The sequence below is a fragment of the Glandiceps talaboti genome, chromosome 7, assembly GCF_964340395.1.
Source record: "Glandiceps talaboti chromosome 7, keGlaTala1.1, whole genome shotgun sequence".
NCBI lineage: Eukaryota > Metazoa > Hemichordata > Enteropneusta > Spengelidae > Glandiceps > Glandiceps talaboti.
In genome coordinates this window covers 24,755,015-24,899,193 of record NC_135555.1, presented here as the reverse complement: position 1 = coordinate 24,899,193, position 144,179 = coordinate 24,755,015, and the positions used below count along the sequence as shown (strand labels likewise).

At 36.7% G+C, this 144,179-nt stretch overlaps 6 protein-coding genes across 6 annotated transcripts in view; 2 read left to right on the top strand and 4 right to left on the bottom strand.

Annotated features, from left to right (window-relative positions):
* Positions 1 to 1,549: 1,549 nt before the first annotated feature.
* LOC144437869 (three prime repair exonuclease 2-like) lies at positions 1,550 to 9,803 on the bottom strand. The gene is made up of 2 exons (XM_078126902.1): positions 9,409 to 9,803; positions 1,550 to 3,070 (listed from the first exon to the last, which is right to left on the bottom strand). The coding sequence occupies exon 2, from the start codon at positions 3,061 to 3,063 to the stop codon at positions 2,017 to 2,019; it is 1,047 nt and encodes a 348-aa protein (XP_077983028.1). The 5' UTR covers positions 3,064 to 3,070; positions 9,409 to 9,803; the 3' UTR covers positions 1,550 to 2,016.
* Positions 9,804 to 51,283: 41,480 nt separating this feature from the next.
* Positions 51,284 to 68,517, bottom strand: LOC144438291 (uncharacterized). Its single transcript, XM_078127347.1, has 5 exons — positions 68,320 to 68,517; positions 65,414 to 65,601; positions 62,792 to 62,881; positions 61,367 to 61,481; positions 51,284 to 51,788 (listed from the first exon to the last, which is right to left on the bottom strand). The coding sequence occupies exons 1-4, from the start codon at positions 68,512 to 68,514 to the stop codon at positions 61,388 to 61,390; spliced, it is 567 nt and encodes a 188-aa protein (XP_077983473.1). The 5' UTR covers positions 68,515 to 68,517; the 3' UTR covers positions 51,284 to 51,788; positions 61,367 to 61,387.
* Positions 68,518 to 71,742: 3,225 nt separating this feature from the next.
* On the bottom strand, positions 71,743 to 76,731 carry LOC144437676 (uncharacterized). The gene is made up of 3 exons (XM_078126681.1): positions 76,585 to 76,731; positions 73,564 to 73,630; positions 71,743 to 72,680 (listed from the first exon to the last, which is right to left on the bottom strand). The coding sequence occupies exons 1-3, from the start codon at positions 76,654 to 76,656 to the stop codon at positions 72,592 to 72,594; spliced, it is 228 nt and encodes a 75-aa protein (XP_077982807.1). The 5' UTR covers positions 76,657 to 76,731; the 3' UTR covers positions 71,743 to 72,591.
* Positions 76,732 to 77,130: 399 nt separating this feature from the next.
* On the top strand, positions 77,131 to 98,506 carry LOC144438129 (F-box only protein 15-like). The gene is made up of 15 exons (XM_078127158.1): positions 77,131 to 77,267; positions 80,482 to 80,637; positions 82,086 to 82,190; positions 83,008 to 83,133; positions 83,870 to 83,962; positions 84,894 to 85,103; positions 86,521 to 86,656; positions 89,012 to 89,094; positions 89,905 to 89,960; positions 90,670 to 90,768; positions 92,892 to 93,007; positions 93,565 to 93,626; positions 94,152 to 94,189; positions 95,362 to 95,441; positions 97,586 to 98,506. The coding sequence occupies exons 1-15, from the start codon at positions 77,131 to 77,133 to the stop codon at positions 97,673 to 97,675; spliced, it is 1,587 nt and encodes a 528-aa protein (XP_077983284.1). The 3' UTR covers positions 97,676 to 98,506.
* A 2,036-nt stretch (positions 98,507 to 100,542) lies between these two features.
* LOC144437683 (lysosomal phospholipase A and acyltransferase-like) lies at positions 100,543 to 123,560 on the bottom strand. Its single transcript, XM_078126687.1, has 8 exons — positions 123,437 to 123,560; positions 119,753 to 119,909; positions 116,641 to 116,759; positions 110,146 to 110,244; positions 107,610 to 107,837; positions 107,068 to 107,313; positions 104,495 to 104,648; positions 100,543 to 104,036 (listed from the first exon to the last, which is right to left on the bottom strand). Exons 1-8 carry the CDS (start codon positions 123,558 to 123,560, stop codon positions 103,904 to 103,906), a joined length of 1,260 nt encoding a protein of 419 aa, XP_077982813.1. The 3' UTR covers positions 100,543 to 103,903.
* Positions 123,561 to 136,334: 12,774 nt separating this feature from the next.
* Positions 136,335 to 144,179, top strand: part of LOC144437867 (uncharacterized) — a 435,833-nt gene continuing 427,988 nt past the window's right edge. The window contains exon 1 of the mRNA XM_078126900.1: positions 136,335 to 136,338. The gene's annotated coding sequence lies outside the window, so the exon portion shown is untranslated. The remainder of the gene's footprint in view (positions 136,339 to 144,179) is intronic.

The following is a 144,179-nucleotide window of genomic DNA, read 5'->3' as shown; positions in this document are numbered from 1 at the left end:
TTGTTCTGGGTTATTGCTGCCTTCCCACATCTGATCCTGTGAAATAGAAAATCTTGTTTGAACATCAAGGATCTTGAAAGGTCTTTTCATCCAATCAGCAAGCTTCATTCAAAATCACTAGAAGAGACGGCACTACCACCACTTCTTTGTTTTTTCAATTTCTTCAGTGTGTGCAGCTGCCAATGTAACATACACTCATCCTCATTGGCTACTCAAAAGATTCCATTTGCCCATCATGACTCCAAACTCTTAAACAGATATGAAATACAGGAATTGATCAGATTTTAACTGAATACCTTCTGTAATGGCAAAGTCTTCAGATTTTCATTCCTAAACACTATAATTGTTGGAATGCAACAGAACATAATGTGATTAGTTATGTTTGAAGTATGTCCAAATTGAATTGAATTTGAACTGTGTATTATTTAAACAATAATGTACGCCCTCCCAGCCCATAATGGACGAAAGCAAACTTTGAACGACATAATGGGCGAGGCGACAGCCGAGCCCATTATGGAGTGCAAAGTTTGCTTGAGTCCATTATGGACTGGGAGGGCATACATTATTGTTATTATTTTATAGTTTTGCCAATTCCAGTGAATTTGTAGACCGAGAAATGCAAAACAACGTATAATATACACAGCGCTGAACATCGTCTGCCATGTTCGGCCCGGAAGCTGAATACTAATCATAGCGACACACGTACGTACACGTACACATATACACTTCAATGAACTGTTGTGAAGACAAACTTGTTTCATGAATGCGTTGTATTTTTAAACAGTGGAAATGACAATCATAAGTAACAACATACATTTCGAAAAAATACCTAGTCGTACAAAGAAACAGAACAAATAAGCTTGTATTGTTATGCTCGTTCCGGGGCCGCGATGCCCAATAATGGAGTACATTATCAGTAATAATGTACAGCGATGACGTCACAAAATTCACTGGAATTGGTAATGCTATAATATAATAAGATATAGACTAATTTAATACTGAAGATTATTAATTATGCAAATGAATGATTAAAGCAAAAAGATACATAATCAAACTTCATATGGCTCATGGACTTTGCTATGAAGCTTTTAGAAGCTGTGCACTTTATTATGGTTGATGTAAAATTATATTGAATTTGAAACATTCATTTTGAAGATATAGCCTAATTAGTGAAAATCATTAATTATGCAAATTACTCATTAAAACTAAAAGCTACATGAACAAGCTTTTCAGAATGTGTGCCCTTTGTTTTGTTTGAAATATGTACCAAATTATATTTAATTTGAAGCATAAATTCTTAAGATATAGCCTAATTACCAAAATCCATTATGTACATAGCTCATTAATATTCATGGCTGTTACCAAATCCTAATTAATTCTAGCCATTACCCATATGTGCACCAAATTTTGCTTGTATTGAGCCAGCCGTTTTTGAGAAACGATCACACACACACACACACACACACCTACTATATAACTTCCTTACGGAAGGTAAAAATGAATTGCAATGAAAATATACCGGTGGCACTTTTTAGTTTAGTTTTATCGGTTTATTTATTTTTGACTATCTCAGTTATCGGCTGGAAAGAATTCATCATAACATTTTAATCTATTCTAGACAATCATTTATTTCAACATCAAATGCATAAGATGCTTGCTTGTCATGACATACAATGAAAAATTTGAGATTCAAACATTCAGCTTTAAGCTTAAAATGTGTTTCAAATAACCACTTGGTTAATGTGTATCAAATGACTTGGTTAATATGTATCAAATGACTTGGTTAATATGTATCAAATGACTTGGTTAATATGTATCAAATCACTTGGTTAATATGTATCAAATGACTTGGTTAATATGTATCAAATCACTTGGTTAATATATATCAAATCACTTGGTTAATGTGTTGGCTGTAGGATGATTTTGTGACACACTAGTGTGTTGCTTTATGTGATATTATTGATGCTGACATCATGGATTACATGATTTTATGACACAGCTGGAGTGCACTCATCTTCACTTTTCAGGACTCTTTCTTTCTCTCTTAAGTGGTGTACTTGGTGGTGTTATTAACAATGGAATCTGTACTTGTCGTGGAACCTGGATACTATCAAATGGTACAGCATGATTATCCAACCATTCTAGTATGTCTGGCTGTTTTTGAACAATTTTCATTAAAGCTATTGCATCATCTTCTGCACAATGTGCATTTACTAACAATGTACCTACATGTTTACTGTACAGGGTTTGTAAAGTCAAATCTCCCTTTTGATGTTTTGGACTAGGAAAGCCTTCAATACACCCTTTAGCTTCTTGCCTATCTCTGCGAGCGATCATTGCTGTTAATGTATCACCACACAGTATATTCTCAAATTTACCAGACAACCTTTCCAATTCAGATTTCAATACCTTGAAATCAAAAGTGTCACCATTATGTGCAACCAAACAAACTGGTGGAGACTGGCGTTTGATGAAATGTCGTATGGTAATTAGAATATTAGTATTGAATTCCTGTTTCTCTTGTCCCTTCAGTATATCATTACTTAATTGTGTAATTTCACTGGCTCTGCGATTAATCTCAGTTATGGGATCAACACAAAGTAGTAGTTTGTCTTTGAGTCGTATATCTTCCAGGGATACCAATGCCTTTCGATGTACAGCAACCATGGCTATTTCTGTGATTCTTGGCATTGGCTTGTTATGTGAAATTAGATCAGTGGTCTCTACATCAACAAACACAAATGTCTTAATAAATGGTGGACTAGTGTCTTCGTCAGCTATATGTGGAGATTCACACACCACGTTATCAATGGAAGATGTGTTGTCAGAACTTTTCACTTGTTTATTTTCTGAGTCAAGGCTTGACAAAGCTCCCAGCTGGCTTGCAGATTTGGTTGGTGAATTAGTGTCATTGGCTGGTTTAGGATACTCCTTGTCCTCAGTTTTACTACTTCCATAGTGTTCAAGTTCATGCCGATAGCTGAATTCCCAGTCATATTCCAGAGTCTGTGATTTGTCATGACAATCATCACTAGATGTAGATGGACTTGGGTTATTCTCCATTTTGAGTCTGTCATAATAAATAACATGTAAGATGTGTATAAATTAATGCAAATAAAAAGATGAAAGACATTGATCATGTCCATGCATTTCCTACATTATATCCATCAGCTGATCTTTCTAAAGGGAAACACCACTCCAGTAAATAAAGGGATTTTTGAAAACTTTGGCTTCTGGAGAGTCATTTCATGATTTCACATCCTTTGTGCAATTGCCAAGAAACGTTCATTGTTTCACATTTAGTGTCCTAGCATTGATCTTGCATTGCCTCATGGGAGTTAGCAGACATGCATACATATTAGATGAACAGTATATATTATTGACTTTATCTAAAGGTAATAATAACTTTATGAGTCATGGATGTTTATCTAATACATTTGTATATCTTCTGACTCCCATGAGTCAACACTTGATCATTGCTAAGAGTCACAGAACAATGAATGTGAAAAAAGTTTCAAATTGGTATGTCTTGGTATTCATGTGAAATTTATCTGGGCTCCTTGGTTGGGTCATAGGACTATAGAGCTCTTGGACTGGGTCCTTGGGCTGGGTCCTTGGGCTGGGTCACAGGACTATAGAGCTCTTGGACTGGGTCACAGGACTGGGTCCTTGGGCTGGGTCATAGGACTATAGAGCTCTTGGACTGGGTCACAGGACTGGGTCCTTGGGCTGGGTCATAGGACTATAGAGCTCTTGGGCTGGGTCACAGGACTGGGTCCTTGGGCTGGGTCATAGGACTATAGGGCTCCTTGGCTGGGTCATAGGACTGGGTCCTTGGACTGGGTCATAGGACTGGGTCCTTGGGCTGGGTCATAGGACTATAGGGCTCCTTGGCTGGGTCATAGGACTGGGTCCTTGGGCTGGGTCACAGGACTGGGTCCTTGGGCTGGGTCATAGGACTATAGAGCTCTTGGGCTGGGTCACAGGACTGGGTCCTTGGGCTGGGTCATAGGACTATAGAGCTCTTGGACTGGGTCCTTGGGCTGGGTCACAGGACTGGGTCCTTGGGCTGGGTCACAGGACTGGGTCCTTGGGCTGGGTCATAGGACTGGGTCCTTGGGCTGGGTCATAGGACTGGGTCCTTGGTTGGGTCATAGGACTGGGTCCTTGGGCTGGGTCATAGGACTGGGTCCTTGGGCTGGGTCATAGGACTGGGTCCTTGGGCTGGGTCATAGGACTGGGTCCTTGGGCTGGGTCACAGGACTGGGTCCTTGGGCTGGGTCATAGGACTATAGAGCTCTTGGGCTGGGTCACAGGACTGGGTCCTTGGGCTGGGTCATAGGACTATAGAGCTCTTGGACTGGGTCCTTGGGCTGGGTCACAGGACTGGGTCCTTGGGCTGGGTCACAGGACTGGGTCCTTGGGCTGGGTCATAGGACTGGGTCCTTGGGCTGGGTCATAGGACTGGGTCCTTGGTTGGGTCATAGGACTGGGTCACAGGACTGGGTCCTTGGGCTGGGTCACAGGACTGGGTCCTTGGGCTGGGTCACAGGACTGGGTCCTTGGTTGGGTCATAGGACTATAGAGCTCTTGGACTGGGTCACAGGACTGGGTCCTTGGGCTGGGTCATAGGACTGGGTCCTTGGGCTGGGTCATAGGACTGGGTCCTTGGTTGGGTCATAGGACTGGGTCACAGGACTGGGTCCTTGGGCTGGGTCACAGGACTGGGTCCTTGGGCTGGGTCACAGGACTGGGTCCTTGGTTGGGTCATAGGACTATAGAGCTCTTGGACTGGGTCACAGGACTGGGTCCTTGGGCTGGGTCATAGGACTGGGTCCTTGGGCTGGGTCACAGGACTGGGTCCTTGGTTGGGTCATAGGACTGGGTCACAGGACTGGGTCCTTGGTTGGGTCATAGGACTATAGAGCTCTTGGACTGGGTCACAGGCCTGGGTCCTTGGGCTGGGTCATAGGACTGGGTCACAGGACTGGGTCCTTGGTTGGGTCATAGGACTATAGAGCTCTTGGACTGGGTCACAGGCCTGGGTCCTTGGGCTGGGTCACAGGACTGGGTCACAGGACTGGGTCCTTGGGCTGGGTCATAGGACTGGGTCCTTGGGCTGGGTCATAGGACTGGGTCCTTGGACTGGGTCATAGGACTGGGTCCTTGGACTGGGTCATAGGACTGGGTCCTTGGGCTGGGTCATAGGACTGGGTCCTTGGGCTGGGTCATAGGACTGGGTCCTTGGGCTGGGTCATAGGACTGGGTCCTTGGACTGGGTCATAGGACTGGGTCCTTGGGCTGGGTCATAGGACTGGGTCCTTGGGCTGGGTCATAGGACTGGGTCCTTGGGCTGGGTCACAGGACTGGGTCCTTGGGCTGGGTCATAGGACTGGGTCCTTGGACTGGGTCCTTGGACTGGGTCATAGGACTGGGTCCTTGGGCTGGGTCATAGGACTGGGTCCTTGGGCTGGGTCATAGGACTGGGCTCTTGGACTGGGTCATAGGACTGGGTCATAGGACTGGGTCCTTGGACTGGGTCCTTGGACTGGGTCATAGGACTGGGCTCTTGGACTGGGTCACAGGACTGGGTCATAGGACTGGGTCCTTGGGCTGGGTCACAGGACTGGGTCCTTGGGCTGGGTCATAGGACTGGGTCCTTGGGCTGGGTCATAGGACTGGGTCCTTGGGCTGGGTCATAGGACTGGGTCCTTGGGCTGGGTCATAGGACTGGGTCATAGGACTGGGTCCTTGGGCTGGGTCATAGGACTGGGCTCTTGGACTGGGTCACAGGACTGGGTCATAGGACTGGGTCCTTGGGCTGGGTCACAGGACTGGGTCCTTGGGCTGGGTCATAGGACTGGGTCCTTGGGCTGGGTCATAGGACTGGGTCCTTGGGCTGGGTCATAGGACTGGGCTCTTGGACTGGGTCATAGGACTGGGTCCTTGGTTGGGTCATAGGACTGGGTCCTTGGGCTGGGTCATAGGACTGGGCTCTTGGACTGGGTCACAGGACTGGGTCATAGGACTGGGTCCTTGGGCTGGGTCACAGGACTGGGTCCTTGGGCTGGGTCACAGGACTGGGTCCTTGGGCTGGGTCATAGGACTGGGTCCTTGGGCTGGGTCATAGGACTGGGCTTTTGGACTGGGTCACAGGACTGGGTCATAGGACTGGGTCCTTGGGCTGGGTCACAGGACTGGCTCCTTGGGCTGGGTCACAGGACTGGCTCCTTGGCTGCGTCATAGGACTATAGGGCTCCTTGGCTGCATCATAGGACTGGGCTCTTGGGCTGGGTCATAGGACTATAGGGCTCCTTGGCTGCATCATAGGACTGGGCTCTTGGGCTGGGTCATAGGACTGGGTCCTTGGGCTGGGTCACAGGACTGGGTCCTTGGGCTGGGTCATAGGACTATAGGGCTCCTTGGCTGCATCATAGGACTGGGCTCTTGGGCTGGGTCATAGGGCTCCTTGGTTGGGTCATAGGACTGGGTCCTTGGGCTGGGTCACAGGACTGGGTCATAGGACTATAAGGCTCCTTGGCTGCGTCATAGGATGATATCTTGAGCAATATTCAGGCATGTTATGATGACGTGATGACATTACTACTTTCTACTGATGTTAACAAAGCTTGTGGATTTGATAATATATCAGGTGTAATTTTAAAAAAGTGTGCCGAGGAACTGGCTTTTCCTCTAACTTATATTTATAATAAATCTCTTAGATCCGGAATTTTTCTAATGTTTTTCAAACGTAGCAATGTGGTGCCAATTTTTAAGAAGGGTAATAAGCAGGATATAAGAAATTACAGACCTGTTTCATTGTTACCTTTATTTAGTAAAGTTTTCAAGAAGATCGTTTTTAAGAACTTATATAGTCATGTTACTAATGTGATTTCTGATGATCAACATGGTTTTGTTCTTGGGAGAAGCGTTGAGACTAATCTGGTCACCTACACCGATTTTATATCAACTGCGTTCAATAACAAATTACAAACCGATTCAATTTATCTCGATTGTGCCCAGTTTTATCTGGTGTGCCTCAGGGGTCTATTATTGATCCCCTGTTATTTATTTTGTACGTTAATGATTTGTCAGCATGTGCTCGGTCATCTAATGCAATTTTATATGCCGATGATTCGAAGCTTTATACAACAGTCCAGTCAATTTCTGACAGTGCATTGTTGCAGGAGGATTTAGACAGGGTTGTTTGTTGGTGTTCAACATGGAAGCTGAAACTAAACATTGAGAAATGTGGCTCTATCAGTTTCACGAAGAAGACCAAGAAGTTCATTTTCAATTATTCAATTAATACAATTCCAATCACACGGTTCACATCAATTAAGGACCTTGGTGTCATCCTTTGTGGTTCCATGGATTTTTCAGAGCATATTGACAATGTAGTTAAGAAGGCAATGCGCAATCTGGGATTTCTGAAGCGTCATTGTCAAGATTTTAATAATTTAAAGTCTGTAAAGACCATGTACATATCCTTGGTTCGGAGCGGCCTTTAATTTTGTTCCCTTATATGGAACCCATGGCAAAATAATCTAGTGGATAAGATTGAGCGTGTCCAAAGGAAATTTATCAAATATTTGTGCTTTAAACAAAATATACGTTATTGTTCTTTAGAATGTTATAATTGTGTTTACTAAGTTTTTCAAACTACCCTCTCTTTTCAATCGTAAGAGAATTTCTGATTGCTGTTTTTTTATACAAATGTGTCCATTATTTGGTTAACTGTTCTTATTTGAAACAAATCCCTCTGAATGTTCAACGTAATTTAAGGTTTAATTTTCCTTTTCTGGTACCTGCAACCAGAATTAATGTTCGTAAGCATTCTTTCATTCCACGGGCTCTATCCACTATGAATGAAATTGCGAAATATAACTCGAGTATTGACATATTTGACAGGTTTAGTCATTTTAAAACTAATGGTCAGAATTATTTTTATACTTGATGCGCTTTTTTATTGTTGCTTTTTAATGTATATTGTTTTGTACGTATTTGTTTATATTTTGTATGTTCTGCGGAGCTTTTTAATGTATATATTGTTTTGTAAAGTTTGTACGTATTTGTTTGTATTTTGTATGTTCTGTGGAGCCTGTAATTGGGATTTCATTCCTGTTGGTTTACCGAATAAATAAATAAAAAATAAATAAATAAATAGATAAATAAAATAAATAGTCCTGCTTGCAGACGGTGCATGCATTTCGCTCAACACCATCCTGCGAAAAGCGATGCAACCCGCTTATATCGAGTTTGCCACTGAAATACTGATGCACCAATAACAAAAGAATTTCATACCAAGCTATCAAATATTAGCAATTGAACAAATATGTACTCATTTTACATCTCTTTGACGATAGTAGTTGCTTGTAAGATCACAAAAAGTGTCAAAATCAGAAATTTTCCAGTTCCAACTGTAATTTAAAATGTCCCACCTTACAAACACTGCCATACTTGATCAGGACGTCCAAAAGGACATGTCCTATGTACGTAGGAAGCCTGAAATTATACCAACTGGGACTTTTGTAGACACGAAGAGATAAAATTTGTAAACAGTTGATTTATTACTAATATTTAACCACAGACACTGTACAGCATTTCTGGTATTAAAGCCCAGGTTTCACGACTGTCTCTAAATTTGCAGGATGGAGAAGGAAGGTGTAACTTACTCTGTATGTAAGTAGGACTACATGTAGGTAGCAGGATGATAAGTCAAAGAGCTTGCTAACGAAAAAATGGACTAAACTACTATATTTTCATGATTATACGTTGTCAATTCATAACTGACATACATATATATATATATAAATATCATTGGCCAGTCCCTGGAGAATTCATGCAAACCACAAAAAACTACTTCTCTAATTGGTTCAATTTCTTAGGAGTACATGAATTATGTATGAATGAATTAAAAATAGAGGGTGCATAGTTTTGCCATGATAAACAAAAAAAGTAAGGAAGTATTACACGACCTCAACCTTACTACTAATACAAACTATTGAATTTAACATCTTGCTACATGTGAGATGAAGAGCTGGAGATTAGTGTACTGTTCTGTACAAAACGTATAATTTGTACTACAAATTACTGTACAAACTAGTCTAGTTCTAAACTTGTATAGTGTATTACGTATTAAAAACTTCATTACCCTTCTCCACTCTAGTCAAGACTGTTGTTCAAACACATATATCTGTGCTTCCCCCCCCCCCCCCCCCCCCCATGTTCATATAAACACCAGACCTGGCCAGTGGTAACTGCATTACACTTCTCCAGTCTAGTGGAGACCGTTACACCTTTTGTAACGGTCTTGACTAGACTGGAGAAGTGTAATGAAGTTTTTAATACATAATAATACAAGTTGTATCAGTTTAGAACTAGTCTAGTAATAAAACGTATAATTACCTTAAACTGGATAATAGATCATGCAGGCTCCCCTCTAAGATCTATAAGTGGATATACTTCGGCTTAGGGTCACAATAGAGTACATACAGTGTATGAATGGAGATATCACGATGCCGTGTAACTTTGTGACGTGTATAATTCTATTCATAATTCAGTACATAGCCTATAAACGATAAACGACGCGACATACCCTGCTGGCATACCATCACCAGTGTCAACAAACAAAATACATTCATGATTTTGACAGAAACTATATTTTCACCAGTTCACAACAGGCAGCAACACGTGTATAATGTTAACAGCCTAATTAATGTAATGGGATGCTTAACCGTGTGATTACCTGTAAAAAGAACGATATATTAATTGTGTTCCTGTTTCTGACACACCATGCACCAGCTAATAACCGATGACCTGATATGACATGACTCGACAAGTTTGTTTACAAAACAACGACTGATAGAGGGCGCGCTGCATCGTGTAAAACACAACACGTTTCAAAACTAGTACTTTAATCGTAAACATGTCAAATATAACTGTTATATAATAGAAAGGAGTGGCAAACTTCTAGTCTGTAAAGTACTCCGTGGTGGGGCGGAGCGACACGATGTATATCACATACGGTCTAGGCAAACTCCTAGACATAATTCACGAAATACTTATAGATTATTCTTTCATACTGCTGTAATGATCACTTTTTGCCTCTATACCTTTGTAGATGGAACCGATGCCATTCAATTGTAATGATAAGTTAAATAAACCGTGATAAAAGGGCCTTTATGATGTAATGAATTCGTGGTAATAGTTGATGTGACATTATAGAGATGAAGTAGTCATCCATGTTATATAAACCATTTACCCTTTTTCTTTAAAATATCCAATTATAACATAAAATATCTACTAGTACTAATCCCCTCATATATTATCATATATATCAGCTTATAACATAAATATCTACTAGTACTAATCCCCTCAAATATTATCATATATATCAGCTTATAACATAAATATCTACTAATACTAATCCCCTCATATATTATCATATATATCAGCTTATAACATAAATATCTACTAGTACTAATCCCCTCAAATATTATCATATATATCAGCTTATAACATAAATATCTACTAATACTAATCCCCTCATATATTATCATATATATCAGCTTATAACATAAATATCTACTAGTACTAATCCCCTCATATATTATCATATATATCAGCTTATAACAAATATCTACTAGTGCTAATCTCAAATATTATCATATATATCAGCTTATAACATAAATATCTACTAATACTAATCCCCTCATATATTATCATATATATTAGCTTATAACATAAATATCTACTAGTACTAATCCCCTCAAATATTATCATATATATCAGCTTATAACATAAATATCTACTAATACTAATCCCCTCAAATATTATCATATATATCAGCTTATAACATAAATATCTACTAATACTAATCCCCTCATATATTATCATATATATCAGCTTATAACATAAATATCTACTAGTACTAATCCCCTCATATATTATCATATATATCAGCTTATAACAAATATCTACTAGTGCTAATCTCAAATATTATCATATATATTAGCTTATAACATAAATATCTACTAGTACTAATCCCCTCAAATATTATCATATATATCAGCTTATAACATAAATATCTACTAGTACTAATCCCCTCATATTATCATATATATCAGCTTATAACATAAATATCTACTAGTGCTAATCTCAAATATTATCATATATATCAGCTTATAACATAAATATCTACTAGTACTAATCCCCTCAAATATTATCATATATATCAGCTTATAACATAAATATCTACTAGTATTAATCCCCTCAAATATTATCATATATATGATATGAACAATTCAGCTTTGCTGATGGATTACGTCAATTTGAAGTTATTCAGATTTGACATGTATACAGCTGTGTAATTTCTGATTGTATACATTGCTGTGATCACATGACAGACACAGCGATGTCGTCGCAAATGTGGATCCATACAGAGTTTAAAAATTATGTTACCGCAGAGCTTTAATAAGTTGGGTCAAATTTAAGGACTGTGTACACATGCTTTCAACAGGTTTGTTGATACGGATATGTATATGGATGTGTATATGGATGTGTATATGGATGTGTAATTTCTCAGGATATCTCACTAACGGATTATAGTAATGTTTTACGTACGGATAACAAACATCAGAAATTATGATAAAATCAGACCTGTGACACACATGTGTAGACACCCATGTATACAGTCATATACAAAAGGTATTATCACATACAGAACAGATATATACTCAGTGATATGCCTACATACCTACAGCAATACATACAGAACAGATATACTCAGTGATATGCCTACAATATACCGGTATACAGACAATGTACATAGAACTGCTGTCACATATATAAAATACAGACCCTGCACGTGACATGCTTGTATACACATATCAATGTATCAGCAGTGTACCTATACATGTCTACCGTCAATTTACGTACAGATACTGTCACGTGTAGAAATGACAGACTCTGTGACATGCCCGTACACTGACACACAACTGAGAATTTAGTCACACCTCTATTGAATGACTGTCGCTCCAACTCTATTACAATCCTATGCAATCTTCACTGACACAGACCTTTACAACATGGTTGTTATACAATCTGTACAGGACCCGATCCGGGGGCGAAATTTCATTTGGTGTACGTGTATATAGTATTCATATAGGTAAAATATTTGTATTTTACAGACTCATTAACACTAACATAGTTTTTGTAGTATGAGAACTAAATGGCCCAACTAATCCTCACCCTCACCCACACCTCAAAGTAAACTATTTACATCACCCCTTAGTCATCTGGTAAATAAAATAAATGGATGGCTATTTAGAGTTAAAGATATATATAATTGAAAGTTGTCACGTACAGAGAGGACAAACTTTTTTAACAGTCCCCCCCCCACACACACACACATTTCATATTGTTTACCCAAAGTGAATCGAATCATTTTCATTGACTCCATCCCCTAATAGGAAGTCATAAGCCATAACTGGAATTTCACGCCGCTTTTCCGATCTTCAGACAACGAATTCAATTCAGTTAGTCATGGTTCATTGTTTCACAACTACTCACCACTTTGTCATTATTTTAGTGACATATGTAAAAACAGATTCCCAGTCATGAAACAGAGTCACCTGCTAGATTGTTATTTATCTTTGGGGATGATGAACTTGGACTAATATCCCAAGATGTTTTGTTCTTGAATGAACAACATATTGCTAATGGTATATATTTTAGTTGTGGAAATCGCCCTGTGTTTTAATGAATACTGAAACTGCACGAAATGCAAATACTTTCCCATATGAGTGCCTGTCATCGCTTTTCTTTTCACGTGCAACATTTTAAAAGTGCCTGCAGTTGGCAAAACGTTTTTACTCTTGATGCAAGACCGGGTATGAAATATATGTTAATAATGTAATTCCTAGAACAGAACACACTATTTGCATGGCGATTTTGAAAACAAAGATAACTGATGGCGAATTGCTGAGAAAAAATAACCTGACAATTAATTGAAATCTACACGAAATATAATGACGGATTCACATCTTTGGATCTGAATGTGAATTAAAAGAATATTCAGTCGACACCAGACCTGGCCTGGCCTGGCCTGTAGCCGACCTGTACCTGCATTTTGTACCGATCGATTCAAAATAATAGTCTAACTGTGGCAACTCTTTTATTTGCACCCCAGGCAATGGAAGAAGCCTTGAGTGGGCCTATTAGCGTAGTGATTTTTTTTTCCATCACTGAAATAAAATACTTCAAAAAATCATATATACATGAAATAGATCAATCAAGAGTCGTACAAATAAAACAAATCATTTTGTGAGATAAAAGAAGAGAGAGAGTTGATGTATTGAAGTTTATTGCTGTGCCATTGGCCCTGGCGAGTATTGATCATGTCATGATAGGGGATATTTCTAAAATATCGACATTTTGCCTTTTGGAATGTGTTATTTACTTCGAGTATTGTGTTGAGGAATAGTTGCAGTACGAATATAGGGAATGAAATATACACTGAGCTTAAGTCAAATTTAAGATCCTGACTGCAATCTTCATAACCAACCAAGTTACGTCAAATTAGTTAATCTCAAGTTCACAACAATCCTTCCTAACCAATCCTATCTCTTCGTAATTGACCAATTATATGAAGGTCAACATCAAATTCTAGCCAATATGTATGGAATGTAGGAAACCTATATAAACCTTTGATTCTGTGTTATCTTTACGAGTTTCGTTAGATTTTTAATATAGTGCGAGTAGCTGTACTTATAATACTTGGTTGAATTTGGACATCATTCCTTTCCAGAACCTGTTTCTAAACAGTCTACGTATTCCATAGCGGTCATAAGTTCTGAAGTGTATAGTGGGACTAAAAAATGCAATAGGAATCGATTTCAAGTGAACCTTAGATTTCGCCACATGTTCAGTTCATATCATGTCAGTTTTAAATCCATCAGAGGTAAACAGAGGAATCTCAAGGATTCGTTATTCTAAAAGTCATGAGCGCGCCCCCAATCGTCGGTTGATTACACACGCTTCAGGATCATGCAGGTGAGATCAATAGTTCAATATAATGTAGGATAAAAGATTCTTATACTTAGGCGTTAGGCCTCAGACCCCCTCCCCCTTTCTATGTAAATTGGCCGAAATCGAAAATTGCTTCAAACCGCGCAATCAATTTAAAATCAGTATGTAATTAACATTTTGTGGGAAAAGCAGAGGGGTTAGTCAAAGTTTAAAGTTAGTATATGGTCATCTTTCATTTAAGTTTGTTTTGTAGTTAGATAAATTTTAGTATATATTTGACCATAGATTATGTCATATAAAACGTAATTTCGAGTCAAATAGAATACACAGTCATCATCATCGTCATACCGACGCATCCGAGAATATACTATACTACTATACTATACTTTAAATATGTCAATCACTGCGAGACTCCCCTCACCCCCGGCCCTCACCCCACCCCTAAATAATGGCTACCTTATTATAATCTTCTTCTTGACATGATTCTTAATATTCATTTGCATTGATTACAATTAATCTCCTTACTCCACCCTAGAATATGCTACGCAACTCATGTTTAAATATAAATAACCGTCATTATTGAGATACACAACTTGAAGACGCAAATACAATGGCGCCCTCAATCGAAACTACCTGTAGATTGATTAACAGCGAAGAAGCAACACATGAGGCAACCGCTTATGGCCAAGGGATATGCTGGGGTGACCGAAGTCTAGACTCTGGGTAACGAAGGCTAGCCACATGTATACCCAGCACGTACGACAACATAAGGGAGCCATCAGTAGTTACAAGGGGGGGGGGTCTGGTTGTTCAGCAAAATATGACCCTCTCACCGATTCCGTCGTCCTAAAAAGTGACCCGCCCTCAACTTTCTTTATCTAAAACATGACCCTCCCACTGTTAAAGTAATTCAAAAACATGGGTTAAGATGTTGTCAGAAATGGAAAATGAAGCAAGTCCCAGAATCATTGGAAATGACTTAATCCACCGCTGCCACCAATATTGAAAGTTTTAAAGGCATTGGTTGTTTCCCACTACTACCACCATATGGATGTGTATGGAGGTACTACATTAATCAATACCTGTGTTTGAATCTCATTGGCTGAGTTGAAGGCCATAAACTCCTAAAAAATTAGATTGGCTCACTCCTGACATTGATGGGACCAAGGTTAACATTGCTACAACATTATCCTCAATATCTTATTCAACTTTTCCCATTTTATTCCTGTGAGACTCATTTCAGTTGAGTTCAGGTTGTCAGCAGCGATTTCATTGATATGGGCTGATATTATGGTATCTAACCCTAACCCTGGCCCAAATGGCAGCAATGGGATTTGGAACCAGTGGCAGCGATGGGATGACAGAAAAACCAAAATGATACACAATTATTTAGTCAAAATAAAATATGGCCCTCCCTTAACCCATTTTCTAAAAAAAATGTTTATCAATCAATAACTTTTGGCTACTGGCCCACTGTACAGTCACGAAAACAAAGAAATCAAAATAACGTCAATGGTCAAAGGTCAAAGGTTAAAGGTTCAACTCATATATAATATAAAACATAATATAAAAGATTCAAAGACTATAATACAAAAATTAACAATAGAATCTTTTATGTGCTTATTCCACGTTTTGTAAAAATGGGTTGTTGTTTTCAAAAGCATAACATAAATATCTTGCACTGTTTCTTATAACAGTATATCTTCCCTATTCAAGTTCTCATTTATTTCATAATGATAAAGTGTTATATCATAGTATTCATCAAGTGATGCTCACTGGCCCTTCATAATAAATAGACACTGTCACAAATAAGCTCTCTCGAAAAGGTATGCCTTTAGTTTTGATTTGAAAGTCTCAATACTTGGTGCAGAGCAAACAGTATTTGGCAATTGGTGCCACAGAATTGCGGCGGCGTAGCTGAAAGACCGATATCTATATGATTTGAGTTTTCTTCTGGGAACCACTTGAGTGTTGTATGGTGACTTGAACACAAAGATCTTGTAGGGTTGTTAACTACGATAGATTCAGCAAGATATTAAAGGGCGAGGCATATTAATGATTTATAGGAGGGAAATAGCTGATGTCTGAGATGTATCAAGATTGATGTCATATGATCTCGTTTCCTTCAATGTGTGATAAGTCGTGCGGTTTAGTTACGTGCTCTTTGCAAAAGACTAAATTAAGAGAATGAGCAGAATTTACATCAGGCGGGGGGGGGGCTAAGCTAAGGAGAAAATGGTGTCACGCAAAATATTAGGGGTGCGAATGTTTTGGGGTTTTTAAAAATCTGATGGACTTGAAGGATGGTCACGAAATATTTGCTCATGATTTGAACCAAATTTATCCATAGGAGCAGTCGTTTACCGAGTACATTTGCAAAATTTCTTGCAGCTTCGATGCAATAAAGTTTTTAAACCTATGTTGAATTATCATAAGGTCGGTGACTACCAGGGCATGTGTTTGTGTATACATCTCTTGAAGGGTATTGAAAACAAATATTCAATTGCAAATATTATATGGCTTTCAATAATGTGTATGGTTTGAAATTGTATGCCTCTATGGCCTTCTACATGTCTTCATTTTCAAAAAAGTGCTCACCGTGGGAGGGGGACACCTCCTCCCGCATCCTCTCAACTAGTGGTCATAATTATGCTCATAAATCAAGATTGCAATAGAAAGCCCTCCTGGCTAAATATCTCCAAGTATAGGTTACAACCCAGTGTAAGATCTCCCCCCAGCAAAGCCCGTGGCATCTAGTAGTGTAAAGAAATGTATATAATTATTGTATGGACGCTGAACTCGATCTCCGGCAAGTGGGACCGGAGGAATGAGGGAGGTTACCGTATACTTGTAGCCCTGAGGGGGGGGGGGGGACTGCGAAAATTGTTTTGGCCAAAATATTTTCTCCTCAACACCTACCCATCACCCCGCTGTAAATTCTGCTCGTTCACTAATGTTGATATAAGGCAGTCCAAACAAAAGGGCATCCAGTTGTGAGAAGACGGTAGAGTATATACGAAGTTAAAAACTTGCTAACATGAAATTAAAAATAGCTGATGTTACGGGAATAACCCTACTGAAAGTGTTGGAAAGATATTAAGATTTTCAAGATCATTCAATTGGCCATTATGACAGTACTATACACCAGTCAGAGATGGATCTACGACCAGCATGCAATAGCTTAAATAAAACAATATCGACCAAGTGAATTATCGAATGTTCCCACGTTGAACTGACACTTTGTTCTCTGTAATTAGAAAGGTGTTAACTTTTACACTTTCTTTTGTCAAGCGATTGAGTGAATGTCAATAGCAAAGTACATATGATGTGTTTAATACTTGACTGTCAAAGAGTATTAGGCCTAGCCTATGTTTCAAAGTCAGGTTTTACAATATCCAGGATGTGCCTGCAGCTGTTAACCTAGAAATAACAAACTATAGTGGACCTGTCAACACAATACAGACGCTGTCGTATATCATATACAAATATGAACTATTGATATCTATAAAACAAGTAATTTGACAGTGCTTATTTTAGTAGGTATGGCCATGGGTGCAGACCAGATGCATTGCGAGTAAAATGTAATGCCTTTTGATGTTCAAGTAGCTAACAAAACAATAAATGTTGACATATGATTATTTTTCAAGGAAATGGCAGTTATAGAAAGATGAATGCGGCTTTCAATTGTGTGAATGTGTGAATGTGTACTATAGGCTAAGCATATGCAGGGATAACAATGTCTCTTAATAGAATTATTTCGATCGACCATGTTACAAGACAATATGAGTAATCGGAAGAGCAGCAAAACAAGAGTTCATTGAAAGTTAAGTGGGTAACGAACTCAATGCCTATGTATACATAACTGTGAATAGGTTTTCTGCACAGAAATCGAACGTTTGCATATATGGATGGTCAAAACAAATGATTATTGTTGAAATAGCTTCACGACACTGCAGTGTACTGTAATAAACCAGGTTTCCAATTTCACCTCAATTATTAGCGAATAAATGTCCATATAGTTACAAAACTATTAAAACTAAAATGATGATTTAAAATGGCTGTTTCCTTAAAGAAAGTAAGAAACTGGAGGGAGAGAGAGAGAGAGAGAGAGAGAGAGAGAGAGAGAGAGAGAGAGAGAGAGAGAGAGAGAGAGAGAGAGGGGGGGGGGGGAGGGAGGGAGGGAGGGAGAGGGAGGGGGGAGGGAGGGAGAGAGAGAGAGAGAGAGAGAGAGAGAGAGAGAGAGAGAGAGAGAGAGAGGGGGGGGGTGAAATGTCACCCGAACTTGACGTGTTAACGACAGGTTTGTATGTAGAAGTTCTAAGCCGCAAACTTGGGAAATTTATGAAGCACATCTCAAAAAGGACTAATTACATATAGATGGCCCACAATAATGAGTACAAAAACGAAGTTCTCACGTTAGTTTCGCGCCTAAAAGGACTTTTATAAAAAGAATTGTGATCATAATTGAAATGTCTTTGTTATATTAAATGTCTTCTTTGTTATTACAATCTATTTATTTTGTACAAACCTTCACCATAGACTCCCGACTCCAATGAAAAATATATGTATTTACTTGTACAACATTTAAATTAATCGAGTGTAACCTTGGAAATAGAATGGCGTTTTAGATGTATTTTCAAGTTTTGAAGTCTGGTTGAACTCGTTCTCCATCGGACATTGATTTTCTATGTTATCGTATAAGTAAAGAGACCAATAGTTGGGGTATTTCTATGCCTAAGTCATAGCTTTACATCTAAACCTTGCTAGTAATAAATGTTTTATCACACTAAAACATCGCAACATTGATAGATTTACTTAGAATAGGGATGCAAATGTAATGAGTAGAACCATAGACCCTACACCTCGAGTAGGATCTATGGTAGCACAGTCCTGATAAATAGATTCAATCGTAACGTTTCGAATGAGTATTCTTTAACAAAAGGTACCAAGCCAAGATATAAGAAGGTTATCACCTGACATTATATATATATATATATTTATGCAACTTCAATTCCTAGGGGAGAACAATTTGATTGGGGGGGGGGGGGGTACGGTGGAGGATTTTTTTTTTTTTTTGGGGGGGGGGTATTTGTCGGCAGGTGAAGGAGAGAAAAAATAATTTGATCCCGTAATGGCTTGAAAAAAATTGTTCTAACAGACAGAAGTAAAAAGAAATGGCTTTTTTAGAAAATGGGTTAAGGGAGGGCCATATTTATTTTGACTAATTGTGTATCATTTTGGTTTTTCTGTCATCCCATCGCTGCCACTGTACAGTCACGAAAACAAAGAAATCAAGATAACGTCAATGAGATCAGCAAAATTTGGGTCAATTGTACTGCACGAAAGATATGGTGAAAATGAAAAAAAAGTGTGTGTTTCTCGTAATCTGATCAACCCTAGAAAACGAACAGAACTTATGGCGGGTGGAACTAAGGAAAATGGTGGTGGTGGGGGTGGGGGTTCCAAGAAATTATAGGTACAAAAGGGGGGGGGGGAGCTTGACAACTCTGACGGTCTTGTAAAATATAGTGCAATAAGATTAGACGGGATTAAAATACTGTCCCTGTCTGGAACTAGACTAGAAATACACTGGATCGATCGACTGACACACAGTCAGCATTTTAAAGTTGCTTGGCTCGGGATTTAATACACTTCAACTTCAAGATGGAGACTAACCCTAACCAGTGTAATGGCCCCAACTATTGGGTCAGCAAAAATAGGAACCTTGAATTTCAGGAATTGGCTTCGTACCAGTGAAATGGGGGAAATGGCTTCATACCAGTGGAATGGGGGAAATGGCTTCATACCAGTGGAATGGGGGAAATGGCTTCATACCAGTGAAATGGGGGAAATGGCTTCATACCAGTGGAATGGGGGAAATGGCTTCATACCAGTGAAATGGGGGAAATTGCTTCATACCAATGGAATGGGGGAAATTGCTTCATACCAGTGAAATGGGGGAAATGGCTTCATACCAGTGAAATGGGGGAAATTGCTTCATACCAGTGAAATGGGGGAAATTGCTTCATACCAGTGAAATGGGGGAAATGGCTTCATACCAGTGAAATGGGGGAAATTGCTTCATACCAGTGGAATGGGGGAAATGGCTTCATACCAGTGAAATGGGGGAAATGGCTTCATACCAGTGAAATGGGGGAAATTGCTTTATACCAATGGAATGGGGGAAATGGCTTCATACCAGTGAAATGGGGGAAATGGCTTCGTACCAGTGGAATGGGGGAAATGGCTTCGTACCAGTGAAATGTGGGAAATTGCTTCATACCAATGGAATGGGGGAAATGGCTTCATACCAGTGAAATGGGGGAAATGGCTTCATACCAGTGAAATGGGGGATAATGGCTTCATACCAGTGAAATGCATTATGGGGGAATGGCTTCATACCAGTGAAATGAAACTATAGGTTTATGATATCGTTCTCTCTTTTCTAAGACTTGTCGTCAAGTCTAAATATATTGTAAGATGTCAAAACAATTTAACGAATCTTGTAAATTTTCAAATACATTATGCAAATATGTAATGACACAAGAATTGCAAAGGGTACACACACTCTCTCTTTCTCTCTCTCTCTCTCTCTCTCTCTCTCTCTCTCTCTCTCTCTCTCTCTCTCTCTCTCTCTCTCTCTCTCTCTCTCTCTCTCTCTCTCTCTCTCTCTCTCTCTCTCTCTCTCTCTCTCTCTGCATTCGTGCGTGCGTGCGTGAATTTATTTTCACGACCAAGAAACGTAAAAAATATTATCTTCGTAAAGTATTTCCTTATATACATATGTATATATGCGTGCGTGCGTGTGAGTGTGACAGTATAAATATCCTGAATGATGTCAACTTTTTCAAGTAATAAAAGAAGTGTTCTTTATTTGTCTAGTTATCATAAATATTTACATATTCTATTATTTGAGAAACCAAAACATTACTACGTATATTGTGAACATATGACAAATATAATAAAAATACTAAATACTATTTCATTACATATTTGGTGTTTAAAGAAATATGCATGGCAACATATAAAACAGCATTTTTTTTTAAATACGAAAACAGTCTCTTGTTATCAAAGAACTTTTAAGCAAACTTGAATTGCAAGACATGAAAATAAAAGCTCAAATTATAAGTATATGGTTAAACTAAATCGTCACCAAAGTACAGTTATTCATTCCCACAAGAGTGATCGTTTGGCACGTGACGTGTATATAAGTCTACCTAAACAAAAATGATTGTCGGAGACACTTTTTAAAAGGTTTATTCATCGTCACAGTTTCACTAAAGACAGTTCCCAAATAAAGTAAGGCAACATTGAAGTACAAGCTATCTGTCATTGATGGAACTTTTAAAATAGCAAAACATCTTTTAAATGATATCTAGTAATTGGAATGTCTTTATTAAGCTAGCGGCAAGGAAACGTATTGCGTAATGTGTTTCTATCTTCCAATGAATAGATGTATGTCTATTTCTGACTTCTTGATTTTTTGCGAAATATGAATTTTAAAAAATCAAAACTATCTTTGATTCTTGAAATTCATGGCATAACTTTGCTGTCTTCCAAAACGACGATATTATTTGAAAAGATTGAGATGAAATTGGAGTGACAGGGTATATTGCTAAGGCTAAAAATGTTTAGATTTCGGGAACCGTTCTTTCAAATTGCTATCTGGTCGTCTCTGATGTGAGGGGTGCATAGATCTCACTGCTAAGGGTGGTGGCGGTAGCGCAAAACCTGTCGCAACTCTTGCATCGAAATGTTGCGATATGAAAGACAGTCCGAATTGTGGATGTGTGTATATGTATCCAGGTGGAGGAAAAGAATGTGTAAAAAGATGCGCCTGGTTGAACGCCGCAGCTTGACTGTGGAGATAGTGGGTATTCCATATTTTACTCGCTAAATTCAAGTTGTACGGACGGAAACTGGGTTTTGCCGATCCGGGGATTATTTCCAACGACCGTGCCTCCGTCTTTGATCCGGGGTCTTCGTAACGGCCACTCTGTGAGAAAAGAAACAAATTTGAGATATACGGACTAAGAGAAAATCGAATGCTTTTAGCGACACAATAATTACATAGCTGTTCTGTGTATAGTCTTATCTTTAGTATCTTAACGGTTTCTACGATACCGTTAAAAACATTAGTAGACGCGTTGCATTTAGACCAACAGGTGTGTTGTATCGAGCCTCTCAATTGGTACACTATAGGGACCTGTGCAAGGCGTTTCCCACAGACATAAACACGAGTTAGAAGTCTTTTGAAAGATAATTTTCTGGTTGTCTGGACACCGTTTGTTTGGATGCAGCCCAGCACTTTAGTTTATTCATCGATAGCATTGCTGTAGAATAAGTTATTTATGACAATAACAACCAGCAAAGAGCGTGAAATAGGATTAAGAGAGCGGTCCTTTCACGACAAATGATGTCCATAATAATAGAATCCAATAAAACGAAGTGAAATTCGGCGTCGAATGGCAATTACAGTCACGTAACAATACAGTATAATCGATAGTGTTCAAAGTCTTGAGACCTTGAAATCTACGTTCTAACAATGGAGACTGGTAAATGGTGTACCGATTATTGACGTTCGACATCTTCAAAAGCTTGGTAATTTTGGCTCCATTCACCATTCAGTAGCACGTTGTTATTTTGGGGACATTAACTTGACATTCTTATATGCCAAACAAATGACAACCTCTACATGATACATGTATTTCAACTTGATTCATTGGGTATTACTCCTTGTAACTAAAGTCACTGTAGAAACTACACACTACAATTTGCTTCCGAATAAATCGGTATCAACATAGCGTGATAAGTACTTGAACATACATAAAAGGTTTTAGTAACCTAGCATGAGGTGTTTAGTGAATTGTTTGGCGCCTAAATTCTATAGTTTTGTCATAATGTCATGGTGCTGTGATATCTTATTATCCGGTTAGCGTTATACCGGTTTAGTGAAATGTGTCATCAACAATAACAAATTTTCGAATTATGTTCGATAATTTTACTTTCAGTTATTTTGTAAATATCATTTAATGTCTACACGTCTGGTGTAGCGTTTGTGATTTCAATTAATATTTTGGAATAGTTTAATGTGTAGTCGATTAAATGAAGTATCATTAGTGTATGGTGACGTATCTATAGTAACGGTGACGTATCTATAGTAACGGAGATGAAATCTTCTAATGTGAATGGCGTAGTATGTTGAGCTTATTGATCATTCAAACTTTGACCAACATGTAAGTGATATACATTGGGCCAAATAAATTCACCTGTGTGGGCCCGATTACATAAATGTTTAATATAGTTATAGGTAGTGTAGGTATCATTTATTTAGCATGGGAAGATTCGTGACAACTCTAGTTTTGCGTGAGGGGGAGGGTATCAACATTTCTGATTTTCACACCACTTTCGAGATATTTTTCTCGAAAAATGTCATAACAAAAGTTTAGTGTCAACTGGGAAAAGCAAGCCAGTGTAGTTTCATTGTTACCATATACATTTTTTCGGCATGGCCTAATCCGAAATAACGCATAGAAACAACCAGACAGGTTGCAAATAAACAGACACAAATCCGTCGATATTTTTCTACTTTTCCTAGTCATAAGTAATTGTATTAGGTACGGACGGTATGATCACATCATCTACTCGCCGGATGTAATAAATATTTGATAAGTTAGACCAGGTTGCCCAACTATTACAATAGGCCGCGTCGTGGCAATCATCAGATCACATCAATAACAATAGCCCGATGTATGGAGATATCTCACGTCCCGTCAATATCGAAAGAGCCTTGCTGAGAGAGGTACGTCAATTATGTATATTTTGTTGGGAATGGATGGCTAGGTAGATACTAAGAATACCTAATCGACCAACCGCCTTGACTACTCTCACCCTCTTAAATCGACCGACCGTTTTGGCCACTCTCTTCTCATCAAAGACTTTTCGCGCTAATTCTCTAAGCTTGTTTGTCAGATGTCATCTGCAATCCCCGACCCTAGAATCCTGATCGATTGTGATCTTAATACAACGCTCATATGAACACATTTCTTGTGCTACAATTAATCAGTTTTACTAACAGAATGGTTACTTTGCAGTAGTACAACCACTTTACCTTCAATTGGTAGAAGCAGATAGAGATTAGTTGCCTTAGTTTAAGTTAGAATTCTATTATAAATTCAATTAAAATGCAATCCGACCAATCGATAGCAATGTCCAATGATAATGGATTTTAGAGACAGACATGGGCAATTATGCAGTCATAATTAATGGTACACAGCACTGTCACTTGCATTGGTCATCATAGGTAACGTGTCTACGGAGAATGTATGTATGTATGTATGTATGTATGTATGTATGTATGTATGTATGTATGTATGTATGTATGTGTGTGTGTGTATGTATGTATGTATGTATGTATGTATGTATGTATGTATGTATGTATGTATGTATGTAAAGAAATGCGTAAGGAACGAGTTATACAGTCCGAATACATAAATACAATCTGATGTTTCGAATCAAATTCTTTCTCAAGGATACCAAGGCACGACATATAGCAGGTAACAACCCGATTATAAATGTTATAGGAATAGACCGACTACTGCGCGAGTATCTATCAATGGTAAGGTTCGCGCAAAAATATTTTAAAATCACGCGCACGAAAGAGAACCCAATAGAACACTCCTGAAAGATAGAATAAGTAAAGTTAGATATTAGGGAATGATGTAAATAATCTATTAATTCCATGGGGTTCCAGCGTTCCCAGGTGGAAAATGATTTCCTCCTCCTTTAACCTCAATCGATCCTCATCGCCAGAAACCTTACAAATTCCTGATATAGACATATCTGATACACTATGATCGTTGGTAATAAAATGCACGGATACGGGATAATTACGATTCTTTGGTGATGGGCAATATATCCTCATGCTGGCTTCACATGACATGGCAGTAAAATGGCTGCTTGACTACTACTATATATACATTGTTTCAAAATTAGTTAATATAAGGGGATTTCCTTATATTTTCTGAATTCGTGTGACCATATGCATACCCCATAACACCAATACACCAATACACCTAGTTACCCCATAACACCAATACGTCTAGTTACCCCATAACACCAATACACCAAGTTACCCCATAACACCAATACACCTAGTTACCCCATAACACCAATACGTCTAGTTACCCCATAACACCAATACGTCTAGTTACCCCATAACACCAATACGTCTAGTTACCCCATAACACCAATACGTCTAGTTACCCCATAACACCAATACGTCTAGTTACCCCATAACACCAATACGTCTAGTTACCCCATAACACCAATACGTCTAGTTACCCCATAACACCAATACGTCTAGTTACCCCATAACACCAATACGTCTAGTTACCCCATAACACCAATACGTCTAGTTACCCCATAACACCAATACGTCTAGTTACCCCATAACACCAATACACCAATACACCTAGTTACCCCATAACACCAATACACCAATACACCTAGTTACCCCATAACACCAATACACCTAGTTACCCCATAACACCAATACACCAATTTACCTCATAACACCAATACACCTAGTTACCCCATAACACCAATACACCTAGTTACCCCATAACACCAATACACCAATACACCTAGTTACCCCATAACACCAATACACCAATACACCTAGTTACCCCATAACACCAATACACCTAGTTACCCCATAACACCAATACACCTAGTTACCCCATAACACCAATACGCCAAGTTACCCCATAACACCAATACGTCTAGTTACCCCATAACACCAATACGTCTAGTTACCCCATAACACCAATACACCTAGTTACCCCATATTACCAATACACCAATACACCTAGTTACCCCATAACACCAATACACCTAGTTACCCCATAACACCAATACACCTAGTTACCCCATAACACCAATACGTCTAGTTACCCCATAACACCAATACACCTAGTTACCCCATAACACCAATACACCTAGTTACCCCATAACACCAATACGCCTAGTTACCCCAATACACCAATACGTCTAGTTACCCCATAACACCAATACACCTAGTTACCCCATAACACCAATACACCAATACACCTAGTTACCCCATAACACCAATACACCTAGTTACCCCATAACACCAATACACCTAGTTACCCCATAACACCAATACGTCTAGTTACCCCATAACACCAATACACCTAGTTACCCCATAACACCAATACACCTAGTTACCCCATAACACCAATACACCTAGTTACCCCATAACACCAATACGTCTAGTTACCCCATAACACCAATACGTCTAGTTACCCCATAACACCAATACGTCTAGTTACCCCATAACACCAATACACCTAGTTACCCCATAACACCAATACGTCTAGTTACCCCATAACACCAATACACCAATACACCAAGTTATACCCCATAACACCAATACACCAATTTACCCCATAACACCAATACACCTAGTTACCCCATAACACCAATACGTCTAGTTACCCCATAACACCAATACGTCTAGTTACCCCATAACACCAATACACCAATACACCTAGTTACCCCATAACACCAATACACCAATACACCTAGTTACCCCATAACACCAATACGTCTAGTTACCCCATAACACCAGTACACCTAGTTACCCCATAACACCAATACACCTAGTTACCCCATAACACCAATACGTCTAGTTACCCCATAACACCAATACGTCTAGTTACCCCATAACACCAATACGTCTAGTTACTCCATAACAAAATTGAAATGCCAAAAATATGGGTAGTCGGGCCCGTTGAACAGCATTTTTAAAATGTTTTCTGACCTAACATCAGTACACCTAGTTACCCCATAACACCAATACGTCTAGTTACCCCATAACACCAATACACCTAGTTACCTCATAACACCAATACGCCAAGTTACCTCATAACACCAATACACCAAGTTACCCCATAACACCAATACACCAATTTACCTCATAACACCAAAACGCCAAGTTACCCCATAACACCAATACACCAAGTTATACCCCATAACACCAATACACCAAGTTATACCCCATAACACCAATACACCAAGTTACCCCATAACACCAATACGTCTAGTTACCCCATAACACCAATACACCAATTTACCTCATAACACCAATACGCCAAGTTACCCCATAACACCAATACGTCTAGTTACCCCATAACACCAATACACCAATTTACCTCATAACACCAATACGCCAAGTTACCTCATAACACCAATACGTCTAGTTACCCCATAACACCAATACACCAATTTACCTCATAACACCAATACGCCAAGTTACCCCATAACACCAATACACCAAGTTATACCCCATAACACCAATACACCAATTTACCTCATAACACCAAAACGCCAAGTTACCCCATAACACCAATACACCAAGTTATACCCCATAACACCAATACACCAAGTTATACCCCATAACACCAATACACCTAGTTACCTCATAACACCAATACGCCAAGTTACCCCATAACACCAAGTTATACCCCATAACACCAATACACTTAGTTATACCCCATAACACTAATACACCTAGTTACTTCATAATACCAATACGCCTAGTTACTTCATAACACCACTACTGATTGATATGGTGGTAGTTTCATCACAAATTTCAACACACTCAATCTCCGAGGCGTTGCCATGGTGAAAGTATCAAACGACGTTAGCTTAAGTTACATTGTATGAAACTATATTTATATTTTAAACAGGAAAATATAGTTATTTCATTTAACTGTCTAACTTGACAACATATTTTCAATTATGTCTTTATTGTTTCTCAGTAATGTTACGTTTTATGTTATTTTTCGATGGTTTATTTCTTTGAAGTTAATATCAAAGTTGCATATAACATTCGATGGATTTTTTCTTCATTTTTGATATTATGCATTCTGTAACAGATGAAAGTCATAGGTCGGGTGACTTGATGATGACAAAGGGAATGTCATGGCTTGATAGCTACATAACGGTACAAGCATTTAAATGGATCAATATTTGTAAACCAGTTTGATGGGAAATGGTAGTAGTAGTAGAGTTAGAACAATTGTATTGACTTAATGCCAGATAAAATTCGCCTGACTGATTACCACTGTGTTAATTAGTGCCTTTAAGCTATTGTAATGATCAGGAATATAGTCATTGTTAAAACAAGTCCTACTAAATGTTTGCACCTAATCACATCTAATGTAATGAACACAACATTCGTTATTCACTATTGACTGAAATGAAATATTGACTTTAAAGTAAGAACTCTCTCATGATAAATTCTTACCCTCGAAGTAGTCGCCTTGGCCTCTGTTGCACATGTATGTTCCGCGTCCCTCGACTCCCCCGCCATTTTCGATCGTTTATCACCTGAAAAAAAAAAGTAACAAGAGATACCATTTGTATTTCATTCCAAATTGCATGGGTTTCTTTTCTCGGTGTAATACGATATAATGATAATACAATAATAATTTCAACAAGTCAATGGTGACCTGTGTATGTCGTTATTCCCATTCATAGATGTCACAGAACTGGCCTTTAACGAGAAACATATGGACCTGAACACACAGTTTGATAGAGGAAATCGACTTTCGAAAGCTAGCTACCTCGCACAACTGTTCATTTCCCAATTACGTATGTAAAACACACAACAGAAAACTAAGTGTTAACAATGATAGTATAATAACATCGATCACAACGTTAAATATGACATGAACTGAGTTATAAATTCAGTGCAAAGGCTTACGTCAGGTCGTACAAAGGAACCTCGTCAAATCTCATTACGGCTATTTAAACAGTTCTATTCATATCTCCCCACCCTCCAGCCATTTCTGATCATTTATAGGTTTACGATACAGGCTACTCTTCCGATCACTGATAGACGGTGACATCTATATGTCAACTAATGGGATTATATGTGAGATTGCAACAATCATTTCTTCTAATTCTGTGTGTTTGCAATATACAAACCTAAAATACAGAGACAATCAAATACAGACGCAATTACAATTCCATGTATAGGCAACAATTCGATTCCAGACAGTTTCGTAATTTAGTTTCCCATATGTAAAATTATATAATTTTTTTTATCTTCCGATTTTCACATTGTTCAAAACTAACATCAGAATTTCCTGACATGTATCAGGGTGATGCAAAAAGGCCACAAAACTCATTGATACTTATTCTGAGTATTTTTTTTCTTCTGTTTATGTGGGATTATACAATCTAAAACCATCTAATTCAGTTCAACGCTACGAGGGATATATGTAAGAACAGCGTCAAGTTTAAGATCTACACAACCAACAAGTTACTACAAGTCTTTAGATTAGACATTTAAATATCTTGTTTTAAACTCACTTATTTCCCTGCTTTCATCTTCTCCCGAGTCGGGTCGCTTCCTCTTATTGTCTTGTTTCCCTTCTCCAGTACCTAGAATGTCATCGATTGCGAATGAGACAAGTTTGTCTGGGGATCGGATCTCGTTATGTCCGCTACTGGTACTGGTCTCGGCTTTAATTTTCTCGTCTCCGTCTCCGTCGTCGTCTCCGGATGATGATTCGCTATTGCGAAGGATGCGATTGATGGAGCTGACGCTTGGTAAGTTGTCCTTTGAGCAGATACCTTCAATGAGTAGTCGTTCTCTTATCTCCCAGGCGAACATTGATGAATTTTCTCTCTTGTAGAGAGATATTTTGGAGATGACTTCGGGTGTAGACACTCGTGGCTTGCTGCCGCCAATCGCTCCTGGTAAAATAGAACCAGTCTCGGAATATCTGCTAAGGATTTTACTGACACAACCATGAGAAACCAGAAGTTGACGGGAAATGTCGCAAGGGCGGAGACCGAGATGCGCCAATTCCAAAATCCGTTGACGAATATGAAGTGGGAGGGGACGACCGTTGGCGAAGACTCCTCCAAGCTGATTTATGCCACCTTGTCCTGAAATAAAATGCATACATTTCCATCTGAAAATTAACTAAAACAATCTTAAAAAACACAACACAATAAGATTGTAAAATACAAGCTTAAAAGTATGTTTATGAAAATACTGTATTTGACGGCGATAGTAAATCATTTTCTATCCAATAACTAGATAGATATATGGCTGTGCAAGAGAAAACTTTACAACTTTGAAATATCGGTATAGTAGTTAGCTAAAATATTTTTTTAAATGTTTGTTTCCGATAACATGACTTCTTAATTTAAAAAAAAAATTACTTCGAGCTCCAAGATAAAATACTCGTCGGTTACAATACTCCGTGATATTTTGATGAGGTGTAAAAGAAGTAAATGAAGACAATTATGTAGACTTTACTTTTATAGTCTAAATACTTTCACAGTATATTTGTCGTCAAAACGGTAGATCATTCAATTTGGATAACAGCAAAACTTGTCTACATGAATTTCAATGTCGGGAGATTTTTATTGCTAAACATGAAACCGTTTGCCTTTAACATTAATGAAATATCACAACACGTTATTTTATCACATTAATTTGCATAATATCTTAATAAATTACAAATCGGAACAAAAAAGGCATGATGTTTATACCCTACTTTCTATGGACATTAACAAATATTTCCGCCATAAGTGTGCACGTGGAGTCAACATTTTAGGAATATTTATATAAATTTAATTTAAACTTTCCAACACTATATTCAAAAAAAGTTGAATGAGTAAATCTAAGAACATTTTATCTTCAACCCGGTATGACTTTGGCGCAATTCACTGGCATTTGTTTTCAAGTAAATTCAGCGAAATATGCAGAGATTTAGCTATTTGACTAACATACTGGTTTGACAGTATACTAGTATAGTACAGTATGTATGTATGTATGTATGTATGTATGTAGTACAGTATATATGTACTAGTAAAATACATTTTGCAAACCAGATAGACAAGTCTCTGGGTTAGTATTAACGAAGTCAAAGAACATTTAAAATAACACAATGTTGGTCCAAACTGAAAAAAAAAAATTCTGGTTATTGGACAGTGGGAACTATGTCCACATTTCCGACATTGAAAACATTGATAAATTGGTAAAACCTAGGAGTGACACTTCATGTATGATTTCATATTAAAACTAACTGGAATCAGTTGACCAGCTCATTTAACAAAATGCAAAATATAGTTTACGGTTAAATAACGTGGGTTTTTTGGGGTGGGGGTTTAGAAAAAATTTGATTTTGCCATGTTATATGTTAGATATGTTAGAAAGCAAATAACATACATCAATAGTATGGTGACAGGGAGTTTTAATCTACTTATACGCTGTCAGTCTGGGTGAACACGTTAATCGAACCTAGTACCTATCCCGCGTGACGCGTCTGTCTGCACATCTTCGATTAAAACGGATCGACAAGAAAGCGTAGCTGATTATTAATGGACTCTGATCTACTCGTCTATCCGTAGTAAAGTCAATATGCTAGATGGAAAATGTTTAATGAAAGTATTTCGATAAAAACTGTTAATAAACAAAGGCTGTCATAGCTCATTATTGAATAGTCTTCTAATATGAAGAAGGGATTAGACTAAAAACTTACTAAATTGCTGGCTTTTTTCTCTCACTGCGATGACTGACATGGTATCACTAAAGTCAAATCTTGTTGTAGAGCGTCACTTTTTAATTCATACGGAAATAAATTACTTATAACGGTTGTGTTTTTAACCCGATATACATAAAACCATCCACAATGCTAACCACCTTACATTACGTTACATTGCATTACGTTACATTACATTACATTACATTACATTACATTACATTACATTACATTACATTACATTACATTACATTACATTACATTACATTACATTACATTACATTGCATTACGTTACATTACATTACATTACATTACATTACATTACATTACGTTACATTGCATTACATTACATTACATTACATTACATTACATTACATTACATTACATTACATTACTGCTAGAACTCAAAGTTAAAAGTTTCAATTTCCAACAATAATTCCACTGTAATTTTAAAAATCTCATATTAAGTTTGTGGTGTCAACATGTACAAATTATAATGTATAGCTGGATGAATATATAATGTATAGCTGTTGTTCATCATCTCGCTTCAATCAACTCACAGATACTATCTTTGGGATAGAAACTTGGAATACAGTTGAACATTTTATAAAGACACGGTGTAGGTTTGCCGGAACTCGTCTTATACAGTGACTAAGGCATACACATGCACACCGTCCAACTTGCATATACATACACATGTAAATAAGGCTTACAGAGCTGTTTCACAGAATAGAAGTTCTGATAAAAAAAGACACGCATCTCGTTATCTATATAGATACAGAATATTCCGATGTCCCGTTGTGATATAATTGTCTGGATTTCGACAGCCAAATAATTGCTATCTGAAATTGTTTATCACCCTTTCTAGCTTCTTGGGCGTAAACTTGCGGTTCTAACATGCCTAGGAGAAACGCTGTGATAACTGATGCAAACATTTGAAATATTACTATTGATAGGTAATTCGTTATTCAAAGAAGACAAGCTGAATGGAAGAAGACACGGCAAGAATAAGGTATAGCAAGTGTAACCAAAGGACTCCTACCTTTATGAGTCATGTTGACAACCAACGGAGAGCTTCCAACAAAGATATCACCAATATCACAACACTTGTAAATATATTTATATCTATATATATGTATGTATATACTAATGATAATTTTGACTAATGCTTTCGAAAAATGCCACAGGCTGTTTTCTATAAAAGCTTTCACTCTGTGAAATTCTTCGATATTTGAGGAGCCACGCAACTTGAAAAAGTCGATTGCCTTTAAGAATGCAAACCGTCTGCTCGTCGCTGTAAGGCTTTCCACAGCACAGTAGGAAGGGTACCCACTGCTGTGACAAATTCGCGGCACTTTCGTAATCTCTCGAAATTTTGAAGACATGCACAAACTATTTGAATTATAGGGGAGTTATTCAATCGTTCCCTGCTTCCATTGGCTGACGCAACTTATGGAGCGCGTCAGCATTGGTTCACCAAAAGTTCCAGGGTACTAATGTTGTTCTGCGCATGCGTCCAAGTCGTGGGAACTGGCAGATGCCTGAGTTAGCTCTTTGTGGATAAGTTAGATCGATTTATCTAAGTTTTCATCTATGACAAATTACCCGAGTAATAGTAAACAGCTCAAGAAAACATTGCTTGCGACTTTTACACGGGGAAGAGACAACGAAATATTGAGTGACCTGCATCGCGTGGGGTATGGCATTCGCCTAGCCTAGCCTGCTGGTGGTGAAATCGTTACATGTCTCATATGGCCTTTACTGTTCCACTTAGGGTAATAGTGAAACTCATCTTTAAATTGTAAACGTAAAAATTGAGGTTGGGATGTTTAAAAAACACTTTGGCAAACGATATGTTTCGCTATCTTCTAGTGCTAACGGTAACACATTATAAATGTTTTCATCCGCCATCCGAAATTGAAAGAACTGGACAAATGTACGCATTATAATGAAAGCTCCCAACTCCTAATGTTCAATATTTGTACTACTTACTATGAGACAGAATAAGATTTATTATACATCTTTCTCTTATACTCACGAACACTTTCTGTCTGCCAACATTACTGCATTTTATATCTCTTACAAATACAATAATAACATCGTCGAGATTCTTGTTTCTTTAAAGAACACAAATACTAATACTAATAGCAGACATAATAGTTTATCTGTAGCTATAATATCTCAATATGCATCGCGTTATAATATAGCAATACATATACCTACCAATATACCTACCGAAGGCATCGAGTAATCATGTACGCAGTTAGAGATACCTGTCTATCAATCTTAACCGTTTATATACCACGTACTCTCATTTTAACGACGACTCATTCACCTTGTATTTTAAAATTATAATAAATATTCCATAACTAAAATATAACAAAGTATCTCATTTTGTGTCAGGATTCGAAATGTCCTGGTAAGTCATACAAACAGTAGTTAATTTGACTTTGACTAACAAACAAACAAACACAGTTTTAAACAGGTCGGCTCTGTTTTATCAAGTATACGCACATATTGTTATGGTGGGGTATAAAACAAAACTATAAACCTGAACTTTATTACGATGTAGTTCTGAGATTGTATAGCCCCTTTCTAAATAATTAATTATTTAAAACCGTCTTTGTTGAAGTAAATGCTTGGCAAATAGTACTTTGGAGTGTCAAAATTCATACACATCACATCTAGATCATTTTGGTGGAAATAATAGTTTGTCATATTCAAACGTAATGTTGACCACTAGTGCGATATTTGACGAGAACGAATGAGACTCACGTAAAATGTAAGATCTTTTTCTTTTCTTGGTTGCAATTTTCCAATTAACAAAGCTGTAATCGGTGTCTTTTGTCTTGCTAGTAAGCAGTCATGTGTTATAAATCCACTTTTAAAAATCATTAGAATTCCTCTCAATCCTGTACTATCGGTTAGTTCTAATTAATCTTTCAATAGCTGGACAGCTATCTATTGTTTATTGGTGAGACCGCTTTCTAATTAATGCTAACTTTACGCTTGGCATGACTTGGCTTGTGAAGTAACAAAGTCATCGTGTTGGTCTCTCTCTCTCTCTCTCTCTCTCTCTCTCTCTCTCTCTCTCTCTCTCTCTCTCTCTCTCTCTCTCTCTCTCTCTCTCTCTCTCTCTCTCTCTCTCTGCGTGCGTGTGTGCGTGCGTGCGTGCATGCGTGCGTGCGTGCGTGAATGAATGAGATAATTTATTTTCATGACCAAAAAACGCAAAAAATATTATCTTCAAGAGCATTTTTCCTTCGTTACGTTTTGTATAATATTAAAAAGAGGTATGTTATATCAATGACTAAGTGTCGTATTTACTCAATAGTTGAAAATTGTGACGTAATATTGACAATATCACAAAAAGCTATACGAGTTTTACAAACTGCACTACTACACTAAGTACATAATGGTCGATATGGAGTATGTCAATGTGTCCAAATATTTCAAGTTCAAGAGCAAATAATATGTTTTCTCAAAACCTAAACGAATTGAAACAACGAAAGATTAACAGCATGAATAGTGTGAGCGAAGATGAAATGTGTGGTACTAGTCGCGTGAGTACTGAATTGACGAGCAGTAGTTCATGTCGTATTACAACATGTATACAGCTAACGGTTACCTGATTTAACATTACCATATGTAACCATCTGTTGTTTTCAGCCCTAACATCTAATTATCAAATCGACTATCTAATTAACTTTGACATTTAACATTAAACGTCTCAAGTACACCTTTCTCATATTGGTAAAGGTGTTACCGGGATACTAAAATGTGTACAACCATGTCGTCCTGGTAACTTGTATCGGGACAGCTTGTTGTCATGGTAATTAGTACCGGGACTTGTTGTTTTCGTCTTGCGACACTCAACAGAACGTATAGTAGTACGATGCAAATTTATCAGTATCGACTCCAAACACATCTCAGGAATAAAGTCGGTTCAATCTATGTCTCATGTGTCTGCGCCGTCAACACTACGTACCTACAGAGCAAACTATTGATAGTCGTGTATGAACGTAACTTGTTCTATGTAGTTTCTGTTTGCTTCAGATGCGAGAGGAAATAACTATGTCATACAATGACTCCGATATATTCACCAGTTATCCGGACAACGGGGACACCGACACAAGATCAACGGGGTTGGTCATCTTCGAAGCCGCATTCCTCATCGCTATCATCGTCATAAGCGTGCCGGGTAATTTGCTGGTTATCGTGTCCGTAATCATCGACAGAAAACTACGCACAATGTCTAACATCTATGTGGTGAACTTAGCCGTCACTGATATTGTCATTACTTCTCTTCTCATGCCGTTCGTTGTCACTTCTGTCATTCTCAACGAATGGATTTTTGGAAAACAGTATTGTAAGGTGACGTGTGGTTTTTTTGTTTTGTTGTTTTTTTAAATTTCATTTTGGGTCACAGTTTTCCTGTCTTGTCTATTCTGTATTTCCTCCCGATTTTTCCCAACGTTTTGCATCGTTTCTTAACAATCGTCAATGGTTATTCACGCCATTTACCTGTTTAGTTCTGTACGTGTGTTTAACTTCTCCATAACTTTATTTGCATTAGTCCTGCTTCGTTGTTTTTAGAAACTTACTTAAACAATGAAATAAATGAAATAAATAAATAAATAAATTGATATATCAACGTTTAGCCCTGTGACAGTGATGAGGTTATCACCTACGATTTACGTGTAGTAATGAAGGCAGTGGTACATATTTTAAGAAAAATTGCTGTCATTTTTTTACTCTGTGTGTGTGGGGGTGGGGGGGGTACTCATGTACAGATGCCAAGGCAATGCTGTTTCAATAGAATCTAGTTCAACGGCACAACAACCTACCTTGCAACAAAAAAGAATGTATCACCAAGTTTAGTGGAGTAACTGTTTGTATTCAATTAATAAACCCCCAATAGTGATCTTTTTAAAACGTAATTGTCTGTGTGTGTGTGTGTGTGTGTGTGTATGTATGTATGTATGTATGTATGTATGTATGTATGCATGTATGTGGGAGGGAGGGGTTTGTATCCGCGTCTAATTCTACAAGTAATAAATCAAACCGATTCCTTCCTTGTTAACAAGAGACAATTAACATTGGTTTGTTCCAGCGTACTTTTTAACACACTAAATATATCCTATTAATTGATTTACAGTTTCATGGATTCATCCAGGCGATTCTCTACTCCACTGCTTACTGTACCCATGGAGTCATTGCTCTCAATCGATTTTGTCTCATCTCGTATCCTTCAAAATACTCCATCGTTTTTTCTCGACGTCTTACTGTCTTCTTTCTGGTTCTCATCTGGATACTTAATATTTCATACAGTCTTCCACAGTTATTTCCAGCAGCGGGAATCCACGTGATTTATATTCATGAAATTTACAACTGTCTCTTCGATGGGTCTTCCAACCCTGTCTATGCTTGCTTTGTTGTTGGCTTGGCATACGGGTTACCGACAATGGTGACAATTTCTAGTTACGTTGGTATATACAGCACTGTTAGAGCAAGTAGACGAAGGATTCAGAAACGTCAGACGTTGAAACCTCGGAAAGACACGGCTAATGGTTTGCAGTCCAGTGTTAACGGTGATTCCATGGAAAGTGAAAAAGCAGGGAAGCGTTCAGATGACGAAATATTGACGCTACATCTATGTTTGGTAACATTTGTGTTTTTTATTTGCTGGGCTCCATACTGTGTTGTAGCCCTTGTCGATGCCTTCAACGATGAGTATATACCCGAGTAAGTACCATGCATACTTAGGGACCGGTCGGTTTCTTCCGCCTGGGGGGGGGGGGGGGCGGTGGATTGGTGGGTGGGGGCCACTCTGTTTTGAAATTGGCAGTAGGGGGGTCCTGCTGTTTTTAAAATTATGGATGGGGGGGGGGTCATTGTGTTTGGATTGTGATGGAAGAAAAAAAACCTTTTCTACAATAGCATATAGCCTAACATGTATATATTTGTTCTTGTCCTTGTTTATTACATCTGTAATATTACTTCAAGTAAGAGTTCAAACATAAATATACATATACATATACATGTATTACCTAGCTACCACACTAGTTACAGAAAATGTCATGTAAATACTTGACTGTTTCACAATCAAAGCTTCACTTATATATTACACTTTGGGATAAAAGTTAACTTGAAGGTTTCGTAATGGTAATCTTCATAGATAGTTTATAAAAGAAGTTAATCTAAAATGTTCTACTGGTCAGTATGAAATTGTCAGAAGGGATTAATACACTTTCTATTTTGGACACTGCATGTTATTGACACTACAAATCACCACGTCTCATCAGATTCCAGTTTCTATTATACACTCGGTATGACCACCTAAAGTTCTCTAACATACCGGGGACTTTACTATACATGCAATATTAATGCCACTATACCAATGTTACGGGTCCGTTTTTATGTGACATGGGAAACTCATTTAAAACTTACATTTACGTTAGCTTTTCGAAGCTTGGAAATATTACCTCAAAGGCTATGAATAACCTAAGTATTGCCTTAATAGAAACAAAAAAACTCCAGATCTGCCAGGGGGAACCCCAAGGACTCCCTCATCCCAGAGGCCACTCATGCATTCAACCAACAATCAGATGCACCAACAACCTTTTTACTGTCATAATGGTATTAAACTTTTCTTAAAACGTTTCACCCTATGCTAATATGAAATGATATTGTCTTTTAAAGATGTGAAATGTTTGCCAAGATAGTATAAAATTGCCTTAAAATTCCAAATCTCCCCTACCAATGATACTACCATTAGATGCGCTGACATTTACTATATGACTGTATATAATGTCATTTAACTTTTTAAGAACATACAGTGTATTTCAAACCTATGTAAGTTATAAAGAATAGTTTCTGATACTTGATGGTGCTGTCTTGTTGTAAAGCATGGACTAAGTTATTGCTTGAAATGGTCTGAATAGCCTAAATATTGGCTTCAAGAGTTAAAAAACCTTCAGCGCTCCTAGGGGGAGACCCCCAAGGACCCCCCCCCCCATGAGGTGGACACATCCCACTCTCAAGCTCTTCCCCCTACCTCTTACTGTCAAGATGCTATTAAACTCCTTTTGGAATATATTTACACTGTGTAGTCAATAATTATATGATAGTGCCACCCCGGGATCTTATAAAGTATTTGCAAGCAGTCCACTTCGAGTCACGATCAAAATACCTGACATGTGAATATGATATATATGGAGGGGGGGGGGGGGGTCATCATGTTTTAGAATTAAGTGATGGGGTCGGCCTGTTTTCGGTTTTATAGATAGGTGGGGGGTCATTGACTTTTTGTCGGACCGATAGAAAAATCCAACGACCCCCCCCTCCACCCTGGAGAAACTGACCGGTCCCTTACCTTTCTTGGCTGTCGACAAGGTATCGAAACCAAGACAATGACACAGCGCCGCCACATCCACAACAGCCAAAAAAACACCACCATCATCATCATCATCATCACCAACACCAACACCATCATCATCATCATCATCATCATCATCATCATCATCATCATCATCATCATCATCATCATCATCAACAACAACAACAACAACAACAACAACAACAACAACAACAACAACAACAACAAACCAAGAAAAACAACATGACCATCATGCATGACGATGACGTACAAGAATACATTTAGTTATTGTTATGTTTATGAATAAAACATTAAGTGCGAATAATTTGACCAATACGCACAACACGACATGATAAGCTGAGAGCTTTTAACTTCATACTGTCAGTCTTGTTCATTGTACCGTAGATGGCGTTGTTTATTATTACTGTATGTTAATACGTGGGAGCAGTTGATTGACATTGTACACATCAAACTAGTAAAACCTGTCATAGTCAGCATTTGTAGTTTTCTTGTACACAAGATGTCTTTATTTATCACTATTATACTACCATCAACTAGTCTGTAACTTAGGTACGCCGTAACAGGCCACCCTCACACATCAGTCAACCCCGCTCAGAGAGAGGACCGGCTGGTGAGGGTGGAGCGACACGACCTATCTAGTCTACGATGATGCTATCAGTGAAGTTAACAATGAAAACAGTTGTCGTTTTATATGGCCAAAGATTCCGGCAATTGTTTACATCTAAATTGGCCAGTTCCCGTCAAAATATTTGCTTTTAAGAACACCATGTAATATTAATTGAGGTAATTCTATTGACAATTGATAGTTAAGAGTTAATATTAAAATGCATTAAAATTAATTTCTCTTTCAAATAAGTCTCTCCAATATCTCTCAATCAATATAATACTGAGCTATCAAATCTGATTTATTTCCTTACAGTGCTGCACACACGGCTACCAACTGGCTAGGGTTAAGTAATAGCGCCTTCAATCCTATACTTTATGGTTGGATGAATCGACAATTTCGTGACGCCTACAGAAAATTGTTATGCCGAAATAGATATTGGAAAGCCAAGCCTAATCACGTGTTTCCAGATGACATGTCCGTCAAATGAATACTAAACCCAAAACAACAATCGGCAATCATGTCGAAGAGGGCGCACTACACGTTGAAGAACACTGCCCGGCAGAGAACAGCGTTAAACTCTGGATGTATACTAGTACTTTTGATGCATGCATCTAATAATATAAAATCATACGTGAATCAGTCAAGTTTGTTATGAAAGCCAAAATATGTTATGATTGTTTAGTTGAGATATCTACTGGTCCTTCCGATCACATGAATTGCTACAGTATACGGACATTTTATATCAAGTACTACATTATATAACTAGTACTACATTATAACTAGTACTTTTAATTTCTTTCATAGTAACCATTTGTTACATATAGTAAATGAATTACTTTGAATGAGAGGTCATATACAATACACAAGAGTTTCACACATTATTGCACCAACAGTTGTGGCTACTCATACCAGAGTTACCATGGTTACATTTCAATCATGATCACGGACATTCACTAGGAAATGTAATAACAACTACTACTTCACTTCAATATCCCTTTTGTAAAAAAAAATCAAAACTCAAAGCTACAATTAATGTGGTTGGATCTTTGCATACACAAGATGTTAAGATACACACACACACACACACACACACACATAGACAGGCAGACAGACAGACAGACAGACAGACCCTTTGCGATGCCTATAACACTACTAAACATTGTCAGTTCAGTTGTGCTAAAAATCTACTTCTGTGTCCTCATTAAGGTTCCGCAATTCATTACAGATGATTGTGATCAGAAAGTCGTTCTAAGAGTGGTTGACTATTAAAAATCGTGTAAAAAGTGCTGAGAACGCTTCATAAAGTCAAAGTCGATGAAAAACAAAAATGCATACTGATGGATTATTGTTGTAGGGATAATCAGAGTAACCAGCTAATTTCCATATTACAGTGTTTACACCAGTCCTTGAGAAGATTATCTCGGTCCCTACTCGTGCAATTCATCAACGGTTATTGCTCACATATATACAAATGTTAATACAGATCTAGAATTCATGCCGGAACTATTCAAACTGATATATCGGACCATTTTCTACTTTTGCTATTTTTGAAAACTTCGATATTGATTCGTCAACTAACAGACCCGTCCTTACAAGAAGTTAAAGTACGATCATTTTATAAGTGATCTGCAAAAGGTGTCTTGGCAGCCAGTATACAATGCCTCTGATACAGACTCTGCTTTCAATTCATTCACAAATATATTTACTGATATATGCAACAACTATGCCCCCCTACGTCTAAGAACCCTTAAAGCAAATTAAGAAGAAAAGTAGTCCATGGATTACAAAAACAATAAAAAAAATTGATAAATACAAAACATAAATTGTATTCTAAAGTCATCACAAGTCAACATGAAGCTAGTGCTGTAGCGAAATCTGCTCACGAGTGTACTGAGGAGTGCACAAAAGATATAAGCCTTATTTTGTAGATTTGTTAACCTTGAACAAAAACAACCCCAGAAAAACGTGGAATGTCATAAATAATTTAATTGGTAAACAACACAGTGTTTCTATATTCCAAGAAAATTTGGAGTTGAATGTTAATGGCAACAGCCACCTCGTAACAGACCAGGGTGAAATAGTAAAGGGATTTAATGAACACTTTGTCAATGTAGGTAGACAGTTGGCTGACACTATTCCGAAGACAGATGTTGATTTTAGGCAATTTCTTGATCAACCTCTGCAGCACACCTTTTTCCTCAAGACGACAACCGAACTTGAAGTACGTAATCTCCTGAAAACCCTAGATCCCCCAAAGTATGTGGTTGGGACAATTTGTCCCCTCAGCTATTAATTGATTCTGCAGATACACACTCGCTTACACATATCTTTAACTTGTCTAATCTACTGGCATATTCTCTTCTGCTTTGAAAATCGCAAAGGTCACACCAATTTTCAAAAAGGGGGAAAGTTGTGATCCGGAAATAATCCACCAATTCTACCTGTTTTTAGTAAGATTTTGGAAGAAAAATAGTTAATAATTTTTTTGTATAAGTATAGCATATACTATTCAAACATCAATACGGGTTTAGGAAGAAACACAGTACTAAATTGTCAATGATTAACTTGATAAATCATATTTTAGAACAAATGGATCAAGGTAACCCCACTCTTGGTATATTCATTGATTTCAGCAAAGCATTTGATTCAATTGATCATAAGACATTACTAACACTATGGATTTAAAGGTATTATTTTGCAATGGATCAAACATTACTTATCCAAAAGACCCCATTTCATAAGGCTTGGTGGGATTACGTCACAAAATGAATTTATTAATTGTTGGTTTCCCCAGGGTTCTGTCCTTGGCCCCACACTTTTCTTAGTATGCATAAATGACCTTCCAAATTCTAGTTAATTTTCCAATTTTCCGCTGTTTGCTGATGACCCAGCAAACCACTCAATTGATCCTGACATTGCTACCAACCACCTAAAGATGGTGCTGCAATGGTGTGATGTCAATAAAATGACAATTAACAAAACGAAATCAAATTATATCATTTTTAGGGGCAAACAGAGACAAGTAGATGTAAAGGGCTCTATTCTAATGAGAAGGGGCACTATTAATGAAGTGGATGTTGTACCTTTTGTTGGTCTTCTTATTGATAAACATTTAAAGTGAACTAATCACATAGCACATGTCCACAGCAAAATCAAGACGATATGTGGTATGCTATTAAAACTAAGGCATTTTTTACCAATAGACACTATGATTCTCTTGTATTCATCCCTTATTCAGTCTCATCTTAGGGACCGGTCAGTTTCTTCGGCCTGGGGGTGGATTTGTAGGGGGGGGGGGGTCACCCTGTTTTTGAAATTGGCAGTGTGTGTGTGTGTGGGGGGGGGTCCATGCTGTTTTGAAAATTGTGGATGGGGGGGGGGGGTCATTGTGTTTTGGATTGTGATGGAAGAAAAAATCCTTTTCTACAATGGCATATAGCCTTGTCTGAAATGTGGTACATGTAAATATTTGTTCTTGTCCCTGTTTCTTACATGAGTTCTTTAATATTACTTATTTAGTTCAAACATAACTACATATACATATACATATACATATACATACACATACACATACACATATACATATACATATACATATACATACACATACACATACACATACACACACACACACACATACACATAAACATACACACACATACACATATACATATACATATACATATACATATACATACATATACATATACATATACATATACATACATATACATATACATATACATATACATATACATATACATACATATACATATACATATACATATACATACACATACACATATACATACATATACATATACATATACATACATATACATATACATATACATATACATATACATACACATACACATACACACACACATACACATAAACATACACACACATACACATATACATATACATATACATATACATATACATATACATGTATTACCTAGCTACCACACTAGTTACAGAACATGTCATGTATATGCTTGGCTGTTTCACAATGAATGCTTCACTTATATATTACACTTTGGGGCAAAAGTGAACTTGAAGGTTTCGTAATGGTAATCTTCATAGATTAGATAGTTTATAAAAGAAGTTAATCTAAATTGTTCTAGTCGTCAGTATGAAATTGTCAGAAGGGATTCTATTTCGGACATGACATGTTATTGACACTACAAGTCACCGCATCTCATCGGATTCCTGTTTCTATTATACACTAGGTATGACCACCTAAAGTTCTCTAACATACCGGTGGCTTTACTATACATGCAATATTAATGCCACTATATACCAATGTTACGGGCCCGTTTTCATGTGACATGGGAAACTCATTTAAAACGTACATTTACGTTAGCTTTTCGAAGCTTGGAAATATTACCTCAAAGGCTATGAATAACCCAAACATTGCCTTAATAGAAGCAAAAACTCCAGATCTGCCAGGGGGAAAACCCCAAGGACTCCCTCACCCCCAGAGGTCACTCATACATTCAGCCAACAATCAGATGTACCAACAACCCTTTTACTGTCATAATGGTATTAAACTTTTCTTAAATATTTTCACCTTATTCTAATTTGAGATGATATTGTCTTTTCAAGATGTGAAATGTTTGCCAAGATAGTATAAAATTGCCTTAATCTCCAAATCTCCCCTACCAATGATACTACCATTAGATGTGCTGACATTTACTACATGTATATAATGATGTTATTTAACTTTTTAAGAACATATTTCAACCCTATGTAAGTTATAAAGAATAGTTTCTGATACTTGATGGTGCTATTTTGTAAAGCGTGGATTAAGTTATTGGTTGAAATGGTCTGAATAGCCTAAATATTGGCTTTAAGAGTAAAAATCCTCCAGGGCTTCTTGAGGGAGACCCCTTGGACCCCCACATGAGGTCGCAAGCTCTTCCCCTCTTACTGTCAAGATGCTATCAAAGTATTTCAAAAGTATTTCAACCCTATGTAGTTGCTTTTGACATGTTGGTACTGTCTTGTAAAGCTCGGAAATTATTGTCCGAAAGGGTCTGAATATCCTCAAAATTTACTTTTCAGAATAAAAAAACTCCAGGACTTCTAGGGGAGACCCTAGGACCCCCCCTAAGAGACGTACATATTCCCTTCGCAAGCTTTCCCCCTACCTTTCACTGTCAAGATGCTAATAAACTCCTTTTGGAATATATTTACCCTGTGTAGTCAATAATTATAATTATGATAGTGCTAACCCGTAGATGTAAGACATGATCAAAAATACCTGTCATGTGAATATTATATATATGGGGGGGGGGGGGTCATAATGTTTTAGAATTAAGTGATAAGGAGGGTCAGCCTGTTTTTGATTTTACAGATGGGGGGGGGGGGGTCACATACCTTTTGTCGGCCGGATTTAAGAATCTAACCCCCCCCCCCCCCCCCAGTCCCTTACCTATACAAGTTGGGGAAAGTTTGGGGAAATGCATATTCGATACATTTACATTGTATTTTGACGGCACAAAAAATGGCAGTCCGTGCGATGACGTTTAGCTCGTATACGGATCATCTGCCCCATTGTTCAAGCAACTGAAAATCCTAGATATTTTCAAACAGTACAGATTTTCAGTCAGCTCTTTTATACATGATCTGATGTATCACAAGTGTGCACACTCTATTACAGATTACTTAAATTACTTTTTATACATCATTCCTATGATACAATTAAGACAAAGACATAGTGGTAACCTTTTTCTAGAGTATAATCATACAACGTTAAATTTTGGTCAATCTTCCATTTCATACTCTGGCGTCAAAACCTGGAATAATCTGCTTGTTGAGATTCAGTCTATTGACTCATGTACGAATTTTAAAAAGACAGTTCAAGAGTTGTTATTCTCGGAATATATATAGCAGCTGCTGTATTATCATGTGCAACTTTATATAATTATTTTCGTAAATTGACAGTGGAAATTGTATGTGTATCAATTTTACTATTCCATTGTTGTTTGTTGTGCTTTGTCATTTAAAAAACATTCTTATTTGTGATAGTTCCTATGGCAATCTGGATGTCGTATCTGCAATGTCTCATATGTATCTATTTTAAGGTTATTTTTTTAAATTATATTTGGTGAATAAACATTATTATTATGAGAAGTCACTTACCAAACTAACCTACATTTACTGTCAGTTACACATGGCAACAACACACCTACATTTACTATCAGTTACACATGGCAACAACACACCTACATTTACTGTCAGTTACACATGACAACAACACACCAACATTTACTGTCAGTTACACATGGTAACAACACACCTACATTTACTGTCAGTTACACATGGCAACAACACACCTACATTTACTGTCAGTTACACATGGCAACAACACACCTACATTTACTGTCAGTTACACATGGCAACAACACACCTACATTTACTGTCAGTTACACATGGCAACAACACACCTACATTTACTGTCAGTTACACATGGCAACAACACACCTACATTTACTGTCAGTTACACATGACAACAACACACCTATATTTACTGTCAGTTACACATGGCAACAACACACCTACATTTACTGTCAGTTACACATGGCAACAACACACCTATATTTACTGTCAGTTACACATGGCAACAACACACCTACATTTACTGTCAGTTACACATGGCAACAACACACCTACATTTACTGTCAGTTACACATGACAACAACACACCAACATTTACTGTCAGTTACACATGGCAACAACACACCTACATTTACTGTCAGTTACACATGGCAACAACACACCTACATTTACTGTCAGTTACACATGACAACAACACACCTATATTTACTGTCAGTTACACATGGCAATAATACACCTACATTTACTGTCAGTTACACATGGTAACAACACACCAACATTTACTGTCAGTTACACATGGCAACAACACACCTACATTTACTGTCAGTTACACATGGCAACAACACACCTACATTTACTGTCAGTTACACATGACAACAACACACCTATATTTACTGTCAGTTACACATGGCAATAATACACCTACATTTACTGTCAGTTACACATGGTAACAACACACCAACATTTACTGTCAGTTACACATGGCAACAACACACCTACATTTACTGTCAGTTACACATGGCAACAACACACCTACATTTACTGTCAGTTACACATGGCAATAATACACCTACATTTACTGTCAGTTACACATGGCAATAATACACCTACATTTACTGTCAGTTACACATGGCAACAACACACCTACATTTACTGTCAGTTACACATGACAACAACACACCAACATTTACTGTCAGTTACACATGGTAACAACACACCTACATTTACTGTCAGTTACACATGGTAACAACACACCTACATTTACTGTCAGTTACACATGGTAACAACACACCTACATTTACTGTCAGTTACACATGGTAACAACACACCTACATTTACTGTCAGTTACACATGGTAACAACACACCTACATTTACTGTCAGTTACACATGGTAACAACACACCTACATTTACTGTCAGTTACACATGGTAACAACACACCTACATTTACTGTCAGTTACACATGGTAACAACACACCCACATTTACTGTCAGTTACACATGGCAACAACACACCTACATTTACTGTCAGTTACACATGGCAACAACACACCTACATTTACTGTCAGTTACACATGACAACAACACACCCACATTTACTGTCAGTTACACATGGCAACAACACACCTACATTTACTGTCAGTTACACATGACAACAACACACCCACATTTACTGTTAGTTACACATGGCAACAACACACCTACATTTACTGTCAGTTACACATGGCAACAACACACCTACATTTACTGTCAGTTACACATGGCAATAATACACCTACATTTACTGTCAGTTACACATGGCAATAATACACCTACATTTACTGTCAGTTACACATGGCAACAACACACCTACATTTACTGTCAGTTACACATGGTAACAACACACCTACATTTACTGTCAACACAATAATAACATGGTCTGTTTATTGCACTCAAACATTAAAATACATTTATGGACGATAGCACAATGTCATACAAGTTAAATAAATGAAATCTGTTAGTTATAAAGGAGGTCTGATATCAATGTGATTGCTGAATATCATTTTTGACCTTCTAACCAAATTTTGAAAATTTTGACACCTTCAATGATAACATGTTCTATGTTTACACCTTCAATGATAACATGTTCTATGTTTACACCTTCAATGATAACATGTTCTATGTTTACACCTTCAATGATAACATGTTCTATGTTCACACCTTCAATGATAACATGTTCTATGTTTACACCTTCAATGATAACATGTTCTATGTTTACACCTTCAATGATAACATGTTCTATGTTTACACCTTCAATGATAACATGTTCTATGTTCACACCTTCAATGATAACATGTTCTATGTTTACACCTTCAATGATAACATGTTCTATGTTTACAACTGAGATGTTGATTACAATGTACTGTTAATATCAACTGAGATGTTGATTACAATGTACTGTTAATATCATATACAGTTTTACAGTCTTAACCATGCTTTTACATTGTATTGATCATACTAGTGTGACCACTACTATTTTTATCACGGTTTACATCACATATGAACATGTTGATGTCGCAATTGTGAACTTTTGGGGTTGGGGTTGGGGTTGGGGTTGGGGTGGGGGGTTATCCTAAACGAATAAATTTTCTTTATTGTGCTTGTGCAACATTGTGCAATCATCCTTTAGTGTGAAAGTATTAATACATGGTAAGATAAAGGACAAAGCTACAAAGTCATAATTCAAACACAGTGTTCCCAAATCTTCAGAATTCTGACTACTCTACAATCTGTAGTCTACAATTGATGGGAGTGCAGTTCTATATTATGTAATTCATATAACTTTGAAAACATTAAAAGTATATTATCATTTTTTGTTAACATATATGTTTAAGTACAAATTTAACATAATTGAATCTAATTAATGAAATTCAATGGGCTCCTCTTTGTCAAATTTCCAGCCATCAAAGTCATGTTGGATACAATTATTGAACAACCTTGGACACTGTGACGTTTAAAGTAGGTTTGCACTTAAATAAATATAGCATTGTCATAGTTGTAACAACAACAACAACAACAACAACAACAACAACAGCAAAAAGAATTTGAACTAACAATTAGCGTATGTGTTGGCTTAGATTTGGAATTCTTACTCCAAAAATAATATTTGATCACATTATATCAATGTTGGAGGGAGATACATATCTCAGTTTTGAGATATGACTCAGAACTGGATTGTAGATAGTTGCATAATAAGTGTGTGCTTTCACTAATTAGTGTCTATCCTTATGTACAGACATTGATGTGAAAAGACCAAATCTATGCAAATGACAAATGGTATTGTATGTCAATTGTATTTTTAATATGATGGTAATATTATAGTAATAGAAACTACTAACTCTAGACATTTTAGCAATTCTTGCACACAATACATGAATATATGTCATTTGTCATTTTTAAATTTAAATCTAACTAATAATTTCTGTCACTAGCCATGACAAAAGTGTAAAGGTAAGGCCACACTAAATTTTCTTGTCCAGCCCTTTAATTTGTGGACATTAATTCCTCAAGAATATGAAAACTGTGTGTGACCATAACAAATATTTGGCAATGAACCAAAATTTTATCTCCTTTTCATATTTAATACTGCACTTGCTGTAACAACACTTGCTGTAACAACACTAGCTGTAACAACACTTGCTGTAACTGCAGGGGTATCATTTTTCCAATCAAACAACCAGCAATATATTGATTGTTAAAATACCAATAATTAGACATTGTGTATGTTAATTACCTGTCTATTTTATCTAATAAGCTGAAATCATGAGTCAGTGGGGTGCAGATTTTAGGGTGTGGACCCAAAAATTGATTGGATATATTGCACCATACTATGTGAGTGTATAGTTACACATTATTTAAAGGCAGGGGAGGCAACACTGTGTTAGGTGTATAATATTACCATTAAGTCACTACATTTGCATTTAGTGCAGCTTTAAGGTCATCATTTGATTTTAGCAAAATTTAACACAAATAAAAAACAAATGACAAATTGATTATATAGAGGTATACATAGAGAAGGAATCAAGCTGTATTCCTACAATAGATTTTAATCAGACTGCCAAGTACATATGCTAATCAACTCAACACTTCACTGCCAACTGCTAAAATATTTCATCTGAGCAAGGCTCTGGGCTGGACAAAAAGTTTTGTGAACATCTACGTGCCAATATTATTTCTTTGTACTTCTTACATCCAAGTATGGCACCCCCTGACAAGTCTCAATGATGACGAGATGTCAGCAAAATTTGAGGATTTGCTTCCAAAAACTTTGACTCTGTGATCGTGAGTAGAAATTTTCATTACTAAGTTAATTACATATTTGTGACTCATTGATTTTGTTAGACAACTGTTATAACAATTAACATCAAACAATAACTTTAATTTGCATAATTTAGAATATTATATAGAAATATAGCGCCAATGGCATTGTAGCACAACTGCATTTGGCTGTTGCTATGGACATGGTCTTGTTGCTAGGGATATTTGCATACACATTTGGAATCTTTATTAACTTGCCTACCCTTCCCACTTTTCATCTTTATAATATAAACCATCATTTAACTGTTGCTATGGGCGTGGTCCTGTTGTTGGGCATATTTGCATACATTTTTTGAAACTTTACTTACTTACCTACCCATCCCTGTTGTTATCTTTGTAATATGCATTGTCATTTCACTGTTGCTAAGGGAGTAATCATGGTTGCTAGGGCCAGTTGTATTGAAATGTTTTCAACAATACCTGCAGAACAATACCTCCAGAAACATCCCTACCTAGTTTCAACCCATTCACCATACAGTTCAAGATATAAGTTTTTACCAAAATAGAGGTTTGTAGACCTAATTTGCATATCGCTGATGGGATCATCATGTTATGAATACAGCTTCATCTACACATCCTAAGATGCATCCCCATTAAATTTCAATCCAATCTGCTCAGTAGTTTTGGAACTATATATCTTTGACAAAAAAAGAAACTTAATTTACATATCACTGATGAGATCATCATGTCATGAACAATTTGTAATATATATATACACCTCTAAGAATGCTCCCATCAAATTTCAGAATTATCTGCTCTGTAGTTTTGGAATGATGGATTTTTGACCAAAAAGACTCATTTTGGCCCTAATTTGCATATGACTGATGGAATCGTCATATCATGAACAATTCTTAATATAAACACATCTAAGAACATTCCAATCAAATTTCAGATTGATCTGCTAAGTAGTTTAAGTTTTTGACCAAATATCACATTTTTTTTTACCCAAATCACACACCGGTGTTAAGATCGATTTGATTTGAACAATTTCCCAACGAGACACCCAAGGTAATATACCCCACCAAATATCATGGCAAGCGGTCCAATGGTTTTTGACTTTAAGTTGATTACACACGCACAGACGGACAGACAAACAGACAGACAGACTGACAGAAAGACATACACACACACACACACACACACACACACACACACACACACACACACACAGACACTTTGCCATGCCTATAGCACTACTGAACTTTATCAGTTCAGTTGTGCTAAATATATGAAATCAATTGTGGACGGTGAATTAAGTGACAATTTTAGTCACTAAATGAAAAGTCTTGATAACTAAATTTATGGCCTAATGTGGACCATACATGTAGATTAAGGTCACATGTGATGTGGTGCCATAGACTGTATAATGGCAGATCACATATGATGTGGTGCCATAGACTGTTATGGCAGGACGGATAGTTACTATAGATGAGTTTTTCTCACATTTTATTGGATTGAGCAACACTTAAAGGTGTATTCAAAGTTCTTCAAGTTTATCTATATTACAAGTAAGTAGGGAATAAATGGATACTGCTGAGATTCAAGTTATTTTCAATAAATAGTGAAAATCCTGAAACAAATTTCTATTAACAGCAAATATAAGGTAATGCGTGCTCTGCATCCAATATTTGATATCTGTCAGGCTATTTTCCTTGCTGCATTTGTGTCTATCAAGTAATTGCCTGCAAAGAAACAAAACAAAGACAACATTAGTACAGACTTAGGCCACAAGATCTGACAGTTAAAGCCACTAAATTGTAATAATTCAATTTTTAACAAAAATGTATTAGACTCTGAGAATTTTCTCTTGCTACACCATTTACTGCTGCAGCAGTAATGACTTTCTCTTGCTACACCACTTACTGCAGCAATGACTTTCTCTTGCTACACCACTTACTACAGTAATGACTTTCTCTTGCTACACCTCTTACTGCAGCAACGACTTTCTCTTGCTACACCATTTACTGCAGTAATGACTTTCTCTTGCTACACCACTTACTGCAGTAATGACTTTCTCTTGCTACACCACTTACTGCAGCAATGACTTTCTCTTGCTACACCACTTACTGCAGTAATGACTTTCTCTTGCTACACCACTTACTGCAGTAATGACTTTCTCTTGCTACACCTCTTACTGCAGCAATGACTTTCTCTTGCTACACCACTTACTGCAGTAATGACTTTCTCTTGCTACACCACTTACTGCAGTAATGACTTTCTCTTGCTACACCACTTACTGCAGTAATGACTTTCTCTTGCTACACCACTTACTGCAGTAATGATTTTCTCTTGCTACACCTCTTACTGCAGCAATGACTTTCTCTTGCTACACCACTTACTGCAGTAATGACTTTCTCTTGCTACACCACTTACTGCAGTAATGACTTTCTCTTGCTACACCTCTTACTGCAGCAATGACTTTCTCTTGCTACACCTCTTACTGCAGCAATGACTTTCTCTTGCTACACCATTTACTGCAGTAATGACTTTCTCTTGCTACACCACTTACTGCAGCAATGACTTTCTCTTGCTACACCACTTACTGCAGTAATGACTTTCTCTTGCTACACCACTTACTGCAGTAATGACTTTCTCTTGCTACACCTCTTACTGCAGCAATGACTTTCTCTTGCTACACCTCTTACTGCAGCAATGACTTTCTCTTGCTACACCATTTACTGCAGTAATGACTTTCTCTTGCTACACCACTTACTGCAGCAATGACTTTCTCTTGCTACACCACTTACTGCAGTAATGACTTTCTCTTGCTACACCACTTACTGCAGTAATGACTTTCTCTTGCTACACCTCTTACTGCAGCAATCACTTTCTCTTGCTACACCTCTTACTGCAGTAATGACTTTCTCTTGCTACACCATTTACTGCAGTAATGACTTTCTCTTGCTACACCACTTACTGCAGTAATGACTTTCTCTTGCTACACCACTTACTGCAGTAATGACTTTCTCTTGCTACACCTCTTACTGCAGTAATGACTTTCTCTTGCTACACCACTTACTGCAGTAATGACTTTCTCTTGGTACACCTCTTACTGCAGTAAGTGAGATGACTTTCTCTTGCTACTCAACTTGCAGTATGTATGCAAGTGATTGCATACAAATCAATTACTAACTGGATCTCTGGATCTCTAAAGTCCAGATTGAAATATTTTTACCACTTCACAGGAGTCATGATAACTCTTGTGAGTATATAACTCATTACAAAACAGTTTCACAAAATGTTCCAGTTGTAGCTAGTGTACAGTATACACAGTGTTACACCATGTACTGCTATCTCAGTATACACAGTGTTACACCATGTACTGCTATCTCAGTATACACAGTTTTACACCATGTACTGTTATCTCAGTATACACAGTGTTACACCATGTACTGCTATCACAGTATACATAGTGTTACACCATGTACTGCTATCTCAGTATACACAGTGTTACACCATGTACTGCTATCTCAGTATACATAGTGTTACACCATGTACTGCTATCTCAGTATACATAGTGTTACACCATGTACTGCTATATCAGTATATACATAGTGTTACACCATGTACTGTTATCTCAGTATACATAGTGTTACACCATGTACTGCTATCTCAGTATACATAGTGTTACACCATGTACTGCTATCTCAGTATACATAGTGTTACACCATGTACTGTTATCTCAGTATACACAGTTTTACACCATGTACTGCTATCTCAGTATATACATAGTGTTACACCATGTACTGCTATCTCAGTATACATAGTGTTACACCATGTACTGTTATCTCAGTATACACAGTTTTACACCATGTACTGCTATCTCAGTATATACATAGTGTTACACCATGTACTGTTATCTCAGTATACATAGTGTTACACCATGTACTGTTATCTCAGTATACCCAGTGTTACACCATGTACTGCTATCTCAGTATACACAGTTTTACACCATGTACTGTTATCTCAGTATACACAGTGTTACACCATGTACTGTTATCTCAGTATACACAGTGTTACACCATGTACTGTTATCAGTATACAGTGTTACACCATGTACTGTTATCTCAGTATACCCAGTGTTACACCATGTACTGCTATCTCAGTATACCCAGTGTTACACCATGTACTGCTATCTCAGTATACACAGTGTTACACCATGTACTGTTATCTCAGTATACACAGTGTTACACCATGTACTGCTATCTCAGTATACACAGTTTTACACCATGTACTGTTATCTCAGTATACATAGTGTTACACCATGTACTGCTATCTCAGTATACACAGTTTTACACCATGTACTGTTATCTCAGTATACATAGTGTTACACCATGTACTGTTATCTCAGTATACAGTTTTACACCATGTACTGTTATCTCAGTATACACAGTGTTACACCATGTACTGCTATCTCAGTATACACAGTTTTACACCATGTACTGTTATCTCAGTATACATAGTGTTACACCATGTACTGTTATCTCAGTATACACAGTTTTACACCATGTACTGTTATCTCAGTATACACAGTTTTACACCATGTACTGTTATCTCAGTATACACAGTGTTACACCATGTACTGTTATCTCAGTATACACAGTTTTACACCATGTACTGTTATCTCAGTATACACAGTTTTACACCATGTACTGTTATCTCAGTATACACAGTTTTACACCATGTACTGTTATCTCAGTATACACAGTGTTACACCATGTACTGCTATCTCAGTATACACAGTTTTACACCATGTACTGTTATCTCAGTATACATAGTGTTACACCATGTACTGTTATCTCAGTATACACAGTGTTACACCATGTACTGTTATCTCAGTATACACAGTTTTACACCATGTACTGTTATCTCAGTATACATAGTGTTACACCATGTACTGTTATCTCAGTATACACAGTGTTACACCATGTACTGCTATCTCAGTATACATAGTGTTACACCATGTACTGTTATCTCAGTATACACAGTTTTACACCATGTACTGCTATCTCAGTATACATAGTGTTACACCATGTACTGCTATCTCAGTATACATAGTGTTACACCATGTACTGTTATCTCAGTATACACAGTTTTACACCATGTACTGTTATCTCAGTATACACAGTTTTACACCATGTACTGCTATCTCAGTATACACAGTTTTACACCATGTACTGCTATCTCAGTATACACAGTGTTACACTATGTACTGTTATCTCAGTATACAGTGTTACACCATGTACTGTTATCTCAGTATACATAGTGTTACACCATGTACTGCTATCTCAGTATACATAATGTTACACCATGTACTGTTATCTCAGTATACACAGTGTTACACCATGTACTGTTATCTCAGTATACATAGTGTTACACCATGTACTGCTATCTCAGTATACACAGTGTTACACCATGTACTGCTATCTCAGTATATACACAGTGTTACACCATGTACTGTTATCTCAGTATACATAGTGTTACACCATGTACTTCTATCTCAGTACACTGTGTTACACCATGTACTGTTATCTCAGTATACACAGTGTTACACCATGTACTGTTATCTCAGTATACACAGTGTTACACCATGTACTGTTATCTCAGTATACACAGTGTTACACCATGTACTGCTATCTCAGTATACACAGTTTTACACCATGTACTGCTATCTCAGTATACACAGTTTTACACCATGTACTGTTATCTCAGTATACATAGTGTTACACCATGTACAGTTATCTCAGTATACACAGTGTTACACCATGTACTGTTATCTCAGTATACACAGTGTTACACCATGTACTGTTATCTCAGTATACACAGTGTTACACCATGTACTGCTATCTCAGTATACAGTGTTACACCATGTACTGTTATCTCAGTATACATAGTGTTACACCATGTACTGTTATCTCAGTATACATAGTGTTACACCATGTACTGTTATCTCTGTATACCCAGTGTTACACCATGTACTGTTATCTCAGTATACACAGTGTTACACCATGTACTGCTATCTCAGTATATACATAGTGTTACACCATGTACTGCTATCTCAGTATACCCAGTGTTACACCATGTACTGCTATCTCAGTATACATAGTGTTACACCATGTACTGCTATCTCAGTATACCCAGTGTTACACCATGTACTGCTATCTCAGTATATACATAGTGTTACACCATGTACTGCTATCTCAGTATACAGTGTTACACCATGTACTGCTATCTCAGTATACACAGTGTTACACCATGTACTGCTATCTCAGTATACAGTGTTACACCATGTACTGCTATCTCAGTATACACAGTGTTACACTATGTACTGTTATCTCAGTATACACAGTGTTACACCATGTACTGCTATCTCAGTATACCCAGTGTTACACCATGTACTGCTATCTCAGTATACACAGTGTTACACCATGTACTGCTATCTCAGTATACACAGTGTTACACCATGTACTGCTATCTCAGTATACACAGTGTTACACCATGTACTGTTATCTCAGTATACACAGTGTTACACCATGTACTGCTATCTCAGTATACCCAGTGTTACATTATGTACTGTTATCTCAGTATACACAGTGTTACACCATGTACTGCTATCTCAGTATACATAGTGTTACACCATGTACTGCTATCTCAGTATACACAGTGTTACACCATGTACTGCTATCTCAGTATATACATAGTGTTACACCATGTACTGTTATCTCAGTATACACAGTGTTACACCATGTACTGCTATCTCAGTATACATAGTGTTACACCATGTACTGCTATCTCAGTATACACAGTGTTACACTATGTACTGTTATCTCAGTATACACAGTGTTACACCATGTACTGCTATCTCAGTATACAGTGTTACACCATGTACTGCTATCTCAGTATACACAGTGTTACACCATGTACTGCTATCTCAGTATACATAGTGTTACACCATGTACTGCTATCTCAGTATACACAGTTTTACACCATGTACTGCTATCTCAGTATACACAGTTTTACACCATGTACTGCTATCTCAGTATACACAGTTTTACACCATGTACTGCTATCTCAGTATACACAGTTTTACACCATGTACTGCTATCTCAGTATACACAGTTTTACACCATGTACTGCTATCTCAGTATACACAGTTTTACACCATGTACTGCTATCTCAGTATACATAGTGTTACACCATGTACTGCTATCTCAGTATACACAGTGTTACACCATGTACTGCTATCTCAGTATACATAGTGTTACACCATGTACTGCTATCTCAGTATACATAGTGTTACACCATGTACTGCTATATCAGTATATACATAGTGTTACACCATGTACTGTTATCTCAGTATACATAGTGTTACACCATGTACTGCTATCTCAGTATACATAGTGTTACACCATGTACTGCTATCTCAGTATACATAGTGTTACACCATGTACTGTTATCTCAGTATACACAGTTTTACACCATGTACTGCTATCTCAGTATATACATAGTGTTACACCATGTACTGCTATCTCAGTATACATAGTGTTACACCATGTACTGTTATCTCAGTATACACAGTTTTACACCATGTACTGCTATCTCAGTATATACATAGTGTTACACCATGTACTGTTATCTCAGTATACATAGTGTTACACCATGTACTGTTATCTCAGTATACACAGTGTTACACCATGTACTGCTATCTCAGTATACACAGTTTTACACCATGTACTGTTATCTCAGTATACACAGTGTTACACCATGTACTGTTATCTCAGTATACACAGTGTTACACCATGTACTGTTATCAGTATACAGTGTTACACCATGTACTGTTATCTCAGTATACCCAGTGTTACACCATGTACTGCTATCTCAGTATACCCAGTGTTACACCATGTACTGCTATCTCAGTATACACAGTGTTACACCATGTACTGTTATCTCAGTATACACAGTGTTACACCATGTACTGCTATCTCAGTATACACAGTTTTACACCATGTACTGTTATCTCAGTATACATAGTGTTACACCATGTACTGCTATCTCAGTATACACAGTTTTACACCATGTACTGTTATCTCAGTATACATAGTGTTACACCATGTACTGTTATCTCAGTATACAGTTTTACACCATGTACTGTTATCTCAGTATACACAGTGTTACACCATGTACTGCTATCTCAGTATACACAGTGTTACACTATGTACTGTTATCTCAGTATACATAGTGTTACACCATGTACTGTTATCTCAGTATACACAGTGTTACACCATGTACTGCTATCTCAGTATACATAATGTTACACCATGTACTGTTATCTCAGTATACACAGTGTTACACCATGTACTGTTATCTCAGTATACACAGTGTTACACCATGTACTGTTATCTCAGTATACACAGTTTTACACCATGTACTGCTATCTCAGTATACATAATGTTACACCATGTACTGCTATCTCAGTATACATAGTGTTACACCATGTACTGCTATCTCAGTATACACAGTGTTACACCATGTACTGCTATCTCAGTATATACACAGTGTTACACCATGTACTGTTATCTCAGTATACATAGTGTTACACCATGTACTTCTATCTCAGTACACTGTGTTACACCATGTACTGTTATCTCAGTATACACAGTGTTACACCATGTACTGTTATCTCAGTATACACAGTGTTACACCATGTACTGTTATCTCAGTATACACAGTGTTACACCATGTACTGCTATCTCAGTATACACAGTTTTACACCATGTACTGCTATCTCAGTATACACAGTTTTACACCATGTACTGTTATCTCAGTATACATAGTGTTACACCATGTACAGTTATCTCAGTATACACAGTGTTACACCATGTACTGTTATCTCAGTATACACAGTGTTACACCATGTACTGTTATCTCAGTATACACAGTGTTACACCATGTACTGCTATCTCAGTATACAGTGTTACACCATGTACTGTTATCTCAGTATACATAGTGTTACACCATGTACTGTTATCTCAGTATACATAGTGTTACACCATGTACTGTTATCTCAGTATACATAGTGTTACACCATGTACTGTTATCTCTGTATACCCAGTGTTACACCATGTACTGTTATCTCAGTATACACAGTGTTACACCATGTACTGCTATCTCAGTATATACATAGTGTTACACCATGTACTGCTATCTCAGTATACCCAGTGTTACACCATGTACTGCTATCTCAGTATACATAGTGTTACACCATGTACTGCTATCTCAGTATACCCAGTGTTACACCATGTACTGCTATCTCAGTATATACATAGTGTTACACCATGTACTGCTATCTCAGTATACAGTGTTACACCATGTACTGCTATCTCAGTATACACAGTGTTACACCATGTACTGCTATCTCAGTATACAGTGTTACACCATGTACTGCTATCTCAGTATACACAGTGTTACACTATGTACTGTTATCTCAGTATACACAGTGTTACACCATGTACTGCTATCTCAGTATACCCAGTGTTACACCATGTACTGCTATCTCAGTATACACAGTGTTACACCATGTACTGCTATCTCAGTATACACAGTGTTACACCATGTACTGCTATCTCAGTATACACAGTGTTACACCATGTACTGTTATCTCAGTATACACAGTGTTACACCATGTACTGCTATCTCAGTATACCCAGTGTTACATTATGTACTGTTATCTCAGTATACACAGTGTTACACCATGTACTGCTATCTCAGTATACATAGTGTTACACCATGTACTGCTATCTCAGTATACACAGTGTTACACCATGTACTGCTATCTCAGTATATACATAGTGTTACACCATGTACTGTTATCTCAGTATACACAGTGTTACACCATGTACTGCTATCTCAGTATACATAGTGTTACACCATGTACTGCTATCTCAGTATACACAGTGTTACACTATGTACTGTTATCTCAGTATACACAGTGTTACACCATGTACTGCTATCTCAGTATACAGTGTTACACCATGTACTGCTATCTCAGTATACACAGTGTTACACCATGTACTGCTATCTCAGTATACATAGTGTTACACCATGTACTGCTATCTCAGTATACACAGTTTTACACCATGTACTGCTATCTCAGTATACACAGTTTTACACCATGTACTGCTATCTCAGTATACACAGTTTTACACCATGTACTGCTATCTCAGTATACACAGTTTTACACCATGTACTGCTATCTCAGTATACACAGTTTTACACCATGTACTGCTATCTCAGTATACACAGTTTTACACCATGTACTGCTATCTCAGTATACACAGTTTTACACCATGTACTGCTATCTCAGTATACCCAGTGTTACACCATGTACTGTTATCTCAGTATACATAGTGTTACACCATGTACTGTTATCTCAGTATACACAGTGTTACACCATGTACTGCTATCTCAGTATACCCAGTGTTACACCATGTACTGTTATCTCAGTATACACAGTGTTACACCATGTACTGTTATCTCAGTATACACAGTGTTACACTATGTACTGCTATCTCAGTATACCCAGTGTTACACCATGTACTGTTATCTCAGTATACACAGTGTTACACCATGTACTGTTATCTCAGTATACACAGTGTTACACCATGTACTGCTATCTCAGTATACACAGTGTTATACCATGTACTAGCTGTTATCGATTGCGATTCACTTCGTCCCAATTTCAACTCCCCCCCAACTTTAACTCTTCCCCACTCTTTCAATATCACATAGGGTAGTAATTTGCAGATCTTTGCAATATGATTTATGTGTGCATGTAATTTAGATAAAAAAAGACGTTCCGATAGTATATCTTAAAGATATATTAACCCCTGTACACCCAATATGCTGACTTTTCAGTTTGGTTTTAGTTTATCCAGCCCCCCCCCCCCCCCCCCCCCCCTACTTGTTTTGGTAGGAAAACCAGACCTTTAATGTAATTGTTAACTTAACATATACTGAAAAATATAACAAACAAACAATTAGACCAGGAATCCAATGCACTGAAATGGACACTAGGGTGAATTGACACTGAAGTGAGACAACACTGAGGCAAGTTGAAATGGGATGAGTTGAAACTGGGATGAAATGATCCATCACCACTGCTATCTACACCAATATTGTAGAGACCGATACAAGACTTAGTAAATCAGTAAAACAATACATCGTGCAATGGTTGTACAAAAAAAACAATTTTGTATTTTACCTGTAAAGGTTTATGTGTCTTTCAACAATCTCCACGAGGACAGAGTCTGGCCAGGGCATCAAATGACTCTTTCACTCCTTTATCAGCTGCATACTTTAGGAGTTCTTTTGCCTCACTGCAAGAGACGCACATTTAAAACTATCATTTATATACAAGGTAATATCAACATCAACTGACCTGTCTAATAAATATACAATTTATATGTTTTGTATCATAGTAAGTAAGTAGAGAATTGGTACTGTGATCAATAGAAATCTAAATGTCTGCATTCAATTTCTGATTTTAGTATCCATCCAAGTTGATTGACACTGCAACTACCACAATACAGGAAAATATAATAATTTTAATAATGAGAATTTAAAACGCGCCTTTCCTCTTGAGAGCTGAAGGTGCTCACAATTATTACTCCTGGCAGCACAATGGCCCTTTACCTCCTCAACTCCCTGGGGGGGGCATACAATCCATTGCAGCCTCTAAAGGCGCACAGAATTAAAGCAGTCACATGGCAACCTCTATCCTACCAGGTCCCCAATTATACAGCTGGGTGGACTGAGGCAGTTGTGGTTCAAATTTTGCCCAAGGATTTTAGCCATTCAGAAACAAACAGCAGCAACGGGGCTCAAAACTGCAACCTGCAGATTCCAAGCCATGCTAACCATTTGCCCATCATGACGCCATGGGGTTATTACAATGGAACTTTGTGATTTAGATCTCCTGGTAGTGATGTTAGATCAACAAGTAGTGTAGACAATGGAATCAGGAAGTGTGAGAGATTAGCAGCATTTTTGGAGTGATACCCACAAGTTTGACCAACTATAGGAATACATAGCAGTTAGTAATTAACAGTCATGAAACAGGGACAATTGTCACTGCATATACATGTAATAGACTCAGGAGAGAACTGAAACAGTGTAGTATTATGAATGAATGAAACTAAAATCATAGACCCTTGGGGTCTATGCTAAAATACATTAAAATTAGGTAATTGCAGTACACAAACAACAGACAAAGTCAAGGTCAAGTAGATAGTAGATCAAGTTAGTATCTCTTGGTGAATGTTATCATGGTGACAAGAGGTAGTAGATCAAGTTAGTATTTCTTGGTGAATGTTATCATGGTGACAATAGGTAGTAGATCAAGTTAGTATCTCTTGGTGAATGTTATCATGGTGACAATGTTTGGTGGAAAGTGAATGCTAAATTTAACTTAATTTTAACCCCTGGACTGTTTCATATACCGTACATAAAATATGACATACATGTAATTGTTATACTAGCAATGTTGGTAAGATTTTTGTAGAGCCAGAATTCTGTTTCAGATCAAAAGGCTTCCGTTGTAACACATGATAGAGATACTAACATTCTAGGACATTTCAAAGACACAATTGCACACAATGGTACATGGTAAAATATAGATTCAACTTACTCTCTCCCAGAAACATCTGTTTGATAGCCTTGTAAATGACCTACAGCCAGATTATGTGAAGCATGGGGATGTCCCTTATCAGCAGCAGCTCTGCAACAAAGGAATAATTTACATAATTATTAAAGAAAACAACTATACAAGTAGACAAGTGATTTAGCTATCAAAATCACTGGGTCTTCTGGAGAAATGTAAAATTTTAATGAAAGTTTTGGTGATACTCTGTGTGTTTTTATTCTCTTTTCAGGCATCACAGGGAGTTTTCATATGTATGTTGAATGCTTCACTGTTCAGCTCTTCATATACTAGGTGTATGTAGTAATGTAGTATGACATACAACAACATAATATACCCAAATCAATACCAAAACCACCAATTTTGTACATTTTTTGGGATTTAAACATTTTAGAACTGTCATTTGGGGTGCACTCAAAGTTAGTGTATTGGGGAAATAAAAAATTGAGGGTTTATCATTCCATCACATTATGTTATTTATGAGCACAGGGTTTAATTTGGAAAATTTATCCTTGTGTGATTTTAACACATTATATGACAGCAATGACACAATATTATTTATGTCAATCTATTGCCAAATTTTCACAAGATATGGTAGTAGATTTGGAAATTAGTAAAACGCTGTCACAAAAAAGCCTGTGAGAGTGCGGGTTGACAGAAATTTGGATTTTGTGCATGCCCATGTAGAGCAATCATGTGAAAATGAACAAAATTGGGATGCATATATATAACCATGTATTCCAACGCTTATATCAGAGATCAGAAACATCACAAACAGTAAGAGTGTACAGTTACTTTCTTTTATCAGGCTCAAGTTGTCAAAAGGAAGGGGGAGGCCTAGATGTATAAAATCAGACTTTGATAACTTCAGTTAACCCTTGTAAGTAACTTCTGTACCAAATATGAATTAGGCAAACAGCCTGGTAGTATTTGACTTTGAGTCTAATTCACACACATATAAACAGAAATCTTCACCAACATTCATTTGAACCTGATTTCAGTTATCACTAAAAAACTTATAATTAGTATACAGGTAAGTAAGATATTCATTTCATTCTATGTGAGACATTGTTGAGATGTTTTAGTAGTCGTTCTGATCAAGTTATGCATGAGTAATCATTCAATTTAATTCTACATTGTCTGACAAAGTAAAGTATTTTGTACGGTGTACATAAAGAAATTTAATCATTATAATGGTAAAAATAGAATTATACTAATACTATAGAAAATGAATTATCAATGATGAAATACAAATTACCTATTCACTGAAATGTAATGTTACAATTTAACATTTCAAGGGACAAACCACAGATGCAATATTTTAGTTGGTACAAGTAAAACAGGTAGTTAGGATTTACAATAGAATACAATACTTATGTGATATTTCATTCATGAATAATCTAATTTCCTATAATACGTAATTTTCACCAGCTTTTACCTGTGCCTCAAGTTGACAGAGATATGGAACTAGTTTGGGAGGAGTGTGCAATCATTGTTTAAAATAGCGAATGTAATACCGTAGTTACAACTCACATTAGGTATAAATTTGTACTCATGCTTGGGAGTTATGGTTAGCTTAGAGATAGATTTATATCATCTGCAATCAAGTGAAGTGAACACTGATCTTTACGTCCCCAATAAGATCATATTACTGTTGTATGCAATGTTATTCCCCAATGTTTGTCTCTAGTTGATATCAGTTAATTCTTTAAAGAGTACATATATGGTGTTAACATATAAGGTGTTGAAGTGTTTAGATTACTCTGCTATAATCTATTCTTTCTGTAAAAGTTAAAAACATTAACTTTCTAACCCAATCTGATTAGAATCCGATATCGTGTATTCGGCATGATTTCTTTTTAGCTCTTATGTTTACTGTCATGAGCGCTCGTTACCTATGTATGACACAATACCATAGGTTTTCTCAAGCCACAAGAGCGTGCCGAGTGAATTATTATTATTATTATTATTTTATTTCTTGTAAGAAAACGCGCTACACATGCGTCTCAGACTGTACAGACTGAAGTTTAAAAAATTGCAATAAAATAAAGAAAATAACAGCACACAAAAAGGGACTAAGTGTAAAACTGGCCGATTAAAATAATTCACAATGTATAAAAACTGACAAGTTAAAATCAATCACTTAAAATGTTGTCAGTCAATGAATGAATGTAATGTGCTGAAATGTACGGGTACAGTATTCAGAGCACTCTGTTCGAAAAGAGCTCAAACACAGACAACAATGTTAGCATTATTATTTGGTGGTTCTTTTTCTTTCAATTTTGAACTTTGAGTGTTATAATTAATGTAAGACGGATTCTGGTTGGCCACTCGTAAGTACGAGCTTGGGTTCAGGAAAACCTATTGTATTGTGTTAGATGTATGTAATGGGTGTTAACAAAAGATTAAACAACAGTAAAAGTAAGACCTAAAAAGAAATCGTGCCGGGTACGATACATCAGATTTTAATCAGATTGTTTCTAACCATAAGGATATCCTGACAAGATTCCTTGCTATTTCACTCTACATGCTAAGTGACATCAATGTGCAGTGTACGTCTACAACCAACAATCTTTCATTCTAACTATAGATATTGGCCAGGAACCTTACCTGAACCATTCCATTGCTTTTTTGTCATCTTTGTCAACACCTTTCCCATTCAAGTACCTCTGACCAACCAGATGCATTGCTTGGGCATGACCCAGGTGAGCATAGGCATGGGTCACATGAAAATGAAGGTGATCAAAATAGAAATATGCATAGTAGATGAAGGCAATGGTGAATATGATGAGACATGCCTGCAACAAAAAATAATTTTCAAATTAAATAAATGACGAAAATTTTCATTAGTTTGGTAGATCAAAATGTTTTTGAAATGATGTAACACACAAGTAGTTCTAGTGAATTGCATTCACGTGGCGCCTTCAATCTGACTTTCCCTATACGTGAGTGGAGATGACTACAGGAACTAGACTAGAATAAGGACTTTCTGTATACGTGAGTGGAGATGAATACAGGAACTAGACTAGAATAAGGACTTTCCGTATACGTGAGTGGAGATGAATACAGGGGTTGCCAGACATCTCGTCCCAAAACGAACTCCTCCCAAACGAACTCGTCCCATCACCATCTCGTCCCACGACTAACTCATCCCAAAATGAAATCGTCCCACTGCCATGTCATCCCAATATGTATTATTTGTAATAACCTAGGCTAATGTTATCTCTTCCTATGACCTCTCTACACCTACCTACCCCTCACACTCAAACGTGAAATGACGCAACTTTGGCAGATTCTGTCGAGAAGGCAACACGACTTTTCATCTGTCGAAAGTTTTGCAATTACAAACTATTACTTTATAGTTATGTTTCCGAACTTTGAAATGAAAAATACGATGACAGAAATTTTGATGTATGATCTATGACGCCACTAGTCCTGTTTGCATACGGAGTTAGTTGTCCCTTTGATCCTCAAGTAAGCGTAGACCCGTGCACTGTCGGCAAGCAGGACTATGACGCTACATGCGTTATGTCTATTTGCAGTTAATTATGAACCACACAGGAATTCTTTGAATGGGACGAGATGGCAGTGGGACGAGTTGGTCGTGGGGCGAGTTGGCCCGGGAACAACTTTACTGGGACGAGTTGATTTGGGACAAGTTGGTTTTGGGACGAAATGACCACCCACCAATACAGGAACTAGACTAGAATAAGGACTTTCCCTATACCTATACGTGAGTGGAGATGAATACAGGAACTAGACTAGAATAAGGACTTTCCCTATACCTATACGTGAGTGGAGATGAATACAGGAACTAGACTAGAATAAGGACTTTCCCTATATGTGAGTGGAGATGAATACAGGAACTAGACTAGAATAAGGACTTTCCATATATGTGAGTGGAGATGAATACAGGAACTAGACTAGAATAAGGACTTTCCCTATATTTGAGTGGAGATGAATACAGGAACTAGACTAGAATAAGGACTTTCCCTATACCTATACGTGAGTGGAGATGAATACAGGAACTAGACTAGAATAAGGACTTTCCCTATATGTGAGTGGAGATGAATACAGGAACTAGACTAGAATAAGGACTTTCCATATATGTGAGTGGAGATGAATACAGGAACTAGACTAGAATAAGGACTTTCCCTATATGTGAGTGGAGATGAATACAGGAACTAGACTAGAATAAGGACTTTCCTTATACCTATACGTGAGTGGAGATGAATACAGGAACTAGACTAGAATAAGGACTTTCCCTATACCTATACGTGAGTGGAGATGAATACAGGAACTAGACTAGAATAAGGACTTTCCCTATATGTGAGTGGAGATGAATACAGGAACTAGACTAGAATAAGGACTTTCCATATATGTGAGTGGAGATGAATACAGGAACTAGACTAGAATAAGGACTTTCCCTATATGTGAGTGGAGATGAATACAGGAACTAGACTAGAATAAGGACTTTCCCTATACGTGAGTGGAGATGAATACAGGAACTAGACTAGAACATAAACTACAAAACAAATTATGGTTTTACAACAAGTTACATGACCCAATGAACTGAAAAAGTGACACCAAAATCTAAAAATTATTACTTTGAAGGCACATATCAATTGACTACATTAAATTGACTGACATAGCATAGTTACATTTATTTTGGTAATCATAATATGTTCAAATTGTATAATTAATGTATAAAACTGAATAATATTATTCTCTCTATTAAAGTGTAAATAGAATATTGAGTAATTTCTGAGATCAAGATCAGCCTCTTTTAAAGCGATTCAAAATTCAGTGGTATGCAATACTGGGCTCTCCTTTTTTTACATTTTCATTATAATCTATTTAATAATTCAATATATCCTTTTCAAATGGTAATGGATATTATATCTTCTCACAATGTATGTGCCATTTTCTCTGACTGTGAGTGATACTGGTCAAAAGAAATTCATTTAATTTGAGAGAAAAGTCTTTCCATATTTAAATGATAATACCTTTTGAAGACACCTACAATTCTAGCTGCTATAATAATAACAATAACAAAATGCTAGGAGTTGTAGGGTGGAACTGTTACTATGGTAACTAGTGGACGCATCTACTCAAATTGTGCTGGTGTGCATGAAATTTTCTTGTACATCAACATTATTATTACCGTTCTATACATATATTAATAATAAATGAAGGTAATTTTCAGCGACAGCCAATCAACTAATGCTTCGTGTTCACAAATACATCGATGTTATTGATTGGGAATGGTTACCAGTTGTACGACCTACAATTTAGAAATGCGAGGTCAGTACAATTTGGTGCACTTGAGATGCAATTAACGCAACATTTTGAAAAAATCTATCAGAGAGAAATTAGTAAAACTGTCTAAAGTTCATCAGATAAACGTCATTAAAGAAATGCTCTTATGTTAACAAATTTACTTGAACGTACAAATAAAACAACTGTTGACAAGTAATGACAGGTGCGTTTTGAGCAACAACGCCGAGCAAGTTTACCTCCAGTATCCTGACGGTTAGCGAGTCTGGTTTCTTCTTTCTGGCCAAGTATACCTTTCCGCCATACGGCAGTCTACTGTCGTATTCGTCGTCATCGTCATCATCATCGTCCTCGACTAGGGGTTGATATTCTGCCTCTCGATTCGCTTTGTTCGGCGAAACCCTTCGCCGCATCTCTTGATCAGAAACAGCCATCTTGCTAATGGATGACTCCCTAAGTTACCAGTCGATATTCACGTTTACTTTCAACCTCCTAGGTTATGCGCGCGTTCTCTCTCTCTCTCTCTCTCTCTCTCTCTCTCTCTCTCTCTCTCTCTCTCTCTCTTCCTTCAAAGCGTCGCATGAAATGCTGCAAATGCTACTGATGACCACTCATGAGTTTCGTCGTTTCAAGTTGAGCTATGATTGAGTACTTAATTTATAGATTTGTACTCTGGATTTTTAAGCAGACTTCTTGACCTACTAGTACCTATAGACTCGAATGACTGATATTAGTATTACTACCATGAACACTGATATTTTGAATTTCGCTGTCCGTTTTCTCGTCGAGAGGACAACGTAAATTGAATAAAAATTCGTTAGTAAACATACTAAGGATAAGTCATGGGGATAAACATACTGGAATTTAGGATTAAAGTTCATACAAACCAAAAATACTGAGAAACAGGTAGATACAATAAAACAAGACATAGCCAGTAGTACATGCCCCATGTGTAAAACCAATGAAATTGAAGATGAGCAACACTTTATCATAAACTGTAAAATGTTCACAGACAAAAGAACATCGATATTAGAACACTTTAAAATATGCCCCCCCCCCCTGATTTGACAGACACAGAAAAATTCCTTCATACAACAGTAAAAATGAGAATATAATTAAAGAAGTGGCTAAATACACATATACATGCTTCAAGCTTAGAGAGTGGTACACTGTCAGCTGCCTCAAGAAAACAAATACACAACATTTTTAAACATTAGCCATTTTTGACGCTCTGCTAGGGTGTATTTTCTTTGTTCGTCTTTGTTTTTATTTATTTGTACATAATGTTATGTTATTTTCTCCCTTTATTGTAAATAGGTCTGATGTCCAGATTTGGTAACCTTTGTTATTAGGCCGGGGTATACCATTTGATTTAAAACTAAGAATACTGACCTGAGTGTGTACCTTCAACGAATCCTGTAATTTGTCATAATGATAAAATAATTTTTTCTTGGTGTTAGTTTTCTGACTTCAAATTTCAATTGTGATCAGGAAAGGGTATTGTTATCACATTGATGTATTACAATTGTAAAATAACACCAGATAGCACTCTTTTGGTCCTTGAATTTCAAATATCTCTAGGGGTGAGAAGGGGAAACCCCCTTCCATACCCACCCCACACTATCGTACTCTTGTATTTTGATTTAAGTTTAACTAGACGTATTATTTCCATCTCACAAAGTATTCTTTTAGTTCTACAATTTCAAAAATGTCTAGGGCTACCCACACTACATTGCTCTCTTGTATTTTGATCCATACTTTACCTTATATTATTACTACCTTGACATGTTATGATTCAAATAACACCAGAAAGCATTCTTTTTGTCCTTGAATTTCAAAAATCTCTACTCATACCCTGCCCCACTTGGCTCCCTCAAACTTGCATTCAACTTTTACTTCCTACTTTCCAAGTTTACAATATATTCATCATGTTATGAGAAAATTCAATTTCAAAAATAAAAAGTTACATGACACAGCGTGACATGATGAAAAGTCAAATTTAGAGCATATATATTTTTTTAATTTGTATACCTCTACTTGGCAAAAATAAAATTGCTGTCTAGTTGCTCTTGTAAAAAAAAAATTGCAGTAATGGTTTGCTGTCAGGTCCAAATCCTCCAGACCCCCCACCCCCCACCCCAAAATCAAATGGTTTACCTCTTAGTCTGTAAGATAGGGCATTCATGGCACACTATCAGCCAGTACTCACTGTTGGCCTCATAGGGCTGAACAACACGACATATCTTAACATGTTAAAGGCTACCTTTCTTGTTTTGTTTTTTACTTTCACTTATAATAAGTTAATATGTGTATCATTCACCTTGCATGCACACTACCAGCTTACTATGTATTTACACCAGATGGTGGCCTGTAATTCTAGAGAGTCAATTAGGATAGCAAATAGCGTAGTAGTACTAATGCTATTAGTCCTTCAAGTCTACAGGTAGGCTAATTTTGAAAGACATGATGAAGAATAACACTGCATGGTCATCATGGATTCAACTACAAGAACAAGAGTATGGTCTTGTGTTTGAATGATGAAGAATACTTACAAGGAAACGAAGGAAAACAGTTGTATCTATGACTACACCATTGAAAACAGTTGTATCTATGACTACACCATTGATGTTTATTCTGTGAATAGGTAGTAGTATATTATCAGAAGAACTCTACATGATGTACTCTTTAGACAGACAGACTAACCAAGTTGAATTTCTTGAAATGAACATTATTTTACTCAAAGTATGTTATTATTGGTAGTGCATTTTTATGCAAAATTTGCAACTGTACTTTTAATTCTCAAGTGTATGTTTGTACATTTTATGAAAATATAATTTAGATGTTTAGAAAAGTGGCCTGTAAAGAAAGTTATACAAGAAGGAGTATCCAAACATACACATGTGCATAGAATCAGAGCAACTCAGTGTTTTAGGGTAAAAAAAATTATACAGGGTGCTCTGTGGTCAAAGCATGGGGGGGGGGGAGCCCAGGCTTAGTTATGTTTACGAAAACACACAAAACAAACAATATACACAATTATAGGGTATGACTATATCACACATAGGAAAACATAATTTGTAATTGTCGTTACACAGAAACGTTCTTAATATTGATTTATAATTATCCTGTTCTTAATTGTCAGGGTTTATTTGTTGTTGTTTATTTGTGTTTTCACCCTGTGGTAAGGCTTAGTTATGTTAACTCAAAATGAATGTCAATGTTTCTATACAACAAGTACTATGGTTTAATAAATGTGAAATGGTCATATTTGTATATACCCCACATGGGATGTGACTGATCCCTACCAAATGTGAGTAGTATATTTTTCAAGTTGTGAAATAATTACCAATTTGACTTCTGATCATAAAAACGTATCTTTCTAAAACAAACATGTTTAGAATTGACTATGTACTTACTAGGCACAATTGACATCAAAATCAACAGAAAGCAGCCATTCCAACGATTTCTGTGTTGTATCTTGTCATCATTATAACATTTGGCCATAGGACAGCTGGGTCAACAATGGTCACATAATGGAATACAGTTTGATATAATCAAACAGTTTAACTTACAACTTAGTCTCTCTGATTTTTGTTTGAGTTCTCTTGGAGGACAGTACATTGATAAGACAGCTCAATTCATAATTTGCTAAATTTTTCACACTTTTTTATTGAATGATCACCAAATAATTACATAACACAAAGTGACAGTAAGACACAGAAACAAATACTGGATTTAAAATGAAAAGTGATTACTTGGTCAATGTAGGAACTTACAATATTTCAGTACAACACTGTTAGATGAAACAAATCCACAGTATGGACAGAACTGTCTGCAGACTAGGACAGCAGAAGGTTATGATAAAATGAGTACAAAGTTTAATTTATCATGGCTTTTAGTCTGTTACAAGGTACTCTAACTCATACAGTCATACAATAGTACAAATGTATGCACATGGTTGTCTGACAACAGGAACACTTCAAAATCATGTAACCAAAATTTATATCAAAATACCAACATTTTTCAAAAATTGACAATTTTCATCCAGGTTACGATATGAACGTTGATTAGATTTATGCATTTAGTAGACTGATTAGGAAGAATCTTGATTTCCATTCTGTATAATTTCAGACTTCAAAACTGCTAGATATGGGGTTTGCATAAATTTCCACTCTAACACTAACCCATCTCTGTTTTATGCTTTTCACAAAATGATCACACAAGGTTTCACTTCTGGTAATTCTGATTACAGCTGGGAGTGTTCAAAATAAACAACCCAGAGTGACATAAATCATTACATAACATTAATTAAAGTTGTCATCAGCTTAAAATTTAGCAGAAATTTAACTGATTATGTACATCAAGTAAAATCAGATTGAATAGCTACACATATTGTGCTACTTATACAGCCACACTATATACAGGACAATATAAAGAAGATATCCCACAGAGGACGGTGTAAGCCAATGCTGAATAATGCATAGCTGGAACAAAAATCAGACAATTCTGCTTCATGGTCCACCTTCATCAACTCCGGCCTGGGTCATCAAGTCAGCTATGTTCTTCTCCAGGTCATCTATACGACCTCCCATGTCATCAAGTAAATGTTAGCTAAGGAAAGACACTACAAGAATGCAATAGTTGACTTTGGTAAATGGGTAGGGATACCCCATCAATAGTTGACTTTGGTAAATGGGTACGGATACCCCATCAATTGTTGACTTTGGTAAATGGGTAGGGATACCCTATCAATTGTTGACTTTGGTAAATGGGTACGGATACCCCATCAATTGTTGACTTTGGTAAATGGGTAGGGATACCCCATCAATTGTTGACTTTGGTAAATGGGTACGGATACCCCATCAATAGTTGACTTTGGTAAATGGGTACGGATACCCCATCAATAGTTGACTTTGGTAAATGGGTACGGATACCCCATCAATTGTTGACTTTGGTAAATGGGTAGGGATACCCTATCAATTGTTGACTTTGGTAAATGGGTACGGATACCCCATCAATTGTTGACTTTGGTAAATGGGTAGGGATACCCCATCAATTGTTGACTTTGGTAAATGGGTAGGGATACCCCATCAATAGTTGACTTTGGTAAATGGGTAGGGATACCCCATCAATAGTTGACTTTGGTAAATGGGTATGGATACCCCATCAATTGTTGACTATGGTAAATGGGTACGAATACCCCATCAATTGTTGACTTTGGTAAATGGGTAGGGATACCCCATCAATTGTTGACTTTGGTAAATGGGTACGGATAACACCCCCCCCCCCCAATCAATTGTTGACTTTGGTAATTGGGTAGAGATACCCCCCCCCCCCAATCAATTGTTGACTTGGTATTTGGGTAGGGATCCCCCCCCCCCCATCATAAATTGTTGACTTTGGTAATTGGGTAGAGATATCCCTTCCATCACTTGTTGACATCTTACAAAAAAAAATCATCCCGAATAGGTCAAAAAGGATATTTCTTGTTATGATTTGGTCTGACATCTGTTGGAATCTGTCTTGCATTTGTTGTAATAGTGTCTGCACCTGTAAAATTAAAATAAATAAATAAATAAGTAGTGATCATGTCAGATTTCAGTTCAGTTATAATAAAAAAGATCTGATTTGAATGCATAGATATTCAAAGGTAATACTTTTTTTTTTCAAAATAAAGAAAAAAAAAGTGTTAATGGAATGTGAATTTCATATAGCAAGCCAGAGTGACATCATTTATGACATGATGGGTCTCTCTCCAGGCTTAAATGAGTGCCAGTCAGTTATTGACATGAGGATTTTCTCAGTCTGAAATGAGTGCAGGTCAGTAATCTGTAAGGTATGCGATGACGGGATGCCCTCTTACAACATTGGCCAACTCCTACTAGTACATGTTGTACATGCATGTACTAGTCTGTCAGGTATGCCATGACAGGGCGCCCTCACACATCGGTCAACTCCTAGTCTAGAGGGACAAATATGTCAAACAGAAATAGAGTGGTACATTGTACAGAGAATGACAATTTGGAAGAAAAAATGACAAGGTTATATAAATTTATGTATTAACCTATTTGCAAAACCAGAAGAAAGAATGTATCATTGAATGCATGGTGTATTATTATTAAAGGAATATAATACATAAAATGCTGGCAATTTGCCACGTTGACCATTACAAAAATGACACTTTATTGCTACAAAACACAGAGGCACTACTTTGGAATTGTTCAAGGTTAATTACATTTACACTTGTATCTGTTTCTATAAAATCTAAAATACACACCATGTTACATGTAGCAAGCTGAATAGCTGATGATCCCTACATGACATTCAACTTATTTCTCTATCAATTGTATTGACTAGCCAAGGTTGTAAAATGCAAAGGAATAAAATATATCTTATTGATAGGATGCCAAGTTAGAATGCAACTCTGGCACCAATTTCTATGAATATCAAAATATCTCCAAACTCTGCCAATAGAATGCTTGTTCCTGGTTCTTTAGAAATGATAAAGAAATTTAGGGGTTCATCATCTTGTTTTCAAGGAAATTGACAATCTGTTATTTTCACACAGAGTTAACATGAATAGTCAGTGGCCATATCGGATTCTAAAATGGCTTTTAATTTTAAAAATTAAAACTTTGTACGACAACCCCTTATTTTCCCATGATTTTTTATTGGGTTGAGTTTTCTTGAACAAAGAACCAGAAAGTTTGAAAAGTTTATTTCTAATGTGCAGTCTACATCAATCTGAAGCAATGCTATCAAAACCTTTAGTAAGTACAGTGTTAGCCAATTGAATAATCTGGTGTTCCATGCGATGGGTATACTAGGTACATTGTAAACGTATTAGTCCCTATGGTGTGGAAGCCACTTCAGACAAAGATATTGTTAACAAAATTGTCTACAGAAAGTCCTCAACTTACTGCTACATTATGCATATGATATAATTGATACTGTATCTTGAAAGCATACATTGTAACTCTGTAATTGATACTGACAGGTGTGATCAGTTTGGCTGGATGCCCAGATTCTAGTCCAAACATGAAATTATCACATTCTCATTTTCTCAAGTGTGCCCTATTGTCAACATTTCTAATTTCTGAATTTGAATTTATGAATGAATAAACTAATATGTGAATTTCATGGGAATGTTACAATAATAGTCAACTACAGGGACTACATATTATCTTAGGTTGGGTAATCAATCACAATCACAATGTAGTAACCGTTTTTGGCTAGATGCCAACTGGTCCAAAATTTGTTTAAGAATAGAGTAAGAAATAAGTAGACTTTGGTTGAAACCAATGTGAATACAACTGTCACAACTGTACAAATTACTGAACTGATTTGATATGCAATGTAAAACCTTTATGGGAGTAATATTTGTAAATGCATACATTTTGTACATATACCATTACTACATAGGCATGTATGTAGCAATGGAAGAATCTGGCACAAATACAGTCTAGTAGAGAGAATTTAAAAACTGCTGGATGACAATTATAAATTTATACAACTTTAATTTCTCTTAATTTAGTAGATTATATATAAAAACCTGGCAATGTTTAAGTGTATAAATTATGTGACGAGTAGTAGGTAGAGTACAGTGTGTGTCAATGCTACAATTCAAATTAAAAATTGTGAAAATTGTGGCTGGCACCTATGTTCATTTGTATGTGCTACTATGGCAACTAGACTCCATACTGCATAGTTGGTGCATGGAGATCTAGTCCACACTATGCACTGCACAGAATACAATACCCTGTATGCTGTACTAAGCAATGTTCATGGTCACAATAGTTTGATCAGGTATTCTTTGTGAAATGTCAAGGTACAATATTTTATGTGTACCTGGCAATTACACATTTCAAACATAATTTGTAGTTGTGTTACACCTTCATAGACATTGTCCTTCACACATTTCTAAAAAATCGTTATGTGAATTAATATGTGCTATTAGTATTCGTAGAAAAGTTGACCATTTTAGCTAGAAGCCAATATACAATGTACGTCAAACAGTACAGTGAAGTTTCAACTTGAAGGGAGGAAAAATAATTTGATAATACTGACATTTAGATTGCGTACTACATTTGTATATACGTGGGCATAAAAAAAACGCCATGACTTGGACACAACTGAATTTCTCTACAGCCGTAACGGTTAAAAGAACTTCCGTTAATTAATCAAGTCTAAATAAAAAAATAACCCCCAAATGACGGTGAAAGAATCTAACACACAATAAAATTACTCTACTGAATATTCAATATGAAACTGTTTCCGACAAAATCACGTCCTACAAACCATGACGAACTCAAAAATGTGTAGGTAAGACGCCATACAGTGCTCCAACAATGTGAAGTATAATAACGCTATAAACGTCCCACATATCCATAGTTATGGCCATGGACATTAGTTTCAATACAAAAAATCTGAAGACTTGGTTGCAGAGAGAAGAAAACAAATTCTACCGTACGAAACAGAATCCCGATTGTATTAAATATACTTACGAACTGTGTTAAATCTTGAACATTTTTTGGGTCAGAGCTGTCCATCCTGAGATCTGTTTTAGTATCGGTCATAGTAGAAATTATTAGGAGAGAGAATGTTTGCCACAAAACCCACAGTAACTATTTCTGGTGAACAAATAACGCTTTGCCAATACGCATGTCCAATGACCCTGCAGCGAATTTCAGCGAACAGCTAAAAAGCAATCACGCATGCGCTCAAATGACATACAAAGATTCTGAACGGAACTGAAACAGCCTGGGTTGCACTAATGCTATATTGACTGCATATGTTGAAAAACGCTCATTTTTCATTACATAGCCCAAATTTACCATTGTGATTCCCTTTATTATTTGAAGTGCTAAAATATGCAAAGCGTCGATGATTATCGACCAATCATGGGGCACCACATTTACAAGTTACATACCCAACTCTAGATTCTCAGTTTTGATATACCGTACGACGGTACGTGATACATGTATATGTAAATACGCGTTAAAAGTGTTACACTTATAATATAATCAACCGTGAACGTGACATCCTTCCAAATGGCATCGTCAAGACATAAAGAACATTTACATTCGTATTTACAGTCACACAAGAGTCCATCGAAGAATAGGTCAGAGAGTAACAAAAAGGAAACAACGTTACCCAGCAACAACAGCTTCAGTGCTTGTGCAGGGAGGTGAGTGGTTTACTGTTTCTATGGCAACAGCTGCTTTGGTAATTACTCTAGACGGTAGATCACCACTGGTGAGAAAGTTGAACGTTTTGATCCAATTCAAGACTGTTTTGAAATTGGTGTTTTGAATGGTTTCACCCAGATGTTTGGCTAGTTTACAGTATCATTACCATATTACACAGATTAGATGAATTTTTCGGGATATATTTGAACAATGATGTAAGGGACCGGTTAGTTTTTCCAGCCTGGGGGGGGGGGGGGTGGTGGATTCTTAAATTGGGCCGACAAAAAGTCACTGACCCCCCCCTATCTGTAAAACCAAAAACAGGCTGACCCCCCCTATCACTTAATTCTAAAACATGATGACCCCCCCCCCCCCCCCCTCATATATAATATTCGCATGACAGGTATTTTTTTATCGTGACTCAGTGTGGACTGCTTGACTGTCTTGCATTTACTTTATAAGATCCCAGGTTAGCACTATCATATTTATAATTATTGACTACACAGGGTAAATATATTTGAAAAGGAGTTTAATAGCATCTTGGCTGTGAAAGGTAGGAAAGCTTGAGAAGGGAATATGTACATCTCTTATGGGGGTCCTAGGGGGTCTCCCCCTAGAAGCCCAGGAGGTTTTTAACTCTGAAAAGTCAATTTTGAGACTATTCAGACATTTTCAGAAAATAATTTCCAAGCTTTACAAGACAGCACCAACATGTAAAATGCAACTACATAAGGTTGAAATATTTTTGAAATATAGTTTGATAGGATCTTGACAGTAAGAGGTAGGGGGAAGATCTTGAGAGTAGGATGTGTACACCTCATGTGGGGGGGGGGGGGTCCTAGGGGGTCTCCCCCTAGAAGCCCTGGAGGTTTTTAACTCTGAAAAGTCAATTTTGAGACTATTCAGACCCTTTCAGACAATAATTTCCAAGCCTTACAAGACAACACCAACATGTTAAAAGCAACTACATAGGGTTGAAATACTTTTGAAATATACTTAGATAGCATCTCGACAGTAAGAGGGGAAGAGCTTGAGACTGGGATATGTCCACCTCATGTGGGGGGTCTGAGGGGGTCTCCCTCTAGAAACCCTGGAGGATTTTTACTCTTAAAGCCAATATTTAGGCTATTCAGACCCTTTCAAGCAATAACTTAATCCATGCTTTACAAGACAGCAAGTATTAGACACTATTCTTTATAACTTACACTAAGGGTTGAAATATGTTCTTAAAAAGTTTAAATGGCATCATTATATACATGTAGTAAAGGTCAGCACATCTATAATGGTAGTATCATTGGTAGGGGAGATTTGGAGTTTAAGGCAATTTTAGACTATCTTGGCAAACGTTTCAGATCTTGAAAAGACAATATCATATCAAATTAGAATAGGGTGAAAATATTTAAGAAAAGTTTAATACCATTATGACAGTAAAAAGGTTGTTGGTGCATCTGATTGTTGGTTGAATGTATGAGTGACCTCTGGGGGTGAGGGAGTCCTTGGGGTTTTCCCCCTGGCAGATCTGGAGTATTTTGCTTCAGATACTAAGGCAATGTTTAGGTTATTCATAACCTTTGAGGTATTATTTCCAAGCTTCGAAAAGCTAACGCAAAACGTTTTTAAATGAGTTTCTCATATCACATAAAATGGACACGTAACATTAGTATATAGGGGCATTAATATTGCATGTATAATAAAGTCACCGGTATGTTAGAGAACTTTAGGTGGTCATACCTAGTGTATAATAGTAACTGGAATCTGATGAGATGTGGTGATTTGTAGTGTCAATAGCATGACGAGTAGAACAATTTAGATTAACTTCATTTATAAACTATCTATGAAAATTACCATTACGAAACCTTCAAGTTCACTTTTGCCCCAAACTGCAATATAAGCGAAGCATTGATTGTGAAACAGCCAAGCATTTACATGACATGTTCTGTAAGTAGTGTGGTAGGTAGGTAATACCGGTACATGTATATGAATATGTAGAGTTAGGTTTGAACTAATAAGTAATGTTAAAGAATTCATGTAAGAAACAGGGACAAGAACAAATATTGACATGTACCACATTTCAGACAAGGCTATATGCCATTATAGAAAGGATTTTTTTCTTCCATCACAATTTAAAACACAATGACCCCCCCTATCCACAATTTTCAAAACAGCATGACCCCCCTACTGCCAATTTCAAAAACAGAGTGACCCCCCCCTACCAATCCACCGCCCCCCCCCCCCCCCCCAGGCCAAAGAAACTGACCGGTCCCTAAAGTTAAGTCGCTGTCACATTTCAATTTATTTTCCTTCGTTTTTTTTTTTTTAATCTCTTTTTGTTATGTTTTAAATCTCTTTTTGTTATGTTTTAAATCTCTTTTTGTTATGTTTTAAATCTCTTTTTGTTATGTTTTAAATCTCTTTTTGTTATGTTTTAAATCTCTTTTTGTTATGTTTTAAATCTCTTTTTGTTATGTTTTAAATCTCTTTTTGTTATGTTGTTGAACCAGAAACTTTGTTTCTGGCTATAAAATGACAGACTGAAAAAAAAATCAAAAACAGAAAACAACTTAAAATCTAACAAATGCTACAATTACTGCAGCTAGGTCAGTGTGTATCCTAATTAATTACATAGCCTATAGACTTGTCATTGTTTTCCAAATATATATGATCATTTTTGATAGATTTGAAAGCCACTGACAAGTGACTGGGCTATACATGTAGTATATAACATTGCAAATGTGAGATGTTTGTTTCACATGCCTGAGTGAGCCATTTTTGATAAACAACCAGCAAGTTTGTCATATTTAATTGAAATACAAGAGTGCTACATATTTTGTATTTTGGCATAATTCTACCTGTTCACCATCTACATGTAATTATAAAATGTAAATCTAGAATTAATTCAAAATATACTTTAGCTTATTTGTAAAAAACAATATCTGATGCTACATGCACATGTACAAAAACTAAATTTAAAATATATGTAGTAAAGCAAATGAAACACCATGCTAGCTGCCATCACAGTAGCCTATGTTGACATTCCATACAACACATTAGCATTCCCTTAGGTGTCACATTTATTATGATTTCAAATGCACAGGATATGGTCACTTTTAAAAATGAGGTTATTTATTTAAGTGTGTGTCAATAATGCATGATACATGTAGATTAATAGTAATTAGACGTTATTATGATTAGTATTTTGTTTTTTGGTTCCAGGATAGGTGAAAGGTCACAATCTTCATTAAGTAACCATAAGACAACTAGTGAAAAACCAAGTCAACCAAAACAACACAATAAACCATCACCACTTAAAAGTGGAAGGAAAGTGCCTAGCTGTGTTAGCTTGACAAGGAGAAAGGCTACAATAGAGAGGTATGTAAAGTTTTATTGGAATATTTGTTATGTGTATATAATTAATATGTTAGTTTGTTTCATTTTTGTACTACTTAATTATAGTAGCAGCTAGTAGTTGTAAGTAACACCTTTGTTGACTAGTTAAATTCAACCCAAATTTACCAAAAACAGTCTGATCAGTTCTTTCAGAAGTGCCACTCAATCCTAGTATTGGTTGAAATAGCATTAGTTGTAACTAAAGTACAAATGTACAATCTCTGCTTTAGTTGTAACTATTAAGTCCTATCTTTGTGATTATACAGCCAACAGTACTATAATTGCTAAGATAGCATTACTATACTTGTACATGTAGATGTTAGTTTTATCCATATGTAGTACAGTAACAGGTTGAAATCATAATCGCAGGGGGGGGGGGGGCACTGTTGTAGGGTGCAGACCAAAACTCAATTTGATTGGATATATAATTATGTGTACATCAGCTTCACAAAATACATTTACCCACAGGTGATTTAATAATATGCAGGGTGTGTGATACTACAAGTAAGTCAGTATATCCACAGGAGCTGGCACTGTTGCTATGTTCACTATTAGAGGGCGACCTGAAGGGTTGCCTAGCAAGTGCAAAGCATGAGTGACACAGGAGCTGCACTGGCTACGTGTACGACAGTGAACAGAATTCAAAATTCTCTGCTTAACATTCAAAGTCCTTCATGGTTTTGCACCTAGCTATATTGATCAGTTGCTAACTCAGCGTAGCACCAGCTGTGCTCTACGCAGGATCTCCAGGAGCGAAATTTATCTACATCAACCACTCAGTAATACTGTTCATTATGGTGGTAGAGCATTCTCAAGTTGTGCCCCATGCTTGTGGAATACTCTGCCATCATGTCTGCAGACTGTCACTTCATTTCAGTTATTTAAATCCAGTTTTAAGACCTATCTCTACAACAAGACTTTAGTTGGATTCTGTTTTTGTATGTACTCGTGATTTTGTGCTTTGTAAAAAATTTTATGAGATATTTTATGGACTGCGGTTATAAAAATAATAGATTAGATTAGATTAGATTAGATATAGATTAGAATATCACTCTGACCATACACAGACACTTTGAAAGAACATTATTCAGTCCCTTCAGTAGAGAAAGTTATCAATATCCCTCAATTATTCTGGTAGGATCATGGCATTCCAGCCAATGTGATAATAACAGACTTTACCACAACAGCCAACTGGGACCTGACTACACACAAGTCCAAAGATTGAAAGATATCTATTTGTTCAGCCAAAACTGAGGAGGATTGAGATTGTCTGTAAATGAGCAATGAAATACACCCAACTTGAACAGTACCATCTTATATGCAAAAACAATTGATCCATAATTATAAGTTAATAGTGAAAGTAACTCTAATGGAGATATGATTGAACTCATTTATTTAACTTGTTCTATTTTTTCCTATCATTTTTACAGCCTTCCAAGTGAGTTGATTCTCAAGGTATTTAGTTATCTTGGTCCAAATGATTTGTTATTATGTGCTGGTGTATGTAAGAAGTGGTTAAAACTATCTAATGATAAGTAAGTGACAACTCTGTTCACATTTCCTTTCAAGTGTACTTGCTGGTCAAAGCAGTGACAATTTACTCATAAATATCAAATTCTCATACATGTGGCTACTTTTAATGATAATAATGAGAAACATCAAAGTATACACTTGCTTTTCAATTAGTTGAACCCTTCAAATGGCTCCACATTTACTCCTACACATAGCTTGCATATATGAAGGCATTTTTAATTTCATTTTAGAAGTTAAAATGTTGCTTTACTTGCATAATACACTGTTTTGATATTGATGCCCCCCAATCAGTATATAATTGTAAAATAACAGTTTGTATGACAAAATGAAGTAGTTATATTAAGTAGTAATATTTTGTAAAACTTTGCTAATGAACTGTGTTTACCCAAGTATTGTAGAAAACATACCTGGATCCAGTATTTTTAAGGTTTGGGAACCCAGGTAACAGAAAGGGGGAATATGGTAAAACAGGTGTGGATTTCAATACATTATACTGTAATTTTGGTGAGGAACCCTGGTAAAATGACTGGGGAACTCGGGTAGATTTGACTTGCTTACCACCTTAACAGAAACTCTGGTGGGGAACCCTGATAAAATGACAGGGGTACTCTGGTAGATTTTACCTACTTACCACCTTTAACAAAAGTACTGGTAGGGAACCCTGTTAAAAAGACAGGGGTACTCAGGTAGATTTTACTTGCTTACCATCTTAACAAAAACACTGCATACTAAATACAAATAGTAGTTTGTTCTTTGTGAAAAATACCAAAACTCTTTCATTTCCCTTCTATTTTGTTTTATGAATTTAAATTGTTATAGTTTCCTTTGGAAAAAACTTTACCAAATCTATGTTGTGAATGTACAGAAGAAGAAAAAAGGCAAAGTTTGTGTCGATGTCAGTGGAGATGGCAATTTGAAAGAATGGAAAGCAGAATGTATCAAGAGGTAAGAGGCAAAGTTTGTGTTGATGTCAGTGGAGATGGCAATTTGAAAGAATGGAAAGCAGAATGTATCAAGAGGTAAGAGGCAAAGTTTGTGTTGATGTCAGTGGAGATGGCAATTTGAAAGAATGGAAAGCAGAATGTATCAAGAGGTAAGAGGCAAAGTTTGTGTTGATGTCAGTGGAGATGGCAATTTGAAAGAATGGAAAGCAGAATGTATCAAGAGGTAATAATGATTTAGTGTTATTACACATCATATATGGAACTATTAAAGTTAGACTACCTGTAAATGGAGGATTATTTTACATTATTAACAGACAATCAACAATATATTCACTGAAAATTGTTAAGAATACCAATAATTAGACATTTATCTATTGTAGTATAATAATGATAAGTTGAAATCCTGATTGTATGGGGTGGGTGGGGGGGGGGGCACTTATTTTTGAGTGCGGACCCAACAATTATTCTGATTGGTTGGATTTGTTGCACCATACTCTCTTTACTTCATACAAATATGTTTACCCACCATGCAAGGTGTATGATATTACTGGGCAGGGTGTATGATACTGTTATATCACCTCACTATTAATGGTTATCAGAGCATTACCAGTCTGTACAATGCATGCAAAGTATAATATTAGAATGACTACCAGTAAATCAGTGTAGTGCACTGTACATAATTCTGTTTGTCTTTCTCCTCCATAACTTGCAAACTCATACTTTTTTTCTTTTGTTAGATGTGTGAATGTTCGAAATGGAAGAGTGCAGACATTACTGAAGAAGATTCATCCATATACAGGGCTTCCATCACATACCCAGCAAACTCTACAGTAAGTCTTGTCTCTATCAAATACCCAGCAAACTGCACAGTATTAAAATCTTGTCTCTATCACATACCCAGCAAACTGTACAGTAAGTCTTGTCTCTATCACATACCCATCAAACTGTACAGTAAGTCTTGTCTCTATCACATACCCAGCAAACTGCACAGTAAGTCTTGTCTCTATCACATACCCAGCAAACTGCACAGTAAGTCTTGTCTTCATCACATACCCAGCAAACTACACAGTAAGTCTTGTCTCTATCAAATACCCAGCAAACTGCACATTAAGTCTTGTCTCCATCACATACCCAGCAAACTGCACATTAAGTCTTGTCTCTATCACATACCCAGCAAACTGCACAGTAAGTCTTGTCTCTATCACATACCCAGCAAACTGCACAGTAAGTCTTGTCTCTATCACATACCCAGCAAACTGTACATTAAGTCTTGTCTCTATCACATACCCAGCAAACTGCACAGTTAGTCTTGTCTCTATCACATACCCAGCAAACTGCACATTAAGTCTTGTCTCTATCACATACCCAGCAAACTGCACAGTAAGTCTTGTCTCCATCACATACCCAGCAAATTGCACAGTAAGTCTTGTCTCTATCACATACCCAGCAAACTGCACATTAAGTCTTGTCTCCATCACATACCCAGCAAACTGTACAGTAAGTCTTGTCTTCATCACATACCCAGCAAACTGCACAGTAAGTCTTGTCTTCATCACATACCCAGCAAACTGCACATTAAGTCTTGTCTCTATCACATACCCAGCAAATTGCACAGTAAGTCTTGTCTCTATCACATACCCAGCAAACTGTACAGTAAGTCTTGTCTCTATCACATACCCAGCAAACTGTACAGTAAGTCTTGTCTCTATCACATACCCAGTACTTGTACTTGTCATCATCTTTTATCATATTCTCTTACAGGAAACTTGGTGTTGTTTGGCAGTTAGTGTTAACAGACCGTAATGGACAAGAGTACATAATTGCACATAGCGATGTGTTCTTCTTTCCTATGTCAGCTACTATAAGGTGGTACAGTTTAAATATACCACCTCTCACAAGTTTAAAAAGATTGACATTTTATGGTCTAGCACCGGTATTTTATGGAGATGATGGAAATGCTTTAAAAAACAGGTAAGAAAAGTTATAGTAGTTATTTGCTAGCTATTATAAACTTAAAGGTGTTTTTTATTGTGACTCCATTTAACTTTTAAGTGATAAACTATCACTCACAGAAGAGAAGGGCTGTTTACTAAGACTGACCGTGCTTCGTATAGCAATGTCTTGTGCTATGTTTAGTTGATGTCCATTTTGTTCTGTAGTGTGTCATTGTGAGTGACAGTGCTATGCCAGTAAATTGTTGACCATAATCAGACAGCAATTAACAACACATTAGTGTGGGTTTATGTCTTCAAATGTTAAAACAAATTGTGTAGGGCACAGTCCCTCTATCACAACATGTTGCAGAAGCAATGACGGTTGAAGTCAGCTCGTCGCTTTGCAAATACTTCGATCGCGGATATCCATATGCACTCGGTTGGGACCAATTCACACCTTGTAATAATAGGCCTGTCCAGGCTGGATGTTTGAAAGGTCTAGTTTGGCAAACAACCATCTCCTGGGCTGGTATACCCCTTGGTTTTGACCAGTCGATAATTAATACGTATGAATATCAGTGAATGCATATGTGTCATCAAATGTTCAAAACCAAGGGGTATGCCATCCACAGGAGGTGGCTTATTAGTAGTACATGTATATTATACCTGTGCATTGTATATTAAAATTTCCATGAGCCTTTAAAAAAACGGAAAAAACAAAGTGTAGCTGGAATTGATGGTAGAGATAAGACTGAGCTATGGTGGATTCAGATGACATGGTTCAGCTGTCAAATACTGTTCTCATTCAGTGTCATTTAGAGGTATGCCAACTGTGCTATATCACTATTATAGCACACAGATATTTTGATGTTATTTTGATGTTTAGACCAATCACATCTCTCAATGTGTACCATCAATATACTGGTATAATATAATTTGATATTTAGACCAATCACTTTTCTCAATGTGTACCATCAATATACTGGTATAATATCATTTGATGTTTAGACCAATCACATCTCTCAATGTGCACCATCAATATACTGGTTAATTGATGTACATAACGTAGACTTGTATTGACATCATGTACCTGATGCTGTCATATATTGTGTATAATATAAACAATCAGTGTATCCTCTAATAAAAGACAAAATATATTTGTTGTCATGAGTCAAAATGATGAAAACTGTGTTTTTTGTATGAGAGTCACAACATGGTGAGGGGTAGGGAATCACCAAATGTTGATAGGTGAAAAGTACCTGCTGTGCACCAATCAATTTGGCTTAGAGGACACACTGCATACAATACAATGTACATATAAAGAATGAAGAGACTACCGGTAGCCTAATTTGACCAAACACAAAATTTCACAAACTTTTTAAAATAGAAAACCATATAGAGAATGAAATAATTAACTGTTTAATTTAATCAAGTAATTTTACCTTTTGTTGTAGTCCTTGTCAGAGATCTTTGTTATTACAACAAGACTTTGATTGGAGTAGATGGAGTTCCCAGCATACACCAGATGGACAAGATAATACAGTCAATATTTATGTATTAACTCATGGACTAATGTTAGCAACATGGAAGGTATGTCAATCTACTTTTCATATCATGTCAATGTACTTTTTACATATATAGTATATCATTTATTATACCATGCATGAGCCAGGTTCAACAAAAAATATGGAATATACACTCTGGTCATTCTACGTCATGACAACGCGTACCACGTGTCTACATCACTGTTCAAAATATGAGTCAAAATATTCAAAATTGCCATTACTTTTCCCAATTTTTAGCACAACTGAACTGATAAGGTTCAGCAGTGCTATAGGCATGGCAAAGTGTCTGTCTGTATGTATGTATGTATGTATGTATGTATGTATGTATGTATGTATATATGTATGTATGTATGTGTGTGTGTGTGGGGGGGGGGGGGGTGGGTCGGTGTGTGTGTGGGGGGTTGGGGGTTGGTGGGTGGGTGGATTCATAGACAAGTGAACGAACATTCAAAAAATGTATGCAAATATGTCTAGCAACATGACCACGCCCATAGCATAAGCCAAATGATCATGTATATTGCAAAGATAACTACAGGGCTGGATATGCAAATGGATAAACATTCAGCAAATGAACACCTATACCTAGTATGGCTCATATCACTACACTGTTAATATATTGTATTATATTATACCAGTATATTGATGGTGCAAATCAAGAGATTTGATTGGTCTAGACATCAAACTAGCATCTCTAAAAATGAGCGATAATGAACATTTGGCATGAGTCCAAATTTTGATGTTTACAAACTACTTGGAGTTCACTGTTTGTCATCTGCTACAAAGGTTGTAGCACAGTCCCTCTACTGTGGTTGTAGTCTGCAGTGATAGTGAACTCTGCAAATTATCAGAGGAGGATTTCTCAATGAGACAATAGTTTATGGGAAATTATGAAGGAAATTTTGAAAGCAGTCAAGTTATCACGTATTTGTATATATCATGGCCTACTAAGGTCATTATAAAAAAACAATAAAAAAACAAAAAAAATGTCAACATGCAATAGAAATATGAAACAAACACTAATGTGTTGAGAATATAGAAATGGGGTTTTACCTTTCAAGGCGGCCCTTTTTCAGCGAAGAAACTTTGACACAGTCTTTTTGGGTTTTTTCCGTAAATATGAATAAACAATTATATAAAAAAAAGAAGATGAAAAAAGGTCATTACATGACCGTGATCAGACCTAGCTTCATGGCGTGAGTGGAAACAGGTAACCTTTGGTGTGAGAATTTGACAGTTTTATTCTGACAGCAGACCCCTGACGACTACAAATTTTACATTGTCATTGTAAGCATATAATTGTTTTACATGCAATAATATGAGACATTTTCTTTTGAAGCTGTGTGATTTTGCAACATTTTGTTTAAATATAAAATTGTGTTGAATGTGACAAACACTTCCAAGTTACGTGCACTGTGCCCAAAGATCGATGAAAAGTTGCATGAATTTATTTTCCCTTGTGTTTTCATGCAAGAAATGAATGAGCATGAATGTCGAATGCAGCCTTGACATACGGTACATGTAGAATGACTGTATGTAAGTCTATACTCCTTGCCTTCAATTATAGTTGAAGAAGGACGAGTTCAACAATCAAAGTGAGATGGCAATTTACATATGACTCACAGGGAAAACAGTGATGAAGACAATACCTCGTTTAAAAAGCTGATCAGTGATAACAGTGTGTTGCTAAAATTGCGACCAGACATAATTGTTGATGGACATTAAGCCCTTCCACATCCATCTGTGTTTGTCTACGATGCAAGAGCTGGGTGACCAAGTTCCCGCTTGTACTGTATGTCTCCTGTCATAAAAATGAAGCAAGTTTAAAACTTTACACTGACCTTCTTACCATTAATCTAAATAGAAATTGGTCTGGGATCCTGTCCTAGAGTATCCGTCATCAATCCAAGTGGGAAATCCCCAAACCTGAAAATCAACTGATCTAATTTCCAGTAAATACATTGTACATTGTAATCAATCTGCCGCCATGTCTATCTTCTCACTCCGCTAAGTCACCAAGCCAGCCGTGCACAAAGCATGCTGTAACAACTTCAAGTTTATGCCTTGAGTCAAACAGGCGGTTTATTCATAACTGTACTTTTAATGAGCCGATCAATCGCTTGTGCATATTTTGTTCACTGGCCAAAACCTCTTGGTATACCATAGCCAGGGGGTGGTTTATTGCTTAAATATACCATTGTTACCATTGTTGGTACAATTTGTAATATACCATTGTTGGTACAATTTGTAAATATACTATTGTTGGTACAATTTATATTATAGTGAGAATAAAAATCTCAATTGATATCTACCCATATCTATCTATGTACCTACATGTACCTGATAAGATCTTCTTTTGTCTTCACCATAATTGTTTTATTAGGAAGGAAGTGAATTAGCATTTGTATCCCTTTGTTTACATAATCATCACCTTATACAAAGAAGTACTATGGGCACCTCAAATAAGTAAGTGTGTATCACTTGTATATGTGTATATGTGTATGTATGTGTGTGTGTGTGTGTGTGTGTGTGTGTATGTGTGTGTGTGTGTGTGTATGTATCACTGTATAAGCTTGTGTGTGTACGTGTATCACTATATGTGTATGTCACTGTATGTGCATGTGTATGTGTATCACTGTATGTGTGTGTATGTATGTGTGTGTACATGTATGCATGTGCATATGTATGTATGTATGTGTGACTGTACATACATGTGTAAAGAAATGCAAAAGGAAACAAGTGAGACAGTCCAAATAAATCTGGCGTTTCAAATAAAAAGTCTTTTTCAAGGTATTTAAGGCTGACATAGTTGGTTAATACCTGACTATATCTGAATGTTTTGGAATAGAACGACAACCACACGAGATTGGCAGTTATATGTGTAAAAAGTTCTAAAATTCACATGCACCAAAAGAGCCCTACACGCCAGAAATATAGACAGGAAATGATGTAAATAATCTATTAATACCAAGGGGTTCTAGTGTTTCGAGACAGAAAATGATTTCCTCCTCCTTCAACCTCAATTGATTCTCATTGCCAGAAACCTTACAAATTCCTGAAATAGATATATCTGATACACTATGATCATTGGTAATAAAATGCACACATAGTCCATCATGATACATACATGTGTAGGTACATACATACAAGAGTTTAACAAGTTCAATCTTCTATACAGTGATTCAAGAAATATTTCTGAAAAATCTTGAAATTTACTGAGTGTTTAGTCTGTAATATTGCATTGCAATGTTTGATTTGTTTTTTTCCTGTCACCAGTATTTACATTCCTAAGGTACAGAAACCTCCATTGGATGATGTAGACACTCAGTATGGTAAGAATTCTTGTCACCCTCACATCTACATCATTCTATATCCATGCACACTTTCTTCTTTGAATGCAGCCATAGTTTCACATAATACACAGACCACTGTTGAATAACCTTTCCAGCAACTTAGATAGGATACCTCTAGGAGTGATGGTCAATAAGTGCTGGTGATCACATGGTTAATATGCAAATTAATCTACAAAAATGTGACTGTTAGTCAATAACTTGTACTTCAAACTTACTAGGCAAACCAATCTGAAATTTGATGGGACTGTGTCTCTAGAGGTGTCTTGACTGAGAATGTTCAACATGATGACTCCATTGTTGATATGCAAATTAAAATACAGAATGGATTGGTCTGAGATCAGAGTGGGTGGGGATATTGTTTCCCAGAATGCCTCAACCAAGTGTAAAGCATCAGTCTTCTAGGCCAGATTTTCAAATTTATAACTTTATTTATTTAAGAAAGCAACATGTAACTTTTTTGTAGTATAGTACTGGTAAAACCCAATTATGGTAAAAATGATTTTTTTTCTGGGTCCCCTAAGTATGAGGAAAACCAGCCTTGCCTTTGTTCCACTTTGAAAAGGGTCTTCTCATGAACTTTCCTTGATACATACATTGAATGTTAAGTTAAGATTTAGCATAATAAGTGCCATGTACAACTAACTACAAAACTCAGCTATCTACCGGTAATATTATTCAACTATCACAGGCTTACATGGTTACAGTTGCACTATTGAATTACGCCACCAGAGGGCAGTATACTGGGGACAACAATTCAAACAACTTCATTGTGACAAACAGAACCTGGGTAAGTTACTGACAAATATTATATATTAGATAATGTTTTGATGAGAATTAACAACAGTAGACTAACAACTGACCATAAAATACATGTATATCAAACAACCTAGGGAGTTTAGAATTAAGATTTAGATTAGATTCTACTCTCTAGGCACAGGGTGCAACAAGCATGGAATTGATCAATTGATTGATCAGTCAATTGATTGATTGATTATTATTTGGTTGAATGATTAATTTTTGTATAATAAAATTTATTTTGGGCGTGATCAATTGGTTTTTATGGTAATAATAAAGTTTTGTCTTCGCTATCAAGTTTTGTCTCTGTAATTCACTCTTTATTGACATAAAATACTATAGTAAAGACATCCAGTCCATTCTTCTTTTATTAACACAACTGAACTGGTAAGGTTCAGTAGTGCTATAGGCATGGCAAAGTGTGTGTGTGTGTGTGTGTGTGTGTGTGTGTGTGTGTGTGTGTGTTTGTGTGTAAACAACTTTAAAGTCAAAAACTGCCGGACCAATTGCCATGATATTTGGTGGGTAATATTTTTTCTTGGGTGTCTAGTTGGGAAATTGTTCAAATGAAAATGATCTTACAATTGATGTTTGATTTGGGTCAGAATATGTGATTTTGGTCAAAAAACTTAGATTCAAAAACTACTGTGCAGATTGGTCTGAAATTTGGTTTGAATGTTCTTAAAGGTATTTAGATTAAGAATTGTTCATGACATGTTGATCCACCAGTGATATGCAAATTAGGTATGAAAATATGTCTTTTTGGTCAAAAAATCTTTACTTCAAAATTACTGAGCAGATTGGGCTGAAATTTGGTTGGAATGTTCTTCAGGGTGTTTCTATTAAGAATTTTTCATGACATGATGATCCAATTAATGATATGCAAATTAGAGCTAAAAATGTGTCCTTTTGGTCAAAAATCTATAATTCCAAAACTACCAAGCAGATTGGGCTGAAATATAATGAGGATGCATCTTGGCATGTGTAAATAAAGCTGTATTCACAATGTGATAATCTCATTATCAATATTCAAATTAGGTCTAAAAATGTCAATTTTGGTCAAAAACTTATATCTTGAAACTGCATGGTGAATGGGTTTGAAATTTAAGTTGGGGACGTTTCTGGAGGTGTTATTCTGCAGTTATTGTTGAAAACATTATGACACATTTGGCCCTAGCAACCTTGACCGCACCATTAGCAACAGTGAAATGATGATGCATATTACAAAGATAACAGGGATGGGTAGGTAAATGAATACAGATTTAAAAAATGTATGCAAATATGCCTAGCAACAAGACCACACCCATAGCAATAGCTAAATGACGGTTTATATTGCAAAGATGAAAAATGGAAAGGGTAGGCAAGTTAATAAAGATTCAAAAAATGTATGCAAATATGCTAGCAACAAGGCCATGCCCATAGCAACAGTTGAATATAGTTGTGCTTTACGCCAGCGACGCTGTTTTCTAAATTAAAACACCCATAATCTTATAACTGCCAAGAGATCAGTTACATGAACATTTTTGCTTTGCATTTTTGACACCCATTGATACACAAACTAGTATATTATATAATAGTTTACACATGACTGAGTGTTTGTCCAGTGTGATAATAACCCAGTAGATAAGAGATAAAGTAAATTGGGGTGGTAACTGAACCCTCCTAATTATGAGATTAGGGGTGTTTTAATAGATAAGAGAAGAATGGACAAGATGTCCTTTTTTAGTCAATAAAGAGAGAATTCTATACAGCTGAAAGAAAGAAAAGTAGCCAGGGAAAGAAGAAAAAAAGTTTTGTATCACAACAAACATCAATGAGTCAATTGATCAATATGACAGTCAAAGTAGGTTTTATTTAACCACAAAATTAATTATTCAATCAATCAATCAAACGATCAATCAATCAATCAATCAATCAATCAATCAATCATTCAATCAATCAATCATTCAACCAAATAAAAAAATTGATAGATCAATCAATTCATTACATGCTTGCTGCACAATTGTAATGAGTAGGATCCATGGTCCTTTTATGTGACTGACCACTGATGTATATGTATATAGTTTGTTGTCTATTCTACACTTGTATAGTTTATTGTCTGTTGTTTATCTATAGTTGGTAGACATGCTAGACTTGTACCAATCAGATCTGATGTGACGTATGATCACTCATACACCAACAAGAAAATCAACCTACCATGGAAGACTGATGTTTTCAAGGGTATTGTACAGGTTTGTACACAATGTTCTTTGGTATTAATCTCACATATATTGTTTCTTTGCTAATTTCATATTGTTACTTGTTTTGTTACAACTACAGACTTTGAAAATTTCAACAAAGGAAAACCCAAGAGATGAATGACAAGAACTAGAGTACATGTATATGTTGAAATTGACAATGGAAACAACTGTTTGTGTTTACTCAGGCTGTTTACAAGTCACTTCCATATTATTCCGCCAGTTCAGAGAGAAACATTAACACTGAATAATTAAATCATTGTGTGATCAATGTCCGTAGGATACAGATCCAAATGTTACATTTCTTTCTAATTTACTGTTCCAAAATAACTATATTGTACTGTCAAATCACGTCACTGACATTTCTTACACATTTTTAGGTGTTTGCAATTTATCACATTATCCTTGTCAAGTAGGAAAGCCTAATAAAGTTGTTTTTATTAAGAAAAGAAAAAAATTAAAAATAAACTTGTCCTATTTGTCATCCATATTGTCAGTATTAAGTTGTAGAGCTAAAACTAGTTAATTAGAATTGTTTATTTGATTTTTAGGATATGTGCATCTTAGATGTGACTGTTTTGGATGATCAGAACACACCTATGTGGTGTTTAAGGTAAGACATTACCAAGTCATTCACAATTGATACATAGAGCTGTCATTGTAAACTATGAACAAAGATAACATAAATTTGCAGCTTTATGGGTGTTGATGAAATAGAGAGAGAGAGAGAGAGAGAGAGAGAGAGAGAGAGAGAGAGAGAGAGAGAGAGAGAGAGAGAGAGAGAGAGAGAGAGAGAGAGAGAGAGAGAGAGAGAGAGAGACAGACAGACAGACAGACAGACAGACAGACAGACAGACAGACAGACAGACCACAGGCAGACAGACAGACCACAGGCAGACAGACAGACAGACAGACAGACAGACAGACAGACAGACAGGCAGGCAGGCAGGCAGACAGACAGACAGACAGACAGACAGACAGACAGACAGGCAGACAGACAGACAGACAGACAGACAGACAGACAGACAGACAGACAGACAGACATACAGACAGAGAGACAGAAGGAGAAGGATAGTGAGGCAGGCAGATAGACAGACAGAATTCAGTAGATGATGAATATGATTTTATTTCATTTCAGCTCTCCAGTAAAATTAAAGCCTTCAACTGAAGCTAATGGTAAGATACAATAGATCACATGAAAACAAATAAGTTATATGTATTTGTCAATGTTTAATACTAGGTGTGAGTGAGGACAAATAAGTTATATGTATTTGTCAATGTTTAATACTAGGTGTGAGTGATGGCAATCACAATTTAGTGCCTGCACAATCATTAACTTTTCACCAAGATTTTTATAATGTCTAAGCCAAAAGTCTTGGTAAAGAAGTTATAGATGATTAGTTTTAATCAAGTCTAAATGTTCAACATTGGCATATCTTTCATCATAATCATATGATTCACTAATATTGTCCACACTCAGCATATAATTCACTAACATTGTCCACACTCAGCATATGATTCACTAATATTGTCCACACTCAGCATATGATTCACTAATATTGTCCACACTCAGCATATGATTCACTAATATTGTCCACACTCAGCATATGATTGACTAATATTGTCCACACTCAGCATATAATTCACTAACATTGTCCACACTCAGCATATGATTCACTAATATTGTCCACACTCAGCATACGATTCACTAATATTGTCCACACTCAGCATATGATTCACTAATATTGTCCACACTCAGCATATGATTCACTAATATTGTCCACACTCAGCATATGATTGACTAATATTGTCCACACTCAGCATATAATTCACTAACATTGTCCACACTCAGCATATGATTCACTAATATTGTCCACACTCAGCATACGATTCACTAATATTGTCCACACTCAGCATATGATTCACTAATATTGTCCACACTCAGCATATGATTCACTAATATTGTCCACACTCAGCATATGATTGACTAATATTGTCCACACTCAGCATATAATTCACTAACATTGTCCACACTCAGCATATGATTCACTAATATTGTCCACACTCAGCATACGATTCACTAATATTGTCCACACTCAGCATACGATTCACTAATATTGTCCACACTCAGCATATGATTCACTAATATTGTCCACACTCAGCATACGATTCACTAATATTGTCCACACTCAGCATACGATTCACTAATATTGTCCACACTCAGCATATGATTCACAAATATTGTCCACACTCAGCATATGATTCACTAATATTGTCCACACTCAGCTTGATAATACTCTGTTACTGTTCTACTCTATCCAAAACATTATGACTTGTTTTCTTTTCAGTTAATTTCCACTATGAAGGGGAAAGTTATTTCATTGATTACGATAATGATATTGGTAGAGTTCATATACAGTTGATATGGGTAAGTTATTTCATTGACAATAGCTATGTTCACATTTAGCAAAATCTGGGTCCTGGCCTTGACGTAGTAAACATATAAATCCTGAATTAAATATTGGTCCTAGTCCACTACTATGCTACTATGGGCTAGCCAAACACAGGGCAATAACAGCTGACTGATTCACATTGCTACTATGGACTAGCCAAACACAGGGTAATAACAGCTGACTGATTCACATTGCTACTATGGGCTAGCCAAACACAGGGCAATAACAGCTGACTGATTCACATTGCTACTATGGGCTAGCCAAACACAGGGCAATAACAGCTGACTGATTCACATTGCTACTATGGACTAGCCAAACACAGGGTAATAACAGCTGACTGATTCACATTGCTACTATGGGCTAGCCAAACACAGGGCAATAACAGCTGACTGATTCACATTGCTACTATGGGCTAGCCAAACACAGGGTAATAACAGCTGACTGATTCACATTGCTACTATGGGCTAGCCAAACACAGGGTAATAACAGCTGACTGATTCACATTGCTACTATGGGCTAGCCAAACACAGGGCAATAACAGCTGACTGATTCACATTGCTACTATGGGCTAGCCAAACACAGGGCAATAACAGCTGACTGATTCACATTGCTACTATGGACTAGCCAAACACAGGGTAATAACAGCTGACTGATTCACATTGCTACTATGGGCTAGCCAAACACAGGGCAATAACAGCTGACTGATTCAAGGACAATGGGGACATCTCATCATAGAATGGGTTTAATTCACACCCTGTATCACTTACTGTGGTATATTGTCTACCAGACATTTCAATAAATTCATTTTGCAAGTGAACCTTTGTTAACTTACAACTCTTGAGGTCCATAGATACAATCTCCAATTAGTGAGGTGTTCACTACATTATTCAGAATCTTACTAAACAGTAGTAACCTTAAACATTTTTGCAAAAAAAAGGGAACCAGTACTTCACCTTAGGACATGTTGTCAAGTTTGCCCAAGCCCATCTCACTACTAGACCAGTTGATAACTGTATCATCATGGAAACACATATTTTTCATTTAGAGAATTAAAAAATATATCAGAATGATACCCTATCAGTTGCAGTCGAGAAGAGTAAAAAATTACTTAGCTTCTTACGAGAGATTCAAGTGCATATTTTGGCATCATTTTCGCTTTGATTGGATCTGTGAAAGGGACAACTCTTACCGTGTGTGTGGTTTCTTGTTTACATTGTCTATCAGGTGCTGTTTTCTATGTGTCCTGTGTTCACTATAAATAAATTCATGTAAACTGTACGATTGATTGTATTGTGTATGTACTTTAAGTGTCTCATGTGGTCACTTTGATGTTTCAAACTCTGTCAGTGTCAAAATTTGCAAACTATTTGTGTTCACTTACATGCGCATTCTGTCATGTATCATGTAGTGTAGGTCACACACTTTATAAAGCTCACTTTTACTGGATTTTATCATGGTGATAAAATTGTATACAAGGTCTTGCAAAAAATTAGGAGCAACTGTGATAGTATCGACTTTGCTAAATCGCAAGTTAGCAATCAATGGATCGCGATCTTCACCCTATGTACTCTCACTGTTGAGAGATTCATTCTATCAAGCTCTGCTCAAGTCAGACTGATGATAGCTTTGCAACACCATCATTTTGTCTTTTGAGATTTCGCCAAGTATGTTCTCAACAACCCAGAACCTCGTCACCCAATCAATCATGTCCATATATGTTAAATGAAATGCTACACTTTTTGTTGATCTGAACTGCATTGAATAGGGAATAGGTCACATATTATACTATGGGTCACCACTGAGGGTGTCATCTGGGATCAAGTGCGAGCAGACAAAACTTGTTTACATTGGTTACCATGGTCTGAGACAAATTGTAACCCAACTCTAAATCCATCTTCGTTCTTGGACAAAATCTTGTCTGAGCCTGACTCAAACCAAAGTGTTCACACTTATTTTTTAAGCCTTTGCTCAGTCCTGGCCATGGCCGGGTCCTAGTTGAAGGTTCCAGTGTAAATCACCTAATGATTTGGGTAGGGTTCACTTACAGTTGATAAGAGAAAAGACCAATCAGTGTCTCATTCACACATTTACATTGTTGTTGTTTTTCATATTGTTTCAGGATGAAGAGAGACAACAGTATGCCATTGTGAGTGCAGTTCTGGATATCTCACTGACTGCCATTAATACATGGTTTGGAACAAAATATTAAAATTATTGACAACATAATAAACATATGACAAAATATGGTCATCAGCTTGGTAGATCAAATGATTTACAAAGTTTAAGGTTATAACACACAAACAGTTCAGAGTTTCTTAGCATTGAGTTTTTTATCTATCTTGGTCAGTTCTAACTATAAAGGGAGAATTTGTCATTCTGATAAGGATCATCAACTAAGACAGATGGAAAGCTCAATGCTAAATACTTTGAACCGCTTGTGTGTTAGAACCTTAAGTTTGTAAATCAAAATAAATATACTTACAATGCAATAATGAGCATTACATCTGTCACTTGTACCCCTGAAGATATGAATACTCAGTTAAGATATGAATACTCAGTTAAGATATGAATACTCAGTTAAGATATGAGTACTCAGATAGTACTGCTTTGGATTGGAGCGAGGCGATGACTTTTATTTATATAAAACTTAGCAAACAAGGCATGAACGACTGTCGACAGTCTACTAGTCACCATGAAGTACTATAAATATAGTAATAAATTATGTCATCATAATTACATTTATCTTACCTTGTGAATTGTAAGGGTTTATTCCGTTCAATTATCACTTGTAAACAAAACTAATCAAACTATTTATATATGGTGAAGTTTCAATATATTTGGATAGACTAGATAAATATGCACACCTACCATGACTAGTGATGTCTTGTGTTTACACTCAGTCTGTTTATTTACAAATCACTTTCTACAACACGGTTATGATGAGCTTTGTTTACAAAGTTACAAATATTGTCTTTGTATATGTTGTTACACATTGCAGTTAGAAAATATATTTTAGTAAAGTTGTTTTATTAATTAAAAATCCCAAATAAATACATATTTCTCATCTATATCGCCACTGTGTGACTTTGTTATTGTCACTAATGAATGAATGAAATGGATTTTTTAGCACAACTGAACTGTTGAATGATGCCTTACATGTAACATTACCTGTGAACCATGTACACTTCAGAGCATATAGTGGTATCAATTCACATAATGTGATTGATCATCTAGTAACGAAGCTCAAAAAGAACTAGTTTCAGTTTTAGTGACAATGAAATGGTGACAAGGTGGTATGAATTTCTCTAAGTGAAGTTTTCAGTATAAACTGTCTGCCAACAATGGTGGTCTATTTGATCATCGCTTCACCCATGAACGGCTTTGCAATGGCCGTCAGTGATATCAGCAAAGCGTTTTCTAACCACGTCTCACATCTCATGTCTATTACAGCTGATTTGACAAAATAAAGAATGATAATGTTTACATAGATGTTGATAGATTAGTAGTATTGGTTTCCAACTTTATCTCAACATTTGCTACAACAGAGATAGTCATTGTCACAGTTACACTAAAACTTTGAGATAATATCAGCAGTAAAGTTGTAAACACCAGGGTGCACACACAAAGGAGTCGCCTTTCTGGAAATACTAGTCCCATGTATTTTTGAATAATATATAGCTTCTACAATAGTAAGTAATTCTACTTTAAACATGACATTGTGCATTTTTTCATTGTTATAATTTGCAGGTATTTACATGGACTCATTCAAAACACAAATTGATGAGCATATATCTCTGTAGTCTTGCTGCTAGACGTTCGGGCTTTCTTTCGATAATATAAGCGAACGAAGTTCGCAGTGAGGGCTTGCCCGAACAGTCTAGCTAATGTCATTTCAGACCAGACATTCCATTGAGATTAGTGGGTTGGGCCATGTATGCATATATTTACTTTAATATATTCAATCTCTGCATGCAGGTGTTGACAAACACATTTATGTCATTACTATGTCTTATCAGTTTATAGTAATTGTGTTTGATGAGTGTGTAGACGTTGTCATTCACACATTTTAGTTAACGCATTGGTGGTTATTTTTACAAGCCCCTCCTTAAGATGAATATGCATGAACAAATTAGCGCTTGTCGCTAATACGGTTCTCTGATTGGCAGTTATTTATATCCTGATGACATTTGCTAGACCTCGGATGTTCCATCCTCGATAGCGATGTTCGGGCATGTGTCGTATTCTATCAGAAGAACATCCGAGGTCTAGCAGATAGACTAATATCTCTGTAAAGAAAGCAATACTTAGTCAAGGAAAAGCACAAAGTTGTCTATTGACTGCTTTATCAGTATCCAACTGTGATAAGATCATAAAATCTGCAAGTTATATACTTTACACTTCCACAAGTGAAATAAACTTGGAGACTAACTTTGAAACCAATACTACTAATCTATTACATCTATGTTAACATTACCGTTCTTTAATTTGTGGTATCAGCTGTGATAAGTAACCAATCACGTGGATAGATAATGATAACAGCATAGTTTCGAAACTCCCCCAGACAAGATCTCCAGATCCTGAAAAGGCCATGGGGGCACATGAAACTGTTGATAATACAATGATACATTTTGCATACAATGGGTCGTATTCAAATTATCACAGGTCACACTGCACTGAGAGATTTACATAACAGTTACATAGATGAATTGTGAGGAAATGATTTGCTCAGCAACTTCAACGCAGCGATAACCATATGTTTGCTAACAGAAAGTCTTTCTTGGTATAGGCCTTGGTAAAGTTCGTAAAGTTCGTTAATTATGCAAATGAACAATTTTCCATTTCTCCATTATATTTGTATTTAGGGGTATAAACAGATCCATTCAAAGAAAAATTGTTCTTGTAGGATGGAAACTAAAACGGTTCAACATCTTACCCCTTAACCAGCCAACCATCCCCCACCCCAAGAATTTACTTTTTTATCCTACACTGAACTATTGACCTCACTCTTAAAACAAATCAAATCACCTCTCTAAATATATACTGAAGTGAATTATCACACTCATACTATAGCGATCAGAAACTTTTAGATTTATTAACATTAGGAATTGTCAATCTACAGAATTAAAAACAAACATAAAATTCATACAATAATTTACAAAAAGAACTGACCAACTTTTCTTATCAAATGTTTGCTGTGCCTATACCCAGAACAATACCATACTCTTTGGGAAAGGGACAAAATTACTTTCAATTCACACTTTTTCCTTTCCACATTAAAATAGTGAATCCAATGCTGTGATATTTAATATGTATAACGTTAGCACCATTTGGCATTGAACAAACTTGATGGTTGAATTATCCCATGACATGGCAGAGTTGACTTCTTAGATTGATGCTCACATGCTAACCTCAAAACTACAACAGTGTACTATATGAAGTCCTTTCAAAGCTTACTGTCCACAATAGTATTACCAAATAAATATAGTCAAATCTCATGAAGGTTGAAAATCAGATATGAAAATGAGCAATTCTGCCGAACTTCTTACCCTGTGTTAGAATCTATCTAGATGGACATTTTGGAGTAAAGAGATAACTTGGTAAATAGGGTAATCTATATCTAGATGGTGACGGATCAACTCGTCCCAATTTCAACTCGTCCCACTCAACTCGTCCAATTTTCAACTCGCCCCAATTTCAACTCGTCCCATTTTCAACTCGCCCCAACTCTTTACAATATAATTTACCTGTGCATATATGAAATTGAAGCTAGTAGTACTCAGTTTGGAGGGTCTGTGGTATCTCGTATTACACTAATGAAATACCACTTGCGCTTAAAACACATACTACAATACTTAGTTGCGTTAAGTAGGGAGAGGAGACACGTCTCCAAAACCCACACACGCGGAAGTTGTAAGCGTGTCAGTCACTAATATTTCTTATTTGGGTTGTAAACATTAAGTCCTAATGTGGAAAGTGATATTCCATGACTGAGGAAAGTTGTTGTGCTAGTATAAGTTCTAGATCTAGCAAAAACTTAGCCAAAACCCACACCACTTTCTGCTACGAAATGTTACATTTTCTACGCTTCAACTGGCCACGTAGGTAAAATCATGTAAATTTTTCGGTCCCCGTACTTCGAGTCCGTGTATCGTTTAGATTTATAAACGTTTACTAGTGTTGTTGGGGCGAGTTGAAAATGGGACGAGTTGAAATTGAGGCGAGTTGAAATGGGACGATGTGAATCGCAATCATCTAGACTAGTAAGTATCACACTTAATCACTACACCGTACTACATAACTATTAGATTCTTAGCTAATATAAAATAATAAAAGAAAACACTGAAAACAAAACATCAAAACAAAATGGCATATATATATATATCACTATATACCAAAACACATCACTGAAAGCCAAACAATTGTCAATGTACATATACATGGCCTGTGTAGTTTTATGTAAAAGTAACAATTTCCCCAAAAGATACAATCTATTGACAATAATAATTGATTTAAAATCTGTTGCATTGATTTGCTTTATTTTATTTCCTATAAAACACAATTGGATGACATTTAGGTTGATGAGAGAGTAGATAATGAGTACGTCTTGTTAGAACAGATTGAAGGGTTAGAGTAGGATAGGTTTTTGCAGTACATGGTCAAAGGTAATTATATCATGCATAAGCTAAATTATTGTCTTTGAACAGAAAAGTGGATTACATATACCCTGGTTGTTCTACATCATGACAACCCAGGTCTATGTCATTGGTTCTTCAGTGCTGAAATGTGTCAAATGTTGCAAATACTAGTAGTCATTATTTTTCTGATTTTTCATAAATTATGTCTGAAGAAGAATAATTATATTATGCTCTAGTATTTGTCCTTCATTCAGCTACAAAATACTTGTGACCTAAGGGGCATTATTAATACCCATATAGCGACTCAGTCACAATGCCCCTTAGGTCACTTGTATTTTCATTGATTGTAAAAATATTGGTGAATAGCTAATTATTTTATTGTTAAATTTACATTTGGAAATTATAATCATAAATAATATAGTTAACAAAAATGAGTACAGATTGGCCTCAGATCTCTAGGTATCAGTTGTAATAGGAAAACACATCTTGTATGTGATTTAAATGTCAAAAACTTTGATCTGTAAATAATCTACAGCTAATGTAACATTCCATTCTATTGACAGTTGTTCATATACTTTATACTTTTACAACTATACAAACCCATCTTGTACTTATAAAGTGTACCCTGTGAAATGCACACGTCTTGTCTGATTCTATCAATAGCAAAGTGAAATATGAAAGGCAACATTACATGAAAGGAGAAAGCAGTTTCCTTCCAAACATTTTGACAGTGCTCAACAAGAATGAACAACGTCAAATTTCAGAGTAGTATTAAAGGAGTTTTACTATTCTGGAATTGCTGTTACTTTATTTAAACTATGTCAGCCAAACGTGTGCATGAAAGGAGAGTCAGAAAATACTTTACAATAATCATCACGGTGACTACATTCATCATACACAATTTGTACTAAAGTATGGTCAGCATTATGTAGCTGAGTATCTCTTGACATAATATAAACCATAAAGGAATTGATGTTTATATTTTCACACACCAAGTACTCTTTGTGAGTTATTTACACCATGTAACATTGTGAAATGCTTCATTAGTATAATTCATTTCTGCCAATGAATTCTTTCTATGAGCAATAACTTGTCAAGTGTAATTGGCTTCAAATTAAAACACTCATCTCTACATTTCTGTTCAACAGACCACCCCTACATTTCTGTTCAAAAGACCACCCCTACATTTCTGTTCAACAGACCACCCCTACATTTCTGTTCAACAGACCACCCCTACATTTCTGTTCAACAGACCACCCCTACATTTCTGTTCAACAGACCACCCCTACATTTCTGTTCAACAGACCACCCCTACATTTCTGTTCAACAGACCACCCCTACATTTCTGTTCAACAGATCACCCCTATGTTTGTCATCAACAGCCCACCCCTATATTTATGATCAACAGATCACCCCTATATTTGTCAATAGACCACACCTATATTTGTCTTCAACAAATCACCCCTATATTTGTCTTCAATGCATCACTCCTATGTTTGTCTTCAACGGACCACCCTATATTTATTATTAACAGATCACCCCTATATTTCTGTTCAATAAATCACCCCTATAGTTTGTTCACCAGACCACCGTATACTTGTGTTCAACAGACCATCATTTTGGCAATGAGGACTTTAGGATGATAAGCTGCATGGGTATTTGAGCTGACAATGGATAAATTTCTGAGGTAAAACATGCTTCAGCTCTCACTGTGTTTGATATAATTATCTGGTTAGAAAGATATTTGAAACAACTTTGTGTTGCTTCTTTACTGGCTATAGAAAAGACTTTAAATTGTTTGGTCAGAGGTAGTCTGGTGTCATCAAAACATTGTCTATAATGTATTCATGTAAAGTGGCATTCTGTAGAATGGCAACGTGTTCATTGCCAGGGAAGTCTTGCTCAACTACTTTTGGCTTTTGTTGACCCTGCCACCTAATGGGAGAGAAAAGAAGAAAGTATTTTTTTAGTTTCTTATTCAATAGTGGTGTCACTGATATTGAATAAACTCTTAATACAATTCTAAATATTAAATGTAATTCAGAGAGAGAGAGAGAGAGAGAGAGAGAGAGAGAGAGAGTGAGAGAGAGAGAGAGAGAGAGAGAGAGAGAGAGAGAGAGAGAGAGAGAGAGAGAGAGAGAGAGAGAGAGAGAGAGAGAGAGAGAGAGAGAGAGAGAGAGAGAGAGAGAGAGAGAGAGAGAGGGAGGGGGGAGGGAGGGAGGGAGGGAGGGGGAGGGAGAGGGAGAGGGAGAGCGAGAGGGAGAGCGAGAGAGAGAGAGAGAGAGGGGGGGTGGGGGTTGGTTGGTTGGTTGGTGAGATACTATATTAACACATGCCTTACTGGTTGATAATTTCTTTAAACTACCGGTACTGACATTCAATCTAATACTTACATCAAGCATGCCTGGAGACTTTTCATATTGACTGTACCATCACCAGGACCCCCTATTGTGATTGGTTGGTCATCTGGGTACACATGTTCACTGTCATAAATAAACTTTTCAGGAGTTGCAAGACCAGAACCATGCAAACAGAACACTGGGACACCTAGGAAGGAAGATATATCAACTCATAAGTAATTATCTACAAGAGGCAAATTAACAATACAAGTAGAACTGTGTTAATACTAGAGTACCTGGATGTCATAAATACACACGTCATATGATATATACTCACAGCTAATTTGACATACCACTCACAGCTAATTTGACATACCACTCACAGCTAATTTGACATGATACCACTCACAGCCAACATGACACACCACTCACAGCCAACTTGACATACCACTCACAGCCAACTTGACATACCACTCACAGCTAATTTGACATACCACTCATAGCCAACTTGACATACCACTCACAGCCAACTTGACATACCACTCACAGCCAACTTGACATACCACTCACAGCCAACTTGACATACCACTCACAGCCAATTTGACATACCACTCATAGCCAACTTGACATACCACTCACAGCTAATTTGACATGATACCACTCACAGCCAACTTGACATACCACTCACAGCCAACTTGACATACCACTCACAGCCAATTTGACATACCACTCATAGCCAACTTGACATACCACTCACAGCCAACTTGACACACCACTCACAGCCAACTTGACATACCACTCACAGCCAACTTGACATACCACTCACAGCTAATTTGACATGATACCACTCACAGCCAACTTGACATACCACTCACAGCCAACTTGACATACCACTCACAGCCAATTTGACATACCACTCATAGCCAACTTGACATACCACTCACAGCCAACTTGACATACCACTCACAGCCAATTTGACATACCACTCACAGCCAACTTGACATACCACTCACAGCCAACTTGACATACCACTCACAGCCAATTTGACATACCACTCATAGCCAACTTGACATACCACTCACAGCCAACTTGACATACCACTCACAGCCAATTTGACATACCACTCACAGCCAATTTGACATACCACTCACAGCCAACTTGACATACCACTCACAGCCAACATGACATACCACTTACAGCCAACTTGACACACAACTCACAGCTAACATGACACACCACTCACAGCCAACATGACACACCACTCACAGCCAACATGACATACCACTTACAGCCAACATGACATACCACTTACAGCCAACTTGACACACCACTCACAGCCAACATGACACACCACTCACAGCCAACATGACATACCACTTACAGCCAACTTGACACACCACTTACAGCCGACTTGACACACCACTCACAGCCAACATGACACACCACTCACAGCCAACATGACACACCACTCACAGCCAACATGACATACCACTTACAGCCAACTTGACATACCACTTACAGCCAACTTGACACACCACTCACAGCCAACATGACACACCACTCACAGCCAACTTGACATACCACTCACAGCCAACTTGACATACCACTCACAGCCAACTTGACATACCACTCACAGCCAATATGACACACCACTCACAGCCAACATGACATACCACTTACAGCCAACATGACATACCACTTACAGCCAACATGACACACCACTCACAGCCAACATGACACACCACTCACAGCCAACATGACATACCACTTACAGCCAACATGACATACCACTTACAGCCAACTTGACACACCACTTACAGCAAACTTGACACACCACTCACAGCCAACATGACACACCACTCACAGCCAACATGACATACCACTTACAGCCAACTTGACACACCACTCACAGCCAACTTGACACACCACTCACAGCCAACATGACACACCACTCACAGCCAACATGACACACCACTCACAGCCAACATGACATACCACTTACAGCCAACTTGACATACCACTTACAGCCAACTTGACACACCACTCACAGCCAACATGACACACCACTCACAGCCAACATGACATACCACTTACAGCCAACATGACATACAACTTACAGCCAACTTGACATACCACTTGCAGCCAACTTGACACACCACTCACAGCCAACATGACACACCACTCACAGCCAACATGACACACCACTTACAGCCAACATGACATACCACTTACAGCCAACTTGACATACCACTTACAGCCAACTTGACACACCACTCACAGCCAACATGACACACCACTCACAGCCAACTTGACATACCATCCACAGCCAACTTGACATACCACTCACAGCCAACTTGACATACCACTCACAGCCAACTTGACACACCACTCACAGCCCTAGGTGTTCCTGGTATATACTAGGAATTAGTAGGCCATGGCTGTTCCTGGTATACTACGATAGAATAGTGGGTGTCCTACATATTCCTGGTACAATTGGTGTGAAATGTTAAATCTCATTTACTTAGACAGACAATCACACACTTCACTGATCTAATATAACTACTAATCCTATGACAGGGTTATGACAAAATTACATCTGATGCAAATTTCTTGTAATTCGTACTTACCAGGTGGTTTTAAATCTCCAATCAAATCTTTTGTATCTAACCACATGTCATATCCATGTGTTAAATTCAAATCATTAAAGAATTGCTTCTTATCATTCAAGGTATAGTTTTTGCTTGGTGTTGTTACCATGACGACATCCTGGTCCCAGTATTTATCATTTGGCCAAAGAAATGCTGTACTGGGGTATGTTCTTTGTGCAGGACGTAACTTCAATGGGTTTACAACAAATGTACCCAAATTATCACCTGTAATAGGTTACATTTCAAATGTGTTATTGCTACACAAGGAAAAATAGCACCAATGGCGTTGTAGTACAATTGTGTGTATTGTCAGACCCACAATCATTTTATTACTAAGTCATGTATATTACATGCCATTATCATAGCATTAAAACACCTTAAAAGGTCCACAAGTATTTGAGACGATATCATGTAAATATCTAAGAACATGAAAGTTATAGTGCACATTTAGGTGCATGTTATAATAAACAAATATTTTGTTTTCTCTCTAGATATTGGTCGAGTCAAGTGTAATACCATACCTGATGCAAATACTCTTAAGACTTTTATAGCACCAATCCAGGGTCCACCAATAGTAGCTATTGCCTTGATGTATTTATCTTTCCATTGCTGTGTTTTGTGGTTAAGTAGATATAATGCATATGGTCCACCCATACTATGTGTAATAAGTACTACTCTACTGTTGCCGTTATTCTTGTATGTGTCTTCAATCAACATTGTCAGGTTTTGTATGAAATCTGCACCTTCATCTAATAAATGAGAAAATGTTAGTTAATAACAACTACAACTGAATATCAATGTGTTGTATCAGAACTTTAAAGGAAAAATCCAAACTTATTCCTGCATAAGTACACTTGTATTAATTACTGTTACAATGTATCAACTTAAGTTAAAGTAAAAGTCCAGTCATATTTATTTCTGCCTTAAGTACACTTGCATTGATCACAGCTATTAACTGATATGTCTTTTGGCAATAAAATAACACCTTAGTAACTTATTTAACTTTGAAATCTTATAAAGAATCCCTAATGCAATTTGAAGTGTTCTGTCATTTTGAAAATTTCTGCATGGCATTGTGGGAAAAAATTGCAGGAATGTTATCATCATTCCAAACTCTTGCCAATAGACCTGTTGTAGGTTCCAAGATGCATTGCAGGTCTCTGTATAGAATGCAATGTATTCTGTACATGCAGGAAGTGGTTGCAAGCTACTCAAGTTAGGGGATAGTTATCACCTGACCATACCCTGGGTTTATCAATAAACCCTTCCCTGTCATTGATGTTTAGTCTTTGTTCTATGAAATCACTCACGATAAAAAGAGGTCTACATGTCTTTCCAACCATTCATGAAGAAAATGCTATTTAACATGTAATAAAGATAAAACATGCCGAAAGGTAATGACGTAGGCAACATCATTGCATGCAATGCATCTTGGAAACAGAAAATAGTCTATTGTTAAAGTGGCCATATAGATGAGAATTTGGTATTTATTTTGGATTTTTATTTGATAAAACAGCTTCACCATGTTTTTCTACTTGAAAAAATAATGTGAAATAACATATACCAAGTCCATGTTCATAACTCAATACATTGCACAACGATGCACAAAGTGTAAAAAGTTTGTTATTGTACATACAATATTATAACAGACATTTTACACATTGTTTAATGTTTTGCCGTTTATTGAGATGTGAACATGGACTTGGTATATGTTATTTCACATTATTTTTTCTAGTAGAAAAACACGGTGAAGCTGTTTTATCAAATAAAATTCCAAAATAAATATCAAATTCTCATCCATATGGCCACTTTAAGTTACTCTGGGTAGCATTTACCATAGATGGATGCTTGAGGGCACTTTCATCAAAGTAATATTGTGAAATACATGGACAAAAATTAAGATAGAAATTATACAATGTATGCTTATAGTGATAATATCATTTTATCATAGGAAAAGTTGAGCAATATATTAAGTAGTCAACCATTACATTAGAAGCTAGTCATTCTACAAAACTTGTTCATTTGATCTTGAAATTGAGTGTGGCAATGTCTATGTAATGCAGTTGGTGATACCAATGACTGTGCTAGTTACACACGTCAAACTGAAGATTTAAACACCACAGTTACATGCACATCAAGTTTAAGAAAAGCCTTCAGGAATGGATACCAACACAAAGTCAAATCACTGCTTACTTGTTGCATGTGTTTATTGAACAATGCACTGCAATGATTACAACATACTTGGATGATTCAGCAAACTTATGATAATTTTTTTTAGCTCCTCAAACAGCTGATTAACCAGTTGTTTACATTGTTGACATGCTTTGTATGATTAGTGATTGCGAGTGGCAATAAAACACTTATTTTATGATGCATACATGTATTGGGCAGAACAAAATAATTGTGAGCCTCTGATAACATGGTCCTGGAAACTAGGCAGGTACATGTACATGTATATTGGGATTCTTCTCTTTCTTTTTTAATAAATCACATTGGTACCAAATAAATTCATGTTTATTTGAGGCCTATTACTACAGTCTTGTGGTCTTCTAAATTATAACAGTAAACCCAAGAGTTTTGGGGCATTTCTTTAGGCTTAAAGATCCAGCTATTGTTTTTGCTCATATAATACGCTCAACCCCGACATGGGTAGTGATGAGGGGCTACATAAAGTATTGAGGGGCTACATAAGGTAGTGAGGGGCTACATAAAGTATTGATGGGCTACATAAGGTAGTGAGGGGCTACATAAAGTATTGAGGGGCTACATAAGGTAGCGAGGGGCTACATAGTATAGCGAGGGGCAACATAATGTAGCGAACGGCTGCATAAGGTAGCAAGGGGTTACATAAGGTAGCGAGGGGTTACATAAGTTAGCGAGGGGCTACTAGTGAGCGACTGCATAAGGTAGCGAGGGGCTACATAAGGTAGCGAGAGGCTACATAAGTTAGCAAGGGGCAAAATAATGTAGCGAGGGGTTACATAAGCAGACCAATGACTGGACCTTTCAGACTAGTATTTTTTCAAATTTGTCATTATGATGTCTTTGACAACTTACTTGGTGCCTTCCTGAAGTCATAAGGAGCACCTCGTACAGAAACACCTCTCTTGTAACCAAGGGATACCAGTTTATCAACTAGTGGTGCATAGTAGGATCCTGAAATGAATAACAAAAACTCATTTGAACAGTTTACCTACATACAGTGTGTTATATACAAATAGTGCCAATGGCATTGTAGCACATTGGAAGTTATTTATTTACAAACATTTCAATGTTACCTAAGTTTGCAGTCTTTGACGACATCTAAATATGATAACTTTGATCACACCACCTTCTATACATTATTTTATCATCTCAACACCTCTTGCAACATCACTACAATGTACAGTATTTTGCCAAGATTTTTCTGAGTGAGATTTTTGACCAAAGATAATCATTAGTTAGGGTTAGGGTTCCCTACTTTTACAGTTCAATGATGATATTCATCTTGTATTGAATACATTACCATCCACATATCCCTTAAACATCCCCACCAAGTACTTTTGAATTTCAAAATTTGATCCCCTTACAGGAAAATGAAGATGTCTTGGTGTTTCACTGCTGAGATACAAGGTTTTGACACATACACTCATATAACGTCAAATGAAAAAGAAACACTATACATGTAGGTGATGCACACAGTGGGAAAGTAGAAGTAGACAAGTTAACATGTTAATTATCAGTTGGAAAGTAAACAAATTAAATGAAGCTATTAAAATTATTTAGTCTATGTGTAATTTTTTTTCAGCAGAAGGTTGTTTTTACTGCACTGTAATAGAAATATCACTTTTCAATGTACATATAATTGAGTAAAGGATCCTGCTGTGTTTATTGTGTCTCTGTTATTGTTAGGCTACAGTTAAATTGTGTCAATCTTTGTCTTAAAAACATGATGTCTCAAGAGTAAAACACAAAGGCAACTTCATTTCTCTTGTAAAATCAATTTGAAAATAGTTCAATTGTTAAAGTTGAGATTAAGATGAAGATTAAGTGTTGTGGGCACGTACAAACACAACTATAGTTTGTGTTGAGGCTTCATCTCATGTTTCACAGATTACATTACATGCATGTGTGCCAACATTTTTGAATCCTGAGTCTGACTTAGGTTATAGTCAATTTTTGCCATATTTCTGCTTATTCAGATTATTTTGTGCTGACATTCTCTTATCAAGTCATAAGTTACCCATTCAAATCAGTTTGAGAATGGTGTCAATATGGACGGTACTTGATTGCCCTTCCCTTTAGCTATGTCACAAAGTAACCAGCATGACCGGTACTTGGTTACCCTTCCCTATATAGCTAATAAGTTATGTCACAAATAGTCTTGCTGCTAGACATTCGGGCTTTCTTTCGATACTATAAGTGAACGAAGTTCGTAGTGAGGGCTTGACTGAACATCCTCAATAGCATCCGAGGTCTAGCAGATAGACTATGTCACAAAGTGACCATTATGAACGGTCCTTAGTTACCCTCCCCTAACTATGTCACAAACTGACCAGTACATGTATGAACGGTTCATAGTTACCCTCCCCTAACTATGTCACAAACTGACCAGTATGAACGGTTCTTAGTTACCCAGTCCTAACCATGTCACAAACTGACCAGTACATGTATGGACGATACTGTCTTAGTTACCCAGTCCTAACCATGTCACAGAGTGACCAGTCAGTATGGACGATACTGTCTTAGTTACCCAGTCCTAACCATGTCACAGAGTGACCAGTCAGTATGAATGGTACTGTCTTAGTTACCCAGTTCTAACCATGTCACAGAGTGACCAGTCAGTATGGACGGTACTGTCTTAGTTACCCAGTCCTAACCATGTCACAGAGTGACCAGTCAGTAAGAATGGTACTGTCTTAGTTACCCAGTCCTAACCATGTCACAGAGTGACCAGTCAGTATGGACAATACTGTCTTAGTTACCCAGTCCTAACCATGTCACAGAGTGACCAGTCAGTATGAATGGTACTGTCTTAGTTACCCAGTTCTAACCATGTCACAGAGTGACCAGTCAGTATGGACGGTACTGTCTTAGTTACCCAGTCCTAACCATGTCACAGAGTGACCAGTCAGTATGAATGGTACTGTCTTAGTTACCCAGTCCTAACCATGTCACAGAGTGACCAGTCAGTATGGACGGTACTGTCTTAGTTACCCAGTCCTAACCATGTCACAGAGTGACCAGTCAGTATGAATGGTACTGTCTTAGTTACCCAGTCCTAACCATGTCACAAAGTGACCAGTCAGTATGAATGGTACTGTCTTAGTTACCCAGTCCTAACCATGTCACAAAGTGACCAGTCAGTATGAATGGTACTGTCTTAGTTACCCAGTCCTAACCATGTCACAGAGTGACCAGTCAGTATGAATGGTACTGTCTTAGTTACCCAGTCCTAACCATGTCACAGAGTGACCAGTCAGTATGGATGGTACTGTCTTAGTTACCCAGTCCTAACCATGTCACAAAGTGACCAGTCAGTATGAATGGTACTGTCTTAGTTACCCAGTCCTAACCATGTCACAGAGTGACCAGTCAGTATGAATGGTACTGTCTTAGTTACCCATTCCTAACCATGTCACAGAGTGACCAGTCAGTATGGATGGTACTGTCTTAGTTACCCAGTCCTAACCATGTCACAAAGTGACCAGTCAGTATGAATGGTACTGTCTTAGTTACCCAGTCCTAACCATGTCACAGAGTGACCAGTCAGTATGAATGGTACTGTCTTAGTTACCCATTCCTAACCATGTCACAGAGTGACCAGTCAGTATGGATGGTACTGTCTTAGTTACCCAGTCCTAACCATGTCACAAAGTGACCAGTCAGTATGAATGGTACTGTCTTAGTTACCCAGTCCTAACCATGTCACAGAGTGACCAGTCAGTATGAATGGTACTGTCTTAGTTACCCATTCCTAACCATGTCACAGAGTGACCAGTCAGTATGGATGGTACTGTCTTAGTTACCCAGTCCTAACCATGTCACAAAGTGACCAGTCAGTATGAATGGTACTGTCTTAGTTACCCAGTCCTAACCATGTCACAGAGTGACCAGTCAGTATGAATGGTACTGTCTTAGTTACCCATTCCTAACCATGTCACAGAGTGACCAGTCAGTATGGACGATACTGTCTTAGTTACCCAGTCCTAACCATGTCACAGAGTGACCAGTCAGTATGGACGATACTGTCTTAGTTACCCAGTCCTAACCATGTCACAGAGTGACCAGTCAGTATGAATGGTACTGTCTTAGTTACCCAGTTCTAACCATGTCACAGAGTGACCAGTCAGTATGGACGGTACTGTCTTAGTTACCCAGTCCTAACCATGTCACAGAGTGACCAGTCAGTAAGAATGGTACTGTCTTAGTTACCCAGTCCTAACCATGTCACAGAGTGACCAGTCAGTATGGACAATACTGTCTTAGTTACCCAGTCCTAACCATGTCACAGAGTGACCAGTCAGTATGAATGGTACTGTCTTAGTTACCCAGTTCTAACCATGTCACAGAGTGACCAGTCAGTATGGACGGTACTGTCTTAGTTACCCAGTCCTAACCATGTCACAGAGTGACCAGTCAGTATGAATGGTACTGTCTTAGTTACCCAGTCCTAACCATGTCACAGAGTGACCAGTCAGTATGGACGGTACTGTCTTAGTTACCCAGTCCTAACCATGTCACAGAGTGACCAGTCAGTATGAATGGTACTGTCTTAGTTACCCAGTCCTAACCATGTCACAAAGTGACCAGTCAGTATGAATGGTACTGTCTTAGTTACCCAGTCCTAACCATGTCACAAAGTGACCAGTCAGTATGAATGGTACTGTCTTAGTTACCCAGTCCTAACCATGTCACAGAGTGACCAGTCAGTATGAATGGTACTGTCTTAGTTACCCAGTCCTAACCATGTCACAGAGTGACCAGTCAGTATGGATGGTACTGTCTTAGTTACCCAGTCCTAACCATGTCACAAAGTGACCAGTCAGTATGAATGGTACTGTCTTAGTTACCCAGTCCTAACCATGTCACAGAGTGACCAGTCAGTATGAATGGTACTGTCTTAGTTACCCATTCCTAACCATGTCACAGAGTGACCAGTCAGTATGGATGGTACTGTCTTAGTTACCCAGTCCTAACCATGTCACAAAGTGACCAGTCAGTATGAATGGTACTGTCTTAGTTACCCAGTCCTAACCATGTCACAGAGTGACCAGTCAGTATGAATGGTACTGTCTTAGTTACCCATTCCTAACCATGTCACAGAGTGACCAGTCAGTATGGATGGTACTGTCTTAGTTACCCAGTCCTAACCATGTCACAAAGTGACCAGTCAGTATGAATGGTACTGTCTTAGTTACCCAGTCCTAACCATGTCACAGAGTGACCAGTCAGTATGAATGGTACTGTCTTAGTTACCCATTCCTAACCATGTCACAGAGTGACCAGTCAGTATGGATGGTACTGTCTTAGTTACCCAGTCCTAACCATGTCACAAAGTGACCAGTCAGTATGAATGGTACTGTCTTAGTTACCCAGTCCTAACCATGTCACAGAGTGACCAGTCAGTATGAATGGTACTGTCTTAGTTACCCATTCCTAACCATGTCACAGAGTGACCAGTCAGTATGGATGGTACTGTCTTAGTTACCCATTCCTAACCATGTCACAGAGTGACCAGTCAGTATGGATGGTACTGTCTTAGTTACCCAGTCCTAACCATGTCACAAAGTGACCAGTCAGTATGAATGGTACTGTCTTAGTTACCCAGTCCTAACCATGTCACAAAGTGACCAGTCAGTATGAATGGTACTGTCTTAGTTACCCAGTCCTAACCATGTCACAGAGTGACCAGTCAGTATGGATGGTACTGTCTTAGTTACCCAGTCCTAACCATGTCACAGAGTGACCAGTCAGTATGAATGGTACTGTCTCAGTTACCCATTCCTAACCATGTCACAGAGTGACCAGTCAGTATGAATGGTACTGTCTTAATTACCCAGTCCTAACCATGTCACAAAGTGACCAGTCAGTATGAATGGTACTGTCTTAGTTACCCAGTCCTAACCATGTCACAGAGTGACCAGTCAGTATGAATGGTACTGTCTTAATTACCCAGTCCTAACCATGTCACAAAGTGACCAGTCAGTATGAATGGTACTGTCTCAGTTACCCAGTCCTAACCATGTCACAGAGTGACCAGTCAGTATGAATGGTACTGTCTTAATTACCCAGTCCTAACCATGTCACAAAGTGACCAGTCAGTATGAATGGTACTGTCTTAGTTACCCAGTCCTAACCATGTCACAGAGTGACCAGTCAGTAAGAATGGTACTGTCTTAGTTACCCAGTCCTAACCATGTCACAGAGTGACCAGTCAGTAAGAATGGTACTGTCTTAGTTACCCAGTCCTAACCATGTCACAGAGTGACCAGTCAGTAAGAATGGTACTGTCTTAGTTACCCAGTCCTAACCATGTCACAGAGTGACCAGTCAGTATGAATGGTACTGTCTTAGTTACCCAGTCCTAACCATGTCACAGAGTGACCAGTCAGTATGAATGGTACTGTCTTAGTTACCCAGTCCTAACTATGTCACAGAGTGACCAGTCAGTATGAATGGTACTGTCTTAGTTACCCAGACCTAACCATGTCACAAAGTGACCAGTCAGTATGAATGGTACTGTCTTAGTTACCCAGTCCTAACCATGTCACAAAGTGACCAGTCAGTATGAACAGTACTTAGTTACCAAGTCCTAACCATGTCACAGAGTGACCAGTCAGTATGGACGGTACTGTCTTAGTTACCCAGTCCTAACCATGTCACAAAGTGACCAGTCAGTATGAATGGTACTGTCTTAGTTACCCAGTCCTAACCATGTCACAGAGTGACCAGTCAGTATGAATGGTACTGTCTTAGTTACCCAGTCCTAACCATGTCACATAGTGACCAGTCAGTAAGAATGGTACTGTCTTAGTTACCCAGTCCTAACCATGTCACAGAGTGACCAGTCAGTATGAATGGTACTGTCTTAGTTACCCAGTCCTAACCATGTCACAGAGTGACCAGTCAGTATGGACGGTACTGTCTTAGTTACCCAGTCCTAACCATGTCACAGAGTAACCAGTCAGTATGAATGGTACTGTCTTAGTTACCCAGTCCTAACCATGTCACAAAGTGACCAGTCAGTATGAATGGTACTGTCTTAGTTACCCAGTCCTAACCATGTCACAGAGTGACCAGTCAGTATGAATGGTACTGTCTTAGTTACCCAGTCCTAACCATGTCACAAAGTGACCAGTCAGTAAGAATGGTACTGTCTTAGTTACCCAGTCCTAACCATGTCACAAAGTGACCAGTCAGTATGAACAGTACTTAGTTACCAAGTCTTAACCATGTCACAAAGTGACCAATCAGTATGAATGGTACTTTCCATTGGCGGTATGTGAATAGTAATCTACACCTTGCATTTATCATTTAAAGGCCTTGAAAAGAACTGGAAGTATTTCTTACCATATGATATTTTACTTGGATCTAACCATTCAACAGAACTAGTGTTTCCCCAGTCAGGAATAGTGACGTTTACACCATCAGTGTTTGTTGTAGTTCTGGTTTTATTATCATATTTCAGCCTGTAATCAAAATACAAATGATATATAAGTGAGTGTGAATATGAACAGTAGAACAATCTTATAATCATATAGTTATAAGTGTGAATGTGAACAGTAGAACAATCTAATAATCATATACATGTAGTTATAAGTATGAATGTGAACAGTAGAACAATCTTATAATCATATACATGTAGTTATAAGTGTGAATGTGAACAGTAGAACAATCTTATAATCATATAGTTATAAGTGTGAATGTGAACATTAGAACAATCTTATAATCATATAGTTATAAGTGTGAATATGAACAGTAGAACAATCTTATAATCATATAGTTATAAGTGTGAATATGAACAGTAGAACAATCTTATAATCATATAGTTATAAGTGTGAATATGAACAGTAGAACAATCTTATAATCATATAGTTATAAGTGTGAATATGAACAGTAGAACAATCTTATAATCATATAGTTATAAGTGTGAATATGAACAGTAGAACAATCTTATAATCATATAGTTATAAGTGTGAATATGAACAGTAGAACAATCTTATAATCATATAGTTATAAGTGTGAATATGAACAGTAGAACAATCTTATAATCATATAGTTATAAGTGTGAATATGAACAGTAGAACAATCTTATAATCATATAGTTATAAGTGTGAATATGAACAGTAGAACAATCTTATAATCATATAGTTATAAGCCCTGTCCTAACTCATCTGATTTGATTCAAATCCGAATTAAACTGATCCAGACCACTTTATTTCACATTGAAGCCACTTTGTCTTTAAAACCGAAAGATGGATTTGATTTGAAATACATTAGCATATCTGTCCCCACACGTACCAACTTTGATTCGGATTACTTTGATTCTAGTTGTATAAAATAGACACATACATACACAGATAGAAAGACTCTTTACTATCAGATGATAGCACTATCATCATATTGAACATGCGTGCTGCTGTTTGCATGGGAGTTGGGGGTTTATGGTGAATTGTTATGAGTGTGGGGTACAATATGTGTCCAAAGTGGTATTTTCTCTCACCTTATGTTATCAACCCAACATTTACTATTCAATGTTGTATTCTCTCTCACTTACTTGATATTATCAGCCTAACATTTAATGATATAGTGTTGTATTCTCTCACTTACTTGATATTATCACCCTAACATTTAATGATATAGTGTTGTATTCTCTCACTTACTTGATATTATCAGCCCAACATTCAATGATATAGTGTTGCATTCTCTCACTTACTTGATATTATCACCCTAACATTTAATGATACAGTGTTGTACTCTCTCACTTACTTGATATCATCAGCCCAACATTTAATGATATAGTGTTGTACTCTCTCACTTACTTGATATTATCAGCCCAACATTTAATGATATAGTGTTGTATTCTCTCACTTACTTGATATTATCAGCCTAACATTCAATGATATAGTGTTGTATTCTCTCACTTACTTGATATTATCACCCTAACATTCAATGATATAGTGGTGTACTCTCTCACTTACTTGATATTATCACCCTAACATTTAATGATATAGTGTTGTATTCTCTCACTTACTTGATATTATCACCCTAACATTCAATGATATAGTGTTGTACTCTCTCACTTACTTGATATTATCACCCTAACATTTAATGATATAGTGTTGTATTCTCTCACTTACTTGATATTATCACCCTAACATTCAATGATATAGTGGTGTACTCTCTCACTTACTTGATATTATCACCCTAACATTTAATGATATAGTGTTGTATTCTCTCACTTACTTGATATTATCAGCCCAACATTCAATGATATAGTGGTGTACTCTCTCACTTACTTGATATTATCACCCTAACATTTAATGATATACTGGTGTACTCTCTCACTTACTTGATATTATCACCCAACATTCAATGATATAGTGTTGTATTCTCTCACTTACTTGATATTATCACCCTAACATTCAATGATATAGTGGTGTACTCTCTCACTTACTTGATATTATCACCCTAACATTTAATGATATAGTGTTGTATTCTCTCACTTACTTGATATCATCAGCCTAACATTTAATGATATAGTGGTGTACTCTCTCACTTACTTGATATTATCACCCTAACATTTAATGATATAGTGTTGTATTCTCTCACTTACTTGATATTATCAGCCCAACATTTAATGATATAGTGGTGTACTCTCTCACTTACTTGATATTATCAGCCTAACATTTAATGATATAGTGTTGTATTCTCTCACTTACTTGATATTATCACCCAACATTCAATGATATAGTGTTGTATTCTCTCACTTACTTGATATTATCAGCCTAACATTTAATGATATAGTGTTGTACTCTCTCACTTACTTGATATTATCACCCAACATTCAATGATATAGTGGTGTATTCTCTCACTTACTTGATATTATCAGCCTAACATTTAATGATATAGTGTTGTACTCTCTCACTTACTTGATATTATCAGCCTAACATTCAATGATATAGTGTTGTATTCTCTCACTTACTTGATATTATCAGCCTAACATTCAATGATATAGTGGTGTACTCTCTCACTTACTTGATATTATCACCCTAACATTCAATGATATAGTGTTGTATTCTCTCACTTACTTGATATTATCACCCTAACATTTAATGATATAGTGTTGTACTCTCTCACTTACTTGATATTATCAGCCCAACATTTAATGATATAGTGGTGTACTCTCTCACTTACTTGATATTATCAGCCCAACATTCAATGATATAGTGTTGTATTCTCTCACTTACTTGATATTATCAGCCCAACATTCAATGATATAGTGTTGTATTCTCTCACTTACTTGATATTATCACCCTAACATTCAATGATATAGTGTTGTATTCTCTCACTTACTTGATATTATCACCCTAACATTCAATGATATAGTGTTGCATTCTCTCACTTACTTGATATTATCACCCTAACATTTAATGATACAGTGTTGTATTCTCTCACTTACTTGATATTATCAGCCCAACATTCAATGACATAAGGAATCAGTTCTTCTAAATTCAACCAAACATTAAAAAAATCCTCAGTATGGGTTCTACAGAAGTAATGTATAGCAGAAGTTCTGTTCAACTTGGCCATCATGTGGGTACCACCATCTCCAGGAACTACAAATTAACAGATATCATGAATAAATGTATATTGTACAATATTAACATTAACAGTCAACTCACACTATCATATGTACATGTACACTGTACATAGGTAAATATTTCTTACATGCATGTACAGAGACAAAAATCCTTATTTATGTCACATTCAAAAGCTAGACTTTAGATTAATACTAGTCATCACATCTGCTTTGAAATGCTTTCATTAATCCATTATACCATTATACTGCAGCAGTACATTGTAGTTGTAGTAAAATTACCTTACTGGAATCTAGTTTTTGAAGTAACTATGTAGCTTCATCTCAATCACTCAGATGTCATGACCATAATGATGTTATGCCATTTTTTAGATACAAGTATGTTTGTGACCAAAATTCATATATTGATCCCCAATTTGCATGTTGCTGATAAGATCATTACATACATTATAATAGTTCTTAATCTACACATCTCCATGAGCTTCACCATTGAATTTTAGCCCAATATGCTTGGTACAAATGTAGTTTTGGAATTAAAGATTTCTGACCAAAAAGACACATGTTATCCCTACTTTGCATACCTCTGATGGGATCATCATGTTACGAATACTTCTTAAATCATAACACCCCTGAAAATGTTTCCATCAAATTTCAGACTGATATGTCCAGTAGTTTTTGAGTTTAAGTTTGTTTTATCAAAAATGACTTTTGACCCAAATCACACATCTACATGTACATTTGTACATGTATGATGCTATCATTTTGCTTTGAATAATTTCCAAATTAGACAACATAAGTATTGTTCCTACCAAATACCAATTCAATCAGTCTAGCAGTTTTTGAGTTTAAGTTGTTCACACACACACACACACACACACACACACACACACACACACGGACAGACAGACACCACACCATGCCTACAGCACTACTGAACTTTGTAAGTTCAGTTGTGATAACTGCTATGGTATGATTAGAAAAAACCAAACCATCAGAGCACATATCTGAGTGAAAATCATCATTTAAATTTTATTGCCGAAATTTAGGAACATTAATAAAAACAAATGACTCAAAGTTTCCTTCTGACTTTGTCATTTCTCAGCCATTCAGACTGTACATAATACTACAATGACTATGAGTATCAAGAAATGGTAGAAGTTAAATATATTTTCATCACCTCTATTTGGATAACCCTTCAAAGAAAAGCTGACACTATCAATGATCACAGTGATTGTAATGCATACATGTATAGACTACACACAATGTATGAATCACTGTAAACATTGTTATATGGACAACAAAAATTAGAAACAGAAAAATAGAAAACAGAATAAATTACCAATTACCAGATCAAAATGTTATTCTTCATGAGTACTACAATCTTTGAAATTCACTTTCCCCAAAACATTTTTTTTTACTCTTACTTTGATACAAGAATCTAATCATCTGAAATTAAAACAGCACTGAACTCAATAGAAAGTGAAACACTTGTAGATATATAGACTACCAACAAAATGTGGAAATATTTCCTGATATCTCGTATACATACATAATTTGTCTCCATTTTCAATGATTATTTTTGAAAATACATGTACTCACTAAATTGTAATAATTGGGAATAAACAGAAGGGGGTGGGGTGGATATATACTAGAGATTTATGAGTATTGTGAAGCATCATATGACGTGCATGTGATTCTGATTTCTCTATACATAGTACTATGGTTACAAATGTAACTACTTCTCACGATATGTCTGTCAAATTAGGGCCAAATCATGTCACATACAAAGTACATGTATATAGATCTAGATACCTGTACTAACTTCATACCTGACTACATTTTGTACTATGGGGAGTTATGTTATTTGCAATGTTAACTGTATGTGTACCTCTAGTACTATATTGCATGTAACAAGTCACATGTACGTATACATGGCCATATAGACTACACCTCTACTCTCTACAATACATGTCTGAATTTCTGCCAAAAAGACAAATAACATGTCATGTACAGTGCATGTACCAGCCATGTGATATAGTCACATGAGTATCCTCAAGGTTGTCAACTATAGTGACATTTTATTGATATTTTTAATACATACAGTACATGTATGTCAACTTAAGACTCATCTGAAATTGTAATGCTGAATCTTGCTCTGAAAAGTGTATAAATCTCACATAGCATTGTGATGCCAGTGACACTGTGTGAAATAGAAGAATGTGTTTGGTTTGCATATAAACCACTAGCAATCTGTTCTTTCCAGCTCTGGTTCATTAAAACTATAAATGTATCACTTTGTGTAGTAAATACAAGCTATAGGTTATATAATGTAAATGACATTTTATAAATCATCTTAATTATAATACACAGACACATGCAAAATTTACACAAAATACATACTAAATATACAACTACAGTTGTAATGATCAAAACTGGATAATGTTGTTTATAATTGATGCATCCTTCATTCTCTTTTTTTTCAGTTATAACTTGAGCTTGTACAAATTAACAACAAGCACACCCATTCAAAATTGATTTTGAGAGCGTGTGTGTGAGAGAGAGAGAGAGAGAGAGAGAGAGAGAGAGAGAGAGAGAGAGAGAGAGAGAGAGAGAGAGAGAGAGAGAGAGAGAGAGAGAGAGAGAGAGAGAGAGAGAGAGAGAAAATATGGGCCATTTTCCTGTCTTTTTAAAAAAATATGTTTCATCTTTCCAATCAAAGGCTTCCATTTCTTTTTACTGATAAAACTGCTGATAACACAATCTTCATAAAGATTATTTTGCAAGTTGGCATTGACCATAGTATTCCTATATGGCATGCAAAGAAGTCTCAAAGTACTGTATTGAATTTTTTCATCTGAATTGTATGGTGAAATTATGATCATGTTTTGTGACATAACAGTTTTATACAAGGGAAATAGTTCAAAAAAACGGAAATAGTTCGAGTTGATTCATGTTGCTAAAACCATACACGTCCGAGAGGGCAACGACTAGTCGCGACTATAGTATAGTGCTAAAACACAATATAATGAAAACATAAAAATGATAATGCTTTTATAAATAATTTATACTATGAACAAACAAAAAATCACTATGCTATCCATGCTAAACAGTGGTTACACGATCCCTAATAAAATACCCAGTATATGCATATGCAGTAGTATACTGACTATTCACTAATTACAATGTACGTGGCCCTGCCTGCTGTTTGCAGACGAAGTAAGTCCAGAATTGAGACACAACTTACTTCGTCTGGCAGGTCTAACACTTGCGTCGAACGATAATTACAATTTTGTAGATAAATACCCAATACTGGTGAGAGGAATTCAGATTAATACACTTTCAAAATCTTACCATGTATTAAACTGTGTACGTTTTACGTTGTGATACGACATCGAGGTGTTTTAACACGTCGTTAAAAAGCATCAACACGTTTGTGCTGATATGTATCCATGTAAGTTGTAACCCGTTACTTAACAATGCTCAGTGGAACATTGAAATGGCGAACTGTGTCAATTAATTTGATAGGAATAATTAACATGAACTCACTCAATATGGCAGGCGATCCTTTGCCCTTCCGTAGTGGTATTCTGGAATCGACGAAATTCGTCGATAAGGAAGATATACACAGAAGAAGAAGACAAACGTACACACTTCCAACTCCTGCCGCCATGTTTTTAAACCATCTGATGCGCAAGCTCGATGTCGCTAAATGACCTGACAGTGACACTGTGACCTTACTTTTCAAGTAAACACGCTGTTCTAATAATACGCTATGATTTCTGATACGAAGTATGGCAAAATGTTGTCGATAAGATAGACTATTGTATGCTCAGCCTACAAAAGACCGTTTTAAATATAATCAATGACAACAATGGTGACGTAAGAAACTAAGGTGGTATGATAATCATGTGACTGATAGTCGTCAGCCATTCGTCGATATTTTGGGGGTTGGTTAGGGGGCGTTGACTAAGCTCAGCGTGGACAGCAGGACAGGTCAACGCACTTTTTATTATTCCGATTATTATTGATGTTGAGGCAATTTGTTTAAAGAGAGATTAGGCGCTCCTAACTTCAGCAGCTTCCCAGAAGGTCCTGATTTGCAAATATTAATCTTTTTCAGAGAGTTCCAGGGCCATAGCCTGACCAAATTGCCAAGGGGGGCAGAACTTTGTCTTGGTGTAATCATGCATTTAAAATTTACAAAAGTGCTAATTTACATAAATTTGCATGCAATTTACATAATATATATTTTAGCATACGCAATTAAATATCATATGTAAGGTCAGAAAAATAAAAAATGCTTGTCAACGGGTAACCTAACCCATCACATTGGGTAAGTAGGTCGATTTCATTTTTTCACAATGCTTGACAAGGATAAAACAAACCATATATAATGACAGCAAAATATTTCAGGTCGAGTTTAGATAGAACTTATTCAGTCATCTTGATACTATCTCATGCAATTTGTCTGCATAGCTACAGCTATAGGAAATGTAAAGAAACATCCTTAATTTTGAAAAAAAAATGCGAAGCCCGCATGAGGATATATTGCCCATCACCAGAAAAACATATATGGGTATGTTGAACAGCTTTTTCATTTTTTCTGGCCTAATAATATAATGCCGTATCTTTCAAAGTAAAAGATGTAAGACAGACAGGCAGGCAGGCAGGCAGAGAAAAAAAATTATACACTGGAAACAATTGATGTGTTTACCACTTGACATGATCAGATACAGTGCTGGTCGCGAAGTTGAAATAGCCGCCAAGAGTGTGCCGAGGATTGTGGGATATATAATCAATTTCCGTCATGCAGTCCAACTTCCGTCAAGCAAAAGGAAAGTTTTGTCCTCGCGTATTAATGTTTCGTCCCCAAACATTAATGTTGCATCCTGTGTTAAGTAAATCTCGTCGATTAGAAAAGGAGGTTGTATGGTGACAAATGTTGTTTCTGCAGTCAGAGTATAAGATTGTAAGGGACTTAAATTCATATTCCGGCTCGACATTTACATTTTATCCCGCAACTTAAATGTTATCACTCGAAAATAAAGGTTGGGCCACACGAATAAAAGTTTTCGTTTCGCAAATTAATTTTCTGCTCCGTAAAAAGAATTTATTTGTCACAGAAGTTGTAGTTTTTTGCTTTGATATTTCTATATTGACCCAAGAAATTAATGTTTTGTCGTATGAAATAAAAGTGTTATCCTTTTATTAAATATTTTGCCCTCAAAAATCAATTATTTATAGCACAAATTTAGTTTTCGTCTGTCACCTGTGGGCCACCGTAGATGTCACATTCAAAGTAAAAATAAAATGGATGGTGCTTTCTCAAATAAGTAACACAACAAAATAATCATTTTCTTTACCAAACTCCCAAAACTGTTATGGCCTCGTTTATGTTGGAACCCAAGGTGAACTTGGTGAATTCTCCTTGTCATTATCATTATAATGGAAATTGAAGTTTGGATTTTGATGTCGAAGGTACAACTCTGTTTACATTCAGGGCCATTCTTTCCATAACAAATTGTCGCTTGAATTGCGGAATAACGCTAGTGTCAGTGTGCAATGAGATAATTATATCAAACAACATTTTAACCAAAGACAAAGTCGAACACAATTATTGAAAGAAATATCTTCAAATAGTGGCTCTTAAACTGCGTACCTAGTTTAATAGTTTTTCAGGGCCACCAAATATTCCAAAAAGAGATCTGCCGTTTTATCAGCATGAAATGTTTTAATATAAGGAACAAGATGTAAATGAGATCGAGCGCATCTTCGGAGTCACGAGTCACTGCATGCAGCATAGCAGGCAACCTCACGTTGAACGACTTTTTCCGTCTTTTTTTTTTTTGAGTTTCACTCGCTGACATTATAATTGAGACTTTCAAGACTACTGTTACTCGCAGAAAATGTAGTGCATGTGCGCACTTCTTTTGTACTTTCCCGCGCAAACATTTTTTAATTTGCTGCAAAATGTTAAAATTTTTAACTGGACACATTTTAATTCAAAGTTAAGCCAGCGTACAATAGCAATATAAGATACATATTAGCCATGAGTCAGTGTACAGTCACTTAAGTGAACTATCCAATGAATCGTCACGTAAATAACGATTTTAATAGCATCACTATGTATTCAACAAGTAGGTTTTTTTCTTTCTTTATTCCAAAGTCCCGGGGGGGGGTGCAGCTGCCCCCCTTGCCCCCCCCCCCCCCCCCGCAGGCTACGGTACTGAGTTCACGCTATGCAAACTTATCGGAAAAGCAGCTAAAATAAAGCCTGCTTGTTCGTCTTTTAAGAACAAGCTGATCACCTGATAACAATTCCATTTCTTCACCGACACTTGGAGGCCAAACAGACAAAACTGCTCGAGTATGATACTGCTTGAGTATGATTGGCGTTCATCTCTAACATTAGCACAATTATTTACATCCGTTTCGACAAAATAAAGAACGACGAAGTTGATCAAAATGTTTGTAGATCACTAGTATTGATTTGCAAGTTTGTTGCAATGTTTATTACCGTGGCCGATGACGACAAATCGGTCTTCTAATTCAAGTGTCGGTCTTCTAGTTCAAGTGTCGGTCTTCCAATTCAAGTGTCGGTCTTCTAATTCAAGTGTCGGTCTTCTAGTTCAAAAAACCGGTCTTCTAATTCAAGTTTCGGTCTTCTAGTTCAAGTGTCGGTCTTCTAATTCAAGTGTCGGTCTTCTCGTTCAAGTGTCGGTCTTCTAATTCAAGTCACGACAAGTGTCGGTCTTCTAGTTCAAGTGTCGGCCTTCTAATTCAAGTGTCGGTCTTCTAGTTCAAGTGTCGGTCTTCTAATTCAAGTGTTGGTCTTCTAGTTCAAGTGTCGGCGGTATTCTAACTCAAGTGTGGCGTCCGTCTTCTCATTTAAACGTTTTCTATTGAACACATATTGCCTGGCCATGAGGGCTATAGCACCCGTTTATTACACCCGAGGGACTGTGAGTTACCAGAATCACATGCTATTTCCCCGAGGCCAAAGGCCGAGGGAAATAGCATGTGATTCTGGTAATACTGACAGTCACGAGGGGGTAATGAATGGGTGCTATAGCCCGAATATAGGACAGGCAATATGTGTTTTATAATATACCTCATGCTGTGAACTCGCGGTGGCATACAACATCATCAGAAGCTGCCATTAATTTGACCTGCTGTGAACGCGCAGTGGTCACGTGACCATGTAAAAGTTGATGGAACTATTTCCCTAGGGAAATAGTCATTCTATTTTGCTATCACGTGACCGATTCTAGCAAATCATGGCCTTCGGCTCGGGCATCATCAAAATTTTGGTAAAGAGTGTCAACCCTTGGGCAGGCACTAAATGGTGATATTGCCCTCGCTGGCATGTGTTATTACTTAAATATAGTATAGTATAGTATAGTACAGTATAGAAAATTTTTGAATGAGAAGACGGACGTGACACTTGAACTTACCGTGGCCGATGACGACTATACTATACTATTATGGCGTAGAATGCCTGCCAATATTCGAAAATACAATACTGCAATGACTATATGCAATACTGCAATGACTATATGCAATACTGCAATGACTATATGCGATATGACTATATGAGATGACTACATGCGATATGACTACATGAGGTAACTACATGCGATATGACTACATGCGATGTGACTACATGAGATGACTACATGCGATATGACTACATGAGATGACTACATGCGATATGACTACATGAGGTGACTACATGCGATGTGACTACATGAGATGACTACATGCGATATGACTACATGAGATGACTACATGCGATATGACTACATGAGATGACTACATGCGACATGACTACATGAGATGACTATATGCAATACTGCGATGATGACATGATATGCGGCGATTTTGTAATGACGTTATGCCATTCGTAGATTATTCAATACGCATAATACGAGTATTAATATGAAACAGGCTAGGGAGTACTCCTCAGCATGTTGCACGTGGTAAGAGGTGGACCATTTGATATCCTGGGGGGGGGAGGGCTTGGAAGATTTTGGGGGGAAAAAGATGCCAAATGGATTTGCTTGAAAAAAAAATCCGGATATGAGAGGGTTATGGAAAAAAAAGATGGACCACTGCTGCTAGAAAAAAAATGTCTTGGCAGGGAAATGATGCACAGGTTCGAGTATACTGTTCAAATTGCTCGTACCTCTCCAACCAGGGTTCAAACATAACTATACATAAAAAATATACATATAATACATGTATTACCTAGCTACAACACTAGTTACAGAACATGCCATGTAAGTGTTTGGCTGTTTCACAATCAGTGCTTCACTTATCTTACACTTTGGGGCAAAAGTGAACTTGAAGGTTTTGTAATGGTAACCTTCATACTATTGGATAGTTTATAAAAGAACTTAATCTAAATTGTTCTAGTCTCTTCAGTATGAATTTGTCAAAAGGGATGCTATACTTCCTATTTCAGACACTACATGTATCGACACCACAACTCAAATTCAAGTTTATATTGTACACTAGGTATGACCTCCTAAAGTGCTCTAACACATCAGTAACTTTACTATAAATGCAATATCAATGACCCTATACCAATGTTACAGGCCCACTTTTATAACATGGAAAACTTATGTAAAAAGTTATATTTACTTTAGCTTTTCGATGTTTGGCAATATATATCTCAGAGGCTATGAATAACCTAAAAATCGCCTAAATAGAAACAAAAAACTGCAGATCTGGCGGGGGGGGGGGGGGGGGGGGGCTTGGACTCCATCACCCCAGAGGCCACTCATTCGTTAAACCAACAATAAGATTCACCAAAATTGGTAAAAAAAAACTTAAAAAGCTTCTAGGGGAGATCCCCTAGGACCCCCCCCCCCATAAGAGGTAAACATGTCCAAGCCTCAAATCAAAGTTCTTCCCTCCACCTCTTACTGTCAAGATGCTATGAAATTTTATTTCAAAAATGTTTCAACCATGTGTAGTTGCTTTTTACATGTTAGAGCTGTCTTGTAAAGCTTGCAAATTATTGTCTGAAAGTGTCTGTGAATAGCCTAAACATTGCTTGAGAAGTAAAAAACCTCGAGGGCTTCTAGGGGGACCCCCGAGAACCCCCCGTAAGAGGTAGACATGTTCCAGTCTCAAATCAAAGTTCTTTCCTCCAACTCTTACTGTCAAGATGCTATGAAACTTTATTTAAAAAATGTTTCAACCTCACAGAGTTGCTTTTTACATGTTAGAGCTGTCTTGTAAAATTTGTAAATTATTGTCTGAAAGTGTCTGTGAATAGCCTAAACATTGCCTTTAGAAGTAAAAATCATCCAGGCCGTTTTCTAGGGGGAGATCCACTAGAAACCCCCCCCCCCCCATTCACAGACACTCGCACAAGAGGTGGACATATCCCAGTCTCAAAGCTCTTCCCTCTACAACTTACTGTCAGATGCTATGAAACTTTATTCAGGGGGGGGGGGGGGTCAGTGACTTTTTGTCGGCCCAATGGAAAAAAAACCACTGACACCCCCCCCCCCCCCATCCACCAATCTGGAGAAACTGACCGGTCTATCTGAATGTTTGAGCTCACCAATCAAGTTTCCGATTTGTATTTTCAGTGTGTCACCATACCATGGCATGCTTATTTAATTGAAAATCAAACATGTATGAAATATGTAGTTTTTTAAATATAATATGTGTGTGATAGAACAGCATCTTTTTACTCTCTCTATTACCGTGTGCCAAAACCAAACAGAAAATTGTGGCAACAAATGTAGGTGTTCAACATTAACGTAAAAAAAATCCGGATATCTCAAAGAAGCAAAGAAAAAAAAAGTTGCCAGCATAGGAAAAGGAGAAAAAAATAATTCTCAGGCAAGCAGGTGGGAAAAAAAATAATGACTCTCCACCAATCTTCAAAGCCCCCCAGGATATCGAATGGTCTACCCCTTATGCATATTGAATAATCTACGAATGGCATAACGTCATTACAAAATCGCCGCATATCATGTCATCATCTCGCATCGCAGTATTGCATGTAGTCATCTAATGTAGTCATATCGCATGTAGTCATCTCATGTAGTCACCTCATGTAGTCATATCGTATGTAGTCATCTCATGTAGTCACATCGCATGTAGTCATCTCATGTAGTCACATCGCATGTAGTCACCTCATGTAGTCATATCGCATGTAGTCATCTCATGTAGTCACATCGCATGTAGTCACCTCATGTAGTCATATCGCATGTAGTCATCTCATGTAGTCATGTGTGTCATTTAGATTTATTGTCATGTGTGCACCATTCGCCTTGTGTGTGCGTCATTTATAGTCACGAGCACAGGGCACGTATTATTGCTTAGATTGCCGCCCTGGATCGCCGTTTTCTTAGGAAAATATCGTACGAATCCTGCTGCTACAAATGTGTCAATCTCTAAAGTAGCGGAAATGTTTTTTCCTTACGTACGGTACAGGTAGGAATATATAGTCAAAGGGTTGTTATATCTAGTCTGTAGACCAGGAAAACAACAATCTAAGAAATATTACACGCCCCTGTGGTCATACGTGCATTACTTGCCTTATGTGTGTCATTTATTTCCATACGCTAGTCATTTGCCATAAGATCATGAGACTGTAAGATACGTCCTGACGTTCCGCCCTCACCGGCGTGGGAGGGGTTGGCTGAAGTGTGAGGGCGCCCCATCACGGCGTACCTTACAGACTACACTTACGTTCATCATCATCACACATCATGATCAAATGTAGACGAATAATAAAAAGTAAGTACCCATAGAGAAGACACTTAACACTCTAAGCCGTCAGATGTAGGTGATGTACACTTGATATCTTGTAGATGTAATAGAAATTGCCTTGAATGACAGCCACAAAAGCCAGACGATAGTACTTTCAGTTGGTCATTATATGTATAGACTATTTATAGAACTTATGGTATATTTTATTTCATTTATTTCATTCATCTAGATTAACTGGTATATACCGAGTACCGTTATGATATGGCAAGTCGGGCAAAAAAGTCCCCTGAACGTTAGATCCTTGATATTTTTATTGTCCATTCCTAATCCCAATGATATGATGTACAGGGTTGGTAGAACTTCACTGAGCTCTGTTGAAATGTGGCGCATGAAATATTGAATCTAACGTCCATATTATCTAGTCAATGCTAGGGGTATCATTGCTGCCAAGCAATTCTTTGTCGCTTCCTTTGAGTTGCCATACATACCCTTTTATATACAATAGGCCACAGTTTTTCCTTTATTTTTATTTATTACTTTTATTTATTTATTTATTTATTTATTTATTTTTTTTGGGGGGGGCAAGTTTAATACACACACTCACAATGCTTGACAGCCAATAGTGAGGAGTTATGAGGGTATGGTGCCATTATAACTCTCAAACATGAAAACCTATAGTTTGTGTTGGTGTTGGTGTAAAAATAACTTGAATATGACACAGGGCGAACATGACGAATGCAGGTGGAGACGCGGGAAGGATGGCGAATGCAGATGAAGATGCAGCGAAGATGATGAATGCAAACGGAGACGGGGTGAAATTGGTGACAGTGGTGGAAGTGCGAAATTTGTGTCTGTGGATGTTAAGTATGAGAGAAAGTCCATAGCCAGGCAAGTGAAAATAATCCAAACTACCGACCCTCTGACCTAACCTAACCTGAGGACAACCCAAAATGAGAAGAAAAAGAAAAAAGATGAACCGTTTGTGTATATGTAATATGTGGTCATGCGTAGTGATGGCAAAAAAGGACCGAGGCGTGAGGTAGTTGATGGCGATGATGATGAAAATACGGGTAGTATTTGAAATGTGTAGGTTGGAGAGGGGGTTATAAGAACAACAGTCACTCATTCATTCATTCATACTTAGAAAAGTAAAAGCATTTTAATTTCACAAGATTTTGATAATCATTTTCTTTGGCCTTTGTAACCATCTATTGTTTTGTTATAGTTCCATGCTAATGTTATAAAAAAATAGTATAAAAATTAAAGTTACTGAAAATGTAACATGTAAAATTAACTATATATGCAGTGTGCGTGAACAAAAAGAGTGTTTCCTGTCAACAGATGGGCAGGACATTGTGTTTTTATATTTGTCAGGGGGGGGGGATTGTTTTGTGGATGAATTGCAGGGGGGGGGGGGGGTCACTATTTTAAAGTACAACATGAATGGTTGCTAGTATTCAATTCCCACATTTCTTGCAATAGTGCTATTTAATACCGGTTGCTAGTATTCAATTCCCACATTTCTTGCAATAGTGCTATTTAATACCGGGTGCTAGTATTCAATTCCCACATTTCTTGCAATAGTGCTATTTAATACCGGTTGCTAGTATTCAATTCCCACATTTCTTGCAATAGTGCTATTTAATACCGGGTGCTAGTATTCAATTCCCACATTTCTTGCAATAGTGCTATTTAATACCGGGTGCTAGTATTCAATTCCCACATTTCTTGCAATAGTGCTATTTAATATCGGTTGCTAGTATTCAATTCCCACATTTCTTGCAATAGTGCTATTTAATACCGGGTGCTATTATTCAATTCCCACATTTCTTGCAATAGTGCTATTTAATACCGGGTGCTAGTATTCAATTCCCACATTTCTTGCAATAGTGCTATTTAATACCGGGTGCTAGTATTCAATTCCCACATGTCTTGCAATAGTGCTATTTAATACCGGGTGCTAGTATTCAATTCCCACATGTCTTGCAATAGTGCTATTTAATACCAGGTGCTGGTATTCAATTCCCACATGTCTTGCAATAGTGCTATTTAATACCGAGTGCTAGTATTCAATTCCCACATTTCTTGCAATAGTGCTATTTAATACCGAGTGCTAGTATTCAATTCCCACATGTCTTGCAATAGTGCTATTTAATAATGGATGCTAGTATTCAATTCCCACATTTCTTGCAATAGTGCTATTTAATACAGAGTGCTATTATTGAAGTGTGTAATAGTGACCCACTTTGAGTGTTATATTATCCATATCCATATTATTGATAATGGTCTTTCTGAGACCTCGACCTTTGACCTCGACCTGTATCTTCAAGGTCAAATAGCCAAACATTAATCATAGTGCACAGTATACAGCAGAGATGCATAGACCAATTTCAACCAAGCCTGGCACAAATGTCAAACTTCACATTTTGTGCACAAGCTCAGTCTGGCGGCTTAATACATAGAAACCTAAATTAAATGACTTAATACCCATTTTATTTATAATGAGCTTTGAGACCTTGTCATTGCTTTGTTTTGTGACCTTTGCAATGATGACAAAATATTGGCCATATTTGTCATAAAAAATTCTGAATTTGACTTGGCTAGTAAGTTGAAATATTGAAGACTGTCTTTGATGAAGACTTGATGAAAATTTATCAGTTTATGAACAACTTTCAGATGAATATTTGAGGCTACATCACTTTTCATCTGTGTTCATGACAGCACAGATCAATTGTAGATGAACAGCAAAGATAAGTAAAGAACTTCTAGATGACGCTTACCATTCATAGCTTTTAGGTGTAAGTGATGTATACTTGATATTCTGTAGACGTACCATATAATAGATATTGCCTTGAAATACACAGCCATGGATACACTAAAGACGACAGTACCTTAAATTCACTCAGTCATTAGTAGCATTTTTATGCCAACAATTATTTAGACTGAGAATGTAGTCATACTCGTATGGTAATTCTGGCTATATGGTCCCCTGGATTTGAGAGTTTAATTTGAATGTTTGTAGTGAAATTGACCAACCCACCCCCCTGATAAAAAGAGGATTAAATGTTTGATAGCTCTACTGAGCTCTGTATGCAGTTGAATTTAGGCCGCATTGGAAATTGATTACTCTAAAATCCATATTATCTAGTCAATGCTAGGGGTGTCATCGCTGCCAAGCAATTCTTTGTTGCCAATTTGAATCACCATACAAGGACACATACTTTTTGTTTGTTTTTTTTGGGGGGAGAGGGTTAACATACATGCACATGCTTGACTGCGAATATGAAGAGTTGTAATGGAATGTGCCATTATAACTCTAAACCATACAAACATACGTACAGAAAGTTAAAATGAATGGGGAACTTTATTGTATTGTTGTAATGAATATGACGCACAACGGTGATGGCAAATAAAGATGGCGACACGGCAGTAATAGAGATGGCGGCGACACGGCGGAGGTTTGTGAGGTTTATGTGTGTTGGTATGAGAGATTAAGGCCATAGACAGCAAGTGAAAAATATGTAAAACCTACAAAGGACTAACCAACCAACCATTGCCAACCAACCAACCAACCGACCAACCGACCGACCAACCAACCAACCAAACAACAAAGTAATCAACCCTAGAGACCCACCTAGTCAGAGAAAACCAAAATCCACAAGAAACCAGACGTACAGAAAGGGATAACAAAAATCGAGGAGTGCTGTTTGTGTATGTCAATATGTAATATATGATCATGTGCAGCGAAGACTGCGGACCGAAACGCGAGGTAGATGATGGCGCAGATATGACAATTGGTGCCGGAGACGCAAAAATGATAGTGTATTTGATGTACGTATGTTGGAAGGGGTGAGGTGGGATAGTTAAAAGAGCAATCATTCATGCAGCCATACAAACTAAAAAAAACTCAAAAAACTTACTTGGTGCTGATGTCTGAAACTGTTTTTCTGTTCTTCTAAACTCCTCCAAAAGTTCTACTAATAAAATAACTTAAAAATTCATTTCAATACATAAATTACATTTTAATAGATATACATAAATGCAAAATACACATCAGTATCGTAATAATCAAATACATCGATCAGTCTTGGGTCTTCTTATCACCACAGGCTAAAAGAAAGAAATTTAAGAAATAGTATAAGAATTGAAGTATTCACTCACAATGCAATTATATTATTTTCTAAATTTATTTTATATTGCAGACATGACAATCAAATAGAAATAAAGTTTCTAAATCTAACTTTCAATGTATAAACATATTAAATATTAAAAAGACAGTTTTTTGACTCACATTTTCCATCATTTGTCCATCTTTGTCGAGCCTGGCTTCCTGAAAATAAACTTGCATGGAAATTGTATTAATACAGTTTGGTTAATATATTGTGTTTTATTTAATAAAATAATGAAAAAATACATTCAATATAAATTACATTTACCAAAGTGCTCCCATATGGTTGATATTAAATTTTCAAGGTTATAATTTGTAGACAATATTTTTTTATGAAATGGGGTGAAAGGAAGAAATCAAATCTTGACGAAGGTAAACTTGCCCAGGTTTGGGAAACCACTATAAAGAAAGAACTGTGTGTATAAATTTGCAAATACAGTATAATTAATTGATTTTTTATTGTTCTACTGTTTCTCCCTGAAAAATCGACCCCAATGGTTAGAAAAGCCAATGAGAATAAGTCAAGCAAAAACATTTTTATACTATTAAATTGATTATGAAATAATAACTGACTAAAGTTGCATAAAGTGGGTAGAATTTGTATGTGTTATCAAAATGTGTATTTTTGTCCTATCTCAGAGAATTAAAATTTTTTTGCAGAAGTAATATGGGAGGGGGGGGGGGGGTGCACAACTCCCATAGGTGGGAAAGGTCTGCTGGAAAGCAGTGTTTTTTTGTATACTTTTCTGGGCTGGAAAACTTTGGAAAACCCTGCTCAGCTGGACTGATAGATTTTGCTTCAGTTGCAGCTTAGAATAAATCTATAAATTTCAAAACATTATTACAATTCTTAAAAGTGAGATTTCATTTTCCAAAAGACAATTAATTTGGTCAGTTTTTAGCTATTTCATCGTACAAACTGCCGCCTGTATCTATCATAGATCTGTAGAGTATCTATTTTGTGCTATAAAGTTGGTATTAGAAAGTGTCTCCATTTTTGGGTATGTAGTATGACAACAGTAAGGGCTTGGTAATCTTAGCAAAGCCTCCTAGTATCATTTCACACAGAGTTGTCCTGTCATATGAACATGTTTAATGAGAGTAATCCATAATGCCAATACTATTTCAACTTTAAGTGCAATTAATTATGAAAGGAGAATTAGAAATTAACAGTCATTGGTGCCTAATTATGTGCTTATTTACTATATATTAGTATTTATTATATATTAGTATTTATCATACATTAGTATTTATTATATTAGTATTTATTACTTATTAGTGATTATTTATTATATGTTATTATTATTACCCTAAAGTTATTATTATTATTATTATCATTATTGTTATTAAGATAGAATTTAATAGTAGGGCCGGCAAAGAAAATTTATCTAAAGTGTGCTTCTTTGAACTAGTATTCGCAAAATAAACCACTTTCATTAATTTTGTTCACATGACCATATATCCCAGGATGAGGTGGGCAACTCTTTGTGAAATGACATAGGGAGGCTATGTTGAAACCCCCAAAAACCAAACTGTTGTCATACTACACACCCTAAAAATGGTCTGACTCTTTCTTATACCAACTGTATCACTCAAAATACATACTATACAGGTCTATAATACATGCAGACGGTAGTTCATATGATGTAATACCTAAAAACTGATCAAAAATAATTAATTTTTTGAGAAATGAAATCTTACTTTTAGCAATTGTAAGAATTATTTTGAAAAATATATCAATATTTTGAACTACAATTAAAATAAAATCAACCAGTCTAGATGGGCAGGGTTATCCAAAATCTTCTCGCCTAGAAAAGTATATACCCTATATCATACATGTACATGTACCTTATGACATATGCATACAGACTTTACAGCAGACCTTCCCCGTATAGTCCATGGGAGCTCAAGGCCAGGTTTCAAAATAAAGCTTGTTTTATGATTAATTATGCAGAAAATATTGATTTTTGATGACAAATATGGCATATTTTCCGAATGACATGTCACCTTTGTGCCAGTTTTGAAAGAAATCAGATATTGGAAGTCTGAGCCCATTGTAATAGTCACTCACTTTGGGGGACTAAAAGTGCTTTTGCTGGATGAATTCTATTCCCTTTTCTAAACATTGTGATCTCTGATTGAGAGAGAAACACAAGTGTGGTAAACCATAATATTTTGTACTTTTATGATTCAGTTTTAATTTAGCAAAACCAATTGCAACCTACAGGAGCATTTTGGTTTACACCAGTTATATTTTTACAGCTTTTATTTTATTTATTTTTTACAGAGGTTAATGAGGGAGACGGTAGTTCTCTTATAAAAACGTTTTTTTTAAACTCCTCCCATGTAACAAAAACTACTCTAATGGTGAAAAACTAATGGTCCTTGCTCAGTGCTCGGGGATCATCATGTTATAGACTTTTTGTAATTACAGATTTTTAGTTGTAGTCTTTTTAGCCCTAATTTGCATATCACTGATGAAATTATCATATCAAGAATACATCTTAATCTAATTATAGACAACCAAAAAGACATTTTTAGATCATAATTTACATATCACTGATTGGATCGTGTTATAGACCTTTTGTAAATATAGACTTAGTTTTAGTCTTTATAGCCCTAATTTGCATATCACTGATGAGATAAACACATCAAGAATACATCTTAAACTAATGATAGATTTTTTACCATAAAGACACATTTTTAGGCACTAATTTGCATATTACTGATTGGATCATCTTATTATAGACTTTTTTAAATAAAGACCTTTAGTTTTAGGCTTTTTAGCCCTAATTTGCATATCATCAATGAGATCATAGTATTAAGAATACATCTTAAACTAATGATAGACTTTTGACCAAAAAGCCACATTATTAGCCCCTAATTTGCATATCACTGAAGAGATCATCTTGTTATAGACGTTTTGTAAATATAGACTTTTAGTTTGAGGCTTTTTAGCCCTAATTTGCATATCACCGATGAGATCATGGTATTAAGAATACATCTAAATCTAATGATAGACTTTTGACCAAAAAGACACGTTATTAGGCACTAATTTGCATATTACTGATTGGATCATCTTGTTATAGACTTTATAAATATAGACTTTTAGTTTTAGTCTTTTTAGCCCTAATTTGCATATCACTAATGAGATAAACACATCAAAATTACATCTTAATCTAATGATAGAATTTTGACCAAAAAGACATATTATTAGGCACTAATTTGCATATTACTGATTGGATCATCTTGTTATAGACTTTCTTTTAGTTTGAGTCTTTTAGGCCCTAATTTGCATATCACTGATGAGATAAACACATCAAGAGTACATCTTAATCTAACGATAGACTTTTGACCAAAAAGACACATTATTAGACACTAATTTGCATATTACTGATTGGATCATCTTGTTATAGACTTTCTTTTAGTTTGAGTCTTTTTAGCCCTAATTTGCATATCAGTGATGAGATAAACACATCAAGAATACATCTTAATCTAATGATAGACTTTTGACCAAAAAGACACGTTATTAGGCACTAATTTGCATATTACTGATTGAATCATCTTGTTATGGACTTTATAAATATAGACTTTTAGTTTTAGTCTTTGTAGCCCTAATTTGCATATCACTAATGAGATAAACACATCAAAATTACATCTTAATCTAATGATAGAATTTTGACCAAAAAGACATATTATTAGGCACTAATTTGCATATTACTGATTGGATCATCTTGTTATAGACTTTCTTTTAGTTTGAGTCTTTTTAGCCCTAATTTGCATACCACTGATGAGATAAACACATCAAGAGTACATCTTAATCTAATGATAGACTTTTGACCTAAAAGACACATTATTAGACACTAATTTGCATATTACTGATTGGATCATCTTGTTATAGACTTTCTTTTAGTTTGAGTCTTTTTAGCCCTAATTTGCATATCAGTGATGAGATAAACACATCAAGAATACATCTTAATCTAATGATAGACTTTTGACCAAAAAGACACGTTATTAGGCACTAATTTGCATATTACTGATTGGATCATCTTGTTATAGACTTTGTAAATATAGACTTAGTTTTAGTCTTTTTAGGCCTAATTTGCATATCACTAATGAGATAAACACATCAAGAATACATCTTAATCTAATGATAGAATTTTGACCAAAAAGACACATTATTAGGCACTAATTTGCATATTACTGATTGGATCATCTTGTTATAGACTATTTTATTGTTAGTCTTTTTAGCCCTAATTTGCATATCACTGATGAGATAAACACATCAAGAATACATCTTAATCTAATGATAGACTTTTGATCAAAAAGACTCATTATTAGGCACTAATTTGCATATTACTGATTGGATCATCTTGTTATAGACTTTTTGTAAATATAGACTTTTAGTTTTAGTCTTTTTAGCCCTAATTTGCATATAAGTGATGAGATAAACACATCAAGAATACATCTGAATCTAATGATAGAATTTTGACCAAAAAGACATATTATTAGGCACTAATTTGCATATTACTGATTGGATCATCTTGTTATAGACTTTCTTTTATTTTTAGCCTTCTTAGCCCTAATTTGCATATCACTGATGAGATAAACACATCCAGAATACATCTTAATCTAATGATAGATTTTTGATGAAAAAGACACATTATTAGGCACTAATTTGCATATTACTGATTAGATCATCTTGTTATAGACTTTTTGTAAATATAGACTTAGTTTTAGTCTCTTTAGCCTTAATTTGCATATCACTAATGAGATAAACACATCAAGAATACATCTTAATCTAATGATAGAATTTTGACCAAAAAGACATTATTAGGCACTAATTTGCATATTACTGATTGGATCATCTTGTTATAGACTTTCTTTTAGTTTGAGTCTTTTTAGCCCTAATTTGCATATCACTGATGAGATAAACACATCCAGAATGCATCTTAATCTAATGATAGATCTTTGACCAAAAAGATGAGATCATAAGCCTTAATTTGGTTTTGAGACACATATATTTGATCACTATACCATGGGTATAACTGAAGCGGTGACATTATTTTGTATTGTAATTTATGAATGTTCTGACCATCACAAAACGAAAAATAAATTTGGTTCACATTGTTGGTTGTTATGTGGTTATTAGCTATATTTGTAATATTGTAAACAAACTTATCTTTTTCATCATCTTCAAAGAAGAATGTCTTTACGGAAATAACTCTTAAATTTGTAACATGAATGAAAAAAATATGCGCTGCAGAGCAAAATACACGGGTTTTAATTTTGTATGATTAGCATTTTAATGAAAGAAATATTTCGATTCAACTTTGTATTTCTTGAAAAAAAACTAACTAACTAGATTTTACGAAAACTTTAATCCTAATTAGAAGTGGCACAGTCAGTATTTCTAGAAACAATCTATTTTAAGTTTACATTTAGTTAACTAGTTTTTGCGAAAGTTGTTAATTTTAGAATGGGAACCCTAATTAGAAGTGGCACAGTCTGTATTTCTAGGAACAACCTATTTTAAGTTTACATTTGGTTTACTAGTTTTGGGGTAACTTTAGTATGGGACCCTAAATAGAAGTGGTTTTCTGTGGTTATAGGCAATTATGGTTTTCAAGTTTGTGTTTCGTAAATAGTCTAATATAAACATCAATGATTTTTCATTTGAACATGGCAAAATACAATTGTTTCGGTTGTGAAAGAAATGTGTATACCGGAGGTGGCTGGATTTATAGGAATCTGGGTACCCGAGAACAACTTTGTGTACATGACTATGTATGACGTATCTATTCAAATTTGTTTGTCGATAAATTTTGATTTGTATTTTTTATTCGTAGATAAATTTTGATATGTATTTTGCGTTCTTAATGTTTTCGAAAATGGGGAATATTACAGTCTGTGCCACTTGAACAACCAATGACAAACTTTCCTCCTGACAAAACCGTCTAAATCCTAACCTGTCAACCCGGGCCGCCACCTTCCCGCCAAAAAAGGTACCGCGCCGAAATTGCCACCATGGCCCCCATTCCCATACAACGGGCCCAAATGCAGCAGAAAGAACAAACATAGCAAACCGACTTATCTCATATACCATCCTTCGACGTTCTCGCAGGGACCAAACCATGATAAATTGACGAACCAATACGCAAACCATTGACTTCCATTCTCGAACAGTCTCTATTGTACAGCGAACAAACATCTGAAGCAAACACAGCATCCATACGGTGATACACATTGCAATTTTTCCTTCCAACTTCCTCTTTTCGACCAGTGAGCGAAGTAGACAGCATACAGCATCCAGGACCCATACCAAACATCGGAATATTCTTCTATCATCCACTCTCAGCAGTACAAGGCTTCGGACATATACTATGACGACATAGACCAGGGTGAGCAGCACAATACCAGTATCCATCTTTGTTTATCGTTTGCTGGAGTCGCAAAGACAGTTTGAAAATGTATCACGCGTCATTTATATACCCAACCCAAGATGTTAGATTCCTGTCGAGAACCATGAACCAATCAGACCTAGAGGATCAAAATTTTCCTCTACCCCTCCAGGTGCACTTTAAAGGTGGTGGCAGGGAAAACTATTGTGTTTGTAAGACTAGTTAGGTGTTGTTTGTTTCAAATTGGTCAATCACTTGACAGGGAGTACACGTGTTACATTTGACAAACAACCAATCAAAAGTCCGGAGTTGATTTCTCCACATTCTTTTATTTTACAGGAATACAAACTTATGTAACGTGCACAGGGGTGAACACTGTGTAATGAAGGTATAGACTAGCGTTCCTCGCTAAATGCGTGCAATGACGGATAAGCACCGGTATTGTTGATGAATTATGAATGTATGTGTCGACCCCCGTTTGAATGAAAGTGTAATGTATAAAATTATGTGAAAACCAGGACGTGGTGACGGGGGCTATTGTCTTGGAATAATAAGGTGTTGTATTTTGTTACCAATTACTCAACTCGTTGACATACAGTTTATTTATTTATTTCACGGAAGGCCGGCAAGTCCCATTTACAGGCTCCTAAAAATGAAAAATTCAAGAATACAAAACACACAAGCATATCAAACAAACAAAACTAACTTAATGCACATTAAAAACACATTTTTCGATTACTTATTCTCTAAGTATGTCAGTCATTTCATGATGAACGAAGAAGTCATAGTCAAATACAGCTGTAAGTCTTGCACCGTCAACCAGTTCAATTCTGATAGAAATCTTTTAAACAGTTCATGTTCTTTCCTACATTGCAATGTCAGATCCCTTACAAAAAACTTTGATAGCTTTGTTAACTTTCTAAGCATGTTAGATCAAAATTTTCTTTTTATAGCTCTAACGGAAACATGGTTACATCCCGATTCAAATTGCTGTCTTTATGATTTGCCTTCCTATACTTTCGTTACTTGTAATCGTGAAGCCTCACAAGGTGGTGGAGTCGCTCTGTATTTTCACAACTCGTTGTCCTTCTCTCGCATTAACACATGTAAAATTAATCACTGCGAATCCATCTTTGGGGAAACTATGATCAACAACAAAAAGATTGTTATAGGCGTTATCTACAGAAGACCCAACACACCTTTTAATGAATTCATTGACAGTTTAGAAGCATGCCTTGATCAGGTGTCAGTGAACGGGCGTGATTGTATTGTCCTTGGCGATATGAATATTGACACATCTTTAGATAGCCCACCCGTTACTCATTACAATACTCTCCTGAATACACACAATATGACACAATTAATTAACACCCCTACCAGAGTTACTAACACCTCACAAATATTACTGACCACTTTATTGAGTCCGGTACAATTGAAACAGACATTTCAGACCACTATCCAATTTTCGGCATTATTAAAAGTCTGCATCACGTTTTTGAAAACAGTACCAAAACACACACCTACGATATCTGGAATTACAACAAAGAGGCCTTCTTAGCTGACCTAAGCAATGTATCCTGGCAACCAGTCCACATGTGCGAAGATCCGTCTGAAGCATACAATATTTTTAATGATTTATTTCATACTGTTATCAGAAGACATCTTCGAATAAAAACATTTACAAGAACACAAAAGTCAATTAAAAGACCCTGGATCACAAAGGGCTTATTTACATCCATACATACAAAACATAAACTTTTCTCGAAAATGAAAAATCACCCAAGGAATAACCAAATTAAAAATATGTATACTAGGTACAGGAATACATTGACGAAGCTCCTTAGGTTGGCTAAGAAAAACTACTACACCAATAAAATTTCAAATGCCTCTGGCAACACCAACAAAACTTGGCTTATTATTAAAGAGATGTTGAACAAAACACATACCAAATGTTCTCCCGATAAATTAACTACAAACAACCCTGGAAACACATGCTTAACAAATACAAGAGATATTACTCAAGAATTCAATAATTATTTCACTGGTATTGGCCCAATCTTGCTCAAAAGATTACAAGCAACAAAGACTTTAGACAATACCTGGATGGGAACTACCTCAACTCCTTTTTCTTTCACCCCGTGTCTGAAGAAGACGTCCTTGGAGAAATATTCAAGCTTGATCCCCGCAAAGCTACCGGTCAGGACACAATTAATCCCCTCTTAGTTATACATGCTGCTCACATTACTGCATGCCCTCTCACACATATAATTAACTGTTCTCTAAACAATGGTATTTTTCCAAGTCTACTTAAGATTGCCAAGGTAATACCTATTTATAAAAAAGGTTCGCCATGCGATGTTGGCAATTATCGCCCCATTTCAATTTTGCCCGTAATCAGTAAAGTGTTTGAATCTATTGTCAATCATCAACTTGTTATATATTTTGAAAAATACAACATCCTCATCAAAACTCAGTTTAGTTTCAGGAAAAAACACAGTACTAAGCTTGCCCTGGTTGACCTGATCACTGGTATTGCTAATAAGCTGGACAATGGATATCTGACATGTGGTATATTCATTGATTTGCGGAAAGCCTTTGACACAATAGACCATAGTATTCTTCTACAGTGTCAGAGGCTTGCCTTTACTTTGGTTTAAAAGTTATCTCTCCCAGCGTAAGCAGTGTGTCTGTATAAATAATGTTACCTCGCCATATAGCGAAATACAATGTGGAGTACCACAAGGCTCAATTTTAGGCCCCCTTCTCTTTCTGATTTACATCAATGATATTGTGAACGCTACTGATGCATTTGAATTTCGATTATTTGCCGACGACACAAACTTGTTTCAATTTATCAACAATCCCTCAAATATAATTCAGCTTGATCAACTCCATTTCGACTTCAGGAAAGTCTGTGACTGGTGCGACGCCAATAGGCTCACTATCAATGTAGAAAAAACGAATTTCATGATTATTAAGACTTCGC

What these genes read in the sequence shown, in the direction of transcription:
- LOC144437869 (XM_078126902.1), bottom strand. Translation starts at nt 3,063, where the DNA reads ATGGAGAATAACCCAAGTCCATCTACATCTAGTGATGATTGTCATGAC.
- LOC144438291 (XM_078127347.1), bottom strand. Translation starts at nt 68,514, where the DNA reads ATGGCTGTTTCTGATCAAGAGATGCGGCGAAGGGTTTCGCCGAACAAA. An exon ending in TAACCGTCAGGATACTGGAG is followed by an intron (nt 65,602 to 68,319) that starts GTAAACTTGCTC and finishes TTTTTGTTGCAG; the next exon opens with GCATGTCTCATCATATTCAC. An exon ending in ACAGATGTTTCTGGGAGAGA is followed by an intron (nt 61,482 to 62,791) that starts GTAAGTTGAATC and finishes CGTCTCTTGCAG; the next exon opens with TGAGGCAAAAGAACTCCTAA.
- LOC144437676 (XM_078126681.1), bottom strand. Translation starts at nt 76,656, where the DNA reads ATGACCGATACTAAAACAGATCTCAGGATGGACAGCTCTGACCCAAAA. An exon ending in TTCAAGATTTAACACAGTTC is followed by an intron (nt 73,631 to 76,584) that starts GTAAGTATATTT and finishes TTAATTTTACAG; the next exon opens with GTGCAGACACTATTACAACA. An exon ending in AGACCAAATCATAACAAGAA is followed by an intron (nt 72,681 to 73,563) that starts ATATCCTTTTTG and finishes GCTAACATTTAC; the next exon opens with TTGATGACATGGGAGGTCGT.
- LOC144438129 (XM_078127158.1), top strand. Translation starts at nt 77,131, where the DNA reads ATGGCATCGTCAAGACATAAAGAACATTTACATTCGTATTTACAGTCA. An exon ending in AGAAAGGCTACAATAGAGAG is followed by an intron (nt 80,638 to 82,085) that starts GTATGTAAAGTT and finishes TCATTTTTACAG; the next exon opens with CCTTCCAAGTGAGTTGATTC. An exon ending in TTGTGACAAACAGAACCTGG is followed by an intron (nt 90,769 to 92,891) that starts GTAAGTTACTGA and finishes GTTTATCTATAG; the next exon opens with TTGGTAGACATGCTAGACTT.
- LOC144437683 (XM_078126687.1), bottom strand. Translation starts at nt 123,560, where the DNA reads ATGGCGGCAGGAGTTGGAAGTGTGTACGTTTGTCTTCTTCTTCTGTGT. An exon ending in AGGATCGCCTGCCATATTGA is followed by an intron (nt 119,910 to 123,436) that starts GTGAGTTCATGT and finishes GTTAATTTGTAG; the next exon opens with TTCCTGGAGATGGTGGTACC. An exon ending in TGTTGGGCTGATAATATCAA is followed by an intron (nt 116,760 to 119,752) that starts GTAAGTGAGAGA and finishes TTTTGATTACAG; the next exon opens with GCTGAAATATGATAATAAAA.